The 144,179-nt window shown below is 41.5% G+C and overlaps 2 protein-coding genes and 2 long non-coding RNA genes across 9 annotated transcripts; 3 read left to right on the forward strand and 1 right to left on the reverse strand.

Annotated features, from left to right (window-relative positions):
* The first annotated feature begins 7,736 nt into the window (after nucleotides 1–7,736).
* On the forward strand, nucleotides 7,737–39,217 carry ZC2HC1A (zinc finger C2HC-type containing 1A). The gene is made up of 9 exons (XM_083623412.1): nucleotides 7,737–8,044; nucleotides 22,030–22,106; nucleotides 22,861–22,977; nucleotides 25,134–25,275; nucleotides 28,843–28,991; nucleotides 30,170–30,245; nucleotides 32,804–32,909; nucleotides 34,575–34,685; nucleotides 35,978–39,217. Exons 1-9 carry the CDS (start codon nucleotides 8,029–8,031, stop codon nucleotides 36,150–36,152), a joined length of 969 nt encoding a protein of 322 aa, XP_083479538.1. The 5' UTR covers nucleotides 7,737–8,028; the 3' UTR covers nucleotides 36,153–39,217.
* Nucleotides 39,218–42,591: 3,374 nt separating this feature from the next.
* IL7 (interleukin 7) lies at nucleotides 42,592–53,977 on the reverse strand (the record flags this gene model as incomplete). 4 transcript variants are annotated; one of them, XM_083623435.1, is made up of 6 exons in its annotated part: nucleotides 42,592–43,217; nucleotides 43,836–43,950; nucleotides 44,971–45,017; nucleotides 45,499–45,570; nucleotides 49,375–49,502; nucleotides 53,409–53,977. In XM_083623435.1, the coding sequence occupies 6 exons, from the start codon at nucleotides 53,416–53,418 to the stop codon at nucleotides 43,065–43,067; spliced, it is 525 nt and encodes a 174-aa protein (XP_083479561.1). In that variant the 3' UTR covers nucleotides 42,592–43,064. The 4 variants fall into 4 exon arrangements, with proteins under 4 accessions (XP_083479561.1, XP_083479559.1, XP_083479560.1 ...); XM_083623433.1 differs by lacking the exon at nucleotides 53,409–53,977 and adding an exon at nucleotides 52,706–53,054; XM_083623434.1 differs by lacking the exon at nucleotides 53,409–53,977 and adding an exon at nucleotides 50,986–51,897.
* Nucleotides 53,074–90,489, forward strand: LOC310766844. Of its 3 annotated transcripts, none has more exons than XR_014550445.1 (2): nucleotides 53,074–53,208; nucleotides 90,073–90,489. It is a non-coding gene; the product is annotated as an uncharacterized lncRNA (long non-coding RNA). The 3 variants fall into 3 exon arrangements; XR_014550446.1 differs by lacking the exon at nucleotides 53,074–53,208 and adding an exon at nucleotides 53,989–54,154; XR_014550447.1 differs by lacking the exon at nucleotides 53,074–53,208 and adding an exon at nucleotides 72,541–74,895.
* A 4,965-nt stretch (nucleotides 90,490–95,454) lies between these two features.
* Nucleotides 95,455–108,770, forward strand: LOC310766849. The gene is made up of 2 exons (XR_014550456.1): nucleotides 95,455–96,145; nucleotides 107,612–108,770. It is a non-coding gene; the product is annotated as an uncharacterized lncRNA (long non-coding RNA).
* The last annotated feature ends 35,409 nt before the right edge of the window (nucleotides 108,771–144,179 follow it).

Consider the following 144,179-nt stretch of genomic DNA (forward strand, 5'->3'; position numbering starts at 1 on the left):
CCACAAAACTAGGCACATTCTCAAACTATTGGCTTTGTAGTCATGCTGACTGATTGCTTTGTTTTCCCTTTGGGGACTAGTACGATTAGAAATACTGCAATAGCTTCCTATCTATTTGGCTGAAAGTGCATCTACAGTAATACCAATAACTTATGTAACATGACTATGCTTCCCAGAAACCCACTGTTGTGTAAAGAACTTGGGGTTGGAGGGTTGGATTCAAACAGTTCCATGGTAGGTGAGGGGGAAAGAATGTCAGGCCCCTAAAGTAGTATACACTAGGAGGCTGTTGGTACAGGAGGTATAAAAGTAGAATTCCTGGGTGCCAAGATCCAAGTTTGGGGCAAGTACTCTTTGATTAAAGAACCTGAGCTGAGGTTTAAAATCACAAAATATGCAGCAAAGTTAAGTGTGGAAATATAGGCTGTTAGAGCTTTAAAATACGCCCTTCTAAGTTCCTTCCAAAGTTCCCCACTTTGCCTAGCATAGAACAAGACAACACATTTGGCAAGTTAAAAATGTATTACTTACAAACTCTCCAAAGGTCAAATTCATGTGCATTCAGAAAAAGTCGCACAAGCAGCAAAACTTTGGCTTAGTTACAGTGGTGAAAGTTCCTAAAATATTGGTGTAGGAACTCAAGAGAGGCTTGTTAGAGCCATGAGTGGAAACAAAGGCTTGATTAATGCATGTTGGCTATATGAGGCTGGTTATCCCACAGATGCAACTTCTTATAACAGAACAGAGAACAATAACTAGGCTTTATTTAATAGCAAGAGGAAAAGAGAGAAGGAAGAGGAAGTGAATGGGCATTTCCCCCTATACAAATTGCCAGTGCTGGGCAACCAATATGAATTAGGAACATAGCAGAGGCAAAGAGTTAATGCCTGCTTTGCTAGGGTTGCAGTCTGGATCAGGGCCCCAATGCTCGCAATTTGTTTTTGTTTTTAACCTATAGGGCACAGATATGGAGCTAATGTATTATTTCATTTAGTGAGTCTTTCTCTTCCAGTTTTACATTTTGAGTTTAAGTCAACACATGAGAAGGACAGCATGGATAAAGCTCATACGCTGCAGAAGGTGTTGTAATGTGCTGTCAGGCTAGTCTCTCTAAGTATTGTGATGGCTAAGCAATTCAGCGTGGAGACATTTTAAAACTGTCTGTGGGCAGCAGTGGGTTTATTTTCCCTGCCATGCAATCTGGAAACCAGCAGAGTGAAACTGTACATTTCAAGAATACAAATGTGCTCTACTCCATGAGATGACGCAGACGTGTGACCTTGATGCTGCACAAAAGGAAATCCAAGCTTAATCTGTTTCTGTCTGTGTAATCTTCTTTGCCATGGAAATGTTAGCCTCTGTTAGCTTGGGGTGGAAAAGAAGCAATTTCCCCATGAGCCTCCTTTCCAGGGACTAGGTTTTTTCCTCCACAGTCACAATAATTTTGGCTTTTTACATGAAATTTTGGCATGTAACATGAAGTTCTAAACCCCCAACTTAGTCCATGCTCCTGTATCAGCTGGACTCAGAGGAAAAGAGATTCCACTGGATAAATGGGACATTTGTTTAGATTTTTGCAACATTCTGTGGGCAGTAAATTTGGACCATAAACCAGATAATGTCTGCATGCTACCACCTGGCTACCCCTGGCCTAGATTACCAAAGTGTCCTCTGACATTAACAGGCAAAGTTCCTGCCTCTTTACTTATAGGATGTGGCCTATTCAGCTGTAAAGTAAGCAGGTGGAACTATGGAGGAGCTCAGGAAATCAGTGGCTACTGGTGCCCATTCAGATAGCTCCTAGAGAAGAAATGGCTTTTTCCAACCTTTTAGGTGCCAACTAAATACTTATATAAAAGATTAGGCACCTATGCCCTCCAAATATTGTTGAACCCTTAACTCTCATTGTTAGCAGGGCTGATTTTTCAGAAATGACAGTAGCTGGAGTCCCATATACACTTCTTTGGCTCCCAAATATATGGTTTCTTCATATACACATCAGCCTAGAGTTGACTCATTTCTCTCAAACTGGATGGCTAACACTTTGGAGAGAACACCAATGATCTCCTAACAGGTAGCGCCTTTCAGGAAACATATATAGATATTTTTTTTCAGTTATTAACCAACAAAGAAATAGTTTTTGTTGCTGGCATCCATCTGTCTTAAGATACAATGGAATGTGTCCTCAGGGTGAAGTCAAACCGCTGGAGAATCACAGTACCTGCTGTGGTTGCAGATACCGGGAACTCGTATCTGCTGCCTCCTGCATTGTTTCTGCTGTCTTACAGCACCGAAGTGACCTCTCTTGGGTAGTGTGTATGGAGGTCCTGGGCTGCCCAGACAACAAGACCCACCCCCTCTTGGCCTCGCTGATGTAGTCCAAAGGAAAACAGAGCAATACATTTGGCACCAGCTTATCTGCAGGAGTTGCTCAAATCAGGCATACAAGACACCAACTGTCTTAAGGACTTCACTCCAGATTTGTGTATGGTTTACTCCTTCACCTTTTCTTCTCCCAAAGATGTCCTGCAAGGCAGCAGGTACAGATTTTTCCTTGGGGTTAAGTCCCAAAGCCTTTCTCATGAATGAGTGTAGCCACAAGGCAGCAGAGATTTAGGATCAGAGTTGACCAAGGGAAAGAGACGGTGGAAGAAGATTGGAAGAAATTTAAAGTTTATCTTAAGAACTGTTGTAAAATTAATGAGTGCTAAAATGTCATGGCTAATGTAAAACAGAATTGCAGTGATAAGTAATTGGGTAAGAGGAAAAAGATTAGAAACTGAATTACAAGTACTGAAATTAGGGGTTGCTGGAAAAGTTTAAAACAGGGATGCAGAAAAGGGAGGTATGGGGAAGTCGTGGAAACAAGGTTCAAGAAAGAGAGGTTAAGAAATTATACGTGTTTACATGTTTGTCTGTTTATGTGTCGTCAATTGTTAGTTGTATTGTGTTTTAATATGTGTTGTAAAATCAATAAAAATTTATTATTAAAAAAAAGAGAGATTTAGGATCGGAGTTTTCCTTCTCCTAGAGGGGCTACCTTCCCAGGTTGATGGACCCCATCTGCTCCTCTTTTCCCTCAACAGCATGTGCAGAAACTGCCTTCTTGGACCCACTATTGGCCTCCTTTGCTCAATTTGCCAGAGCCTGCCTTTGCATGCAGGGAAATCCCTAAGTGACCTCAGGTTTGGAGACCCTTCGGCTACCCTTACCCTGGTTTAGCTGACCAGTTGAAGCCATTTCCTGGAGTGTGGTCACTGCTGCATGCTGACAGCTTCCAGGGGCCACAGATGAGAGCTGATTGCAGGGTGAGGACCAAAGGTGGACAAACTACCCCCAAAGGAGCGTGGCATGTCTCCCACTATAGGTACTACCCCTCCCTTAGCACCCCTAACACCCCAAGATAACAGCCATAGCAATATGTTGCAGAAGGCACATTCAGGTCTCATTGATTTCAAAAGGAGATAAGCATTCTCTCTTACTCAACTCAAAAGGGAGTTCAAAAAGTTATTTGATTTGGCTGGATCCGTGTATATGCTTTGCAGCAATAATTTGTACAAAGCGAAAGCTTGCAACCAAAATCATTTTTCTCCCCAGAGCCAGTAGGGGGAGTTCTTACACTGGATTTTAAATTTTGTAACTACAGTACTTTAAGAGGAAAATAAAATTACTTATGGGGAAAAAACCACTTGATTGCGTGGAACTCTCTTGTAAGCTGAAAGGAGAAGAGGAAGTAAGCAAAATACATTCCAAGCATTAAGCAGAGAGCTAGAATTGTGAGTCCTATAAACTATCTTGGTTGTTAAAATGCAGAGAGGTCTAGAAAAAGGACTGCTTTATAAAATTACCACAATGGGGAATGTCTGCATTGTAGAGAAATAGGTGTCTCTTCATCACTCATGTGAAAAAACATGTGGGAGCTATGTGCTCCATGCATTGGCCTATATGCATGGATGCCCAGTTCATGTGACTAATTCACCTCAAACAAAGTTATAGTGTGGGAGAGTGATTGCACAAATATGTGTCAAGATTACAGCATGTGAGTTGTCCAGGCATGCACATTGATTCTCCACTAGATAGGATCTTTGACTCTGTAAATGTGGGAACCACATTTAAATTTCAACATCTGAAGAAGTCCCTTCTTCCCTAGTTCTTGAGCACAATTTACCTAGAAGTTCTGTTTTACCTCCATTGAAATGAATGGAATTTGTGGAACAATTTCTTAAACCTATCAGAGTACAGTAAGCCTGCAACTTACACAGGGGCTACATTCCAGTGATCACGCCTAAAATTGTGCATAGTCAGAACACATTGGGTACAGTGGTGGGTGGGACTGCTGGAGTTTTTCCCCCTGGATACCTTCCCTCTTTCCACCACCTTAAATTTTTTAAATTGATGCTTGGTGCTCTGAGAAAATAACAGATTTGGCAAAGAAAGCTAAAAAACTTAGAACTATATGTTTTCTGATTTCCCCCCAGAGGTATTTGCATATTTTGAAGATGGTCCAAGATCCTCTCCATCTGACCAAGCTCTTGAATTTTTGTAGACAGGTGTTGTCCAAACACCACACACAGGCGAGGCAAATGCCCACCAGTCCTTAAAAACACTTTCCATCCTCATTTCTAGATTTGGGGAGGTGGGAGAAAATCTGGATTAAATGAAGGATTAGTGTGGGACAAAAGTGATTTCCAGGAAACACCATGGGAACATCTTAAGGGGAGCAAAGCAACTTACAATGCACACTCAAGGAAGGTGTGGATGAGCCATAAGAAACCTTTGCTGATCTACTGCAAATCATCCAGAGATCTACCATGCATTAGCATAAAACCTAACCTGGTGGTGCATAAAATGTAAGAAAGAATGAGAAAAGGGTCGGAAGGAAGCGAACAGCATATAGCCTCTCTTGAGGCAGACTGTTTCTCCATCAACAGATGATGTTTGCCAAAAGAAAACCTCTGAAGATTATCATTCTGTCTTGGGATCTCAACACCTGAGCAGCAGAACCACAATTGGAACTTTGTCTCAATCCAGTGTCTATATTCTTTTGGGATCTTAGCTTTAACTGTTGTCTTCTCACTTTATCGTGGAGAGTGAGAAGCAGTTTATCCTTGACACAACTCCCTTATCTTGTTAGGGTGTCCCTTTTTATCGCTAGGGTGTCCATGACAGTTCTCTTATTGCTCTGTGGGTGTGATATACTGTTGCTGTAGGATGCTTAGGTTGTTGATAACTGGGGGTCTGCTGACCTTCTCACACTTACTCCATGAGCTCTTGTTCCTTCTTCAATCCATTCAAACCATTCTCCATTTCTGAAATCCTACAATGCATCAGTTTCTTCACATCTCCTTGCCCTTGCCCACCAATTTCTCCACTTAGCAAGTCAATTACCTCTTTACTTTTTGCGGCTGCCTACCATTGTGTCTCCTGTCTTCTGCTTGTCAGCTTTATGGGGAACAGGTGCTGCTGCTGTTGTTGTTAATTAAATTTATATACTGTCCTATACCCAATAACGCCCCAACACATTTTAAAAGGCATAGGCTGTCAATCAAATCAACCAAAGGCCTGGTTAAAGAGGAACGTTTTTGCCTGGTGCCTAAAGGTGTATAATGAAGGCATACTCTGGAGGAGTTCTGTAATCTGAGGCTGCGAGGCAATCTAAGGTACATTTACTGCAAGTTCTTCAAAAATTCCAACACTGCTTCTTGGAAGACAAATATTGAAAGTGGAACCAGATCTGTCCTGGGTTTTAAAAGCAGTGTGAAGATTCCATGGCAGGGGTGTGGAATGGTGTGTGTTTGTATACCATGCACATGTTGAGACAGAAATGTGTTGCAAGGAAATATCATTTGATCTTCCTAGGAAGAGTTGTAAGCAGGGCATGTCCTTGGTAAAGGGCTGTAAGCTTGAAATGTGTGGGATTGTTTTCAAAAGAAGAAAACTAGGGTTGCCATATTTCAAACAGTGAAAATCCAGACAAAAAAGTTGTTGAGTTGCTTAAAGTTTTGAGCTTTTTTTGGCAAAATTGCAAAAAAGAAGCCATTTTTGAGCTATTATGGAAAAGCGCCCAAAATGGCACTGCTGGTTGCCATACATCCAGATTTTCCCGGACATTTCTGATTTCTGCTAGGACACTGCTGCCGAATGCAGTATTCCGGATATGTCCTACCCTAAGAAACCCAGTCTGCTAGAGCACCTTTGGATATTTTCAATGGGGGGGGGGAGTGTACTACTGTGTGTGTGCATATTTATGTACATGGTGCTTTACCATGAAGAAGGTGAAATCTTCCTCAAGGAGCCTATAATCCGAAACCACAAGAACAATCTAAGAGACAAAAGGAAAACAAAGTGGGAGGGAAATGGAAGCATGGATAAATGGGAAATAGTTTCGGTTACATGTATTTCAACTTAATTACTACAGAAAATGGGGATTGGGGGATAGTGGGGATGTTTCATATGCTTAATGAAAAATGAATGTAAGCTTCATGTATGAAAACACTTCATTATTCCTCTTCACAACAAACCATCTTAGATGCAGCACGCCAGCAGTGTGCACACTACATTTTTGGAGGGAGGGGAAAAACATTATTTCTCTCAACAAATTCTGGGCACTGTAATCTACCCCTCAAGGAGTTACTATTTCCAGCAACCCTTAGCAAACTACAGTGCCCAGAATGCTTTGAGGAAACCGTGAGCTTCAGATGAGCTTTGAATGTACAGTACAGTGTGTATCCAACTAGAAGTAGCATTTGAAATTCTGGTTTGCCTACTGCATTTCTATCAGCCTCTTTGCTTTTTTAAGTAAAACTAAGTGTTCTTGGCCTCATCTCTGAGAGATATGTGAGGCCATGACGAAGTTTATCCTACAACACTACACACAGAAAATCCTAAAACCAGTTTTTTTCTTTAAAAAAATGTTTAGGGGTACTCTTATTTTGACTCAAGAAAATCACCATTTTATAGTTCAAATTAGGAAAAATAAATACAGTAAATGGACAAAAGTACAAAGATTCACAAAATGATTAGGAGTATGTGTACCCATGCATCCCCCCCCCCCTAAAAAAGCATTGCCTAAAACCCTGAATACTTGTAATGATTATTTCGCTATTGCAGCAGAGGGGTGGAAAACAATTTTCAAGGCAACCACATTCAATTGCAGGAAATATTGTGGGGCCACATGCCAGCAGCAGGCAGAAAGACAGGTACAAAAGTGGGCGATGCACTGGATGTGCCTTGTTAGCTTGTACATTAGGCTACTTTTGAACCACACGAAGTACACACACCTCTCTCCATCAGGGAAAGAGGTATTATCATAGCCTGTAAGCAACACCTGCTGAAATTCCCTCTTCTATATAATTAAATATGCACAAGAACCCCCGCTTTTTTCTTGCATCTGATCCCCCCCCCGGCAAATCTCCTTTTAACAGCCATGCACCGCACTAGTTAACTCAACAGGTGCACGCCAGCAAAAAGCTGCGATTTTGATTTCTTTTCGCCACGATGCTGCTGCTGTCCCTTTAGCCTGCCGGGCTGGGTGGGGAAAACCTCACACTTTCCCTAACGCCCTCCACACACGCCCCTACGCGAATCACCCCTTGCAGAGAGAAAGATATTCCTGCGGAACATTCCTTGCATTTCTGCTCGTCACGCTGCTGCAAAAGACATGGGGTGGGGAAAAAAGACTTCTTCTTTTTCCTGTGTGTGAGAGAGAGACGCCTCAGGCTACCGAAAAACGTTGAGAAATAATCGTGGCGGGAGGTCAACGCCCAAACGCCCACGGGCTGGACCGTGCTGTGAAAATCACACCCGGGCGACCTTGGAAGAAAAACCCAACGCGTCCCGGGCGTCTCCAAAGGCGGCCCATCCCATGCGCACTGCGCGCGCCGCGCCGCCCACCTCCCCACCCCTCCTTGCGCCGGGAAGCCAATGGGCGCGGGGGAGGCTGACGCCGGGGAGGCGGCCGGGTTGCTACAGCAGCGGCCACACTCGCGGCGGCGGCGGGGAGCTGGAGCCTGAAGGGGCGGCGGCGCCATGGAAGAGCTGGACGGTAAGGGAGGGATGCGAGGAGAAGGCCCGGGGAAGAGGCCTTCTCCGCTGAGGAAAAGGCTGCAGCCGCCGCGCCCCGCGCGCGCGAGAGAGAGAGGAGGGCCGAGCCTTTGTGTGTTTCTCCGGAGCTGGGAAGAAGGGAGGTGCCGGAGGGAGGCAAGAAATGGTGGCCTCCTCCGGGAAGGCGGCGGGAGAAGGTCCTTCGCCGACCCCCGAGAATGGGCCGGGGAGGTGGGCGCAAGCCGCCTGCGTAAAGCGCCTCCGCCTCGCCTCCCCCCCCCCCCCGGCCGTTTGGTGCGCTGCTGCTGCTGCTGCTCCCTTGCCCAGCCCTTCCTTTCCCTGTTTGCAGAACTCGTCGCCAAGGGGCAAGGCCAGTGCCAGATTTACGTATAAGCTAAACAAGCTATAGTTTAGGGCCCCGGGGTCTCCCTAAAAAATTAAAGGGAAAAAAACCCTGGATGTACATTTCCAAAATAGAAGATAAAAAAGACATAAAATAAAACCTACATACAGCAACAGTGACCTATTGGGTCTCCATAAATGACCATATATTCAACACACAAAAACAGCGACAATTTGTTGTTGACAAAGGACAGCTGGACATGTAAAGGGTCCCATTACCTTCAGTAGCTTAGGGCCTCATCAAACCTAAATCCGGTCCTGGGCAAGGTCTGCTCCTCAGACGGGGAGGAAGGCAGGGATGGGCTTGTTACTCAATGGAGCTAGGTTGACTTGAAGGGTCCAGTGGGTGGTTAGTCCCATGCAGGCCGCCTTTAGGTTCTCAGGGATTTGCTTGGCAGGCTGCTGAAGCCAATAATAATAACAACAACAGCCACAACAACAGCAGTGCTCCCCCCAAAAATGTTTAAGGGTACTCTCATTTTCCTACTCAGTTTGAAACACTGCCCCTCAGTGAGGCCAAACTTAGATTCACAAAACGTTTAGGGGTGTGCGTCCCCCCAGAAAAAAAATCACTGAACAACAGTAATAATATAAAAGAGCGACAGCAACAATGACTCTTCCTATCTAAAACTGACAAGTTTTAAGGCCCGAGCTTCTCAATGTTATCTTCCTTACTGCATAACTGTTTTTGTGAATCTTGTTTCTTTGAAGGTGGGAATGATGAGGTCTTCACATGCTTTTTTAAAAAAATCAGTGCAAGACAAGAGGGGGAGGGAAGGGTGCTTTCAGGAGCATTGGGAGGGACTGCTTGTGGCATGGAACGCATCACATGGAGGATATTGGCACAGGAAACTTGAAAGAACCATTTTTAATGCAGGTATCTACTCTAGCACCTGGTGAAAGTTTTCTGTTTCTGTTGCAGCAGTGGGAAATGCAAGAGGGGAAGCCGGGTGCATGGAAAGATGATTTCAGTTCCATTTGTGCGGAAAGGCCTAAAACCTTTTAGACTGGGAAGGAGTCCTTTGCTGGCTTAGCATATCTCCCCCATGGTGAAGTAGTGTTTGGCTGAGTTCTCTTGGCATGCCCATGTTTTCTCATTCCTGAGCAATGACCTTGTATGGCTAGTTTTGGCTGTGCAAGCTGAGCATTCATTGCTTTCCTAAGCCTTTAATATATCGTTTGTTTTAAAATGTTACATGTATAGTAGTTCCCTCTACTTAGCTACTCAGCATTCTTGTCACATTTTGCCAACAATATACTCATTTATTTCTGCTGTGGACAGCTGACATTCTGAGGGTGATGACAGCATTATTTTGGGCGGTTTGTCATCTGTTTTATTTATTTATTTATTTATTTATTTCACAATTCTAACAATTGCACTGAAGAAATGTTTTTATGACATTTATAATCTTTCACACTTACATGCATTGTAGAAGAGGAGGTGATGTTTTACTAAGAAAAACATTCAGATAACTAGAACTAGAAGAACTAAGAAAAACATTCAGATAACTAGAACTAGAACTGACCTCAGTAAAGAATTGAAAATGGTAGCCCTTTAGGACAATTTCCCACTTGGACTGCATTCCTCTGCTTAAATCCTATTAAAACTGATGCTCACTGAAGGATTCTAGTTATTGTCTTGAAGCTACTTGCAGGAGCACTCCTGCATCTTAATGTCTGAAAACATGAGAGGAGGATTTTTGTATATGCCTACTTCTTGTTAAAGACAAGATGTTCCAGAATTCTTGGCTTATGCAGGTCTTCATTTGACATTTAGGGTATGGACACTGCTGCATGCAGGTTCTGCTTGCAAACAACCCATAGACATTTGGTTAGCCAATGGGAAGACAGAGTGCTGGGCTATATGGGTCTTTGGCCTGAACCAGCAGGTGATTCTTTTGTTCTTACAGTTAAAAAACCAATATTCGTAGTAAGAATAGCTGCATGGGAACAAAAACAAGAGAAGTAATTGAGGTAATCTGTGGTTCCTAGTTGAGAACCAACAAACCAGCCCTAGCAATAAAACATTAAGGGAGCCATCCTACTGCCAGATTCACCAAGGTGAGCAGGTTAGGATCTAGTGCCTTATCTCCCTCATCCTTGGCTCAGTCAAAGTATGTCCTGAAAAAGAGATGGGGGCAGGGCATGGCAGAGACAGGACCATAGGGGTGGGGTCTGGATCCTAAACTCACTCAGCTTGGTCATGTGACCTTGCAACCTGGCATAAATTAAGCTGGCAAAAAAGTATGGTGTAACTCAAACACTATTTTAAAGACTTCTTTTCCCTCTGCCAGCAGCAGCCCTGCGACTGAACAGAGTTTGGATCTGGTGTAACTTTACACCAGCTTAATTTACACCAGCTTCTTGTGTAGAGGATTGCTACCTAAGCCCAACACAACAGTACTAAAAGCTAATCAGATTACCATAGTTAAAACAGTTTAGATGTACAACTAAGGCAATAGTTGCAGACCTAACATGATAAAATCAAATAACTTAAGCCATGCAAATCACAGCACATTTTGTAGTAGCATAACTAATAGTCTCCTACATTACCTACTTTCACTCTAGTGGCCTCTATTGAGATTTAGGGGTGGTGAAAGGGGGCAAAAGAGTCGCACAGCCTCTTCAGGGGCATTGAAACCATGGCCTCTCCAGTGGGGGATAGTTTTCTCTTTCATGTGAAAGAATGAAGTACTGCTATTATTAGAAATTTTAGTTGTTTCACATATTCTAGGCATATGTGTACATACCCTTCAGAAAGGGAAATGTTTTGGCATTTAAAAAAAAAACCCTACATCTTTTCAGGGCTGTCGCTCAGCTAAAAAAAAATATTGTAGGTTAATTGTGAGTTTTCATCCTTTCAATTCTACTGAAATATAAAATTCAATAAAGCAATGATTCCAAATGAAAATACTTCCTTTCTTCTTTTTGTTTATTAAATTTGTCAGTTCTTTTATAGTGCTCAGGAAACCCAAAGGCACTTACAACTAAGCAGACAGACAATAAACGTCCAAGAGGAAAATAAATGCATTAAAAAAACATCCTATCCACTTCGAAAATGCCACAAATAATTAAAAACCAAAGGCCTGGTTATAGAGGGAAGTTTTTGCCTGGTGCCTAAAGGTAAATAATGATGGTGCCGGGTGAGTTTTCCAGGGGAGAATATTCTACAAATGGGGAGCAACCCTCTTCACCTCTCGTAGAGGGGGCACACAAAGGAGGGCCTCAGATGATGATCACAGTCTGGGTTGATTCATATGGGGAGAGGCGGCCCTTCAGGTATTACACCCCTGAGCCTTTTAAGTCTTTATATGTAAAAACCAGAACTTTGAATTGGGCCCACAAACTAATTGGCAGCCAGTGCAAGTCAGACTCAGATTGATGTTATGTGTTCAGGAAACCTCCCATCCATCCTATCTATGCCTCAGTCTAACCTGGATTGAGCTTCAGTTTATTGGCTCTCCGGTCCATAACTGAGGCAAGAACGATCCAGCAGATCTGCTGCTACACCTGCAGATGTAAAGGAGAAGTGTGCCATCAGCATAATGCTGACAAAGTACTCCAAAACTCAGTGGTTTCATGTATCACCCTCTAGAACCGACCATCCAAGTAGGACTGGAACCACTGCAAAGCAGTGCCGCCCCCTCCTAACTCAGACAGCCACTCCAGAAGGTTAAGGTCATGGTTGAGGTCAAGGAGCATTAACAGGGGCACAGTTCCCCTGTCTTCCAAGAGAGGTCATACAGGGTGACCAAAGCAGTTTCTGGGTCAAAACCAGGCCTAAACCCCAATGGAAATGGATCTAGAAAATCAGTTTCCTCCCAAGAGTGCCTGGATCCGCTCTGTCATCTGGTCTTGGCTTTTAGGTGATGTATGCATCTTTTGCAGCAACACTACCTTAACAAGAGACCTTTCCTCCAGCATAAGAGAGAGAGAGAGAGAGAGAAAAGCCTGATTATATTCGATGATTCCTGCCCCCATGGCTAAGATGTATGTATTATGTGTATATGTGTAAATCAGGGGAATCGTCTTAATGAGTCAAAATACTCATGATTTAATGAAACACTGCATTCCTATCTCTTTAAGAACGTTAATGTAAAACTTCAGTTTATTGCTGCCACAACCACATTGCTCAAGTTTAGCTAAGGGTGTCCCCTGACAGGGAGGCCATAAATAGTCCTTTGCTTCACATTGTCGATAAGCACATTTTTGTAGCAATATACTTTAAGTGTTTCTGTAATGGGTTGTTGCAGAAAACTGAGGATTGAAGTGTGCAGCTGCAGTAAAGGGTTGCAGAGTGTCTGCTTTGCATTTAGAAAGTCCAAAATTCATTATCCAGGTAGGGGTGGGAATGTTTCCTCTTTGAAACCCCAAATAGTTGCTGCTAGTCAGTGTAAACAGTTCTGAGCTATATGGTCCAGTGACCTGATTGAAGATAAGGCGGCTATGTTTATGTTCCTAGTAGCTGTTGCAATAAAGTAAGTGATTGCAAGATTTACAAGGAGCTGTATTGGAGAGGTGGCTGTAGTGATGTTAGCATTGTGGCTTCATCACAGGCTCCCGGAATGCTTTGTTGCACTGATGTAAAGTGCTGTGTGCACACTCCATTGTTATCCTGGCTACCTATACTAGTCAGTTTTAAATACAGACCTCACATCATTATTATACAGAAAAGTGTCATCAGCATGACTAACCACCATCACACCATACAGCCACTCAATGCACTTAAACACAGGTTAAGAGAAGGGCATGAGATCCCAAAGGGAAAAGGACAGAGGCGACACTTGAAAAGTAAAGCCACATTTGGCTACTACCCTGCAGTAGTAGTAATAACGCTACCCTGGCAGTAGATAATAAGAGATCTAGCAGCAAATCCAACAAGTAATAGCTGGCAATAACAAGCTACAAGGGGCATCATACAGGAGTTGTATCTTGGCAATCTTCTAGCAGTATATTTCAGTATTCTACAATGAGTTTCTCACAGGCTTCAGAAAACAGATGCCCACCTTTTCTCTTTCTTGACTTGGTTGCTCATACTCACGATGATCTGTGCTACAGCGATGCACTCTTAGGGGTTGAGCTTCTTTGCCAGAGTTACGCTGCTTAAAAAAATATTCAGACAACTAAAACACTCATGTGCTGTCTATTCAGCCAAAATGTGATAGGAAAGACTGGGACATGAGAAAAGGAGACCTGGTAACATTGGACAAAATGGGATGGCGTGGAAAGGAAGCAGGCGCCCCAGTAAGTGCTTTAAAAGACAAAGTACTTAATCTGTAGTGATGAATATAATTGTTCTGGCTAGTCTAGCGTTGACTGCTCTGACTGATGGAGCATGGATCTTCTGCTTCATATTGTGCCCTAGAAAATTATTCACCAGTAGCTTATGTTAGAGAAGGGATTATGCTATTCCTCATTCTTTCAGCCTTTATTGACCACTGTCTGCGAATCTAGGATTAGAGAACAGCCTTAAGTACTTTTCCTTAAAAAAAGTGGTGCTGAAGTTTTCTGGGAATGAAATTATAATAGACTATTTATGGAATGTGTCAAATTTCTTAGTTTTAAAAAAACTTGTGGGACTTGCCAGCTGGATAACACCAAGGTTGCAAACTCAAGCAGGGCCTCTTGATAACTAGAAATACAACTAATCTTAAAAAGATGGTAGCACAACAGAAGAAAATTTAATCCTGTTGAAGAAATGCAGGTAATTGGACTAGTGCTTTCTGCAGTAATCCGTTAAGCAGTTTTGCCATAGATCATTACTGTTTTAATGATTTATCTCATTTTATTTTTCTCCTTAGAGACTTGCTACTCTGTAGGGTATTCATGCATGTTGAAATATAAAGCTTATCTTAATATGAGATTTGTGCAGATTCTTGGTGTTGATTGTATGAAGAGCTTATTAGGCATATTGCTTCAATATTGTTTCAAACTTTTTTTTATTTTAAAAAATGCCAGTTCTTAAATATATGTCTATGTAGAATGGACTAATTAACCATGGGGAATTAAACACTGGGTGGTAAGGTCTTGTACAGTCATACCTAATGTTATGGATGCTTCAGGTTACGTATTTTCAGGCTGCGGACCGTGGGAAACCCGGAAGTACTGGAACGGGTTCCTTCTGGGTTTCGCCGCATGCGCAGAAGTGCTAAATCGCGCTATGCGCAGAAACGCCAAATCACACAGACGCGACGCTTCAGAATGTGAATGCTGTGGGTTGCAGACATGCCTCCATCACAGATTATGTCCGCAACCTGAGGTTCCACTATATAGGTTTCCCCGATGTCCCTCCCCCTTTTATTTACGTAAGTGTTCATTGGAGTAAGATGACTAAAACTGATTTATCAGGGTAGCTGATAAGTCATTGCAGTGTGAGAAAGCAAAAATAATATGAGGAATTTATGGCACAAAATGGTGATCAAACCAGGATATACACAATATATTTTATGTTTTAAAATTAACAAAGCAACTTTCCATCAAGAACATGGTACCCAATGGCCTCTAGGCATTGTTGGGTGGAATCTACACACATATAAAAAACGCTGTGAAAATGCGTTTAAAAAAAAGTTTTGAAAAATATATTGAATTTTCCTTTGCTCACCATCGCCATCTAGTGTCACATTTGTGTATTGCACTTTACAACACACTTAAAATGTTTTATTTGCGGCTGTATAGCTGAGTCCCTGAACTACAGTTCCCATGAGCCCTAACCATTGTCCATGCCGGGAGTGGTAATCCAAGAGCAGTTGGAGGGCATCATGTGGTCCAGGCTAGATGTCTCCACTTGATGCAACCACGTGCAAATAACAGGGCTTCTTTCGTGTGTGTTTTATCTATTCGGCTGTATTTGTGTTCTATTTAATTATAAATAAAACCTCCAAGCTCTTTATTTTTAATAATACTGTAAAAGAAGAAATTGCAGTAAGTACAAATTGTTATTCAGGGGCAATAGAAAATGCATCTCTTTGCTCCAGTGTTCAAAACTCTCATTGTTCTCATTTTGTGACTGGGAATTTCATTAGCGCGAGCAGTTTCTGAGCTCTGGGCACAGTGCTGCGCCTAAGATTTCAGATTAAAACTGGAATGGAGGGAAAGGAGGACCTTTTTTCCGCTTACCAGCTACTCTCTGAAGACTGGAGAAGAGACCCTCTTAATAATTTTAGGGGGTTGGGCAGAGGAAGGACTAGAGCATGTGAAAAATGAACATACTTTAGCTGCTTTTCATTCATTTTCAGCTTTATATTGTTATTAAAAAAGCACACCTAGACATTCTGTTGTTGCGCCTATAACCTAGGTTTAAGGTGCCATTTAGCTCCTAGCCTTCATATCTCATTTTTTAACACTGGTTTGCTCAATTGTGAAAGTTAAATAAAGATAAAAGGTAAAGGGACCCTTGACCATTAGGTCCAGTCATGACCGACTCTGGGGTTGCGGCGTTCATCTCACTTTACTGGCCGAGGGAGCTGGCGTACAGCTTCCGGGTCATGTGGCCAGCATGACTAAGCCACTTCTGGCGAACCGGAGCAGCACACGGAAATGCCGTTTACCTTCCTGCCGGAGTGGTACCTATTTATCTACTTGCACTTTGTGCTTTCGAACTGCTAGGTTGGCAGGAGCAGGGACCGAGCAACGGGAGCTCACCCCGTCCAGGGGATTCGAATCGCTGACCTTCTGATCGGCAAGTCCTAGGCTCTGTGGTTTAACCCATAGTGCCACCCACGTCCCTTAAATAAAGATACATTCTGCATAATTATGAAAGTTACAATACCACTGTACTTCTTTTTTCTGTCTGGTTTTCCTTGCTATCTAGGTCACTACTGTACTTCTTAAATGTCACAGTCATTTAAGGATGCTATGGAGTTGGCCTGTTTTTTTAAAGTGACCATCTATTCAAAGCTTTCTCAGTTTCTGACCTTCAACTTTGCCTTCTAGTACATTGCATCTCCAGTCTTTATTTAAGATATTTTTACCTTGTCTTTTGAACTTATTTAGCATACAACAACTGCATTCAGAGCAAACTACAGCAGGGAACACAGAACCACTAACCAGCATTTTTCTGAAGTGTTGAATTGGAGTCCAATCCATATACTGTATTGTAATTGGTATGCATGCTTGACATATACATGAATACAGTGCTTTCCCCCCCCCAAAAAAAATGTTTAGGTGTACTCTCATTCTGTCTGAGACTCAGGAAACGAGGCCGCCATTGGGGGTAGCAACGGAACTGACAATTCTCTGTGCTAGAGAAGAAACTTAAAATTTTAATTTTTTTAGTTTCTTCTCCCATTAGATTCACAAAATGTTTAGGGGTATGCGTACCCCTATGCCCCCCCCCGAAAAATTCACTGCATGAATATATCCGAAAGGTATGTAAAGATGATTGAGGTTGAATCCTGACAAGACAGAAGTACTGTTTTTGGGGGACAGGGGGCGGGCTGGTGTGGAGGACTCCCTGGTCCTGAATGGGGTAACTGTGCCCCTGAAGGACCAGGTGCGCAGCCTGGGAGTCATTTTGGACTCACAGCTGTCCATGGAGGCGCAGGTCAATTCTGTGTCCAGGGCAGCTGTCTACCAACTCCACCTAGTACGCAGGCTGAGACCCTACCTGCCCGCGGACTGTCTCGCCAGAGTGGTGCATGCTCTGGTTATCTCCCGCTTGGACTACTGCAATGCGCTTTACGTGGGGCTACCTTTGAAGGTGACTCGGAAACTACAACTAATCCAGAATGCGGCAGCTAGACTGGTGACTGGGGGCGGCCGCCGAGACCACATAACACCGGTCTTGAAAGACCTACATTGGCTCCCAGTACGTTTCCGAGCACAATTCAAAGTGCTGGTGTTGACCTTTAAAGCCCTAAACGGCCTCGGCCCAGTATACCTGAAGGAGCGTCTCCACCCCCATCGTTCTGCCCGGACGCTGAGGTCCAGCGCCGAGGGCCTTCTGGCGGTTCCCTCATTGCGAGAAGCAAAGCTACAGGGAACCAGGCAGAGGGCCTTCTCGGTAGTGGCGCCTGCCCTGTGGAACGCCCTCCCATCGGATGTCAAAGCGATAAATAACTACCTGACATTCAGAAGACATCTTAAGGCAGCCCTGTTCAGGGAAGTTTTTAATCTGTGATATTTTAGTGTATTTTTGGTTTTCTATGGAAGCCGCCCAGAGTGGCTGGGGAAACCCAGCCAGATGGGCGGGGTACAAATAATAAATTATTATTATTATTATTATTATAAATAAAGATGCAGGATTGAATGGCAGTAGAATATTTATCATTATCCATTCAAAACAGTTTCCTTCATTATATACACAAAGGAAAGATGAGTTCCCATTAATTATATTTTCGATTACTGATAGCTGAGTCAGGAAGTGTCAGCAGCATATTTATTGAAAAACACTTCTGAGGTCAGTACGAGGAAGCCAGCTTCCAAGTACTGATCTTTGTGTCACTCTTTGTATAATCTTTTCCAGGACTTCTTTGAGAGGTGAATTGCTTCATGTTCCAAAGACAAATATCAGAAAATGCCTTGAAGCTTGCATGCATAATTAAATACCACTGATAGTTAGGGAATAGGGCCAGTGATATCTTTTCTTTCATTGATCTTGTATAGACTCACAAGAGCACGCAGTAGCAAGATTGCTGCCATTGATCCGCTACCCATGACAATCGGTTGAGCTGTTTGTAGACACACTCTGTTACTGTTACGCTGCTTCTGCAAGGCTAGATATTCTTCCATACCCGATGCATCAGTCTTGTGCGTAGTTAATATCATTTTGGTTGTGTAAGTGATGGCACTTGAATAAATGTATCAGAATTATAATATAGGAAGTTAGATGATGATGATGATGATGATAAGTGGTGCTTTGCTATGTGAAGCAAAGGTGGATTAACAGCAATGGTGGTCCACTGCTGTATGCAGATTGAATGTGAAGTTGAATTTCTTTGCTATTATATCTGATAATAAAGGCCTGTGAGACTTCCTGGTATGGCCAACCTGAGTCAAACCTAACCTCCACGCCCCCTTTTTCTTTGTTAAGTGTCTCAATGAAGGCTTACAGGATGTTGGATCTTATTGATTGTGTAATCCAGCTTTGTAAATAAACTCACAAAAGTTACTAGATGCAAATAATAATAATAAATAAAAATATTAGAGACTCCTGCAGCACCGTGCTGTAATTCCATGCTGGGTGCAGAGTAGAGGGTTTCCCTCCTCTGAAGCCAGCTTTTACTTCTGTGCAGGGTGCAGAAGAAGGATGCATGCAGTTCCAGGTTGCCTGTGCATCCCAGGAAAGTGCTTAAATATAAAGTGTCATCAAGCTAACTTCAGCAGAGGATACTTTTTAAATAAAGAAGCTTATTCAAGCTTACAAAAGTTATTGTATGAAGTCAGTTTGTCTTAGCAGTTTAGGACATGGTCTTATACTGAGTCATACCATTAGTTCATCTAAATAATAATAATAATAATAATAATAATAATAATAAAATCTTCATTGTCACTACACCACCTGTGTGCAGTGAAATTAAACAATCCCCCCCCCATACACTCAGTCTTGTTCGCGCTCTGTGTGCTTGTCAGAAGTCAATTACACCACTCTTTTTTCCCATTCAGCAGCCCAACAGCCCACAGATAAAAACTGTTCTTTAACCTGTTGGTGAGGCTGACTATCTCCTGCCCGAAGGTAGGAGATTAAAGAAGTGCTGGCCAGGGCGTGAGACGTCCCTAAGAATTTTCCTCGCTCTCCTGAGCTCAGTATTATCTGCTACACTGACGGACAGCAACTCTCCAGGGTTTTAGACCATCTTGGCTGTGCGTCCTAGAAGACCTTGTCCCTGTCCTGGAGGCCTTTTCCCACGTGGTCTGGGAGGGCAGGGCCTTGACTGACTCCAGCTACAAAAGCTGAGTCTGGTGAACAGACTAGTGGGCTGTGGCATTATTTAGCATGTTTTGTTGGGTGGAGGTTGTTGCTGTTAATTTGTTGTATCTTACAATTGTATCTTATGTGAAAATTGTTCAATTTGGTTGTGTACTTTTCAGTGTTTGTTTATTGTTTATGGCTACTTCGTTGCGCCTGTAGTTTTATGTACAGTGGTACCTCGGGTTACATACGCTTCAGGTTACAGAGAGTTCAGGTTACAGACTCCGCTAACCCAGAAATAGTACCTCAAGTTAAGAACTTTGCTTCAGGATGAGAACAGAAATGATGTAGCAGCGGCGCAGCAGCAGCAGGAGGCCCCATTAGCTAAAGTGGTGCTTCAGGTTAAGAACAGTTTCAGGTTAAGAACTGACCTCCAGAAAAAATTAAGTTCTTAACCAAGGTACCACCGTATGTTGTGAGCCACTTTGAGCATGGTTTGGGCTTTGGAAAAGCAGCATACAAATAAAACGATTGATTGATTGATTGATTGATTGATTGATTGAAACAGTTTCCATGGGGAGGAAACCCTGTGGCTGTATGTCTAGAGGGTTCTAGATTATGAGAATGTGCAACTTTTCTTTCTGATGGTCTTTTTATTTGTATTTTAAAAACCTACTTTTTAAAAAGTCCATTCATATATGAACTTAATGAGAAAAACGAGACAATAATTGTTTCTTGTGCATTTTAAAAGAGAATGACTTTTCTCTTTCTGTTCCTCAGTTGAAGTACAAAGGAAATAATTCAATTTCCTAATAGATTACTTTTTTTTCTTTTTGTAAATACAGCTGTAGTTGATTGGACATCTGCCAAGAACAGTAGTTCACTCACATAGGGAGACTAAAAAAAAAGTAGTGCGGCTGCAACAATACAACACTATTTGTTGAGTGTTCTGTAGTGCTGTACACTGTCATTATGCTATTAGCACAAAACAGAACCAGCACTGACATGGGCAAGGGAGGGCAGTAGCTCCTTTGAGCTCCATTTGTAATGATTCTAATTGACATCAAATCAGGACTATATGCCAGGACCGACCTGTCCTCCTGGCCTGGACATTGTCATTTACTCTGCTCTTTGATTTAATCTATGGGGGAAGGAGTGGGGGTGAGAGATGTTCTTTATCAAGAGAAGAAAGCCAGTGAGGAGTTGCTGCTCTTGTCAGTGAGGCAATTGAGGAATTTATAGGACCTTACATTTTTGGCAGAGTTTGACTTCCAGCAAGTATTGGGGCCATTCAAGTCTGCGACAGCTACTATGTCTCTCCTTTTTGAATGTTTGGTAATCTGCTGTAGGAAGGTATCATCCAAGCCTTTAGTCTGGATTGGAGGTCTATAGCAGAGGTCAGTGTTGTTTCCCTCTCCTACAGTTTTTATCCCATGCACTCTCAAACTGAATTCCTTGCTCTAAATCATGGATTTCTTCACAACTGTACGCATCCATTACATATAATGCTATTTCTCCTTCTTTCCTGTTTGGGCTATTTCTTTTGAATAGGCCATATACCCCTCAATTCTTACATTCCGGTCATTAATGTCATCCCACCAGGTTTCAGTAATGCCTATTAGATCATATTTGTCATCCTCTATTGAGGGCTCAAATTCATCTTGTTTGTTTTCCATTCTCTGTGCACTGGTATAAAGACAACTGATACCATAAGTCATTCCAGTCCAGCTGCTCCCTTCTTGTAGTTTCCTACCCTTTAAGAGGTTTCTCAGCAGCGGAACTTTTATAATATGTTATTCTGATACAGTTATTGTGTATTGGTACAATATTTTAGTACATTGTCACAGGCAATTTTAATTGGGAATTTGGCTAATACTTGATGATGATCTAATGAGTGATTTTATGGGGGGGGGGGAGTCCTCTCAACAAAAGGATCATCCTGTATCTAGAGTTTTGCTGGCAATCTCAATACAGAATCCATAAAAGAAATGTAAAAGGAGGATGATAAGCTTTTCCTTTTTCTCTTGTCTGGGTTGAGGTAATGAATAGTAATATTTAGACATTTGCTTGAAATACCGATGAAGGACTGCGGCCTTCTTTGCTGTCAGTATAGTTGATTTTTATGCTTCTTCATTTAAAATGAACAAAAAGATTTGAATGCTTATCTAGTCATTGTTTTCTGCTGAACAGAAAACACGGTCTTATTCAATGTACAAAACTATGCAACACCTCATTGATAGGCCTTGTTTTTGCCCATAGTTTAATTTTTTTAAATGAGTGTATTGTCTGGTGGAGTTGTGTGCTAAAAATTATTTATTGATGTAGACAATTTCTTGCATATCTAGCCTCTTTTATTCAGCTCCTCCAAAATATTACACAGCAGTGCAGTTCTTCAGATACTGATTGATTCTATTTTATAATGGTAGGATTTCAGTGTTAGAAACTAGGGGCACTGCCTCAATCAATAATTAGATCACTAAAGACCATAGATTTCCACAGGTTTTCTATTCCTGCTCATGGAAGGAAAAACTTTTAATGTTCCCATGTGAGAAATGCAGATCATTTCACTCTCTGCAGGCAATTTTATGAATGACTCCTGTGAGCTCTATTATAATTAATGCCTGACTTTATTGTAGTTTAATTTTTAGCAATTTACAGAAAGCATAAATATAATTGCAGATTAAGAGTTAAGTAGGAATTGCAATGCTATAATGTATGTCTGTGTTTCTTTTAAGATAACGGAAGTGTGGGACCAGCTGAAGATCTTTTACCATGCAAGATTTGTGGGAGGACTTTTTTCCCAAATGCATTAGTGAGTATAAAAGTCGGGTGACTTAAAAACATGTTCCTGTCTAACCCTTCATTTAGAAGTGAAGCTATTGTGCCAATTTGAATTGTTTTATTTAATTAATTGATGGAACTTGTATACTACTTAATTGTAAATACATTTAAGCAGTTACAGGCATGGTTGGTTTTGTTCCTAATAATATGGGCTGCATTCAGACATGGGGAAATCACAATGCATAAAACACCACAAAACGTACAAAACCATGTAAAAAGATCAAATTGAGAAGCAAAGACACACAACATAAAACTGTTTTTAAAAAAATAAAAATCCCTGACCATGAAATTGCAGGAAAATTACAACACAAAACTCATGATTTTCAAAGTTAACAGGGTTGCAAATGGATTTTTTATGAAAACAATTAATATGGAAATGAGCACTGAACTTCATCTAGATTTCCAGGAATGACTTTTGTATCATGTGAATGATCACATAAAGGTAAGGAAATGTTGGGGAGACAGAGTAAAGTGTCCTATGAATGCAGCCTTGGTCAGTATTAATGAATCTATTCATAAAAGTCCTGAGTATATTATGGGATGGGTTTGCATTTGAAACTTCAACTTTGTTTTATACTATTGAATAAAGTGGGATGGCGAAGAATACATATAAGTTTTATCCTCCCATGACTCCCTGGTTATTTGATGGGATGGCTAGTAGGAGGAGGGGAGGAAACCTGCTTTCGAAATAAAAATGTTGCATTTCTTTCCTCTTGTCCTTGTAGAAGAAGCATGTTCCCATTTGCCAAAGAGCTGCTAATAAAAAAAGAAAAGCGTTTGACTCCAGCAGACAGAGAGCGGAGGGAACTGATATTTCCACCGTCAAACCTCTGAAGCCACGGGTAGGTACTGGAGCATTAGAATATTCCCTTTTTTTAGACAACTGTATGTCCATGGGCATGTAGTTCAATTATTAGCTGCGTGTACGTGATGACTTTGGAAGTTTATTCATAACAATCTATGGGATATAATCAATCCAGCAGGGGAGTGGTAATTGCCTTAAGCAGCATACATCACACAATATCCTAGCTCGGATAAAATTTAAATATTTAAAAAATACTGACTGTAAAATTAATATTGGATTTGAAATATGTGGCATGATGGAATCGGGAATAAATCAAGCTTGAGCATTATTACAGTGGAACCTCAAGTTGCGGACGTAATCCATCCCAGAGGTATGTCCGTAACTCGAAGCGTTCACATCCAGAAGTGCCGCTTCTGCGCATGCACGAGCTGCGAAATCCGGAAGTAACCATTCACGTATTTCCGGGTTGCTGCGGGACGCAACTTGAAAAGACGTAACCTGAAGCAGACTCAACATGAGGTATGACTGTACTTAGAAGTAATTGTTCAGCGACATTTGCTTCCTCCTTAGGATCTCAGCCAGTGTGCTTATTAGGCTCTTCTGTTTTACGGAGCATTAGTAGAGCCACTTTGTAAGTCCATAACAAAAAGTTGTCTTTCTCAAAGGAGTTCCAACAAGCATGGAAGACTAGAGCAGGGCCATATTTTACTATGAACTTTGCATGCCTTGGACTTTGGCTTTGAACACAGATTCAGTGGCAAGGATTTTTTTTAAGTCAGCAAAGAGAGAAAAATTGTGTGTGAATAATGCTGCATCTCAGAAGCCTAGTTTTTCTTGTGTGGTATACAAAACGAGGAAATACATCATGTGCTAGCCCAGTTTCTGTTGGTATAGAAGTCTGCAAGCTGTTTGATTACACAAAATGTCTTCGATGCTTAAGATCAAAAGCTTGCATAGTCGTACACCACCTGGAGTTTATTTTGTATAACAATATTTGGTGGAACAGACGTAACACAGCAGCTAATTACCAAACTATGAATGAAAGCAGGCGATACTAGTGATTCCCAAATAATGACTTTTCCTAACTTGGCCACATAGGTCATATCTACAGGGGACTGCCTTTGAATGCAACTCAGAAAGTTCTGCTGGTGCAGACTATGTCTGCTTGGGTGCTCACTTGACCCAGGTTCTCAGAACATATTTTATTGATTCTGTACCAGTTGCACTAATTACTGATGCAGTCCTAAGGCTCAATTCAAGTACAGTCATACCTCGGGTTACAGATGTTTCAGGTTGTGCATTTTCAGGTTGCGCACCACGCCAAACCCGGAAGTACCGTAACGGGTTACTTCCAGGTTTCGGCGCTCATGCAGAGACACTAAATTGTGCTTTGTGCATGCACAGAAGCGCCGAAATGCAACCCGCGCTTGCGCAGACACGGCGCTGCGGGTTGCGAACATGTCTCCTGCATGAATCACGTTTGCAACCCGAGCGTCCACAGTACTGATTTTGACTTTTAAAGCCCTAGGTGGCTGGAAGTCAGGTTATTTGAATGACTACCTGTATGAGTCTGGCTGTGCCTCAAGATAGGTATTGGGGAGACCCTGCTGATATCATTGGCTTTTGAGATCAGTTAGATTGGTGGGCAGAGTTATAGTAACCAAAACTTTGTTTCCATTGGTTTTACTGGTACAGGATTTTGTTTGTTTTTTGGACATGCTATTGTAGCATTAGCAGTGATTTTCCATGGACCAGAAAGGTGACTTATACACATGGCGTTCTTTAAATAACAACAAAAACACAGAGATAAGTAAATAATGTCAATAGGAAGATACAGCCAAAAGAGTGAAATGGTTAACCCAGTGTATAGGACCAACCATGGAAAAGGTGAACATTGCGTCCGCTTAGGTATACAGAGCTCTTGTTTGGAAATCACTGTCAGCAGTGTCTAATGAAATATTAAATGTATTGCTTCTATATTTGTTTCATAAGTGCTCTCACAACTTCGCTGTCAAAGGATATAAATACAGCTTTTGTATAAACTCTGCTTATCTCCTGAAAAGCAACATTACTTCATGGTTAAGGGAAGATATGTATTTAGTGGTGTTATATATAATATTGTATGCCCAGCTGAAGAAATCACTTTTATCAAATTGCTAATTTGTGTGTGTGCTGCTTCTGTTGTCTTCTTAGCCGGAGCCCCCAAAGAAACAATCAAACTGGAGGAGAAAGCATGAGGAACTCATAGCAGCTATACGAGCAGCCAAAGGAGTTGATCAGGTCCTTAAAGAAGGTGGAAAACTGCCACCTCCACCACCCCCTACTTACGATCCTGGTATGTAATGTGACGTTGTGGGCTTCAACTGCAGCATCTGTTTTGAGCAATATTGCTAATGAATGGCTAGACAGACACAGCCTGTCTCTCTCAAAGGGTCAGGTGTTTTGTCTGGTCATAAACAAAACTAACGTACAGTTCAAGGAATTTCATTGCCTCAAAATGGGAGGGCAAGGAATTAATCCAAAAAGCCTGCAGGCAAGGTAGACTAAGAAGGTGAGATTTACCTCTTACATGCACAGATGAAGGGAAGGGGAAACAGGATCCCAGTGGCATCCTAAAAGAGCAGGCATTCTCCTAGGCCATGGCAGAGCTTTCCGCTGGCAGGTTCAGGGGGTGATGGAACATAGAAACAGGCATCCCAAGTGGCTGAGTGAGGACCAGTAAGTCTGCTCTTGAAATCACACTTTCAGAAGTCACACCCATTATAGTCTTAGAAATACAAAATTTAGATATCTGTAGAAAGGGGCTTTCCAGGGGAACAACAAGGGCAGAGATGGTGAAGCTACTTGAAAAGAGAGGCAGGATTCAGCAAGGCTGTGCTTGGTACTAGAGCATAAAAGAACACAGGTTTATTGATATTTTGTAAAGTGATTTGAGCCTTTTTACAATCCAAAGGTGTATAAATTTTATTAAATAAAATAAAACATTGTCGGTCCATTAGTAGTTTCGTGTTGTGCTGATTAGGGATGTGGGGTGTCAATCTTTCCCTGCTCAGATTGCAGAATGGACTCGCCTGATTTGATCCCGGATCAGTGGTTCACTTGAAAAATTGCAGCCCCGTGGAATCATTTGAGAGGCGATTGGAGGGTTCTGTTCTGCCTCTGTTCATTTAAAAGAGTTTTGTTTTCCTTTCTGAAAATAGGGCACATTGCTTGCCGCAGCCTGTAGTGGTTAGCACATGAGACTTTTTGTTGCTGTGCACTTTGAATGCACTTACAGCAAGTCCCCTTGTGAGGCATGGAGCTTGATGGTGTCCTGTTGCTTTAGGGAAATTATATGGCAAAAAAACATGGCTGCCCCCAGTGTTTACAGTGTGGAGGCCAAGAGGGCTGGGTGTTATACTTTTAGAAGTTTAAAAGAAAAGGGGGAGGGGAACAAGCATCAAACAAGTTTTAGACTACCTTTTAAGTTCTTGTTATTATTATTTTACCATTTGTTTTCAGGTAGATTTTTTTTAAAATCCATTAAATATCTACGAGTGACAGATGTAGTCTTGTCCCTTCTGAGAACTGGGACGGGCCAGACTCTTATGGGTTCATCTGTCCCTAGTCCTGATTGCATTAGGGTGGAAGGGATTATTGGCTTTTGCATGTCCTAGCAGAGCACCTAGTGTTAGGAATTCTTTCTTTTCAATTCAGTAGAGGGTGGTGACTGGCACCATTTTCTTTAGTCACTTGACCTTGCACTTGCAGAGAAGGTAGAGACTGAAAATAAAATAGAGGTGCGGGACAAAATGGCGGTAACTTGGCATCAACATTTTCCACTTTCCTCCAGATGAGTTTTTTTAGCCGTTACGGCTGCAAAGATAGACTTCAAAGATACTGCTTAAGTAAGCAGTGCTCACTGAAATCTCTGAAACTAGGGATGTTCCTGAATAAATGTTTTATGTATTTGGAATTACTTAAGTGCCCAGCAAAGCTGAATATCACCTTCGCATCTAGCAAAATCAAAATAAATTATACTAAGAATAAAATCACAGAATAAGCAATATAAAATAAGTTATGCAGAATTTTAATGTTGTTTTTTTTAGCTTGGGCTTCACACAGCCGTGGATATAATCTTGTTTCTTCCGTCTATTCTCCTTCCTAAAGTGCTGTGATGGAATCATTCTTGTGTCAAAAATTGCAATGCTGGAAAAAGTTACATGTCTGTAAGAGAAAGTTCTCCAAGCTGCCATTAGATCCTTGAGTGGCTGGGGCAACCCAGCCGGATGGGTGGGGTCTAAATAATAAAATTATTGTTAGGCTCTCCTCTTCACATTTTTGTCTTTGTAGGAGTACTTCGATGGCACTCAGATATAATCTGGAAAGCTTATAGTTAACCAATAGCTGAGTCTGCTTGCTATATATTTGGTTCCCAAAATGTTTTGCTGCATCTTGTACCGGCAAAAGATGAGACAGCAGGAATAGTGCTTGGAGTGTCAGTGACAGAAAATTCCAAGAAGTCTGACAAAACACAAGCTTGAGCTAATTTAAAAGTGTACTCCTTGCCAGTGATGGCAAAACCTCCTGTGTTTCTCCTTTACTGTGATGTCTGCTGTGTTGTCTAACAGAAAGTTTCCAGTTGGTTAAAGGCCCTAAACATGGTCAGAATAGTTCCCTGTGACTTACTTGTTGTTGTTGCTGAAAAATTTATATACCGCCCTGTACCCAGAGGTCTCAGGGCAGTTCACAGAATAAAATAAAAATATAAAACCACAAAATACATAATCAAAATAATAAGAACAACCCAGTAACCCCCCCCCAAAAAACCCCCACCACATTTTAAAAGGGCATAGCATGTCAATCAAATCAGCCAAAGGCCTGGTTAAAAAGGAACGTTTTTGCCTGGCACTTAAAGGTGTATATTTGCTATATGTGTTGAGATTTTGCAGTCACTCAGATCTATTCCAGCTGGATTTCACATTGGCCACTGACTTTGTACAGTGGTACCTCCGGTTGCGAGCGGGATCTGTTCCGGAGCCCTGGCCACAGTACGAGGAATTTGCTGCCAGAGGTGGCGCTTCTGCGCATGTGCGCAGTACATAGAAAGCTTCTGCGCATGCGCGTGTGGCAAAAACCCGGAAGTATACTTCTGGGTTTGCTGCTTACGTATCCCAAAGTTTACGTAACTGGAGGGATACATAAGCAGAGGTACAACTGTATTAGAAACATCTAATGCATTAATCAGTTGTAAATTCTAACTTTCAGTTGTAAATTCTAACTTTCATCATCTGAAGCTGTAGGATTATTGGAAAGGTCTAACATATTAATTACCTGCTTGATTGACTCCTGCTCAACTTGATTTGTTAAGTCTCGACTTAAGACAAGTTGAGAGGTGATAATCTCCCTTCATTGCCTATCCCAGTGGTTGAGGTGGTGGCGAAACCTCTATAGAAAAAGCATATTAGGGTTAGGAGTTATTTGTCAGTCTTCAACTTGCTATTTTGGGATTAGGTGGTCAGGCAGGCTCCAGGTACTCCTCCTGCATTAACACTCAAAAGCTAGGCTTGTATTGTTCAGCAGACTTCTTTTAATAGTGGCCTCTATCACATGGACCTACCTCCTTAAAAAGCAAAGACCCATTTGCTTTTGGCTTTTATTTGTATTTTTTGGGAAGGCTTTTGAATGCTGATGGCTTCAATACTCAGGAATCTTCATTGATTTTTACTGACTTGCTTTTGATTTTTAACATGTTTAAATTATAATGCTGTTTCAGATACTATAGCAGTTTATGTTTTCTGTTTTTATTGTCATGCACTTTGTGGGTCTGGTCTAGAGTTAAAGTTGGGATAAAACCAGAGTGACTAAATTAATAAATAACCTGTACTGTTCTTTGTGTCTCATGAATTGCTGATGAATATAGATTATATCCAGTGCCCATATTGCCAGAGAAGATTTAATGAAAGTGCAGCTGATCGGCACATCAATTTCTGCAAAGAACAGGCAGCGCGTATTACTAATAAAGGAAAAGTGGTTACTGATTCTAAAGGGAAGCTTCCTACCCGAACGCAGGTGAATTATTATTATTTGCTCAGATGAATAATAAACCCTGCCTGAAGTGAAGTAATTCCATACTAGGGATCATCAGGAAAGGGATTAAAAATTTAAAAGCGCCGTTATACCAATCTATGGTGCAGTCACACTTTGAATACTGTGTACAGTTCTGGTCACTTCCCCTCATGAAGGGAATTGTAGAGCAGGAAAAGCTTCAGAAAAGGGCAACCAAAATGGTCAAGAAGATGAAGCAACTCTGCTATGAGGAAGGTGACAACATTTGCAGCTTTATAACTCGGAGGAAAGGCAAGTATTGGAGGACTTGATAGAGGTGTATAAAATTATGCATGGTGTAGAGAAAGTTGGTAAAGAAAAATTCTTCTCCCACTTTTATAATGCAGTCATACCTTGGAAGTCGAATGGAATCCGTTCCAGAAGTCTGTTCGACTTCCAAAACGTTCGGAAACCAAAGCACGGCTTCTGATTGGCTGCAGGAAGCTCCTGCAGCCAATCGGAAGCCGTGGAAGCCCCTTTGGATGTTTGGGTTCCAAGGTATGACTACTGGAATTTATCAGAATCCAAGATGAATGTTGGAAGTGTCCATATTGCTTCACACAAAACATAGTTAAATTATGGAATTTGCTGTTAGAAGAGATGGTGGTATCTCCCACCCTAGATGTCTTTAAAAGAGAATTGGACAGATTAATGAGGGACAATGATATCAATGGCTACTAGCTATGATGGCTGTGTTCTGCCTCCACTATAAGAATCATGCCTGTGTGTACCAGGTGCTAGGAAATGCAGGTAGGGAGAGCTCTGATGCACTCAGGTTCTGCTTGCGGGCTTCCCAGGAATGTTTGGTTGGCCACTGTGAGAACAGAGTGCTGGACAATATGGGCCTTGGACCTGATCCAGCACCTTTTATTTTTTACGAACATATAAAAAGATGATCACTCAGCCTTTACTTAAATCAGCATTGGAATATCTGGTATGTACATTGTTCTTTTCATAGTAATAGGTGAGTAGACGCTAGATTTTCCTGGATGAAGTGAAAAAACCACAGCATTTCGAACCCTCTTTTTAAGGTACATTTGCAAACACCCCATGAGATACAGAGCTATTGATCATTACAGCATTTCAAGACATGGAACTGTATGACTGAGCTGTTCAATGACCGGCTTTTGTGTCTGTTTCAGTACAAGTCGCCATCAGTAAAGAAGATGCCTCCATCAGGAATAACACCACCAGCCTCATCACGCTTACCACAACCAAGTAACGTCAATAAAATTGTTATTGTAGTTGCATATCAGGACTGCATGAGTAAATATTGCCTCAAGGCTAACAGATATAATGGCTTGGATCCTGATTTTCTTTCCATGTATGGAACACAGTTTTCCTGCCACCCCATTTCCTCTATTCCTGGGGGTTGAGGAATCCTTGGTACGAGATGTCTACAGTTGGCTGTTGCAGCCATTACTTTATGTGAATCAAGGACCCAAGCTATTGCAGTGTGCATGCAAACTTCTGTAGTCTTCAGCAGGTTGTTGGTCTGCACCTCCCATTATCCCTGGCATTTGGCTATATGGACAGAAGCTAATGGGAATTGCAAACCAACCACATCTGGTTTCCCTACCCCAGCTCTCCCATGGTTTATTGGTATTTATCATCACGGCTGGAAAATTTCAAGTTGAAACAGAAGGCCAATGATATGTACCTTCCCATGGAGCTTGTTACTTGCAAATGTTGCTACAGAGTTCAGTAGCAGGATTCATCTCTGATATGTACAGACATCCCTGGAGAGCTGCTGCCAGTCAGTGTAGACACTATTGAGCTAGGTAGACCAGTGGCTCAACTATGTACAGTATAACCAGAAGGTGATTGAGTGAATGCTTTGAGGCGGCACACTGTGATAAACTCTTTGTGTTCTTCTCAGTCACCACATTTTAAAAGTTAAAAGATTTATTTTATTGCTTTAAAAGTGAGATGTAGAATCTTGAAAAAGGGACGCGGGTGGCGCTGTGGGTTAAACCACAGAGCCTAGGACTTGCCGATCAGAAGGTCGGCGGTTCGAATCCCCGCAACAGGGTGAGCTGCTGTTCTTCGGTCCCTGCTCCTGCCAACCTAGCAGTTTGAAAGCACATCAAAGTGCAAGTAGATAAATAGGTACCGCTCCAGCGGGAAGGTAAACGGCGTTTCCGTGCGCTGCTCTGGTTTGCCAGCTTAGTCATGCTGGCCACATGACCGGGAAGCTGTACGCCGGCTCCCTCGGCCAATAAAGTGAGATGAGCGCCGCAACCCCAGAGTCGGCCATGACTGAACCTAATGGTCAGGGGTCCCTTTACCTTTACCTAGAATCTTGAAAACAATTGTGCATTGCTTTTAGGCCTGTTACTAAGGCAGTATTACCACTAGGAGAGTAGGAGATGAGAAAAAGCTACGCTTTCGAGACAGTGTACATTGCCTCTCTTGCTTTCTTGTGGTGCCTGTTGTGGTTGCTTCTTGTGGCCATTTAAAACTACGCAAAGAAACTATGATGCTTGTTTGTCCTGACCTGAGAAGAACATTTCAGTGATTGGGTAGGAAGATGATATATGGCGAATGCTGGAATACCGACAGATTTATTTATAAACATTTGCATGGCTACTGTAAAATACATTAAATTATGACTTGTAGCGCAGCTAGCTTTGTTTGTGGTATTGATTTGCTTCCTGAATAATGAGTCAGTATGTTCTATTGCATAGAGCTTTGGGTTTGGATGGGGAAACCTGGCTTGAAATCTGGTTGGCTATTATGAAAAATAGGATGCTGAACTAGAACTGTATTATTATTATTTTTAATACAGAAAAAGTTTTTTTATGTTCATAACCCCCACACAGCCTGAAGTCTTCTGGGTAATTCTGGGCAAGTCGTTATCTTCCATGATTGCCCTGCTAAGATGATACTAGGCAGTTACAGGGTCACTTCGGTGCTCTTTATAGTGAATAACTCTGGACTTCATTTCTCTCTGCCTCAATTGGCCAGTGCTTCCTCTCCCCACTGGCCCAGCTTTGCTGCTTTCTCGGTCAAAATCTGCCTATCCTGAAGTTGCTGTTTATTTACAGCAGGAGACTCACAATTAAGGTACAGTGGTACCTCGGGTTACATACGCTTCAGGTTACATACGCTTCAGGTTATAGACTCTGCTAACCCAGAAATAGTGCTTCAGGTTAAGAACTTTGCTTCAGGATGAGAACAGAAATCGTGCGGCAGTGGCACGGCAGCAACAGCAGGCCCCATTAGCTAAAGTGGTGCTTCAGGTTAAGAACAGTTTCAGGTTAAGAACGGACCTCCAGAACGAATTAAGTACTTAACCCGAGGTACCACTGTACTTCACTAGGACTAATGCATACAGTTGTACCTTGGAAGTCGAACAGCTTAGTTCCTGAACATTTTGGCTCCAAAATGTTGCAAACACGGAAGTGATTGTTCCGGTTTGCGAACTATTTTTGGAAGCCAAACGTCCGACGGGGCTTCCATGGATTCCGATTGGCTGCAGGAGCTTCCTGCAGCCAATCAGAAGCCGCGCTTTGGTTTCTGAACATTTTCGAAGTTGAATGGACTTCCAGAACGGATTCTGTTCAACTTCCAAGGTACAACTGTACTGGGGAGGAGGATAACACCCACCCAGCAGTACTGCAGCTGCAATCCCATTTGTCAGCTCTGACTTCTCCTCTTTATTCAAGGTATCAAATCACAGAAACTCCCTCATCGCATGTAGTTTCATGATGTGAAGTAAGAATAAAGTAAATCTGCTAAGCACAGAAATGATATTTCCATGTTTGTTTAAAAAGGTACACCTGCAAATAAAATTCTGTCTACAAGTGGGCCAGTGGGAAGTAAAATCCAAAGTTTGTCTCCAGCTCATAAAAACTCAACAAGGACAAGCCCCCAAACAGGGTAAGTACACAGTTAACGCTGTACGCATAGTATTTAATAAACACCTTTGAATACTTTGTCCTTCGTTGTGGTTTCTATGTAAAAGAGTGAATTTTATAAATACAGTGAAAACCTGTGCAGTACAATAATATTTTGTTGAAAATCACTAGGTTGAAAATCAGTTCGTCTCACACAGATTCTCAGGCGCTGTGTCAATCAATATATTCTGTGTATTGTGATTACTCTTGCTGCTTAATGTTTGTGTGGTAGAAGCAATGGAGGAACATCAGCAGGCAGCTCTTGATATCAATAGCCAATGCTAATTTAGGCTAACGGCCCCAAACAACTGCATATTTTCTCTTGTACTCTAGGTGGCAGTATTTGATCTCTGCATGAAAAGCAGATAAAAGTATTAGCAGCAATAGGGTTTAGGGCTTATATTTGAAAATAAATTTAGATGTTGCTTTTTATTTATTTTTTCAATTTTTCAAATTGATTTTCCACATTTATCACAAAATGATGTAACAAAGAAACACAAAACACCAACAAAGATAAACACATTACAATACAATACAATAAAATTAAACACAAAAGGAAATTATTTCTTCTAATACCTAATTCTCATAACACTGATAACTGACTTCCTCGAATCCCCTCTAACTGAATTTCATTATATCACATTTATAACAGTTCTCCAATAGATGTTGCTTTTTAATTGCTGCTGATGTGAGGCAGTGTGTGTGACAGTTAAAAGAATGCTATGCAGAATATGTATGTGGCTCTGGTGTATTTTGAATTTAGTATAGTGTTTGCTTGGGGCTGCTTGACTTCTGCCCTCGCATTTAGTTGAACTTTGTTTTCCCTTTCTCCTTTGTTGTTTTTAAGTCTCTTCATGTTTAAAGGGGAAGAACCAAATCTAAAGTAGAGATTTTTATCTTTGGACAGTACGTCAAGCTGCTGAACTTGGAATTGGTTTAAATAAACACCCATGAGAGACTTCAGTGTATGTGACAGTCTAGTTTGTGGGTAATTATCTAACCAGAAAACAGAACCAGACTAGCAGCTGCAATCACCTGCCCACTGGAGCCCATATGTTCAAGAGCTTCCCCCGTTCACTTCTGTTGGTAGTAAACTGCTTTGAACATGGAGATGAATGCTTGGAACTGCCTCTTCCCCACTGAAGTTAATGGGGAAGCCTGCAGAAATTGAATTTCCTGTTCACATCTAAGCACCTCTAGAATTTGGGATCAGAGCCAGAGAATTCAACATGGCAAACGTTTGCATATCAAAGGTGGAAAACTATTCCCAGCTGGCAGGCCAGATATCAACCTCTCCACCCAGGGTGCCATTTTGACAGGTGGGTGGGGCCAGCCACCTGTCGATCATCTGACATCATGATGACACCAGTGACAGTTCTAAACGACAGCACACCTTCAGGAGGGAACTTCCTACTGCAGTTGATCCCAGTGTAACTTTTTGTCAGAGCCAATTCGTTGTTTAGGATGGTCAGTGAACCCTAATGCCTCCCTTCACACGCCAAGCACCAGTCCCCACTGGCAGCCCTGCTACATACAGAGAGACCTCTGTGTGCACAGCAGCTTATTGTGTGTTGACACTGAATCGTACCCTAAGCTTTTGCTTGCTTCAAAATTCTGCCTAATTGACTGAATTACTGTTATCTTTTAGAGGGTCCATGAAATCACGGACAGTTGCACCTACTAATGTGGCACGGAATGCTGGCATAGGTATGATGGCAAACAAAAGAAAAGCTTATAGTACTGAAAACTACTCAAACAGGTAATTCATGATTTTTGCCTTTCTGGAAGTATTTACGGGTTTCATATATCTGAAGATTACTGTCTTGTTGTGGCGGTGTTACAATTGGACTTTAAAAAAACAATTCAGCCTAGGCACTTGATGGGGGGGGGGGGAGGAGATAACATCACAAATAAATACTGAGGGATAAGACAACTGGCCTTGGAATGGAATACTTAAAAGAATCACAGGCACGTTTGGTGGGGACATGAGAGGGCCTTCTCAGTGGCTGCTCCCAGGCTTTGGTACTGCCTTCCTAGAGAGGCTAGACTCCCTCCTTGTTCTTCCACCGGCAAATAAAGACCTTATTCCAACAGGCTTTTGGGAACTGACGGTTTTTTAAGGAAAATTATTTTAATAGTTCTGTGCTTTTTTCTTTTTTACTATCTGCATGTGAATAGTTTTCATTTTTATATTGTTTTTATTCTATCATAGTTTAATTAAATTTGAAGATACCTGTCTTTTATGTGTTTACGTTTCTGTGTTTTATTCATGTTCCTGTAAGCCCCCTTGAGTCCTGGTTCTGGGGGAAAGGCAGGAAATTAACAAATGCAATAATTATTATATGCTAAGAGGCTCAGAGGTTAACTGCTAGCATCTGCCTCTGCTTTATATATAGCACCTTGGACTTCTATTCTCTGCTCCATTGCCCACAGAATTTGAGCTTACTTGTGTCCTTTATGTCCCTTCTAGATATGACACGATCCAGACCCTTCCATATCTTTTCCTACAGGATTGCTTTAAAAATCAGGACTGTTATTCTGGGAAGAGATGGTGTAACCTTTCCTTTCTGTAGAGGGGCAGACCAGGGCAACTAGTAGTCACTTAACGGGAATGGCTTTATATCAGCTGAAAGAGCATGATGGAAGGCATACTGAATATCACCTCCTGATCTTCCACGGGAGCCTGATGAGGTTTCCAGTTAGCAGTGCAAGAAGTATAGAATATCCTGATCACAGAACTTCTATTTCATCTTCCATTGGGCCCTTACATTTAACACAAGGGCCTATTAATTTGATTCTTTCAGTTTATTCCATTGGCCTAAGGTTCTCCAGTGCTAGCATGGAGTTTGAGTTGTATAATCCAGCAAGGAAGTATTGTGGGATTTTATTTTATTTTGTAGTAAGAAGGCCACATTTTTGGAATGATACGTTACTGAAGAACTATTGTAAGGGAAAGGTCAGAATGAATGCTTTGCAAATCACGCATAAACTATTAACATTTATCTAATCTCTATAATGTTCTCCATTTTGAATGTTCAATGGCTGATGAAGAACTGGATATGACAGTGGAGACTGCTCATCTTCTGTCAATGGAGCAAGTTCAAAAAGCAATGAGGGAAATTCACCTGCACAGTTACCAAAATTCTGTTACGAATGCGGCGCCAAATACCCGGTGGAATCTGCAAAATTCTGCTGTGAATGTGGAGTTCGAAGAATGGTTTTGTGAACACCTTCTGTAAAGTAGGATAAAAGAGAGCTCCTCTGTTTGCTATGGCTGCATGGAATTCTGCGCTGTACTTTCCCATCTGAACTTGTGCTAAAACACCATAGTAATTTTCTGAGAGCAATTCTTTTTGGTTGCAGAATAATTTATATAGATATAAATATACTGTATATAATTGATAGGTACCTGAAACTGTGCCATTCAAGAAGGTATTCTTGAGACACTGTTGGAAATATCTTTAATGGAGCGAATTAACTCAAGAAGTGTGTGTGGGGGGGTCATTTTGTTTTTTGTAATCCTGCTATGTATTACTGTATATTCTTACATGGTTCTCGTTATTCGCCCATAATAGTGTTACCCCGAATAAGTTCATCCAATAAGGGAATCTAGAGAATATTGGCTGCTGTAGATAACTTGATGAGTAGGTTCTCATAAACCTTACTAACAAACAAAAAAGGTTCAGATTTACCGATCTTGTTTATGATATTATTCTACCTGATTGGCATTTTTTCCGAGTCTGCTTTCAAAACATGTTATAATGTCCATTGTACAGATGCTTCCTTTGTGTGTGGTACCAGATTTTCCCCAGCCAATTTTCACATTCCTTTCTTTAAATATAATTCTTAGTTTTGCAAAATAGTTCACCTTCAGATATCTATGGGATCAATTGCCAATGGCAGCTTTTCCTGCAAACCTCACTATAATGAATGGAGGATGTATAAGTGGTACCTTGAATCTCATCCTTTATCAAGCTTCTCCTACACCACTCTCTTTTTCCATTATTTGTAAAGCCCTGCTCCTTATTTTCTAAAAACAAGTATAAGCATAGTTTTAATGTTTGTCCAGTATGGTCTAAATTATTATGCCCACTTTATAGAGTTTTGTGGCTATTGCAACGATGGTAAGATACAATAGAAAAAGAATCACTTGTTATATAATAATTATTAGTAGAACAAATGAGTTTCAGAACATGGTACCTGAATAATGCTTTTTCTTCTTCTTTGCAGTATCTTTTGCTTAGGGGTTTTTGGTACCTTCTGCAGCCAAATCAAAATAAACTGGCTTCACAGGGAGTACATTGACCCACTGGAGCCCTTAACCTATATCAGTATTGTTGTTTGTCTTAGTAATAGCATACATTTTCACAGAAATTATTTTTCCTATAGAGAAGAGCCCTCATTTCTGCCTTTCTCAAAATCATTTTGACCTTTTTGGTTCCAACAGTTATTTCTAAGCCGTGGTCACATCTTATAAAGAAACAATTTAACCTGTCAGCTGGGCACTTTGTAGTATTTGACCTGACATTAATCTAACCTTATTTTCATCTTTTCAAATGATGTGACTAATGGCAACTGGAAATACAACTGGTTGATCAAGCTACTTTTCCTGCTTCAACTTTCTAGTATGCTTGCTGGTGGTAAATTGAAGGTCCCTTATAATCAGAGTTAACAAATTCATTGATGTAGGATTGTTATTTGTGGATCTTCGTTGCTCAGAAATGAAAAGTACAATTTTAACTGCAGTATCCAAAACCTTGTCCTGTGACCCAATTTTCAGTTCTATACAAATGGCTAATATTCAGCCATTATAGAATGCTTAGTTGATGTGCTACAGTGGCTAAATGTGGGGGAACTGAACCAGTACTGGAGAAGATGTCTAGAACTTCATTGAGGTGTGCACTATTATGCATAGCTCACATTATTCTCCCTCTTTTCTTAGGTGTTCCTTCCAGACCTTTTCTTTTTATTTAAAAAAATTATGAATACTTTGTCTGCAATCTGTATTAGTAGATTAGTGTACTATCTTTGATTATATATAGTTACATTTTAATGGCGGGGGTAAATTCAATAATTTAGGAAGTTGCACTTTTAAAGGTTTTCATTAAAACAAAAAACTGAGCCCAATATATCATATTGCTTCATGATGAAATCACTATAATGGGCATGTTCAACCTAAACCAGAAATAATTATGTGTGTTGATTTAGTACTTGAAGGCACCGTTATAAAATCTTAAAGAGTGATTGTTCTGTGTGATGAGCTCTTCCGTGTGATAGAAATCAGAAAGGCATCGACAAACCTAACCACTTAAAACGAAAATGTTATTGATGTTAATGGAGAATCACATTTCTGAACCAATCAATGACATTGCATCATTTCATAATATGGTTCTGACTTTAAATGGTGGTGGTTAATCTATAAAATAATCACTTTAAACATGCAGTAACATTTTGTTTCCATATGAAAGGGTCTCCCCCTCTTCTAATCCTCAGAATACTAAGGAGGAGAAGAGTTTTTTCAAAACATTCCTTTTGCCTTTTCATTTACTAGAAAATCTGGTAAGTTATATTATACATCTTGTTTATTTGCTTGAAATCTTACTTTTAAATACATTAACGTTATGCCACAGATTTATATCTCATGTAAATGATGATACTGAGATGAGCTCAATATATTTAAGAATTCACTCAGAGTTACTTCAGGTTACTTTTAGCCACAGAGTTGACTCTACACATTTGAAAAATGTACACCTTGTATTGCCCTAATGGCAGAGCAGCACAGAGATCAGTCTTAGCATCAGAAAAGCTAATTTGTAATGTATTTAGTGGTGGAAATCTAGTGATCAATCTCTGGCATTCCACTTAATTTTTTTGCATTTTGTGAAAGAGATGACTGGTATGTTGGGAAATTTCTGAATGATCTACATGGACCCTTTTGAGAGTCTTGTGTGGATGTTGCTTTGTCTTGGGTGAGACTTCATATGCATCTTCATTCACCAAAGATCTCAAATATTTATGTAACATAAATGCTTTCCTGTGTTTCTACAGATGCTTTATTACACCTGCCTAACAATACAGATTTCTTACTGCGTCTGCCTGATCTTTTAATATATTGTATCCTCTCTCTTTTGTAACTGTCATCTAATTTCTAGTTATGTGACCTTTTATTCTTTGCTCTGACTTGTGTTTTGGATTTTCCTAAATGTTTACTGGGATCATTGCGAAAGCAATCTGTACATGCTTGCTGTACGTTATCTAGTCCTTTGTTAACAATAAAGCAATTGTTGCATACATTTATTATTATTATTATTATTATTATTATTATTATTATTATTATTCTTAATGTTGCATAGTAGGTTCCTTTGTTTTGTTTTTCTGGCAGCACCCTTGCTGCTAAGTTAGTACATAAGCTGTCAAATCCTGAAATCTTTCTCAGTACCTGGGTGATGTGAACTAGATGTGGGCAAGCTACTTGACACTGAATCCTGATGGTGCCAACATAATGGTCTTGTGGCTTGTCACACTATTGAAAGGGTTCATCCTTCCCCGATCAAGCAAGCTGACCTAAAGTTTGAGACTGGGTATTCGTGTGCAATAGAAATTGTAAAAGTATATAGCGTGCTATTAACTGGGTCCCTGCAGCTTAACCTTTATGCAAGTCAAACCTCCAACATTTTATTTTTATTTAAAATATTTATGTTTTATTAAATATACAGAATTGTTTACATCAAAAATCCATCCAACTCAATATAAAAGAAATACACACAATTTAAAGCAGCAGCATGAATGAGGAAAGCAGTCAAAAATCAGTTAAAATTAAGAACAAACCAAGCAGCCCACCACTGATTGCCATTAAAAACCTTGAAGATTTTTTTTGGTATAGTCAACATGTACATATTTAGTAAGTGGGGGGGGGTCCCCACTAAAAGTGGGCCATGCAAGCCTAGTATCGGAAATTGGGAGAATCCAGAAAATGACTCTGAACCCAACTTTGATTTTGGAAAAGCTTATATGGCAGTCCTCTACTCAGGTCTAAAACCCCATTTGCATTGCACCTGGAAATGCACTGGAAAGAACACAGGTGAGTTAATACTCCTCTACTATATTTGCTGTGTTTAAGAAACTGCTGATAACACTTTCCATGTCAAACTTGTGCTCAAAATACCTCCATGCACTCCCTTGAAAAATGATAAAATCCACAGAAGTCTACTCCCATATTTCAGTGCTTGTACAATGTTACAATGGAGAGCTGGGCCAGTGTGCCTTACTGGCTTGACCAGGTGGGAAATAAAAATAACTGGAAGCATGAAACAGGAGAATTCAGGTCTAATGCACAGGTAGGCTAAAACACAGGTGGCAACCTATGGACTGCATGCAACCCTCAGCTGTTCCTCCTCAGTGCTGTGAAGAGGAACAAAAAAGACAGTGGGAAGACATTACCCAACAACAGCATGATAGCTAGAGTACCGTTGGCTCTCTTTCTAGGTGCATGCATTCTGTAGGATTGCTGCAGAAAGTCAGACAACCCAGCTACAGGAGTAAGACAATCTAGTGACATAGGTTGGGACACCTGGCTGCCTTCCTGATGGATCTTCCGTTTCTCATTGCAGCAGCACAAAGGTACATCATGGGGCACGCAAGGAGGCTGACTGGGCAACCAAGAAACGACCTCTGCCATGATGATAAACGGAAGAGCCAGCAGAGAGTCAGGCAGGTGAACAAGTGCTGGCCATCGCAGAGGGAGGGATATAGGGAGGCCACCAAAGGTGGTCTACACTTGGGCTCAACTTGACTAAAGGAAGAAGACGTAAGTTTTAACAGATATCAAACATCTTCCTAGAAACAGGATGTTATGCACTAAGACATTTATACAGGGCTTTTTTTTCAGCGAGAGCTCAGAAATTCTGTTCCAGCATCTCTCAGGTGAGCACTATTGTCATTCTAAGAGGATGAGGGAGGCATTCGTGGTGAGTTCTGGCACTTCTTTTTCTTGAAAAATAGCACTGCATTTATAGCTATTAACTACACATGTTATAGTAGTGTTTTGTTTGCATTCCAAATTCATTTAGCTTAATCCCTGAGAAGAAGAAGAAGAAGAAGAAGAAGAAGAAGAAGAAGAAGAAGAAGAAGAAGAGAAATTTATTACGGCCATAGGCCCATACAGGTAAAAACAACACCTAAATAACAGCTTGTGCCGTAGGGAAATAAAAAATAATAATAAAAAAAAACAATCGCTAAAACACCACTATAACAATAAAAAACTATAAAATGGAAAGGCATACTACGCCTTAATTTGCTTGTAGTGCTCCTTGGCGTCGCTTTTGGGAAATGACAGCAACTAGGAACCTAGCCACCTTCAGGGTCGTGTGGGTATCCTTGTCCTGCAAGATTTGGGCAAGGTGGAATTTTGGTGGGGTACCCTCTAGTTTCTGTATGATTGATCCCAACAAATTTGCCCGTGGCACATTGAACAAGGGGCAAGTGAACATAATGTGCTGGAGCGACTCCGGCGTCACCTTATCACATTCGCACACGGCGGGGGCTTGGCCCTTTGAGAACCTATGTCTCAGGACATTGGAGGGAAAAACGTTAAACCTCGCTTTGGTGAAGGCCAGTCTATGGGCAACAGTCGAAAGGGAGGAGAGGTATGATGGAACGCAGTAAGTTAAAGTGATACCAATGTTCTGGGGCGAACAAACACCTCCCCCCAGCGTATAATTTCGCTGTAAATCAATGTCATCCAGTCTTTGGCGGATCAGTCTTTGAGCAGTGATTTGGTCTAGTTTTAGGGAATCTGGGGGAGAGATTCCATAACTCAGGAGTTTGGCATGAATTCTACTAGTCCAAAGGCTAGAGAATTCATCTCGCCATAAGCATTGGACAAGGTAATGGTTTGGTAATCTATGCCACAATGATAACCAGTAATTGAAGACTTGCTTCCACAGGCAAGTTTCTAAGGATGCGACCTTCAATTCTAGTCGCATGGCTGCGTTGCTTACGCACAGGGGGAGCATTAGGAGCCGACGTAGGATCCCTGAGAATGAGATCATGGTTACATTTTTTGGCTTTACGGTTGTTGTTCTTTAAAGAAGAGTTAACAACTTTCTGCTTCCAGGCTTTCTGTTTTCTGCTTCGAGACTGTTTTCTCCCTAGTTAATGCTAGAATGCACTACAAATATCATTAGACAGTAATATAGATACAATATAGGAGACAGCAATATAGATACTTTTAATACTAAAAATAGTTCAGAACTCTGCAATTTTATACAAGACAAATATAAAAAGCATTTGTTAAATTAAAACATTCTAGCTGTAAAATGCCAGTATTATTTTATTTTTAAAAATCTAAATATTTTAAGTTAAATGGCTGTTGCATTAAATGGCTGGCACCCAAGAAGTCAATCCCAAATTTGAGCAATTCCTGAGTATTCCTGCAAGTACCTTTCTAACTTCCACAAAACAAAGCAGCAGTACGTTCCTCATATTCACAGTTTAGCTCCTAGAAGCTACCTACACTCCTCCTTACTACAAATCCCCAAACCAAGAAACTACTCTTCATTCATCCTTTTTTCCTTCCAAGCTTGCCTTTGGTCCTAAAGTGGTTTTGAAATCCATGAAGTACAGTATTAGTAACTTAAGAAATCCCTCGTAATGACTTTTTTAAAAACAACAACAACACCACCACAATGTATTAAAAACACATAATTTTCTAAGTTCCTTTGTATTTTTTAAAGTGCTTCATTGTTTCAGTTGTACGTTTAAAACAGTTGTCGGTTTAAATAATATATTTTAAAGGGCAGGTACAGGTTTTAATGACTGATGAAGTACAGATTGCAGTTCTCCACCCCACTGGTCAGTTCTCTGCTTCCACTGGTGTCGAAAGTTTCCTTGAGACACAGAGTGCCTTGACTACAAACTTCCAACTTTTGCCTCCGTGCCCCCTCTTCCCAAGAACGAAAGAACTGCAGTCTTCTCAGGGACTTGGTGCAGAAGATTTGCATAAGCAAAGAGGAGATAGTTGCAGTGCTTAAAAGTATTTTTATAGAAAACCGGTGTGCTCTGAAAAACCAGAGCGTTGTGTAGTTCATAAAGCTTCACTTAATTGTAACAAGCTTTCAAATGCTTCATCCTATTCCACTTAAGTCCCAAGTGACATCAGTTGCTGCCAACATGACTTAAACTGAACAGTTATATCCTTTATCAAACATTGACGACAGAGCCTTTTGATATATCTTACATTTGGACATGGGTTTTCTCTTTGTCGTTTTATACCAGTGTTGTTGTTGCAGTCCTGTATTTTTTTTTTAAAAAAAAAGAAGAGATGGCTGTTGAAGTGTACATAGATCATCTTTTTGAGTGACAATATATCAAGTCTGTACACGAAACATTTTGAAATTGGTAGGCTTAAGAATATACTAGCTACATTTTAAGCCACTACAAAACAAAAAAAAGTTGTACAAGGTCATGGGTAGGCAAACTAAGGCCTGGGGGCCAGATCCAGTCCAATCGCCTTCTAAATCCAGCCACGGACATTCTGGGAATTATCGTGTTTTTATATGAGTAGATTGAGTGCTTTTATTTAAAATGCATCTCTGGGTTATTTGTGGCGCATAGGAATTCATTCATTCCCACCACCCCCCCCCAAAATTATAGTCTGGCCCCCCACAAGGGACAGTGGACCGGTCCCCTGCTGAAAAAGTTTGCTGACCCCTGTATGAGGTGTTTCAATAAATCAGCTAGGGGGGAAAGCAGTTAAGTGCTATGCAGGTAATAACACTAGGAAAATGATGGATATGTTATTGAATCAGCAAATTCAGTGTCAAATCTTCCAGAAGTAAAGAGGGGTGCACAGATGTGAGGGGCAAGTAAAAGTAGCTGAAAGGAAACAAGCTGCAAAAACAAAGCATACCTTGAGCATTACCAATGTCATAGCTGAAACATCATTCATGTTCTTCTCTACACTTTCAGTGAAGTTACATCTCTTGGTCATTTTTTGAAGATGGCATGCCATGTCACGAATGTCTCTCTTATGTAAACAAAAAAAAAATGTTAATGAGTTGGAGTGCTATTAGGCTTGATACAACTTTCTTACATACTGATCCTTCAGGCTCTTGGATCTCAAAATTGAATAAAATATTCAATATGTTGATCCCTACGCCCCACTTTTACTTCAGTGTGGAGTTTAATTCCCAGTCTCTCCTTTACACTACTTTCAAGTGACACCGACACTTTGCTAGGTCTTCTCCATTTAATGCTGGTGCCTCCAATAACTGCTCTAACATTTAAAAAGTTAAACTTTCCATAGGACTGTTTCTTTTATATTGGGTAATCCTGTGCAGCTCTAAGGCCAGCGGGCACTATCCGTGTACCACTTTTCACAATGGCTTGGGCTAATTTAAGTGCCAAGATTAGTTCTGTTCTTAATGGTTTTTCTATTTTAGTATATACATATATATATATATCATACGCAGCTCTGATACTTTATGACAGACGGAGAGTATATATAGGGTTGTAATCAACTAAGTTTTACGCAAAGTAGACTCATTGGAATGAACGACCCTAAGCTAGCCGTGTTTATTACTTTAAATGGGTCTAGTCTAAACAGGGCTTACACTTGAATAGCACCCTATATTTATGAATAAATTCAAATATTACAAGATGCCATAAATTTCCAGGGATGCTTCCTTCCTTCCAAACCCTAGTACGTGCTGCCTGTGAAACAATATAAAATGCAAATAGAAGATAAAGTCAAAATGCCCCTGTGAGTTGTAAAAATGCTTCATCATGCCTTTATAAAAGCTCAAGCCATTTGACCAGGCTGGTCATGCCTTGGTCATGCTTTTCCATGCTATACTTAAAGCACATCAGCTTCAGGCCAAGTATAAGAAAGTCTGGAAGGACAACACACTCATCCTGCTGATACCCTGAACAGGTCACAGGCAAGGAAAAGGGAAGTGTCTTTCATAGTTATGGTATCTTTCCTTGCTTGTATTTGCTCCGCAGAAACTAAGGATACAGTATATACTAACTCCAGAAAAATCAACATTACCAAAGCTGAATTGCAGAACACTTCTAGTCCAGTTGTATTCACCTATAACAAATTAGAACACAAGGAACAAACATGTTAATTCAGATGTTTCCGCATTTCTCTTTCCAGTGTAAATAAACCCACTGTTGTATAACCAGTCAATGGCTTGTGCACATTACTGTGGTCAGTTCTGAAACTCTGTGAGAAATGTTTCTACAAGTATTCATTTACAACTATCATTTTGTTGGGCGCTGTCAGTATTCCCTTTGGCACCATCCCACACCACTTCCGTACACACCTTTCCAGGTGTGAAGATCGGCATAAGGTCCTCTCTTGGCAGTTCCACCAACGCATCCAGGAATCAGACTATCAAAATGGCGTCTGGGCAGATTTCAATCCAAAAAAAGCCCGAAGACTTTTTTTGGGGGGGGAGGGGGAGATGTTCCCCCCCAAAAGTCAACAATGTCTCAGAATTGTGAAATCCTTTCCTATTGTGCTTGCTCTACAGAAACTACAATGTGTTGTTGTTTTTAAGCAACATTACCTCCATTGTGTTGCAGAAAACTCTATTGGTGTTAGACCGGTTACATCCATCATTTTGTTCAATCTGGTTTTCCTATAAATTAGAATGCAAGTAACAACGTTTAAATTTAGATGCTTCTGCATCTCTTTTTCCAGTGTAATAAGCTCAATGCACTCAATGATTTCACCATGTCCCTGAGATCCATTGTGAAAGCATGAGAAACGTTTCTGCAAGCATTCATATGCAGTGGTCTGTTTTCCCTCCATTTGGTTCATCAGCCTGGAGTAACTGATCTGCCTTGCTGGGTGCACTTACATGTAGACAGTATGAAGTCAGTTGGATACAACAGCATTTTATGTCCAAACCTCAAGAATAGAATATGTTTGTTTGTTTTTTAAAAGGAAGACATAAAAGAAGTTGTTGAAGAGGAAAATACATGCTTGCCTGCATACTTTAGCTTCATTTCACATTTTAAAAAGCTTTTTGTTATTTCAGCATTCTCCCCACCCCAAGTATCTAGGTCTGTACATGAACACCACAAATGTTCTAATGCAGGATTTTATTATGATTTATTGCCAGCCATATGAGAGGACATCCTGGAAAAACTGTATGTCATCAACTGCTTAGTTTTGCATGTTGCTATTCCTACGGAATTTCCTTACTGTTTTAATAGATTGACTGTAAGCATGTTTACTCAGAAATCAGAGGGCTAGACTTTCCCTTTCCCTAGATCCATAAATAAGCATTTTAAGCTAGAAAAACTATGGCACAGGGGAATTCAACTGGATACTTTGTTAGAAAAGGGGTAGCTAGCCTTTTTTGGCTCTGGGGTGGCATCCACTCTTGGCCAACTCTACAAGAGAACTTAACATGATCCTGCTGGATCAGGCCCACAGCTTATCTGGTCCAGCATCCTGACCTCAGCACATTCACACTGTTCCACTCCTGTGGATTCCAGTAGCTGCTATTCAGAAGCAGACAGACTCCAGCTGTGGAGGCAGGGAATAGCCACCATGGCTGCTAGCTACTAGATACTCAGTTCATTTGTATAATCCTCTTTTAAAGCCATCCAAATTTGTGGTCATCGCTACCTCCTATGAAAATGAGTTCTACAGCTTAAATATGTGCTATATCTTCCAGCATTCAACTTTATTAGATGTACATGAATTCTAGCGTTGGGAGAGGGAGGAAAAACTGCTCTCTGTCCACTTTTCCCATGCCGTGCATGGTTTTATAAACTTCTCTCTTACTTGCCTTCTCTGTAAATCAAAAACTCCCAAATGCTGTAACCTTACCGCACCAGGGAGTTGATCCACCCACCCAACCCCCCCAGTAATTTTGGTTGCCCTTTTCTGAACATATTCCAACTTTACAACAAACCGGCAAACCAGAACGACACACAGTATTCCATTTGTGGTTGTACCATAAATTTAGATAACGGCATTACGATTTTCAGTTCCTTTCCTAATGATTCCTAGCATGGAATTAACCTTTTTGACAGCTGCCACACCCTGGGTCAACATCTTCATTGAATTATTCACTATGACTCCAAGGTTTCTTTCCTGGTCAGTCACTGCCTGGTCAGTTCAGGCCCCACGAGTGTTGTTATGTGATATGAAGGGGCTTATTTACACTTGTGGCGCTGTAGTCTAAACCACAGAGCCTAGGACTTGCTGATCAGAAGGTCAGCGGTTCAAATCCCCGTGAAGGGGTGAGCTCCCATTGCTTGGTCCCTGCTCCTGCCAACCTAGCAGTTCGAAAGCACGTCAAAGTGCAAGTAGATAAATAGGTGCTGACGGGAAGGTAAATGGCGTTTCTGTGCGCTGCTCTGGTTCACCAGAAGTGGCTTAGTCATGCTGGCCACATGACCCGGAAGCTGTCTGCGGACAAACGCCGACTCCCTTGGCCAGTAAAGCAAGATGAGCGCCGCAACCCCAGAGTCGTCTGTGACTTAACGGTCAGTGGTCCTTTACCTTACACTTGTTTATATCAAATTGCATTCGCCATCTTATTCCCCATTTGCTCAGTCTGGAGAGGTTATTGGGAAGCTCTTCTCATTCTCTTTTTGAACCCCTTATCCTACAGCTGCAGTCATTTACATTAATCACCTCTATACCACAATCCTTTTCAAGATTAATCCCATCATCCTAATCACAGCACACTACAAAGCAGAGACCAGGAATAAACAAAACATCCCTTTTACTGAGTGCATGCAAACACTCAATGAATAGTTTACTAAGTCAATTTATCCTGCTAAAGCAAACCGTGTCCTAAATTTCTGTAAAAATAAAAATAAATTTTATTATTTTGACCCCGCCCATCTGGCTGGGTTTCAATCAATCACCTTCCTGTCATGCTGCTCTAAAAAGGCAACCTCTCCATCTAAACGGAAAATGACCACAAGGCAGCCTTTAGCAAGTACAAAACAAAATTTGGCTCACAAGTATTTAAGAAGATCCAGTTTTGGTGTCTCAGTACTGCAATCTTTTCCATTGTGAAAGTTTGCTAATTATTCATCCCTTGGCAGTTAAAATGTTTGCTCTATTTCCTACATTTTGGCACAGAGATGCCTGGCAACAGATGCACCAGAATGATGGGAAAGTGACTTGCAAATAAGCAAGGAAAAACCCATTTCCCTAGAACAAAAATAGAGAAAGGATTAGCTTCTGGAAGGAAAACTATAGCTGCTTCCTAGCAACGTATTATGGAATTTTGATAACAAATTAGGTAACAATGTAATAGATTGGATCCAGACATAGGCTGCAGTCCTAACTCTACTTACCTACCTGGGAGTAAGCTGCATTGAACTGTGGGACTTACTTCTTAGTAGATATGGTTAGGACTGCACTGTAAGTGAGTTGAACTAAGATCCTATTGATTTCAATGGTGCAAATTAGTCATGGTTTAACAACAGTGACTTAAACGGAAATGAAGTTCAACTCACTTAGTTTGGATCCATGAATTACAGCAGTTCTGAAATCACTTCAAGACATTCAATGTGAACTCAGCTACCTGCATGTTGGATGCCAAACAAACAAACACTGTAATCAGAAGCATAGCTTGTTTTCTTGGTATTAAACACTGGCAACAACCCAATGACAAATTACTGTTGACTCAGCAGCTGAGATAGTAGAGTGAAACAACCACAAGGCATGAAGATACAAGTGGAAGCACATCTCTTCCAAACAAAGCGATGCTAATGCAAATCAGCAATTGCAGCATTATATGCATTTGTTATTGTGTCATTATCAGTTGAAAGAGGCAGGCTTGAATCCTAGCATCTCCCATTTCTCCAAGTGTGTGCCAAGGACTGGTTCTGCTTTCTTTTCTAATGCCACCATTGCCTCAGGTCTGATTTTCTGTCACCAATTCACCTGTCATAGTTCTTTCAAGAGAACATTTCAGTTTTGCATGGAACTACACCAGGATTTGTTTCATAATATAATTGCCATACATTCCTATGGAGGAGAGAGAAGTATGATGGCTCATGTGAGTAGACTGGGGGGGAAATACTCAACAATTCAATGTTTGCCCAGCACTGGCCATTTTCAAAGCCATGGCACCGTTAACTTTGTCTATTCAAACCAATTCAAGTTTGTTGTTATCTGTTGTTTTAACCACTGCCCTTACTAAATCTTTTGTCTTTTTTAATGGTTTTATTGTTATATTGCCGTCCTGGGAACTCTCTGATTGAAGAGCAGTAGGCAGGTGTAATTTATTACACAAACGATACCATATATTCATAGATTCCCACATAGTACACCTCATTTCTATATTTCAAGACAACGGGATTACTAACATCTCCATTGGGAATGTTTTAACATTCAGGGTGTTAGAACTGCTCAGATAAATACATCCCCCCCCTCTCTCTATATATGTATATTAAACGATACCTACCAGCACGCGAATGTTGAAAGATAGAAACATTTCATATTTTTCCAGGAAAGCATTCATGGAAGCAGATGAACCAACTGGTACCAAAGCTAGGAACAGTGGCAGAATCCCAAAGATATACCTTAAAAAAGCTAGATTACAAAATTACATTGAATTACAGCTTGTACCAAGGAAGTTATATGCTCAGCTGACTATGGTAATATGACTTAATATTAAATAGTGATGGGTTGGAGATATGTAACAGATTACTGCTTGACAACATTATTCAGATTTATACATTACAGAGGCAGGCACTGAGGACATAATGAGAGCAATGCTATGCTCATTTACCTGGGAGAAAGTCCCAGTCAATTGAGTAGAACTTACAAATGCGTAGACATACATAGGATGGCACAGCACTGCATCTATATGTCTTAATTTTTTAAAGGGTGGAGCAACGAGTCAGTGTGTCTGGCTGTTAATCAGCAGGTTGGTGGTTTGAGCCCACCCAGAGCCGGCTGTGGGCAGGATTCCTGCACTGCAGGGGGTGGGACTAGATGACCCTCTTTCCCTTCCAACTTGGAATTCTATGATTCTATTTCATGAAACATACCCAAACGGTTTACAACAAAAATGACATAAAACCATATAATAAAAACCATATTAAAAAGTTGAAAAGAGATTATCAATTAATCACTGGAAATATCTATACTTAACTGGCTACATAGGCCTGGTAGAATAGTTTTCAGCAGAAGGCACCACCTGAATCTATGTGAGCAGAGCATTCCACAATACTAGGCCAATGGCACTAAATCATGAGGATGGAATTCCTTTTATCAAATTCTATTAAAGGGGAAATTTACAAACCATATTTCCTGTGGGCATTTTAAAGTTGGCTTATTGTTTAGCCTGCTCTACTTGGTTTGAAGACACTTCCTTTTTTTCTTTTCTTTTTTTCCTTCGTGAATATATCTTTATTGTTTTAAAATAAATACATTTATGAAGAGAAAACAAACAAACATACAAGCAAGCAGGCAGGCAAACAATAGAAAAAGCAAACAAACGACAACAATATAAGAAACAACAAAATTAATACGACTAACATCATTTATACTCCCAATAATGAAACCAATTATAAAACTTGTAAAGAGAAAAATAAAAAATGACTTCCAATTAGTCTCACTGTAGTTTATCTATGGGTTACCGTATACTGCACAGTTACATATTTCTTATATAGTTTCTTTTTACCTCCCTACAAACTTATATCTATACAATACAAGGGTCAGTCTAATTCTGCCAAGAGGTTTCCTTTTATACCATAGTTTTTAAAGTATTATTTAAAAATGTTCCAATCCTTATAGACTAATTGTTTTGTTTGGCCTCTTATCCTTCCTGTCGCCTTTGCTAGCTGCGGATATTCTGCCATTAGGATTTGCCAATCTGCCGTGTTAGGTGGTATTGTATTTTTCCAATTTCTTGCTACTAAAATTCTGGCCGCCATTATCCCATACATGAACAATGTTCTTTTCGCTTTTCCTATTTCTTTTGGCAATATGATTAATAGAAATATTTCTGGCTTTTTAAGACACTTCTAAGTGTTTGGTAATTAAGTTTTAGGTAATTTTATTGTCTTACTGCGGCAGAGGTCCATTAGGGCAAATGGTACAGTGCCCCCATCAAGCTCAGACTACCCTCAGCCAGCCCCCACTTGCTTAACTTCACACTTACAACCAGCCTAGGGGATGGCACTGGCTGGCAGCTTCCTTCTCCTTAGTCTCAGTGTTGCAGATTCAACTACTGTAGTAGAATTTCCATCAATGGAAGCCCACACAAGGACTTCTGCTAGCACAATGAGGCTCCCCTCCTGTCTTCCCGTTGTGTGCACCTCGCAGGAGGATAAGAGGGCAGATTGTTCCTTCAGGCAAGCAAGAAATGCTTGTGTGATGGAGCAATATGCTTAACCCTATGTTGAATTTCTCCCTCAGTGGAGAGAAAGAATGGGAAACTATAATTTAGCTGGCTCTGTCTGTCATCAGCTCTGGCTCCATCTACTGCTGGTTTTCTGCTTTCTTCTGCCCTTCCAGTGTCAACAGCCACCAGGGTTATTGCATATTGTTTTTTTTGTTTTGTTTTGTTTTTTTTGCACGATCAGCTTTATTCATGCCTATTGTAGCTTGCCCTGGTATCCATGAAGATGAAGGGTGGTTTAAAATATTTCAAAAAATTATTTTTAAAAACAAATGACTCATGCACCACCCACCTGCATTTCTACACATATCGACAAAACCAGGCACTATAGGTAAGCAATGGAAACGAGCAGGGAAACTTTCCTGTTATTTCTGAACATTATCACTGCTACACAGCCAAGGGTGGAGGTAGGAAGAGTGGAGATTAGGGCAAGCCAAGGAGACACAGCATCCTGCTGTACAGCATGGTTTAACCAGCCAACAGGAAGAAATGGCAGCAGAAAGAAACAAGCACATGAACAAGCTTGCAAGCAAAAAAGAGGGGAGAGCTATACAGTACAGGGATTCCTTCACTGAACAAGGTGAGTTGGAACACAGTCTACCTAAACTTCCGCAATACTGTTTTACAGTCCTCACTTGGCAGCTTTTCCATGCTAGTGGGCATAGTCTGCACAGTTCTGGGAATTAGCAGCAAACAGTGCTGCCTGGCAACCTTATCTGTCTGTCTCATACCTCTTTACCCATTGAAAGTGAAACCTCCTGCAGCAAAGAGGATACAGAACTGGTGAAAAGCCTAAAAGTGGTATTTTTAAAAGAGCACCAGCCTGGATTCAAGAGCTAGTATAACCCTCTGAGTTTTTATTGCTAGGGATTGGGATTCTGCTAAAAGCTACTGCAGCTGGTAGCCTGTGACTTACCCAAAGCCACTGGCATGGGGGTGTCTAAAAAATGGGGTGGGTTTTTAATGCCACCCTTAGTTTAAACCATGGCCCGTGAGTATTAAGGAACTAATGACAACCTGGAACTATCCCATACTGTTTGCAATATAAGAGTCCTCATAAGTTTATCCCCCAGACACCTGCCACACACACACACACACAAATGGTGCTGTGTATATTTGAACTATGGCAAAGGGTACTTGCAAAAGCACCTGTTGGAGGAAAATCTTCACGTTCGGCTCTGGCCGGCCAAGATCATTTTTGGGAAGGATCCCACAAACCCTTCTGGAGAGGCAGAAGAGTCTCATTGTGATACCCTTATGGGCATTGCAGTTCTTCACCTTACCGTTTTTTAAATTATTATTTCCTTGTTTGAGAGGTCAACTAAGGGGTTACCATCTTTTGCAACGGTATCTTTTCTTTTTTAATGGCTTTTGGCTGGTGCTTTACTTTTTGGGTCGTCCCGGGGAAGTTTTACGGGAAAAGAAGGCGCGAATGCTGGCATGCCGGCGGCGGGGAGCACCTGCAGGAAGAAGCGAAGCCCCGCGCCTTGCCAGCTGGAATTAAGCCCTCGGGATTTTCTGGGCTCCGCGCGGCGTGTGGAGACGCCTGGCTTCCGAAGACTTGGGAACGGGGTTAATGGCACCCGTCGAGGGCGGGGTGACACTTGGCTCCGAGGACTCGCTCGCCCCAACGTGCCTCGCCTCGCAAACAAATGTCCTCCACCACTCCCCTGCCTTTGTCTCCGGGAGATTTCGGGTGTCTCTGCCCAGCGCTGCTGGGAATAAGGCGCTTCCATTTTCGCTCTGGAAACGCGGGGAAATTCCCTCCGCGGGCCGAGGGGATAAAAGCGCGGAAGCCTCTCACGCGGCGCGCAAAGGCTCGAGAGTCGCCCAGGAGGCGCAGCAGAAGCAGCAGCAGGAGGCGAGCGCGTGCTCAGGGAAAGCGCAAAGGTGGGTTGTCGGGACAGAGACGCTGCGGAGTAGGTGAAGGGGCCACGGGGGCGACTCGGGGTCTCCGCTTCCCTCTCCCGTCTTCCGCGGAGGGTCTACGCGGCGCCGAAGCGAAAGGGTCGGCGAGCAGGGCGCGTGCGCCCGCGACGCAAGGCCGAAGCGGGCTATGCGCGCGCAGAGCCTCGCCGCCGTCTCCTTACCATGGAACATGGTCCGCGCGGAGGGAGTTTGCCGCTCATGATGGTGGTGGGGCCAGGCTCGTGCCCATCGCGCTGCCGCCTTGAGGCGAGACCTCGGGTGTCGGGGGGGGGGGGGGGAGAGAACGCGAGCCGAGGCTGAATATGGCCGGCTAGCTGCGCGAAGCTTTCAGCGAAAGTTGAAATAAAACGTTCCAACAAACACAACTAGCAGCGGCTCTTGGTTTGTTTTGCCTCAGCCTTCGTTTTCTGGGGACGGCAGGCAGCCGAACCCGGGAGGCTTCCGACTGGGTCCAATTAAGTTTCGCTTTCCGACGTAGCCACTAGCCGCGGAGGGCTTCAGTCAGCGAGGAGCGCACGGCGAGGAGCCCAGGCGCGTCCCACCCGCCTGTGACCGGGCGCCGCGGTGTGGAGCCGGTGCAAGGCGCACGCGAGCGCAGGGCTTGCCGCGCTGCTCCGTCCCGCCGCTCCGGCTGGGCAGCGCTTTCCCTTCAGGCTCGGTCCGCTGGCGCGCAGTGACGGAGCTCTTGAGCGCTCCTCCGAGGTTCCTCGGCGAGAGGCGTGGACGGAGCTACGGGTGGGTTTTTGCACGGTGCCGGCTGAATGGCAGAGGAGGTGGGATCAAGCGGGTCTCCACTCCCAGCAACGCCATGGGAGCGTTTGTGGCGGAGGCAGCCAAGAAACTAGGGGCTTGGCGGCTGGAAGGAAGGAGGGAAGGAGCCATTCATGGAGATGCCAGCGAGTGTCAGGTTGGGTGGGGTTTTCTCCGAGGGGGCTGGGAGGGCCGGAGCTTGGAACTCGGGTTCTCATTTGCCAGAGATGGAAAGCGCAAAAAAAAGAGAGCTTTCTTCGGAGCGGCGCTGCTCTCTTTTTGTTGGAGGTTTGGCGAACTCCTCGCTCTTGAGACCAAGAAGCTTCCAAGAGCGCAGAGGCTGGTGGGAGGGGAAAGAAAGGGCTGGCCTTCCCGCCTAGGAAAGGTTCCTCGGCTTATGGAGTTGTACTCTGGCGTGGTCAAAGAGTGGGGTGAGGGTGGCCTTGGGCAAGATCCCCGGAGTCACTTCTTTCCCACTGCCTTCTGGTAACTGGATAATCTGTTTCCCTGCTTTCCCATTTTTCCCAGTCTTAAATTCAGTTCTCCCCATTTCCAACTTGGCTCTGCAACGGTGGGGGGTCATCGGTGCCATGCAGCGTGCATGGCCCTGGCACCGAAATTTGTGGGTGCCTGGCCCCATCATGGGGAATGTGGGTCTTGGCAGCTGTGCACCTCAGTTTGCAATTAATAGAAGAACAGTCGTCGTGGAAAATTTGCCAGCATTTTACTGCATATTCCCTTGTTATGCACATTTTTCTATAGACTTTTATGGTCCCCCCATATAATGCATTTTGTATGTTGTCTTCACATTTCTATGCGATTTTATGCAGAGTTTACCCTAGTTACATGTGCTTCTCAGTACTTGGCTGTAAAAATTCAGGGAAGTTCGAATTTCAAAGGATTCCCAGTGCCTCGGTTGCCTTGTTATTTGGGGCAGTGCAGATTAGGTAAATTCACCTTCCCGTGCAAACTGAACTGAGTTTCTCACCAATTCCCACTTGCACTCTCCCTCTGAGCCCAGTTTACTCTTACCCCTTCATGCTTCGCACTGTGTGCATGACCTGAGAATGGAAGGTGAACAGGCAGTGAGTGACCAAGGGGTGCTGGACTTGAGAGTGCCCCCTCTGCAGGGGTGTGGGAGCTGGCAGGAGCCCAGCGTTGACAAACCTGGGCGTGGTGCACCTTGGTCCCTTCCTATTCTGTGCCACGCTGCAGATAACAGCTAATCTGTTTGCTTTAAAGGTTTGTGCCAAAGTGCAGGCAGGTAACCTAGTGACGTTTGGTTCTGCCAGAACATTATCTTGAGGAGTACAACACTTGAAAGAAAATTTGCATATATCAAGCAGCCTATTGGTGAGCTGTAAATATGAATGGGTATGATAGTCAAAACTACCTTTAAAAATGTGTTATTTAGGACAGAGTTTCACAAAAATGCTGATGAATTTTCGTGATGATTTTTTTTTTTTAAGCTGCAAAATGTGGAGAACTTACTTGGAAGAATGAAAACAGGAGGGAACTGAAATTGACATATCCTCCAATCCCTAGTTGTGCCCTGCATATATGTGTACGTGCATGAATGCATGCAATTAAAAATGGCCATACCCACTTTTGTTCACACCCACCTGTGGCATGTGGTCCCCGGAGGACTGGCCAAAGTTGAACCAAAAATGGTTAGCCACCACTGATAAATAGGGAGGATGAGGGAAGGGAGACAGAAAAAGTTGTGTTTGCGGCTTGAAAATACAAACAACACATGCTAATAGCCAAGCTTTTTATTAAGAGTTAAAATTTCAGAGGTTAGCAATTATATCCGAACCCTGAGAAATCTGGATACACGCTGCCAAAAATAGCAGAACAAAATATTTTCTGCAGTGTTCTCTTTCTAAGGGCCAGCATAACAGTACTCAGTAAGTAAAGTATACTGCAGTACTTTCCCCTTTTACTTCCTGAATTGGCCATTTACTTCCTGAAGTGAGTTGTTCTCTTCACTACTGATATGCTCTTTTTCTGAAAGATTATTCTCTGTGAACATAAATTGCTTAACAAAAAAAAGTTTTAGTTGAACTTAAAGAAAGCAAAAATTGTGTAATGAGAGGACAGTGTTTTGAAATACTTCATATCTTATTAAATTATGGCATGCCTGAGTTTGGCCGTTGGCCCTAGATGAAACAGCATTTCAGCGGTGGAGGAGGGTGAGCAGGGAGTGCGAGAAAGGCAAGTTTACATAAGTGCAGCTTCAATTCATCAGATATACCAATGCAGATGGTAAGATGGAAAAATTTCTGGTGCTCTGGAGAGTGATCTAACTGAGCATGCTTATTTTACTTTCATTTCGTAAACAAAGGTTTTTCTAAATTGTACCTCGTGCTATTTTTTTGTCCCAATATGCCACAAGCATTTGACTTGATATATATATACTGTACATGTTTTTCTCATTTACATGCCAGGGATAATCACTTGAAAAGCATTACCACTTTGCAACTGGCACACTTGCCCAAAATACTATAGGCATCCATTCATTTTTATTATTGAACATATGAAACAAGGTGGAAAAATCCCTGGAAATATAAAGCACCAGGCTTGGGGGTGGGACTGATTTTTTTTTTTGGGGGGGGGGAGTCTAAAATCAGTGCCGAACAGATTATATGCACAACAACAGCATAAGGGGGTTCTTTTCCAAAACAGGAAGTCATGTTCCAATCACAATCTTTTGATGGTGTTTCCTATAAAAGCCAATGCTCTGTGTTTTACTGGTAAATGCTTCTATTGTCATCTCTTTTGCAGTTAAGTGTAGCTGGAAGGAGGACCAAATAAGGCTGATATAGTTGATTGTGGTGTCTTGAACAATCTTTGACTCTTTGATAAAATACATGTATAAAGCTGGTGCTGTCTCCATATTGACATACTGTATTATGTTGTGTGTCATTCCCTCTTGCCCCGCCCCGGAAAGCAATACTGTATATATCACAGTTTAGGGAAGGAGTGCGTATTCTGTCTGCAAACATGAATTGCAAACATGAATTCAGGGGGACATTCCAGATCTGAGCCTAAATTGGAACCTTTAAACTGTCCTTTATAATCATTAATGCCCTTTATTTTCACCATGCATGTCTTGTCTTCTGGGTCTGTATGTAAAAGTGTCGAATGGCTGTCAGAGACAACTGTGGTGCCTCACAAATCACAGTAAAACGAAACAGCTTCATAAGCCTGATTGTAGGAAAATACACTTTCTTTCTCAGCGTTCACCTCTAGTTATGTAAAGTACAGGCCCATCCATAAACAGGCACTCTGCCTTCCTTTTTTTTTTCTTTGAAAAAAATTAATTAGGATAAACTAATTTATGCCTACTCAAAAGTAAGTACCTCTGGATTGTATAGGATAGCAGCCTAAAAACTTCATGGGCCCCCTTTTAAAAAATATTCATAGAAGTTATTTTTCTTTTCTTTAGAGAATTCTCATACACCATTTTGTTTCTCATTTCACGTTGTTCCTCTTTTTCATTCATTTCATTCATTCATTTTCGAGAGTCATGGTTCCTCATTTTAAAGCAGGGGCAGAGGGGTTGAAATTTATGAATGGATCTCCCTTCAGATGCACACACGGTAAGGACAACTTTGCTATAACAACTTTGCTACAACAACCTACAGCTATTCCATTCATGAAAGATGAAGCAGCCTAGATGCTGCCTATACCACAGTCAGTTAATGTTTAAGGGAAAATTAGTGTAGATTTTGTGGTTTATTTAACAATATATAACAAACCACGTAATCATCAAAAGCCTCTGAGTAGTTTACGTAAAACAATATGAAATATTTATTAAAATATTACTGCTGTTTGTTATATTTATTTGTCATCTCACACTGAAATGTAAAAACAAAACAAAAAAATGGAAATAACTAAAAAAAAGAGTATGTTAAAATAAAACATAAAAAGAGCAGTGAAACAAGACCTCAAGTGGTATCGAGGTTCAGAAACGGGAAGCCAAAATGATCAAGGTTGCATTGTTTGGGACTTTTTAGTTTAGAGAAGAAGCAGGGTCAGATTTAGGTTTGATGAGGCCCTCAGCTACTGAACGTAATAGGGACCTTTATACGTCCAGCTGTCCTTTGTCAACAACAAATTGTCGCTGTTTTTTGTGTTGAATATATGCTGTGTTGTAATTTATGGACCTAATAGGTATTTAAAGCCATTTGCACATAATAAAATATGTATTTTATCAAAGTAATATTTGAACTTATATTTTGGAAATGTACATCCAGTTTTTTTCCCTTTAATTTTTTTTTGGGTGGCCCCCAAGAGAGTGGGGCCCTAAGCTATACCTTGTTTAGCTTATACGTAAATCCGACACTGAAGAGGCAGGAATACGAGATACAGAAGTGTTTTTCTCCCTCCTAATGCTAGAGCTCAGGGAACTTGTAAACAGGATACTAGACTATCATTCTATGATTCATCCCAAACACGTGCAGGCTCTTCTTACAATCTTATGAGCTGCATATTCCTGCATTGCTGGGGGCTAGACTAGGTGATCCTCAGGGTCCCTTGCAACTCTACAATTTGGCTCATCCAAAACACATGCAAAGCTTACCCACCCTAATTAAAAGAATGCATACAGAAAGAATGCATACCCTCCCAGTTAAGAACATGAGTCAATAAAAATATTTTTGAATGGCACCTAACAGTCACAATGATAAAATAAAACTTTTTTGGGGGGGAAGATATATGATTCATCAAAAAACATAGGTAAAACCAGCAGTTTTGAAGCAAGGGTACATAATAAAATTACATGTCTGGGTAGGCTGTCAAGGTGTCAAAAGATGTCAAGGAAATAAACTACTATCTGACTTTTAGAAGACATCTGTTTAGGGAAGTTTTTAATGTTTGTTGGGAGCCGCCCAGAGTGACTGGGGAAACCTTATTAGATGGACATAGTATAAATAATAACATCACCATTATTATTATTATTATTATTATTATTAGCTTGCCTGAACAAACACGTTTTTAGAAAACACAAAATGCAACACAGTAAAGGTGCCATCCCAAACATAAATGCAGTTGGAATTTCAGAGAGCAGGTGCTTCCACACTGAAAAATTTAAAGAATTTTCCTTTTTTTAAAAAAAAAAATCTTATTTGATAACTGAAATAATTTTTCCTGCTATTTATTCATAACAAATGTTTGTCATGCCTAGGTGTGAAACGGTGGATATTTGCTTTTGAGTAAAATAACAGGAAAAATATTTTGCATGTATTGAGACTTTTTAAAAACGAAAACTATAAACAATAATCCCAAAAATATTGCTTAGTGCCACGTACACACTAGACCAGATTCAGGATCAGGGGCAAAAAAAACCCTAGCTTTAATCATTAATAAATGACTGGATAATGTTAACTAATTAATGGGCAGTGGACAGGTAACACTTCTTTCTTGTTAAGACCAGTTTTCAAAATCTGCAAGGTCCTGCCATATTATTTTTACAAATTAGTTTTGTGTTTAAATATTATTTCATTGGACTTGTAGTCAAAGTAACAGAGGAAAAATATGATTTCATCGGAATTGTAGTCAAAGTAACCAACAAAAAAACAGTTGGGGTTGGTATACATTCTGTTGCTAAATCAGCTGTCATATACATGGTGAAATAAGGCATCGAATCACACCAGTGAAAGGAAGTATTGCACATATTTTGATACGTAAGCATTTCTTACAGTAAATTGAAGATGATCAAGTTTTGTGGAATTCTAAAAATAGCTAAATATTTTAATACATTTTATAACTGCTAAGCAGAGCTTTGCTTCCTTTATACATACACGTTCAACGAACCTGTTGAAATGGAGGACAAAAACATGTTTACACAGGCATTCCCTTGATCTCTCTTCTGTCTTAATTTCTGTGTTGTTTTAATGTAGGAATGGGGAACTGAATCAGACCAGTGGGCTAGAGCTCTATCCTTCATTTGCCTAATATGACAGGTGGGGGCGGGCACTCGTGTCAGTCTCCTGATGTCACAAATATGTCATGCAGCGAGGTGCTTTGAAGTCTCCATGATGCTCAGGACGTCAAAGCACAATGCAGGACTTAGAAAGAACCCTGTGCAGTGCTTTGTTGTGCTTTGAGCTGATCATCAGCAACTTCTAGGTGTTAAACAGTTCTCTTTGCAAGGCCCTTCAAGGATCAACTGATTGGTAGTGACAACAACCTTCCCTTGCCAATACACTATCAGGAGGACCCTCTGAGGCTCCCAAGAGCTGCATATTGGCAGCTGCATCTCTACCTGTCACCTGCCATCACATCACATGGAGCAGATGGGCCTTGTAGGCCAAACTTGAGCCTGTGCCGACCCAGATTAGGTTTGCAGGCTGGAGCTTCCCCACCCCTAGTTATTGTGAATTTTAATTATGGATGCTTATCTCTGTATGTTACTTTTTGTAAGGAAAAATTCCATCACACTGCAGTTGGTATGGCTGCCAAAAGGATCTGCACAGAGAGGGCTCTGCGAGCATGCCCTGTCGTTGCTACTGGTTGATTTGGGAGATGGGGTGGGTGATGGGGCCAGCAGAATGAGCAAGACAGGCAGGGGGTCAGTCTCCTTCGTCTGCTTCCTTCTGGTGGTGGTGGGGTGAAGGGGTGAAGGACTTTCTCCTTTTTATTGCCACCATCCCATCACCAGTGGCAGCATCAACAGGGGGAACTGTGTATTGGGGTGAGCTGTTTAGGGAATGAGGGGATGAGGATTGGCAATGAATTGGGGTCGGGGTTGGTGGGTACATTGGAATGGGGGAGTTGAAGTTGAATGTTTTCCTTTCTTCTCCCCGCCCTTCCCCATCTGTTATGGTTTTTCCTCCAGTGTAGAGGGAGTGTAGGGATGGAAGAGGAGGGCGGAAAACTCCCTTACACTCATGCAAAAAGTCAGTGGCACCCCTACTTGTGAGAACTGTCCTGGGTCATTTCCAGATTGTCACACTTTTGTGTGTATCTCCCACTCAGTTAGAAATATGGTATATGTCCTTGGTACAGTAAGAATGCAGATAAAGCAGGTACATTGCAAGAGGCAAAGGTACTATAGCACTCTTGTGAAACAAATACACATCTTTTTTAAAAAAGGACTTTCATGGCAAGGGAAGAGTCAGAAATGCTGGTTAAAAAACATGTCATGGCAACAAATAAACCACACAAATGTGAAAACAAACCAGGAGTATTTGCATGATATACACTCCATCTGGAAGTGACTCTTGCAGCAATCAACATCTAGAACATGTTTGCTTTCAATAACTTTGATATCTGTTTCTAGTGAAATTCTGTTGGGCATCTTTTACATTTATAAAAATGTGTTATGCAGTTCCAAATTTATACAGAATGTTGCATACAGTGCAAAATGCACAATATTGATTTTTAATAGTTGTTTTCTAGCTGACACTGATGAACAGTATAATGCCTTCAGAATACCCAAAGCATAATGCAATATGCATCATGCAATGCTTTTGCAAATAAAATGTTTTTATAGTGCCTTTTTGGGGTACCTCATTATGAAGGTATGGTGCTGCTTCTCCGCCCCCCCCCAGCCACTTTTAGCCTCTCTTTCAACAATCTTGTCCATTGCAGTGTGGGTTTTTTGGTCCTACGAAACCTACAACCATGAGAGTCATGGAGTAGCGCTGCTCAAGGTTCGATTACTTGGTCATCCTAACATGTAATTAAACAGAGACAGCTTTTATATATTTTTCTTTTGAAATGCCTGTCATTGTGATGTGTGGGATGTATACAGAGAGAGGGGAAGCTTTTCTATTGCAAGGACACTCTGAAAGTATAGTTCTGTGTGCATATAAACACGTTGCACTTTCCTGCAGATGTGTGCATGGATCATGTTGTGCCTTCACTGTAATAGTATTGACAAGTTCAGCACTCTATCTATCATTTATCTATCATCTATCTATCTATCTATCTATCTATCTATCTATCCATCCATCTATCTATCTATCTATCTATCTATCTATCTATCTATTCACATTTGTACCCTACTCTTCAGCCAAGAAGGTCAGTAGCTTATGTAGAATCAATGAAAAGACAGTTGCTGCCAGCAGGCATTCATTCTCTCTCTCTCTCTCTCTCTCTCTCTCTCTCTCTCTCTCTCTCTCCCTCCCTCCCTCCCTCCCTCCCTCTCCCCCCAATACATGACACACAAGGGGAAACGGATAGGGAGAGAAGAAGAAAAAAATCAAACTCAGACACCAGGCCTTCAACCGTTGCCTTTCTTGAGCACTTGTGGATAGGGGACAGGCCCTAAACACTAACAAAAATAAATGTGGAACTGTTAGGGGTTTCCATGCAGTAATATAATCATTTTGCAACTGTGGGGCAGTCCAGCAAGCTAAAGCCCTTCTCACATTTGTGTTCTAGCAAGCATTCATAGGGGAAAATGGGGCAAGGATGTAGCTAGGTTTATTGGTTCTACTATGTGCCCTTTGGTGTTTTTGTTGGTGGTGGTGGTGGTTCTACTATTTGATACTGAATTCGATATTGTTTCTTATTCATTCGCCTCTCAGAGGGCTGTGGGCCATGTGGCGGGTTACAGATACCAAGCACAAATCAAAATACAATAGTAAACATCTCCCAAGTAAATTAAACTAGACCTAAGAGACCAAGGTTCAAATGTCCACTTGGCCATGAAACTCATGGGGCAATCACTGCTTCTCAGCTTAACCTACCTCACAGGTTTGTTGTGGGGATTAAATGAGGAGGGGCCGACTCAATGTATGGAGAAAATAGACTGTGTATTGGAGAAAAAAGTTGGGGTGTAAATTCAATAAATAAAATCCACCCCCAACAGATAAAGTAGAATGCAGCCATTGCTTCAAATCATAAATGAAGGCACCAGACAGTGGCACCAGACAGAGCAACAATAGTCTGTATATTGCTTAACCAATTATTCTAAAATTCACAGTTAAAGAAGTTCCTCAGTGATGAAATCCAGTTACTGTAAATGTTTTTTTCCCTTTCTTTCTCTTCCTTTTGATGCAATTCATTGTAAAAATATGGCATGTGATTGGTTAAAACAGGAAGCTCTCTTCACATGCAGAGACCAGAGAGTTTTGCTGATTGAATTAATTCTGAACTCACTGCCCTTCTGGGTAAAGTTTTAAATTACCACAGGGTAATTTTCCCACCCCCTCCCCGCAAAAATACTTGCTTTGTTTTAGAAGGGTTGTACACAGTTGTTCCAAGATATTACAAGGTTTTTGAATCGTGAATCTTGTTTTCAGTGCTTAGAACTTAAACTTGTTAGAACTTACACAAGATACTGTGCTGATTGCCAAAGGAAAGTTCGTGTTTAGGTATTTCTCTTAATTAGTATTGAATTAGGAACCTGGGTGTTTGGGACTATGCTTAAATTCTAGATCTGTTTGTCATGCAGAAGTACTCAATAATTTTGATATAAAATATCAAAGTCTTTATGTGTAGTAGAGCCAGGAGTCATTATATCATTGATACAATCAGCATCCCATTGTCACAGTCCGGTTCACGGGCGGTCGAAGTCCCAGCTGAGGGCATCAGGCTCGGGGGCCAAAACGGCGGGCTGGGAGCAGGGACGGGAGTCCGGAAGCCGAGGGTCAGAGAGCCAGGAGTCAAGAAGCCAAACGCAGCAAGGCAGGAAGTGTGTTGCTATGGCAAAGAGCTAAAGAGAAATGCTGACCTTATATCCCTCCCAGCTCATGTCACCAGGTGCTGTGACTTACCTATCGGCCTCACCTGTGTGGCCGTGCCTTGCCTCTTCAGAACAAACTTAGGAAAGCCCCAGTCCTGTGAAGCCCTACTGGTCACAGGGATTGGCTCCTACACGCACTCCTGACACCCATGAGATCTAGTTCTCTTTTTATGAAGGCGAGACCACCTGCCTATAAATATGATTTCATTATTGCGAATTGCTCCGATAACAATTAAGGTTGAACATGGTGCACAAATATTGTAAAATAAATACAGTCAGAAAGAGGCTACCCTTTCCTGGCTCTTACCTAAGTGGCTCTTTAAAAAGAAAACCATAGGAAGAGATAGTTGTAGTTTCGTTCTTTAAAAATTATTTTTGTGGTCTTCCTACCACCCTTGAGAACTCCAAACCACATTCTTTTTGGATCTACATTCCATGCATATTCTCCATTTCATAGCATGAGGACTAAATACCACTCAGACTAAATAGCCTGGGCCACAAAGGAATCAAGCTCAAGTTATCTGGTTTCAAGCCCACATAGAGTGCAAGGAATTTTATTTGACCGGGTTGTAGACCAAGTGGAATCCAAAGTACTAAACAGAGCATATTTAACAGTAGTTAAGAAATTTCCAAACTGAAGCTGAAAATGGTAAAAATACATTTTTAATCAGGAGGTGCCAATGTAGGCAGTGGGTTCAGCAGTATTTTCTATGGTGCCCACAAAAGGTATTAGTAAACACCCCTTCAAAAAAACACAACACAGGAGAGACTGTTTGCTCTTCCTGCTCAGCACTAGTTTGAATTACCTGGAAATGACTGAACAACCAAGGAATTGCCTGAAAAGGGAGATTTGGTCCTGCTGGGTACTTATATTGTTGGGGTCTAAGGAAGGCTTTTTTAAAAGTCAGCGAATTCAGACAGAAATTGGAAAGGAAGTAGAAATTGCTGCAGTAGAAATTGCTGTTTGTGGTGAGGGATAGAAATCATTTGAGCAAATACAATCAGTATTTATTCACATCATTGCTGTATTTTCTAAGTCTGCAAATGATATCGAATTAATTACTTTTGTTTACATTGCTCTGGCATTTCCTTTCCATTGAAATAAATGTAAGTTACAGAAATATTTACCTAAGTCGTTTAACTTACGTTAAATAGCAGACAGCAAGACAAATAATGTAGTGCTCAGTCGAAACCAAAATGCAGTGGATCAGAAGCAGCACTGAATGTGGCAATGGAATGAAAATTGGTGTTTTCTTACTTTTACAAGCAGCTTTTTTAACACCATCACCTTTGCTCTCAGCAGCATTTACTACTCCTGGATCCAACCAACCACTCTCTCTTTGATTGTTAAGGGCTCAGCAGAGAAGTTGCAGATTGGTGAAACCTCTCCAGTTGCCATTCCTCAATCCTTTGTCTTCAATAACTATATTTTGCCCTGATCATTCAGTTTTCCTGAGATTACCCACGGAATGGCTTTGCTGTTCCACATCTCAGTTGGCCACACTATGGAGTACTTTTTTATTGTAGGGACCATGAATTAGTTACAATATATTACATCTTATGCCGGGAAGCCACTGAGGTCTGGTTGTACACTGTGAAAATCCTAAATTGAAGATTTAAGTTTCCCTTTTTCTGTTGGTAAAATGCTGATACTAACAGCTGGTATTCTACCATTTAGGCCAGTTTTGCATTTCTTTTAAATTAACACAAGTTAACATAAATTACGGTGAAGGTGGTATGCTGAAATAAGTGCATCAGAGACTTCCTGATCAAGGGATTCTTGCTCTGAACACAGTTAAAATGGGAATATATATATATATATATATATATATATATATATGTATATGTGTGTGTATATATATATATATATATATATATATATATAATTTTTCATTGTACACATAATAGCTTTCAATAAAACCAGCAAGGCTGCTTCTAATACTGTTTATGAAAACAGTTTATATATACATTTCCTATTTTTTGTTGAATGAGCATAAATAAAATAAAGGTGTCTTTGACAGGAAAGCTGCAGACAATTTTTTTTTTTTTTGGTATTTCTTTTCTTTATTATATTTTGTTAAACCTGAATTTGGTGTATCCTGACATTCCTCATATTCTTTAATAAGGCTTATTAACATTTGTTCTTGGTGTCTTTGTTGGCTGAACTGAACATGAAACATTAAATTCTGTCTTCTTTTATGGATTGCATTGGGCCCGTTAAGCCTCCTTATGCTACTGAGGTATAACTGTTTGAGTAAGAATCTTATAAGGCTTGGGCAGAACAGCAGGTGTGGGGATGGCTTGTCCATAAGCAATGTCAATCCCAAGGCAATCTTTTAAGGACAGTCAGAGCAGCACCAGATCAGCTGTCACTTTTAGGGTTACAAAAATCCAAATACCTAGAGCTGTCTGCTTCTAACAAGTGCAAGAAAAAAGAAAGCCTTTTTCTAGAACGGCCTATGGCAAGGATGTGGACTCTGTTGTTGGACTCCATCTCCCATCCATCCCAGCCAGGATTGTCAATGTATGATGGTAGTTGTGATCCAACAACTAGGGAGCCAGTGTGGTGTAGTGGTTAAGAGCGGTAGTCTCGTAATCTGGTGAACCAGGTTCGCATCTCCAGTCCTCCACATGCAGTTGCTGGGTGACTTTGGACTAGTCACACTTCTTTGAAGTCTCTCAGCCTCACTCACCTCACAGAGTGTTTGTTGTGGGGAAGGAAGGGAAAGGAGAATGTTAGCTGCTTTGAGACTCCTTAAAGGTAAAGGTACCCCTGCCCGTTCGGGCCAGTCTTGCTAGACTCTAGAGTTGTGCGCTCATCTCACTCTATAGGCCGGGAGCCAGCGCTGTCCGCAGACACTTCCGGGTCACGTGGCCAGCGTGACAAGCTGCATCTGGCAAGCCAGCGCAGCACACGGAACGCCGTTTACCTTCCCGCTATAAAGTGGTACCTATTTATCTACTTGCACTTAAGGGTGCTTTCAAACTGCTAGGTTGGCAGGCGCTGGGACCGAACGACGGGAGCTCACCCCGCCGCGGGGATTTGAACCGCTGACCATGCGAACGGCAAGTCCTAGGCGCTGAGGTTTTACCCACAGCGCCACCCGCGTCCCTTTTGAGACTCCTTCGGGTAGTGATAAAGCGGAATATCAAATCCAAACTCCTCCTCTTCTTCTTCTTCTTCTTCTTCTTCTTCTTCTTCTTCTTCCAACAACACCTGCAGGGTCACCAGGTCACCAGCCCTCATGTATTAGAAAATGCCCATGGAAATGCTGATTTTCCTTTGTTAAGGTTCCTGTTTCCGCTAGCCATATATTATGGAACCTGCTGTCTTGGTTTTCACCATTAGTCTGGTTGTCCTGCAGTAGAGTGTTTTCTTAGGTGCTGCTGCCTGAGCTGGCAAGCCCTCAGCTAGGTGACGGCTGTGCTCTGGTCTGGTTGTCTCTCCAGCCACCTCTATAATTGGCACCAGAGCTCCATGTTGGAGCACACTGTGCCTCAGCCTTTGCCTTTACAGTGATACCTTGCTTCTCAAACTTAATCCGTTCCGGAAGTCCATTCCAAAACCAAAGCATTCCAAAACCAAGGTACACTTTCCCATAGAAAGTAATGCAAAATGGATTAATCCATTCCAGACTTTTGAAAACAACCCCTAAAACAGCAATTTAACATGAATTTTACTATCTCACAAGACCACTGATCCATAAAATGAAAGCAATGAACAATGTACTGCAGTCACACAACCAATCAGTCAGTAGCTGAACTGGGTTCCACACAGTCACAAAAAGAAAAGAAAGAAGAGCCACAAAAACGCAAAATAAATAGCAAAAACAGCATAACACTCAAAACAGAAGTGTGGCACTCAAAGCAGAGCACGTTTGGCTTCTGAAAAAAGTTTGCAAACTAGAACATTTACTTCGGGTTTGCAGTATTTGGGTTCCAAGTTGTTTGAATACCAAGGTGTTTGAGAACCAAGGTACAGAACACGCATCTTGCCTGAGGTATGCAGCAGTTGCTTGGTGTGCATGGTGTGTCGCCTTAGTACACAGGCCTGCTCAATGACCACACAGAGAAGCATGCAATAGAAAAATGGGATAAAAATATGAGAAAATAACATCAAAAGCAAACACCCTTGTTAGAAAGACATCATGCGCTATCTCCCTGCCTGGGCTGCTGCCAAAAAGATAAGACTGTCATCCAGCCAGAATTTTAACACCTGCTTCTGGAGGGTAAGAACCCAGAGACTGTCCAACTTGCCAAGTATAACAGCAACTGTACACACACAAAAATCCCATTGCCTCAGATATGAGTCTTGGGCCCCATCTGATCTGTGCTGTAGATTTAAAGCTGTATCATATCACTTTAAACAGTCTTGGCTGCCCCCAATGAATCCTGGGAAGTGTAGTTTGTTAAGGGTGTTGAGAGTTGTCAGGTGACCCTTATTCCCCTCAGAGAGCAAAGAACATCAGAGTTCAACAATGCATTGCAGCCAGCAGTACATATTACAGGGCTTGTACGCAAGCACTATGTTCTTGATGAGTGATATCCCACCCATGAGTAGGAAGATAGGGAATGGAGACAAGAAGGAGCAAGGATCTCCTAAGCTGACTCTAAGCAACACGTGCCCAGGACAAACAGCTCAAGCACCTGCCAATATCCATGCTTCCTTCGGAGGCCTGGAGCATTGGGATATACCAGGCAGATAGTTATATGGGTTGGAGGGCAAGCTCACTGTCTCCTTCACAGCCATGATAATGATGCATAATTTTTGATGGCAGGGAAGGTTGTTGAATGTTGTTAAAATAAAAAAACCCTAAGCAATCATTTCAGTGCTATGCATTAATCAGATCTGCTTTATTATTGGCCAAAGGCTTCTTTGAGCTTAGGTTGCTATGTTGCAGTGCAGGGCTGGAGAAACTTTGAACCACCAGATGTTGGATGCCGATGCTCCTTGTCGCAGCTGGTGTGGCCGATAGTTAGGGGTAGTAGGAGTCCAGCAACATCTAGAGGGCCACAGGTTCTCAATCCCTCCTGTGGAGAAAATGGGTTTGTTTTTCCCTTAAGGAGACTATGCATCCTCACACAAAAATGAGCTTTTGTTGTTTTGCTCTTACTCCATTTCTAGAAGTCTGAACACTGAGAATATGCCTGTTAATAAAATATTATAGGAGCGGAGAAGTTAAACATTTAAAAGCCTCGGCTTATATAACGTTGTTTAATAGCAGGCAGCGTCATAATACATGGCTTGCATTTACTGGAACTGGCATCATGGACTTATCACAAAGCAAACATACCTACATGGGCATTAACCCTTCTATCAGCTGCTGGAGAGCAAGGCTTATGCAGAATAGTTAGCCACAGCATGCGCCTCATGCACATTTTTATCAGAGAGAGAATTTTGTTTGCTAGACCCAGCCAGATGGAGGGGGAAACTTCTTGAACTTTGCTGTGGTCCCTGTCCAATAAGGGTGATCCACACAGAAAAAATGGTTTCCATGCACAGATTTGCTCCTCAAGGGTTGGTGCAGACAGGCATGGGGATCATGCTGCTCCCCAGATTGCCAGACTACAACTCCCATCATCCCTGCTCATTGGCTATGTTGGCCATGTTTAATAGGAATTGGAGTTCAACAATGCCACAGGTTCCCCATTCTTGCTATAGAATGAAGGTTTCTCTGCGTTCAGCACCTCTGGGTGTGCATGCAGGGAGAGCCCTGATCCAAGGATATGCAGATAAAACAGTAAGCCAAGCATCTCCCACTGTGCCTATATGAGCACATGCACCCTTCATAATATACGTGGGGCTACCTTTGAAGGTGACTTGGAAACTACAACTAATCCAGAATGCGGCAGCTAGACTGGTGACTGGGGGCAGCCACTGAGACCACATAACACTGGTCCTGAAAGACCTACATTGGCTCCCAGTATGTTTTTGAGCACAATTCAAGGTGTTGGTGCTGATCTTGAAAGCCCTAAACGGCCTCGGTCCAGTATACCTGAAGGAGCATCTCCACCTCCATCATTCTGCCCTGACACTGAGGTCCAGCGCCGAGGGCCTTCTGGCAGTTCCCTCACTGCAAGAAGCAAAGCTACAGGGAACCAGGCAGAGGGCCTTTTTGGTAGTGGCGCCCACCCTGTGGAACACCCTCCCATCAGATGTCAAATAAATAAACAACTACCTGACATTTAGAAGACACCTGAAGGCAGCCTTGTTCAGGGAGGTTTTTAATGTGTGACATTTTAATGTATTTTTAATCTTTCCTGGAAGCCACCCAGAGTGGCCGGGGAGACCCAACCAGATGGGTGGGGTACAAATAATAAAATTATATTATATTATATTATATTATATTATATTATATTATATTATATTATATTATATTACAATCGTAATGAAAACAGAATGGCACCATCCCCCTCATTAAAAGCACTGTAATTTACTGTTTTTTTATTTTGCAACCTGCCCTGAAATCTTTAGTGCAGGGTAGGCAATAGTTGCATTAAACAAATAAGTAAAAGCACCCAGGTAATAATAATAATAATAATAATAATAATAATAATAATAGAACATTTTTAAAAAGGAATCTCAAAAGTATATCCTCAAATGGTTATGGCACTGTAAAACCATTAGAGATTTGATGGGCAAAACTCTATACAGTATTCCCATTGCCATCACACAATGGAACTATATAAAGTCACGGCGACTTTTGTTTTCAGTCCCTTTCCTATTGATCCCTACCATGGAATTTACATTTTTCACTTGGTGAACAAAACAAAGCTAAAAACTGGGACATTTTTAAAACTAGCAGTTAAAAGGACATGGGGTTGACTTCAAAGGAACAATACTCTAATGCATAAATGAAAGTTAATTTGTTTTTAAATAACCACACCTCACAGCCCAGCCTATGAGTTCTGTCATTCCTTCACCTTTTAATTGGCCTTCAGAGAACATACAGTAACTACCCAGAATATATGTTTATGCTTTCGGTGTACAAATTTCAGTGGGGTATGTGTGTATTAGCTTGCCAAAAGGACTATCTGAATGGGTAATGAAAAGGTATGATTGATTTATATAGATAAGAAAATTAGCAAGCTCTGAGCAAAAAATTAAGCATTCAGCTTTTTAAACCCAACAGTTAATCGTCTGACACTTACAGGGCAGTTTCCTCTGTTGTGTAAATTTGCCATTCATTTCTCCAGTGATGCCATGTGGAACCTTGCCAAGATCACGATAGTTCTCAATGGGAGTCTGAAATAATCATGGGAGTTTTTCACAACTGCTGGACAACTTTGTCAAACATTGACAGAGTCTGGTACATTTTATGGCAACACCATGATGCATGGAGGGTCAATATAACGTCACAACAGGGTTTTGGTTTTTTTTTTTTTAAGCAAGAAGATTCTCCTTCTAAACAAAAGCTGTTTCCCTCGTTTGTTCGTTGTCCTTTTTTTTTTTTAAGCATAGCTCTTCATTTTTAAACCATCTGTATGTTCTTTCCCTCCCTATACATCATTCTTGAGACTCTGCCAACTAAAAAGTGATGTAGGAAACTATGGGTAGGAACTTCATTCTAACCAGCTGAACAATAAAGCAAACTAGCTTGCATCTACCGGGCAATCGTTTTTGTCATAGACCACCCTTACTTTCCCTTGCAATTTCCTCGAACCTCAGCCTTTCCCACCTTAGTAGTTTGTGGATTCACCTCTTTAAATTGTTCCACAGCCTCTGAAAGTAATTTAGTGTTTTCCCAAACTTGGGAGGCTGCCTTAACAGCATTTTGCTTTATTTCTTTTATCTGATCAAACAATTCTCTTTTAAATTCTAAAGTGTCGCAGGAACCCCCCCCCCCATCATTCAGTTTGTACAAACTTCACACACACACACACACACACTCACACTTCATACGCTACGCTTCTGTTATAAATTCATAGAAAATCAACCATACATCGGATCTGCACTGTTCCACTTTTATTTTACTCCATGAAGGAAGGACTACGAAATGGGGAGGGTTTGATACAGGGCAGCCATAATCCCTTGAGCATACCAGCACATACACAGGAGCCCTGCCCAGTTGCTATGCCAACCCTGGTGGTCCTAGACAGAAGACCATCAAGATCACAAAAAACTTGCATATGGGAGTGGATTCAGCACGACTGGAACAAAGGACAATGATCAGCTTTTCCCTCTGGGGACAGGAAACTGCAAGCTCCCCTTTGTCACCTGGAAAGTACTCATGGGGAGGGGGGAAAGGAGGAACCAGCCAGGTGACAGGACACTCAGGTTACCACCACAACTCCTCTCTCAACCCCTCCTTTTTGTGATGTAGTTGCGATGTAGTCTTAGGGGTGTAGTTTGGGGGATTAGTAACTAATTAAAGTTGGGGGTCTTCTTTTGTTCTGGGCTTCCATTTTGCTTCATCTTGTTGCGGGTGGGAGTCCTGTCGTGACAGTATTCAATAAAGGCCAAGCCTACAGGCTGCTGTTTTGCTCCAAGTTATCCTGGTTGGTGTCTTTGTTTTTGTCCAAGGGAGCCCTCGGATTTTTCTGTTAACAAAAGCAAGTTGAATAATTCACCTTTTGCTGGTTTGCTAATTTGTTTCAGCATTAATATTTACACCTCGTGTGAACTGATTTGGAAGGCCTATGATTTGGTCCAAGATAAAAACGATACCATGTTTGCATGGATTTGGGAAGCTTTGACGGTGATGAAGATGAAGCAGGAAGGGTGGGTAAAAGGTATGAGAGGCTACCATGTGTGGTGGCAATGTAAAATTATATATATATTTTTCAAAAGCCTGGGAAGTGATATATAAAGATATATATATATATATATATATATATATATATAGTGATATGTAAAGAGAATGTTGAAAATGACTTTTGTTAAAAAAAAACCCAGAAGCTATGATTTTGAAAGGTACAGCGCTTAATGGATTTACCATGCAAAAGACTTTGTTCCTGCACCTGAGAGTGGACACCAGGCCAAGACCAGCCCATCCCTATAGAAGGAAGAAGCCACCGCCAAAGAAGATAAAGAAGATTGGCAGGATAATCTAATGAACTATGCAGGACATATTAGACTATTTGAAACCCAAAAGGACATTGGTTTTTTTCTTTTTTCTTTTTTGTTGTTGTTTTTAAATAAGGGAAATGTTTTAAACATAACCCTGTGAGCTTTGTGTATAGGTTTTTACATTAGCTGAACTTTTAAAGATGGCTTGTAATGACATGAATACGGTTTTTAAAAAGGACAGTTAAGAGTATAAGACTTTGTGGACGTGTATAAATAAGTATACAGTAATGGAGCCAGGAGGGGGAGTTGGAAGGAAGTCAATTAAGATGTATGATTTTGATTGCGATCTTTTTATTTTGGGTTTTTGTTATTATAAAATTAATATAAATAAATAAATAAATAATAGAAGTTACCACCATAAAGGAGGCCAACTGATGATTTCTTGGGAGGGAAATCCAGAGTTGAGATGTCTTAAGTTACAGGTTGGTTTGGGCTGAATTATGTTAGTGTGCTGTGCTCCTCACACTACAGTATAGATCAGCCTTTCTCAACCTGTGGGTCCCCAGATGTTGCTGAACTACAACTCCCATCACCCCTAGCTAGGAAGGCCAGAGCTCAGAGATGATGGGAGTTGTAGTCCAACAACATCTGGGGACCCACAGGTTGAGAACTGCTGGTATAGATGGTTTGTATATCTGTATGAGTTGATAGAATCTCTTGTATGACATGTGTCTGAAAGCATATAAAAAACACAGAGGCACCTGCCACAAGACTCTCAATCAACAAATGCTCCTCGTCAGGTGTAGCTCGATGATAGATCAGATTATTGCATACAGAATATCTCAGGTTCAGTCTCCATCACCTGTAGCTATTAGGACCCCTGTCTGAAATCCAGGAGAGATACTGCCTGCCAATGTAGACAGGTGGACCGATGGACCGACTTGTATAACACAACTTCCGCTGTGATATATGAAAGCAAGCCCCATGGAGTTCAATGGAAATTGGTAAGTGTGTATAGGATTACAGCCCTATAGATGAAGCTGACCAGAAGGAAGGCATGGGGCCTGTCTCTTACTAAAACATAAAGAAGGATGGTGGAATAAAACAGACGTGTTTTATTAAGAGCCACCTGAAGATTGAGGGGCCCCAGCCCCCTTAAAACAAATATTGAAGGGGCCGAGGTGCCTTCATCCCTATAGAGTTGGCACGCCTGTCAGGGACAGTGGGAGTTGTGGTTCAGTAATGACTCATTCTCCTGCACTGTTCTTGCATTTGGTTTCCCCCCCAGTAGAATTGCCGGGTTATGCTACTACAGGAGAAGTAGAACCCATAACTGGTGGACTGTGGACTATACGGCTTATTCTCCCTCAATTCCCTAGACAACAGCCATATCCCTTGTTTCAGTAGTTCCACTGGCAACCAGTCTATTTCCAGGGACAGTTCAAGGTTCAATTCCTCCTCCTGAGCACCCATTGCTCCTACCTCTCTCAGAAAGGCTGTTTACTTAGGCCGCTTGCAAACCTATGTATTGAGTTAGGCTCCTGTCCTTCCTTGAGAGTAAGTCCCATTGAAGTAAATGGAGCTCACTTCTCAGTAGACATGCATAGATAATATTGCATTGTTAGCCCCACTGAAATTGCTGGAACTTCAGCAGTTTTGCTCCACGCAGATATGCAACCTTAACTGTAGCTCTTTCAAGGGGAAATACTGCATTCACCAAGTCTAATTTAAGACCTCACTAGACTTAATTACACTATCGAAAGGGAGAGAATTCTATTAAAAACCTGCCAGTGGAAGTGAATAACGTCCCCATCGCTGCCTCCCCTCAACTCACACAATGAATTTAGCAGAAGCTGGAGATTTACCTGTTAAATAAATCATTCAATTGTCGTTATTTTACTTTCCATTACATTTAAACCAACACCCTGCTATGCAATTAAATGTCACAAAGTCAGACTATGTATTATACGAAATCTTTACCTTTTAATTTTCAGCGGCAATTCTTTTTCAGAAGAAATGAGAAAGGAAAACTGCTTTGCAAAATTAAAGCTCATGAGGCTTCCAGCATTGGAGTCATTAAGTGAACTGAGGGATGTTCAGGTGGCAAATTACCAGACTACTCATTCAGAGCTGTCAGTGTTCTGTCAGCCACATAGACAAGGAAGAGGCCACCCTAGAATTCCTGCCAGAGGTATAGACAAATACGGTGCTGACAGCTGTTCTGTGTTAGCATTTGTCCAGGTTTGTCTAGGACCCAGGGTGTAGACATTTGAGTGGGTTGTTGATTGACGATGTGAGATGCAATTATGGGAGTGCTTGCACAGCCTAAAGAGTGCAATTCGATGTGTTTGAGTGATGCGAGTGTGCCGATCCTGCGCAGGTGTGCTTGAGGGGAATGCATTTCTAGCTGTAGTTAGGTGCTTGTGTGTAAACCAGGGATCAGCAAACTTTTTCAGCAGGGGGCCAGTCCACTGTCCCTTAGACCTTGTGGGGGGGGGGGGCTGGACTATATTTTTTGGGGGGAAATGAACGAATTCCTATGTCCCACAAATAACCCAGAGATGCATTTTAAATAAAAGCACACATTCTACTCATGTAAAAACACCAGGCAGGCCCCACAAATAACCCAGAGATGCATTTTAAATAAAAGGACATATGTTACTCATGTAAAAACATGCTGATTCCCGGACTATCGGCGGGCTGGATATAGAAGGTGATTGGTCTGGATCCGGCCCCCGGGCCTTAGTTTGCCTACCCATGGTGTAAACCTACAGGCAAGATAAAATCTGTTAAAAATTAGAAACACCCCCCCTTTAAAAAGCCAAGGATTGTTGGGGTTCCGCTAGGAGCGCCATGAAAGATGGCTGACAATACCATCTCTCCAGCTCCCACGAGGTAATTTAGAGGCTGAGATGGGAGGAATAAGCCTCCCAAATTCTTCCCAGTGGAAGGGAAGATGCAGTCTCATCTGCGGATGCCCATAAACCACCCCCGAGTTCGTAAAGAAGGAGGGGGTGGGAGCTCTGGATGGAAAGCCCTCAAGGGAGTTCGGATCTCCTGGACGCTGTCTTCGTGAAGCGCTTCTAGTTCCACTTCTTAAGATAAAAAATTGGATATAAGATCTTGGACACGCTTCAGGTGAAGAAAGGGTAATTAATCTGCCAATTAAGCTAGCCACTGAGGAACCAAGAGTGACGGAGAGGAAGAAAGATAACATCTAAGCCAGTATGTTAGAATGGAAAGGAAAAGAGGGGGGGGGACTTTTTCTTTTTCTACTATGATAATACTTAACAATCCCCACCCCCAGAAGATCCGTCTGCATTACTTATGGCAAGTGAGATCGGAAAATATAAATTGTGTGGAAATAATAATACTAACTAAAGCCTTTGTTCTTTGAAATATTTGGAAGAAGATAAAAGACTTTCCTGTGACACGCTATTTAATTGGGATCCGCCATTATGGAATAGATTGTGTTGCAGAGATAAATAGTCATAGGGGGAGGCGAGCTCTTAATTTGTTATTATATCTGTATTTCAAGTTTGATTTGACAAACCTCCTCTGGAAAGACTAATGTTTGATGCAACCTGTCTGTGAAAATTAATGAGCAAACGCTTAGATTTTATTTCATCGGAACTGAGAGAAGATGGCGTCTGCCACAAGAGAAGGACTTTTGGATTGATTCAGCATAAACACCAGCATGTGAGGACATACTGCTAATAATAGACTTACCAGCTGCAAAAAAAGAGGAGAGTAACACAAATTTCACACACACACACACACAATTTCACATATATATTATTGTTCACTCCAACTCGCCTGTGGAAATAACTCAGAGGCTGCAAAAGAAAGAAGGATAACAATAGGAGGACTCAGAGAAGGAACTTTTGGAAACTCAAGGCAGTAGAAACATAAGATGATTGGACCCCACTGAACTTGAAGCATGGGAAGCCCCAACAAAAATTTATAATTTGGCAAAATATTTGGACTTTATGATATGTATTTGTATAATTTGGAATATTTAATGTGATTTGATTGGATGGTTAAAATGGAAAACTTAATAAAAATTATTATAAAAAAATAAAAATAAAAAGCCAAGGATTGTTAATGGCCAAAGGCCTGATTGTAGAGGGAAGTTTTCACCTGGCACTTATAGATATGTGATGAAGACACCAGGTTGGCCTCCCTGGGAAGAGCATTGCACAAACAGGGAGCCACCTCAGAGAAAGTGCATTCTCGTGTTGCCACCCCCTGAGTCTTCCATGTAGGGAGTACACAAAGAAGGGCCTCAGATTATGATGGCAGGGTCCGGGTCGGTTCATATGGGGAGAGGCAGTCGTTGAGGTGCTGAGCTGCATAAAGCTTTATAGGTCACAAACAAGACTTTGAATTGTAGCCAGTGCAGTCAAGCCAGGGTTGATGTGATAGGCTTGGACTTCCGATGCTCTGGTGAGCAATGTGGCCACTGACATCTGCAGCAGCTGAGGTTTCTGAACCATCTTCAAAGGCATCATGTGAATTTCTCCTAATATACACATTTTTGCAAAGCCGTTTCCCCAAACGTAATGCATTTATTAGGTTATTGCCCTTAATATATGTAATTATAGGTGCGCTTTACCCTAATATAAACATCTCTGTTTACTCATTTGGCTGGAGCTGCTTTGCAAAATTCAGAGAGCTGCAAATTTCAAGAGGTTTCAGTTCATGTATTGTTTCAGAAAGTATGAATTAGGTATGTTCATCTTTAAATGTGAACTAAATTAATTTTCTCTCCTGTTCCTAATGGGTCTCAAGCTCAGCGTGTTCATTCTTCCTCTGTTTATGTGTCGTTTTGACCCTCTTAGTAACATTCAATAGTATTCACCATGGCATTCTTCTAGAGTTGTTGTTTGGGTTGGGAGTTGGAGGCACAAAACAGTGGCTCCAGTTCTTCCTGGTGGACCAGGTCCAGATGGTATTCCTGAAGAACAACATTTCCACCTCCTCACCTACAGGGCGCAATTTGGTTCCATCTTATCTCACACGCAACACTAACTTATCAGCAAACAATACAAATATGTCTAATTATGAGTCATTTGGAAAACATTTATCACAATGTTGAAAATATCAGCAAAAAACAGAAGCATGGGTGAATGAATAAGAAAACCAAATAACTTAAGAGACATGTATTTCCATAAGTGTAAAACCAACCAGTGCTTTTTTCTTGGGGGGACACATACCCCTAAACATTTTGTGAATCTAAGTTTGGCCTCATTGAGAGGCAGTATTTCAATATCAGTAGGAAAATGAGAGTACCCCTAAATATTTTTTTTTAGAAAAAAAACACTGAAACCAACTATTTTCTGTGTATATCATCATCTTTTCGGTATGCAATATATAAAGTGAAATTATTCATGATCTTAAAGATTATTTCCAACCACTAGCAGAAATCTCATTCTATAGCCATACTATATAAGGGAAAATCTGTGACAATCCAAAACAGTGTGTGTGTGTGTGTGTGTGTGTGTGTGTGTGTGTGTGTGTGAGAGAGAGAGAGAGAGAGAGAGAGAGAGAGAGAAACAACCCAATTATATACCTTTTCTACCCATTAATCTACATAGTCTGAAACTCCAGGGAAAATTCCAAGGAAAAACAGATAAAAGAAAGGTAGCTTACCTATATGAGCCATCTCATTCAGTCAACAATGAATAGATTCTGAAGATTTATTTTATTAATTTTTGTGTGTGTGTTATAAAATCAGTCAAAATCCAGTGGAATATGCTTTCCCATAATCATTTGCAGTCTAGCAAGGTGTCCATATACATTCCAAGGTTACAGCTGTCTGTCCTGCTCTTCTTAAGCAGCATAAACAGTCTGCTTCATGTCCTCAATATTCATTCCAGACATGCATGTCCTATAGTAGCTGCTTTCCCAGGCATGGGTGTACAAGAACACTCTCACCAGCTGTTTCAGAGATGATTCAGAAACCTACTCTTAGTCCAAACCAAAGCGGCTGTTTTCCTTAAGCGACGTGATTCAAAGTTTCAAACTATTTCATCAGATGTTTCCTTAACTTTTAAAAAGAAATTAGATAGATGACAGATAGAGATAGATAGATAATAAACACGCACACATGCAAATGCACATACACACAGTATCAGTCCTGAAATAAAGCTTCAATAAGAACATCTTTCATACACTTTTATACACTCATATGGAAGCCTCCTTGATATGATTTCGTTTTGCTGGAGTATATCAAGAAGGGTCTCCAGAAGTGCAGATTGTGTCTGTTATGTACTGAGTTGAATAGGATCCAAAATGCAGCAGTCTGATTGATCCTAGAACAATAGGATTCAGAATGCAGCAGTCTGATTGGTCCTAGAACAATAGGATTCAGAATGCAGCAGTCTGATTGGTCCTAGAACAATAGGACCCAGAATGCAGCAGTCTGATTGGTCCACAGGAGCCACCCAATCCGGCTCGAGGTGGAAGTGAATCCGCAACCTGATTAACCTACAGGAGAATCCCGCAATTAGCCAATCACGTGGGGCCCATTGTGTAAATAATGTATATAAAGCAGACATTCTGGGGGAACTTCCATTCCTCCTCACCACAATGAGCTGAATAAAGAGCATGAAATCCACTCTCAACTCTGAGTATATTTCAGTGTCTTTTAATGATGAATTTTTATCATCACCAAGATTTTCTGAGCACTTCAAAGTCGGTCATGCGCAGTGGACTTAGTGGCTTTTTGTGTGTGTGTGATCATATACAAGAAGTTTCAGTTTTAGAAACCAATTATCAGGGTGTTTAGACATGAGCACCTCTCAAAGAATCTCCAGAGCGTTCTTGAATTAAATATCCAAAAGCTGTGCCATGTCCTACAGAAATGTCTCCTGATACAAATGAATAAAAATCTGGTGCCATCTGAGACGCATTAACTAAACCAAACACCTCAAATGCTGTCCATTTGGTATAAGTCAAATGGGACATGGCTGAAACCCATGCCATTTGCAGAGATCCTAACATGTTAATTATAAAAACTGGTGAGCATTTTTAGATGTCTTATTATGGATTTGTTTTGAGCTGAGTTTGGGAGGCTCAAGCTACATTTGTGTGCTTTTCTGTCTTGTCTAGCAGGTGAGTGTTCTGGAGAGTTCACCACAAATTCAATTTATTAAAAACATGTCTGTGGGTTGTGTATTCCAACCAAGCTTTACAAATAAGTTTTTGTTTTACTTGGGGGTCATTGCAAGTCTTACATAGAAGTCAGACATGGAACACATGAATGACGGCGGGAAAACAGTAAGTGGGCCTCACTGTAGAGCTCACTTAAGCTTTTTGTGCTTGCTATTCATTAAGTCTTCATAGGATAGAGAATATCTAGCACTCTGGTTTCCACCGGGAAATTCATAAATGTGCTGAAAAAACAATATAGCCCATGTATTCAAACTGTATTTGAAAGATGGGCAGTTGAAGGAGAAACCATGATTTATGTCATCAGGGTCTGAATCTCAGTCTGAAGCCAGCATATTCCGACACTGACTTTCATGTTTCAAATAGATAAAATAGCTAGGATTTCATGCCTTGGCTAGCTCATGAGAAATATTGGAAAGCATTAAGAAGGAACACAAAAACGGAGCATCCTTTGTAAAGAGAGACCAGAACCGTGTGCATGAAACAACAGCTTCACAAATTTATTTCCTTCCAGTAGCACCTTAAAGACCAACTAAGTTAGTTCTTGGTATGAGCTTTCGTGTGCATGCACACTTCTTCAGATACACTGAAACAGAAGTTGCCAGATCCTTCTATATAGTGAGAAGGTGGGGAGGGGTATTACTCAGAAGGGTGGTGGGAATGGGTGATTGGCAGATAGCTGTGATGAGCCTGTTGACGACTCTTAACGACTGCAATAGGTCTTACAGGAAAAAGCAAGGGGTGAGAAGGTGAAAAATGGCTTTGTCATGTATAATGAGATAAGAATCCAATGTCTTTGTTCAGACCAGGTCTCTCCATGGTTTTAAGTTTGGTAATGAGTTGCAATTCAGCAGCTTCTCTTTCCAGTCTATTTTTGAAATTCCTTTGTAGTAATACCCCTTCTGAGTAATACCCCTCCCCACCTTCTCACTATATAGAAGGATCTGGCAACTTCTGTTTCAGTGTATCTGAAGAAGTGTGCATGCACACGAAAGCTCATACCAAGAACTAACTTAGTTGGTCTTTAAGGTGCTACTGGAAGGAAATTTTTTGTTTTTGTTTTGACTATGGCAGACCAACACGGCTACCTATCTGTAACTGTTCACAAATTTAGTTCCATTTCTTGACCAAGAAAATCTAAATTCTGCTATCAGGAGAAAATTATGCTGATAAAATATAATTATAATTATATTTTATTATAATTATAATTATATTTCTACCCCACCCATCTGGCTGGGTTTCCCCAGCCACTCTGGGAGGCTCCCAACCGAATATTAAAACACAATACAGCATTAAACATTATAAACTTCCATAAAATGTTTTGCACAAATTTATTCAACTTCTTAGACCTGTGCAGAGCACTAAAGCCCTCTTCACCAGTAGAAATCTTAGGGCCAAATTACATATTAAATTAAATGACTCAATCTTATCTCTGCCATGTCATCACAAGGTGGTGTTAGAGACATCTCTTTCTCTCCACCTCTCCCCACATTAGATCCTCACCCTCACAGCTGTAATACAGAGGATAATTATATTGATATTTACAACAACATCTCTTTTCTCTCCCCTTCTATCCCAGTTTTCTTTTGTGTTGTGTCTTATACATTGTAAGCCTATGTGCAGGATGTGTCTAGGTTTTCTTTTCTTTTCTTGACCATATAGAAGTTGGTGGCTAATCGACACCAGAATCATGTCATTCAGGCAGGAGGAGTTTCTCCTTGTCTTTCAACACTACTGTACCAGTGACATCACATGTACATACCATCTTGTTACAGAGTGACAGAAGCTGCTGTTGGTGCCAATAACAGCCTCTCTCGTGGGGGAAACAAGCTCCATGGGTATATATATTTTTTGCCAGGAACATGAGGAGACATTCAATGTAGCACAAAACTGGGTCAGCATAAGTATTTCTGCTTTGCAAATGGAACAATCTGCCCTCTCCTCTCGCCGTGTGCTGTTCTGAGGGTTCTGCTGACCTTGGCAGATCCAGTTTGTGGGCCACAGGGGGAAAGGGGGACTAGCAAAAGTCCGCTGGCTTCCACTGGCGGAGCTCTCGAGTTGTCTCCCGCCCATGTTGTGAACAGAAAGGGATAGCTTCTGTTGTGCTGTATTGCTAGTCCTGATTCACACAGGCGGAGACAGAAATATGTTTATTAGAAAGGTGTACTATACGTGATCTTGTAGTCAACTTGTCATGGAAGGAACATAGCTTAGCAGCGTTGCAAAAGCTCCCAAATTCAATGCCAGGTATTTCCAGGCGGAGCTTGCAAAGACTCCTGAAAAGCTGTACCAATCAGAGTGCATAAGTCTAGACCTGGGATAATGCTCTGACTCAGAATAAGGCAGATTCCCATGCAATTTGGTCCTCATTCAATACACCCTCTGCTATTTAGGTTTCAACACACTGTCTAATACATGGGTAGGCAAACTAAGACCCGGGGGCCAGATCCAGTCCAATTGCCTTCTCAATCCGGCCCATGGACGGTCCGGGAATCAGCATGTTTTTACATGAGCAGAATGTGCCCTTTTATTTAAAATGCACCTCTGGGTTATTTGTGGGGCATAGGAATTTGTTCATTTTTCCCCTTCAAAATATAGTCCTGGCCCCCACAAGGTCTGAGGGACAGTGGACCGGCTGCCTGCTGAAAAAGTTTGCTAACTCCTGGTCTAATACTTTCAAGCTCATCTTCTCTTGCATGAATGTACAGTGGAAGACGCTTCATGTTACAGACGCTTCAGGTTACAGACTCCGCTAACCCAGAAAGAGTACCTCGGGTTAAGAACTTTGCTTCAGGATAAGAACAGAAATCGCGCAGCGGCGGTGTGGCAGCAGCGGGAGGCCCCATTAGCTAAAGTGGTGCTTTAGGTTAAGAACAGTTTCAGGTTAAGAATGGACCTCCAGAACAAATTAAGTATGTAACCCGAGGTACCACTGTGAGTGTTTATAAAGATCTGTTTCAGAGGCGCTGCTCCATTGTCTGAGGGTTCCCCAGGATCTTGTTTTCCTCACCATGGTGCCAAAGTTCTGGGGAGGTATGTTCTGCTCCCTAGACAGTAGGCTTCCAGCAGCAATTTAAAAGTATTTTATTTCAGAGATCTGTTCAAATAGGATTGCTGTCTGTTGGCTTGTCTGTTTTATGGCTTTATATGACTTACATCCCCTTCTCCCCAATATATTTGCTAAGTTCCCTGAAGTATCTTGCACAAAATGAGAGAATGTAAATATTTTAAATAGCTGAGCAAATAAAATCTTTCCAGGCATTTTTGTAAAAAGGAGTGGGCACAGCACAGCCAAATATCTTTAAAGTATCATTGGTTCCAGTGGGAGACATGTCATTAATGGGACTTAACTCTTGGATCAAAATCATCCTTCATTTGGTTTACATGGCTTTACACAAACTGCTAAGTACAGTGAAAGTGCATTCCATCAGGATTAATAGGATTTAGAATGCAATACATTTGGGGTGGGGTGACAATTTATTACTTGTTCACCAAGTAGGAAGCAAGTCTCTATAGCGACAGTGAAACAAAGACTGTCACAAACTAAAGTCGCCACCAGAGGGAGCCCAAACTGTCTCTTGAATACCTGGAAAAATCACAATGTTCTAAAGACTGCAGTTTGTAAATCATATATGGCTTGTTGCTTGTGCCAACAAGCATACTTTAATGTGATGTATATTTAATAGTATTTTTAACAGATTTTTAATTTCAAGTAACAAAACATCCATACAAGGAAAACAGAGCTTAGTAGCTTTACCAAAAAAAGAAAAAAGAAAAATAATGGCTGATGATTATAGTTTTTAGGAATATCTTTAAAGAGTTTCTCTGTAGTAAAAATAACTATTTAATATCCAGTAGTCTAATTTCTGATAGAAAAGTTTAGGTTTGTGTACTCTTCATGATTACAGCGGCATAGTCCGAGATATTAAGAAGATCAATCTCCGACTTGTAGACCTGAGAGATAAGGCTTTCTGTGATTAATAAATAACCCATTCAGGGGTAATTTGTGTACCTTGCTGGCATATGTGTATAGCTTCTTAGTTCTGGGTTGGCTATGTGCTAAGTGTCAAAGTTATTGTGTTTATGTAATATTTCGTAGAAGGGTGTTTTAAAAGATGGTGATTTGCACATTTGTGATAGCGGAGAGATTCTGCTTTTATCAAAATAGTTATTAAGTACAAGATTTAAGTCGCCACCTATCACCCCTTCGCCTTGTTTACAATAATGTAAAAATTTCATCCAGAAAATCCACTCGTGTATTGATAGCAACCTAGAAAAGTATACCTACATCTGCAATAATGTAGGTATACCTTTTTAGGTTGCTATCAGTACATGAGTGGATTTTCTGGATGAAATTTTTACATTACTGTAAACAAGGCGAATTTGCAATTTACATATTCCATAAATACAATGGGATTAAAATCATTGTATGTCACATCAATATTATGAATCAATAACAATATATTGAGCAAGCCTATCTAATCCTCATTGATTTCAGTGTGACTTGAGTACCCCTAATTGTGCATCAGTGTGTGCAGCCATAGGGCAAACTAGAAATATTAAGTAAGTTCTGGATCAAAATAATAAGCTCTCATTACTGCACATTGTGAAAATAGATGACTAAAATGGAATGCTCCTGTATTTCATCATAAGCAATAAATTCGTAACATAAATTCTTGCCCAACTCCCAGTTATGAAGAAATAATAAAAGATAATTTTCCATTCCATTCCATTCCAAATCAGATTATTTCTGATTTATATATTATCTGGTGTTCAAGAACTTAGTGTGGGGTGCAACATGTACAAACACACTCACTCACTCACACACACACACACACACACACAGAGAGAGAGAGAGAGAGAGAGAGAGAGAGAGAGAGAAGTATAGCCCCTGAAAAAAGCGATCTTTTTTTAGATAGGCATCATTCTGCATCAAAGGTCTCTGACTTACAATAAGAAAAGGAGCACCCAAATTCCACATTTAAGCATGAACCTATAAAACCAGTCAAATAACAGGACAGTAAGAGCTTCCTTAACTGAAACTGAAATCAATAACAGTAGTAAGACCAAAGAGACTAACCCAACGATGCCTTGATAAATATCAAAGTTTGCACTTGGCATTACTCTATTGTTGGCATCTGTCTGCCTTGAAAGACAATGGAGTGTGCCTCTGGGAATGAAGTCAAACTGCTGGAGAATCACAGCGCCTGCTGTGGCTGAAAAGACCAGTAACTTGTAACTGCTGTCTTCTGCACTGTTTTCGCTGTGTTAGCAGCACCAAAGTGGCTTTTCCAGGGCACAAGCCTAGGCAGTGTGTATGGAGTTCCTGGGCTGCCCAGAGAGCAAGACCCCTGCTCTCATGGATGTGGTCCAAAGGAAAGCAGAGCAATACATTTGGCACCATCTTGGCTGCAGGAGTTGCCAGAAAGAGGTGTACAAAGTGCCATCCAACCGTCTTAGGGACTCCACTCTGGATTTGTGTAGGGTTTACTCCTTCGCCTTTTCTTCTGAAGATGCCCTACAAGGCAGATTAAGACAAGTCAAGTTTCCTCAGCTCATCAATGAGGGTGTTATCAATCCCTACTTCAGGCAATTGCAACAAAATTGGTGATAACACACAGACCGTCATCATTCCTCATGCTGATGCAGTGTCCATAATGTTCAGATTCTGAATGTAAGCAGATTGTAAAAATTAAACTATTGGGCACCAGCTTGGACACTCTAGGACACTCCAGCCAGATGATTAGTATAGTCTGTGTATCACATACCTCTGAAAGGCTTTAAGGAATGAACTCATAGGTATTCAATTCAACCTCAATCCTGTATAGTTGTACATGTTCATATTGCAAGTGCACATTGAAATATTATCCCACTAATGCAGCACTAACAGATATCCATTCACATTCTGTGACACAAGAACCTGCCTTATTGGAAGTCAAACTAGGCCAGTCCATCAAAACCAGCAATGTTTACTTTGACTGGTACCAGTTCTCCTGCTCTCTGACAGAAGTCTTTCAATCCACACAGTCTTTTTTAGTTTGAGATGATAGGGACTGAACCTGGGACCTTCTGAATGCAAAGCATGTACTTTGCCAGCAAGCTTTTGTCCCTCCCATTCGTCTCCTGTCCTTCTCTCTATATAACTTGCACAAAATTATTGCACAGCTGATGGAAACAAATCAGATAGAATCAGACATAATTGGAATAATTGTCCATTTTCTGAATCTGAAATGGAATATGGTGGATTACATGGTAGTCGGAGCAGTTTCTTAGATAAACAGTATTCAAGCCTTTTAAATCAAATCTATTCACATAAGCTTCAATAGATAACACAATGGATAACACTTTCATTGATGTAAACAGGGAATCTGGCAGACGAGGTGAGCTTCGTGAGTGTATTAGGCTATCACAACATAAACTGTCAGCAAGTGCAAAATAAGCTGTAAGGATTTTCTCACAAAGATCACGGCAGACACACTGGCATTTTTTAATTATTCTTATAATCAGTTTTCTTCATGTGTATTTGCAATTCTGCATAGGAGAAAAACATTCCATCAATTGAACTGAGAGCAATTATATGATCAAATCCTTAATAAAATTGCTTGCTTGCCATGATATGTCTCATGACATCTGAAATCTATAATGGGCCAAGGATAGCTCAGTTACTACAGCATGAGACACTTAATCTCAGGGTTGGACAAAAGATTCCTGCATTGCTGGGGTTGGACTAGATGTCTCTTGTGGTCCTTTGAAATTCTATGATTCTATGAAATACCATTAGCTCTAAGAAAAAGTCCCAAAGAGATTACACACACACACTTTTGCACATACATTTTTTAAAGCAACAACAGCACTTTAGGCAGGTTTGCTCTGGATTCTGGTAGGAGATTTAATATACTAACACAAAAAAAAGAGACATTAAGGTCTTAAAGCAAAATGTTCTTGTATTCAGGGGCTCTGATATGCATCAAAGGGTGTCTTGTGATTTATGATTTATTTGTGATTTATCTATATACACACACACTTGCATATCTTGCTACATAATAATAATGTAAGACTGTCGTCAAGCTGCAGTTCATTTGCAGTTTGAGCAAAGGGGGCAGTGTGGGGAGTAGGGGTTGGTGAGGTCTAGTGGTTGGGGGTTTGAGGAGACAGGTTCACTTGGCAAGTGAAGCAAACAGGGGCACAGCCCCTAATACATATCATACACACACACACACACTATTTATTTATTAAGATGTTCCCATACTGCACTTCACAAAAATGATAACAGGGTAGTTAGCTTATAAAAGCATGAATAAGCAGGCCTGGTTTTGGAAAATAATATTATGCTGGAGTGAGATGCACTTCAGTGCAGAGGTCTTCTCATATATGCAGAATATATATATTCCTGAAATAACTTGTTCCCTGTGATAATCAGAAATTGTAGTCTTGTAGGTGCACATAACGAAATTCAATCAACCATTTGAAAAGCAGACATGGAGGTTTGTCTTACTTATTGAGGTTGCGGACAATTGTTTTCTGTGCATCGGTTCCTTCAAGGATGTGAAGAATAACAAAATAGCTTGCTTGCGTAGCAGAAGTGAGTCATATGTGTATTGACAGCACTTTTATCTTAACAAAATGGTCTAATGCTGCATGAAAATCCTATGTAATGGTATCCCTCAAGCTAAAGTTATATTTCAGTGACTCTTCGTTTATTCTAGGTGAGTTGCTTTACAAAAAGCAGAAGAAAGCCGCTATAAGCATTGACACAAGTTAGACAAGCCACCTACTGTCAGGAGAGGAGTGGTAATGTTTTGAAATTTTGACCACCAAACACAAAATGTATTCTAAGCAACATATACCCTAAACTCAAACGGTTCAGTAGACTCTTATTTTTAGGCAGCTGTGCCTAAGGAGTTTTTTTTTAATAGGGCTACACTTCGCAAATAAGTTCCCCAATACATTCAAATACTAAATGCTTACTTGGTTCAATATAGCTTTCGTGTACTTTCTGAAAGGGCCGACCCCACCATTAGGCATAGTAGTGCAGTCACCTGAAGTGTCAGATGCTAGTGGATGGGTAACAGCTGCGAGGAACTGAAGGACAGAACTGTGTGTGATGGGCAGGGGGGCTGCCTTGTCCATTTAAGCTTACCTGCTGCCCTCAGGTGTGATAAACAGCCAATAATGTTCTTTGGTTGCCTGAGCCAGTGGGCTGTTCTTAGACTTTTATGCCAGTCTTGACGTAAGACCCCACAGCCACTCTTGTCAGCTTCTCTACCCTTCTGGGTGAATGGGAATTGTCCTTTGCCACAGGCAGCAAAATGTTTTCGACCAGCTCTACTTTCTGATACCACTTTTGAAAATTCAAAATTTTGGTTCCTTCCACTTATTCTAAAGTCCCCTTCAGTTGCCCCCACTAACTGAGCAATAAAATGACAGAACTAGCCATAGTAATTTCAATATTTGCATTCACTGAGTTCATACCTCTAAATCTGAAATGAGGACAACTGTGGTAAGATGCTTCACATTTTGTCACGTGGATATCAGAGAAAATGACTGAAAATGTTTAGGCAGTAGTCCTATAATATTTACTAGGGAGGACTAATCCTTGTTGTAGGTGCCAAGTGAAAACATTTCTCTACTTTCTGTGTTTTGTGGGAAGGTGGTTATTGGCTTGCTTTTGTTCTTGCTTTTTATGTATCTAATGTTCTCATTTTGTATTTTTATGTTGTGAAACACCCTGTGATCTTTGGTTGAAGGGCGCTATACAAATTAGCAAACAAAGAAAGAAAGAAACAATTTGGGGCCTTCCATTAAAAAAAAAAATACTTCTGGATCTGTAAGATGAGTAGTTTAACCCATTTTTGGGAGCTACGTGCCACGTTTTAAGAAGCATGAGGAAAGAATTGCTTGTACAATGCAGTTTTTTCAAGTTCCTCCCCAATGAGACCTCCACATCTCATCACAAGTTCTTGTTGGAATTCCCCTAAGTTTCAACAACAGTTTCTATGTGCTGAATGTTGGCACTGACTCCAATATCCAATGTGGGAATTTCTACATTTCTGGTGTGCTTATCTACAATATATACAGGAAAGTGGTTTTTCTGTCTGTCCTCCTATGCATTTGGATGCCTCTCTATGCATTTGGATGCCTCATGAGATAAGATAAAGGTAAAGGGACCCCTGACCATTAGGTCCAGTCATGGCCGACTCTGGGGTTGCGGCGCTCATCTCGCTTTATTGGCCGAGGGAGCCGGCGTACAGCTTCTGGTCATGTAGCCAGCATGACTAAGCCGCTTCTGGTGAACCAGAGCAGCGCACGGAAACGCCGTTTACCTTCCCACCGGAGCGGTACCTATTTATCTATTTGCACTTTGACGTGCTTTCAGACTGCTAGGTTGGCAGCCTCATGAGATACTACTCTCCAATTTGGTGTAAGAGTTCCTGAGGTGGAGGAGCTGGTTTTCATTTATGTTTGGATGTCAGATACCATTTTGAATCAAGACTGTGGACCAAAATGTGACTTTGCCCAGTTTGCTGTGATAGTTCTAAACTGTTTTGATTTGGATGCCTTTGAAGTTATGGTTGCCCAATTTGGCACAATGTTTCCTAAGAGCAAGGACTGGGTTTTGTTCTATATTTGGATACTACTGGGTGCCCATCGTCTCAATTGATTATGGTCCGTATCCAGATCTGGTGTTCTCTAGGTTGGGTCAGGGCCCTGAGGTGGAGGTCATAAAACTAACAAGCTACACTATATCCATTTATAAATCTCAACGTGTTTTGGTTTCTTAAAATTCCAGGTCAATGCCATGTACTTTCAACCTGTCTACTACATATTTTGTAATTGTGTGCCCATCTGTTTTCTATGCATACAATACTTCTTAAGATATTGTAACCAAATTTTGCATGATAGTTCCTGATATCAAGGCGCATGTCTATGTTTGGATACAATGGGATGGTATTTTGAATCAAGATGTCAGAGGACACCTTTAAAAACGGAAGGTTATTTTTTAGTTTCTCAGAATTCCTGAGCAGCACCAGGTACTAGGCTGCTAATGGAACAATTATAATAGCATGGTTCCTCGCCATATTTCTCTTTAAATTATGATAATAATTTTTATATGTGCACCTATGCATATGAATTTGCATTCTAACATTTTCTGAAGATCTGCATCTTTATTTTGTCCTCTTTTTTGGCATTGCAGAAGTGGCCACCCCTGGATTATTTCAGAAACAAAGAAGATGGAAAGAGAACCATTTCTAACTTATTAGTTATTGCAAAACTGCTCATGGCACAATATTGAAGAACTATAATGCACCATCAATTGATATACGGCCAAATAAAGTCCTGAATATTATAGAAACGTCAACGTTGACTTATTAAATTCAGAGAAGGAAGAATAAATTAACTCAAGAAATGAGAAAAGATATATCTTCTGCTTTGGGGAAAACATGCAAAAATAAAGATAATTGAAGAAATATTGCAAGTTTAATGGTGTTTGCTGTCAGTTTATGTCATGGATGCTCAGACTGTGACCACAGTTTAAATTTAATTTTGCAACAATGATGAATAAAAATTAAATGTAAAAGTCATTTACTAAATAAAATTAACACTGATAAAACATAGCAGTATGAATTTGTATTGTATTAAGATGATAACTGCACCGTTTCAAAAGAAAATGTTAGAAGGGGTGTCAATGGATGTTCTAATCCAATCCAAATCTTTATTACAGTCATAGACCAGCATAAGATAAAAGCACCTCCATTAATGGATGTTGTTGTGGTGGTTGCTAATATTTGTTCATCACTTTCTACAAAGCTTCTCAAAGCAGCTTACAAAATATCAAAATACAGTCATACCTTGGATCTCAAACTCCTTGGCTCCCAAACAAATCGGCTCCCAAATGACCGAAACCCAGAAGTGAGTGTTTCGGTTTTCGAACTATTTTTGGAAGCTAAATGTCCGACAGGGCTTCCACAGCTTCCAATTGGCTGCAGGAGCTTTCTGCAGCCAATCAAAAACCACGCTTTGGTTTGCAAACGTTTTGGAAGTCAAACTTCCAAGGTACAACTGTACAGAATATCAAATAATTAAAATACAGAACACAGAAAAACGTAAGAATAATAAAAGTGTTCATCTCCAGACTGATGTTTGCTCCAATTAAGAGCTAAGAGCATATTTTTCCTGGGAAAGGAGTAGGGCAAGGGTACCTAGAAAGTACAGGTCAAATGGAAAACTGCTTTCTAAGCACAGGACAATCATAAGTATGAACGAGCCCAAAGTGATACGTCTCCCTTTTTTAAGCAAATTTGAAACACATTTCCACCCTCAATGAATTTTGGACACTGTAGTTTGTTAAGGGCTGCTGAGAACTCTGTGTGGGATAAACTACAGGGCCCATAATTCTTTTTGGGGAAAGGGTGTGCTTTGAATGTGCTTAGCGTATAGGTAGCCTATATCCTTTTAGAATTGGCAGCAAACTGCTGCTGATGTAGAAGAAGCTTTGTATCAATTTACTGCAAATTGGCTTGAAAGGGAAACAGATCGGTTGTTGTGCCCACACTTTAAGAAAATATTGCTGTGAAATAGGTGGCAAATTATGCATTTATTAGCCTCAACATATCCAAAGGGACTTGATGGAAACGCCAAATATTTGGATAATTGGGTATTTGGCAAAAAATTTCACCTCCTGACAGCAGCAGATGAAGTGTTTTGCTGATGATATTTTCATAGGTGGGTGGGTGTGCCAGGATCCAAATTTCCTTCACTTACATTCACTTTCTCGCTCTCTGACACTCATCAAAAGCCACTCCGAAAGGTCAAGAGATTTTCCCCAAGAGCCATGCCTGAAGCAGCATGGTGTTTAAAAATTCAGATGTACACATTATAGTCCATTTGTTCAATTTACAGAATGCGGGTTTAAGAGTGATAAAAATGTCCTCCATAGATGACAGAATGGAAACTGCCAGAATGACAGTTATCATAAGCATTTTGTGTGACAGACTCTTCAGCTCCAGGCACTTTATGGGCAGAGTTTTAATTGCTTTCATTGACCACGCAAAAGACAACTTCCAATGCAAGTGAATGCCCAGGAGGTTATCGCCCATCAGAGACTGCAATATAATTTCATGGATGCTTATAACTGGATACTGGCTCAGACTATCCCCCCACCCCCCCGGTTGCTTAGTTAAGTTGAAAGGTGTGAACTGCTGTCGTGGTGTTTAATAGCAATTGTGCTGGGCAAAGTACACCGTTCTTGAGAATTGCTTTCATTCTCAGAAAGCCAGAATGTCTAGCCTGCCATTCTCATGTTCTCTCCAATACTGTCCTTTTGGGGAAAGGAGTTTTGCAGCTCTTCAGGCTCCTTCCTTTCAACAAGCTGTTAAGGGAAACTCCCTTGTGGTTTGCCTTGGAGCGCTCTCTTCCTCTCAGTCAGCCGCCGCCGTCACCTCTGACTCCTTTCTCTAGTGTAGCACAAACAGTGTCTGAAACAGTTGAGCAGCCTCAGTAACAGAAAAGCAAAATGCTTTTAGATCAGTTTCCTGCATACAGGCTTGGTAGATTCAGAGCTGGGAGACATGGGTCTAGGCCTCATTTTTGCAAAGGTTGGTCATTGGATGGCCTAGTTCACAACAGCATTGATCAAGCTTAGTAACTTACTCGTAAAATGGGAACTGGAAGTAACCGATATTGTTAATAGTGACTGAGGCAGAGGTGTCCTAACACAGGGCCTGGAGCCCAGAAGTGGCGTTCCAAACCACTGGAATCTGACCCAGAGATAAAGTGCAGTGCTTGGTATTTAGAGTGTGGTCTAAAGAGCAATCAGAATTCTGCTGATCTCAGGGCTGTGATCAGGGGGGTGAGGAATAATGCCTCTGTCTGCTTTTTAAGAGATCCACTCTCAACAGCAGGAAGGGGGCTATTGTTGTCAGGAGCTCATCCTACACTCGAGTAGGACCCTGGTAGAGACACATGCCCGACTGGCATGTTCCCTCCCTCCTGGTTGATCGTTCGGGAGCTTCAAAAGCTTTCTTCTGCCCGAACATCACAGCGACCGATGCCAACAGACATCGTCACACTTAGGGATCTGCAGAGTCTTCGCAGCTTGCATGACAGACCTCAGCAACTCAACATTTGGCTAATCTACTTTATTTACATATAAACACACACGGAGCACTGCAACATGGCTCCCTCTCTCTCTAGCATCAGAGAGCAAAGAGAAAAAGAACAAAGGACAATAGTCTAACTTCACAGAACACAGTAACACAAGCATCCTGTCTCCGTCACTTCCCACTCTGTGGAGTCAAAACATTCACTGTCATGTGATAGACAGAAATCCCATGACTGCAGTCATGAAGCCGGAATTCTAACACTTTTATCTCTGGCCTCAGTGCTAAGCACCACAGCACTGAGAACAAGGACAAGCCTTTGTCTGCTCTTTGAGAGTAAAAGGAGTGGTGTGTGTGTGTGTAAATGTTGCCCTTTCCTTTGCACAAATCCTCCAATGCAAACTAAAAGACAGGGCTTCCAGCCCTCTCCACCCAGCACTTGGATCAGGGGTAGGGGAGAAATGCTGCCTTTTACTCTCACAGAAGGAGTTGTGCAACGTTAAATGGCCCATTCCAAGCCACCCCATCTTTCTAACACAAGGAACTCTCTTCTGCTGCAATGTCTCCCAATTACTAGTGCATGCATATGTTACACACTAGTATATAATCACACCTGAGCCCTCATAGGTTGTCACCTTGGAAACCACAGCAGAATATCAATGCAACCACTGGACTCATTCTTTGTAACTAGGTGTGCTGGATACCTGAATTAAGCTTTATTGGTGGTTAAAATATTTGTGCAGTATTGACTTTCCAGAAGCTAGGCTGAGTAATAAATTGTGAGTCTCCATGGCTAAGAACCCAGTACCAGTTTTTTTCCATCATGCTATTAACCGCAATGCTGTATACAGCACTGATGTGATAGATTTCACCTGTCAAATCCAGCAAACATAGTTGCATGGGTTCGGTGTCATATTGTATCAGGCTTAAATGTGCTTGAGAGACCAGTCCAAAGGGGCTTAAATCCTGTATCGCAAAAAGGACATACACAGATTTCATTTTCTGCCTTGGGAATGCAACCGGTAAATGTGATGACTTTATATAACTCCGTCGATGAAAGATGACCAACCTGTGATGAGCAAACAACGCTGGCAGAAAACACAAGAGCAGACACATAATTCACAAGCCAGACAGTGAGAGATAAGACGCAGAATGAAAATAAGTGTGTGCCTGCATGTGTCGCTGTAAAGGAGAGAGGGAGGGAGGTTGGGAGTTGAATGGAGGTGGGGAAGAACGGAAAGGCTTTACTAGAAGAGCACATTGCATGCTTGGCATTTAAAATTGCCGTTCATCTATAGCTACTACTAGGGTAGCATAAGTGTGCCGAAATTCTTTATCAAAGTGACAGGTCCTGCTTCCAGGCAAAAAATAAATAACAGGAGCGATTAAAAGCATTGATACAGAACATCAGCCTTTAAAACCAATTACCTTTGTTTCATGTCACAGAATGCAAGACACGCACACACATTGAACAGAGCTTTTCTAGGTATGCACAGACCGCATCACAGTCCTGAGGAAATTGCTCATAATTGGATTGCAGTGTAAGATCAGTTCCCTTTAAATAAGAATAAAATACCGCGAGTCACCATGCCACATAAAAATGGATATGCTCTAGTCAATGCTGCCTTCTGTCATCAGGCCATTTGGACATCCAGCTCAGTATTGTCTGCACTGATTGGTAGATGCTCTCCAGGTTTTCCATAGAATCATACAGTTGGAAGGGATGCTGAGGGTCATCCAGGTCAACCTCCTGCAATGCAGGGATCTCAACTAAAGCATCCATGACAGATGGTCATCTGACCTCTGCTTAAAAACCTCCAAAGGAAGGAGACTCCAAGGGATCTTTCCTGGGCCTATTTGGAAAGACCCAGGGACCTTCTGCTTATGCTCTGACGTATAACACATTCCCCACTTCAAAACAGACTTAGTATTTAAATTGGAATGTTAAGCATGCGGTTAACACTCTTCAATTGAAATATTGTTGGTTTAAAAAAAAAAAGGTTTTGAAAACAGTTTCTCCATGTGAACCAGGAAGTGACCTCTCCAGATAGCGGAACGACTCTTCTTCTTTATATCTCTGCAGCTGCGATCTCCTGGGTGACACGGATGCTGTTAGGCAGCTGAATGTGCATGCTTACTCCATCTACTTCCTTCCCTCCCACCCACCCTGTGTGGTCCCAGGCACTGGCAACCCACGCTACACCACTGTGTCTCACCACCATTGTTGAGAATAGCCTTTACCAAAGGTGTCATGGGCTTTGAAGACCCTTGAACTCAGGACGCAAGGGAGAAATGTGCCAAGAGGAAGGCACGTTTGGCAAATCCACACCGTGATCAGCTCCCACCCGGAAACCAATGTCCCCACTGTGGAAGGATGTGTGGATCCAGAATTGGCCTCCACAGTCACTTACGGACTCATTGTTAAAACTGTGTTTATGGAAGACAATCTTATTTGGCTACGAGTGATCACGGAAGAAGAAGAAGAAGATGGAAGAAGAAGAAAGAAGAAGAAGCAGCAGCAGTCAGCTTAGGAAAATACATGGGAAGCTACTGTTCATCCATTGACTCTAGTATCGCCCACACTCACTTGTCACAGGTCTCCAGGCTTTCAAGCAAGTCTCTCTCCCAGCCCTGTCTGGAAATGCCAGCGACTGAACCTGAGATCTTCTGCATGCAAGCAGACACTATACCACTGAGCTCTGGTCCTAACTTCTGCACAGGGAAGAGAGAGCACCATCGTGTGCTTCACCTGAGGCAGCATCAGCTGCTGAGAACTACTTTGGATTTCCTATTGATCTCCTTAACTGTCGCCTGATGACCCAAACGTTCATTCCTTATGGTGTGAGATAGAACCAGCCATCCAGATCAGGGTTCAGTTCCTGCCCTGAGTTTGCCTTAGCTTTAATGAAGCTTGCCAGAGAGATTTCTGCAAGAGCTGCAAGGTGTTTCATTGCTGTCAATTCAGCCTGAAACCCTTTCTGCTTCAGCGAGTGCCTTCCTCCACTCTGCTTCGGGTGTTACTGTGGTGCTTCTGTAAATAATTCTACAAATCAAGAGCTGTAGGGAAGAGTTTTCAAAGACAAACAACGGAAAACAATACTCCAAACAGACTTCTTGAATGAATGCTTCATATAGCAAAGAGGGGGAACTCAACAAAAAGCCCAGCATGTAAGAACAAAACAAAATGATGGTGTTCATTTCAGTTGGTTCAGAATGTGATTGACAGAGTCAGGGCAAGGCAGTCGGCATTTGTAATACATTTATTACATCAGTGGTTGCTGGTGCCTTTCCGGACCCAATCCAAAGGGCTGGTTTTAAAGCCATTGAAAGTCCTAAACATCTCAGGACAAGGCTGTTGAGCTACTTGCACCCATACTTTCCTGCCCTCATCTTCAGATCAGCTTTCCCACTCCCTAGGTCAGTAAAGTGAGAGGCCAGGAAGGAGAGGTAGTGGTGGTTGATAGGTTGGTAAGAAGACGGGCAGGAGGGGGCTGGCTGAGGGCAGAGTGAGACTGGTTGGGCCATGCTCCATTTGCCCTAGTGGACCAGTGTCCACTGGGACGAAGTCCTTCTCTAGGGTGACTGTGGAGCTCCCTTCCACTGGACCAGCATCAAATCTTTACACTGCAGGCTCTGCAGAACAGCTTGAAGACACACCTTTATTTCAACTGGCCTCTCAGGCATGATGTTTGTTAGTTGGTTGCATAGCTGTCAACTTTTCCCTTTTCTTGCGAGGAATCCTATTCAGAATAAGGGAATTTCCCTTTAAAAAAGGGAAACGTTGACAGCTATGGTTGGGTGACAGCCGGTTATGCTCTCTCTCTGCTTCTGTACTCTTTTGCATCAAGTGTTGATCTGGAGTTGTTTTAATGTTTTACATTTTGCACAGTTTCCAGTGTTGCGCTGCTCTTAAATCTGTCGTCTTGTTTGTAGGCCACTTGGGATGGACCTTTCCCCAGAAAGGCAGCCTAAAACTATTTAAAACAAACAAATTATTTATGTTCATTAGAACCACAAATGCGCTTTGTCCTTGTGTGTATGAAGTGTGCACCAGCTGCCCTAAACATGACAATTGCTAGGTTTATAGGACTTTGAAAAACTTCAGAGAACTTCAGGGGAGAATCCCACGACACACAAGGTAATGCTGACTACCAACTGAGTAGAGTATTAGACAAATTCATGGAGGATCATCAATGACTACAAGTCACAATGGCTGTGCTCTACCTCTGTTTATATTCATGCCTCTGAACACCTGTTGCTGGGAATCGCAAGAGGGAACAATGCTGTTGCACTCAGATCCTGCTTCTGGGCTTCCATAGGCATTTGGTTGGCCACAGTGAGAACAGGATGCTGGACTAGATGGGCCATTGGCCTGATCCTGCAGGGCCCACACACACATGGAGAGCAAATGTCACCAGATGATGACCAAAAGTAGCAATCAAAACTAATCTACTCTCAGTAATGGAAATATTGCTTTTAATTCCTCCACATACAAACAAAAAGGATGATGACAGTGAATCTACAGCAAATCATCCTACAGTTCTGTGGGTGGATTCAGCTGTAGGAGAGCCGCAGAAATGTCTTTAAGCCAGATTATTTACTTCTTGAGGCTCACATTGACTATACAGTGTGGGCTTGTGGGTTTAGTTTCATAAACAGTGTAGGTTTAGTGTCTACTCTCATACAGAATTCCTAAGCTGGGCATGGGTGGATAGATTGGGGGAGGGGGTTGAGCAAGATTGAATAATTGTATGTGTTTATTATACTAAGTGTATCAGTCTACGCTAGCAATATTTGATACTCAACCACACTTTGAAAAAATCAGATCCCATTAGTAGACTGAATAATTTATCAGGTTATACAACAGAGTTTAATTGATGGTTGCATTGCTTCCCTAGATGTTACAATTGTTTAGTGCTTTTGTACCATGCTGATGTGGAGAATATTCTTACAGTTGGGGTTCGATTTCAAAAGCCAGCTCCACGAGAATTAAATATGCATCCTGGAATGGAGACAGTCTCACCATTGTCCACCACATCAAAGATCCTTTCAGTACCAAATACCTTTACTTTTGGAGACCTGGGCAAAAAGCAAAACACAGATGCCATGCATAAATGCCTGCATGAAAATAAATGCAGATGCAAGAAAAATCCTAGCATACAAAATAACTAGCCACACAATCCTATGTACATCTCATCAGAAGAAAACTCCTTTGTATCCAGTGAGGTTTTTGCATCAGGTAAGTGAGCGCAGACTTGCAGACAGTGTTGAATTACCCCCACACCCAAGATACTACTTGGCCATTATCTGAGACATGCTTTGAGCAGGATACTTAAGAAGTGCTTAAATCTCTCTCCATTGATATCAGTGGGTCTTAAACTGTTCTTAATTTTGGTTGGTTTGTGGCTGGCATGTTCTAATAGATGCTGGGCAGGAGAGGGGGGAAATACTATATTTTAAAATGTGCAATCAATCCTCTTTTATACTCCATGCTTTTTTAAACAATATCCTTGTTAGCTGAAGAGGCAGCTAGAGGAGCGAGAGCTGGAGTCAAACCACACCCGGAAGGCCATTGGTTATTTCCTCCTGCAATAGAAACAAAAGTTTCAGCACTGCATTCAAATTCTTGAATTAAAGACCAAGACTGAAACAGTCCCATTCACACTCTGTCACTCAAACACACTTTTTTTTGTAGTTCTCATAACTCATCCTGCAGAGATAATCCTTACTAATCCCTAAATTAGTTTGGTATTAGCAAGATTTGGTACACTTTTGCTTATGTCAGGCCTTAAAATTAATAGCATAACAAGTAAAATCTATGTAATTTAGGTATCTTCAGGCTTTTCAGATGCAAATCATTTTTAAACATTTACCATACATTTGCATGGTGGGTAGTGCTCCTGTTGTGACCCACTTTGGATCAAGTCATGACCCCCTAGTGGGTCCAGACCCACCAGCTTAAGATCACTAATGTAGTTGACGTATGTCACAGGTAGATCAACGTAATTCGCAACAAAATACTGGCCTACAAGTGGAAGATTTCCCGCTGCTACATTGAAGGAGATGGCCAAACACCTTCAATTAGTTGTAAATATAAAGCAGCTCTATACTAACATCACACCAGGGCTGGAAATACACCGCAGGTATTCTGTCAGAAAATCTGCCATACCCAATGTCTACACAGCCAGCGAAGGGAAGATAAAGGCACAAATGCAGAAAATACAAAAATGGCAGAAAATGAAGGACACACTCACAGCTTCTTTGGAAATGGTGCCAATGCCCACCAATCTGAGACTCTGTTGGTAATGATGCCCTCAACTCACAGACATGAGCATGCAAGCCCAGTGCCCTTGTTTGCATCACCCCCTCACACACAGCTCCCAACGTTTCAGCTTAGAATTGTTGCTGTCTGTGGATCTCTCTGCTGTGCTTGTTGTTGTCTGAGGTTTTTATGTACTTGCTGTAAACCACCCTGGATTTTTTATTTTATTTTAAAATTATCTTTATTGAGTTTATAAACAAAGAAAATAATAAGAAGAAAGAAAATACAAATAGCCAAGAATTTCCCATAAAGGAAAAAAGGTGGCATTTAAGTTTACAAACTGCTCATATCTGTGTTCCAATTCAATTAATCGTTGCTACCTACATATACAGCGGTACCTCGGGTTAAGTACTTATTTCGTTCTGGAGGTCCGTTCTTAACCTGAAACTGTTCTTAACCTGAAGCACCATTTTACCTCATGGGGCCTCCCGCTGCCGCCGCGCCGCCGGAGCACGATTTCTGTTCTCATCCTGAAGCAAAGTTCTTAACCCGAGGTACTATTTCTGGGTTAGTGGAGTCTGTAACCTGAAGCGTATGTAATCTGAAGCGTATGTAACCCGAGGTACCACTGTAATTTAATATGCCTATATACAATGTAACAAACAGTAATAAAAAGAAATGTGAATACTTCCGATTAAGTCCATAACACTCTTCCTGCTGTAACCATTAGATCCATACACTGTCTTCCTACTTATATCTATTATTTAATTTCATCATTATTGTTTTTTGTATTAATACCATATGTTGTTACTCATTCCTCTAACGTCAGAAAGCCTCTACTATTGCAGTAGCCCTGGAGATATTCTCTCACCATTTTCCATTTTTTTCGCTAACATTAGATATTCTACCAGTTTAGCTTGCCATTCTATCTTGGTTGGAATTTTAACTGATGGAAGAGAGTTTTGAAATGAAATGAAATGAATAAACATGCTCCTTCACGGTGCTTTTCACTTTCCATCCACAGTTCTGCCCTATTTGGATTGTTCTGCTGGACTATATTCCTGGATGGATCTGGTCCCCATGAGCATTTTCCTCCTGCTGGCGTATCAGGGAGCACCATTGGCCTATGTGCCTGGCATTCTGCTTGCATAATAGGGATTCTTCAAAATCCTTGAACCTTCAGCCTACATAACTCTAGAACAGGATTGCTCCTTTAATCTAACTTCATTAGGCACAACGGTTGCCATAAAAAATGGTAATACTCCCAAGGCTTTTTTCCCTCCCAATATATTTTTTGAAGATTTTTTTTTAATGGTAAACGCTCACTGAATTTTTTATACATCCAGGGAAAGAGTCGAGATTGAATAAAACTGCTTTGTAAAGACACGGTAAAAGTGGAGCTTTGGGACTTTCTAGATGGCAATTTCACTTTAATGCTTTTCAGTCAAACCAGCCAATTTATTTGCTTCAGAACTCTAAACGTCTGTAGTGGGTACCCACAGAAATACACTTTCCATCTTTGGGAGCTGTCCCTCTCTTCTTTTGTCATCAGCTTTATGCAACTTAGACGCAATGACTGATCCGCACAATCTAACATCCTGTGGTCTCCAGGAGAGCATCCCTGGAACCACTGGAAGCACCAGATAAGCACCTTATGCCAATGCTAGACCAATGGTCCATCTTGCTCAATATTGTCAGTACTGTCCAGTCAGTACTGGAAGTGGCTCTCCAGGGTTTCAGGCAGGGGACAATCCCAGCCCTACCTGAAGTTATCAGGGATTGAACCTAGGCCCTTCTACATGCGCAGCAAATGGTCTGCTAAATGGGAAGCAGAAGGTATCTATAGGTCTGCTTGCCGCAGACACTCTGCGTGGCTTCCAGCATATATAAAAACATAATAAAACATTAAACATTTAAAACATCTCTCTACAGGGCTGCCTTCAGATCTCTTCTAAAAGTCTTATAGTAGTTTATCTGTTTGACATCTGGCTGGCAGGCATTCCACAGGGCAGACTTCACTACTGAGAAGGCCCTCTGCCTGGCTCCCTGTGACCTCACTTCTCACAGTGAGGGAACTGTCAGGAGGCCCTTGGTGCTGGATCTTTGTGTCCAGGCTGAATGCTGCAGGTGGAGATGCTCCTTCAGGTATACAGCACTGAGGCCATTTAAGGCTTTAAAGGTCAGTACCAGGACTTTGTATTGTGCTCGGAAACATATTGGAAGCCAAAGTAGGACTTTCAGGACCAGTGTTATATATGGTCCCAGTGGCCACTCCCAGTCACCAGTCTGGCTGCCGCATTCTGGATTAGTTGTAGTCACCTTCAAAAGTAGCCCCACACAGTAGTAGCCCATGTGGGAGATAACCAAGGCAAATTCATCAGCCCCCCCCCCCAGTTCTATTTTGAATTCCATAACTCACCTTCAACTGGATGGGGTTCTTTTTCTTGTTTACATTTTATACTTGCTACTGCTGATATCTATCTATTTATTGTTTGTATAGTTGCTGTTGTGTTGTTTTTCTTGTAGGAGTTTATCGTTCATTTTATATGTATCTTTATATTTATTTTATATTTTGCCTTGGGCCATATTTAATTGGAAAAGGCAGCTGATAAATGCCTATGTTGAAATTCCCTCCACTGCACAGTTATTAAAGGGAAGAATCTCTTTCCTTGGCTGCACCCAGTGACCCTCCATAAAATGCTTCCACTTGTTTACCCCCCAAGGTATTAATATATTGATTTCACCTACCTGCAAAAAACATTATGGATCTCCAGTTCTCCAATCACTTCAGCGCATGTTATTTCCTGTGCTGACAAGGATTTATTGAAATACCAGTTTGACTGCTCTTTCTGTTACAGAAGGAATGCTTCACTCCAGATGCTATTCACTATTTTTAGACACACCAGTGTGGGTGGGTTGGGGTGGCAGGAGATTTTTCAGTGCTGAGCCATTTCTTAATAATATATTGGCGTGGGCGCAGAGAGTTAAATAATTAATATTGAATGATATTGTTCTCCTTTGTAAATTTTAGAAAACAGAGTAGAAAAAATAATAAAGAGTGTAACTACATTTTGGTAATATATTTCAGAAGATAGCATTTTTTATTAAAGAACAACAACACACTAAAACCTACTGGGACTAATATCTTGTTTAATCTCAATCTTTGTGTTATGTTTATTTCATTTATTTCAATTGGTACATTTATTTCAGTGGGCCTACTACTCTGAATATGATTTACTCAGATACTACCCACAGCAGGGCAGAATTCACCTAATGAGTCCCATCACTGGAAACCCGCAAAACAACTTCTGCTTGTGCCATGGTGTTTCCCCCCTCCTCCTGCAGTGGGCACCCCCACCCCTTTAAATTGCTTTGTGTATGAGGGAAGGAAGAGGGAGGATGGCTCCATCTGGCAAGCTGAAATGCTTGTGCTGACAAAATGATTGGCATATTGCACTGTTAGATTCTTCCCACACTTTCAAGCAAAGCTTATGTATAGAAATTAAGGACATGTCCTTTCTATATAAATAATCTACTAGCTGATGGGGTACAGCAAGGGAAGGGAACGTCAGGCCCAGGAGTCAAATTCAGCTTCCCTATCCAGCCATTGGGACACACTCTGCACCAGCTCTGCTCTGCACCCTTCTCAAATGCTTTTGCCTGACTAGAATGTGACTAGAATGCCTCTTGTATGCCTGGGTAGAGGTGTGTGCACAGAAACCTATGAATTTTGTGTGGTTGGAATGCAGTCTACTAAGCAAAGTAAAAAAATTATTGCCCCACCCACCTTTGCCTTTGGCCCCACCCATGCATGCATGCAGCTCCCAGAAAGTTCCTTTTGGCCTGAAAAAGGTTTCAATTATTATTATTATTAGTAGTAGTAGTAGTATTTCTCCCAAAGGAGTCAAGAGTGGCAAATGTCTTAAAACAATTCCACTACAGATACAGATTGGGAAAGAGCTATAGTCAAAAGGTTTGCTAGAAGAGAAAGGTCATCAGTAAGTGCCAAAAATACAGTGGTACCTCGGGTTAAGAAGTTAATTCATTCCGGAGGTCCGTTCTTAACCTGAAACTGTTCTTAACCTGAAGCACCACTTTAGCTAATGGGGCCTCCAGCTGCTACCGCGCCCCACCACGCTATTTCTGTTCTCATCCTGAAGCAAAGTTCTGAACCCAAAGTACTATTTCTGGGTTAGTGGTGTCTGTAACCTGAACATAGCTGTCAACATTTCCCTTTTTTTAAGGGAAATTCCCTTATTCTGAATAGGATTCCTCTCAAGAAAAGGGAAAAGTTGACAGCTATGAACCCGAAGCGTCTGTAATCCCAGGTACCACTGTACATGTGCTAATATTTAACAGGAGTGAACTCCAAATGGAAGGTGTCACAACACCAGAGGCCTGATTCCTATATTGTGTGGAATGGTTCTCCTAATAAGATGGTGCCTGCAGGCAGTCCTCAGTGATTGAGCAGGTATAGAAGGGGTGAGACACTCTATTTCAGGTATAGGATTTGGCAGAAGCCAGGCACACCGCTGCCATGATACATCCCTGGAAATCTCCCCTTTTTCAAGCTGCCCACATCCAACCCACAGATGAATCAATTTTTCATCGTTCTGCAGGCAATGCAGTTCCACTGGCAGAGTATTACACCAGCCAAACTTTGGAGAGAGGGCCCTACATCTAGCATGCCAGTGACCTGCCTCAAGTTCTGCTGGCATAGCAGAGCTTTTACTGCTCTCGAAACCACCTCAGCCAGCAGAACTTGAGCAGAGGATTGCGCCCTTGATGAAGCAAATAATTTCTCATAATTATGCTGCATATTTTGAAAAGGAATGATATGGGGATTTGATATGCTGCACTTTACCCAATTGCGCGCGCGCACCCCCCCCAATAATGAAGTAGAGTCACAGTGGTACAAATGCAATCAATCAGTTGCAAGTGTAAGAAATGCAATTAATTACTTTGATAATAACAACCAAATTTTTACTGAGTCTGCTGGGCTTCATTTCCAGCTCTATAAATCACTAGGACATCTCACACACATGCTGAATAAAAGAGATTAATCCATTTTGATAAATGTGCTAAAAGCAGGCCCCCCAGTTTTAAACAACGAATGTGTCAAAGAATTAGCAGGCTTTGGGAAACAACTGGGATCCATAGATTTTTGTTCAGATCTATCTCTGTAATCAGAGCTTTTACTTTCTCTATTTCTCTCTATATAAAGAAGTTTGAATTTTCAGGATTCCAACAAAATGCTTACACTTTGTGTGGTGCTGAAGCTTTTTGCAGGATCAATACCTCTGAAAATGGATTTGATACCTTGCAGGTGAGTGCCTTAGAGGACATATAGCATAAGTTAAGCTATAGTACTTATATAGGATTCAAAGGGCAAGATGGGCAGGCTGAAGTGCTAGAGAGGTTTGTGGCTGACTAGCAGGTGAAAGTCAATGCCATATGAGCAGATCATGAGAAAAAGACAAGGGTAAGCAAGGCTGGCCCAAGACATTTTGGCAACTGAGGCAAACAAAAAAATGGTGCCAGGGAAAAAGGGATGCATGAAGATCTAAATCAGGAACAGGCAGGGAATAAAAATCTACACTGAAAACAGCCTTCTCTACTTGACCAGAAGAAAAGACCTAAAGCATGGTGAGGACTCTATATATGCAATTATTTGCACTGGAATCACACCAACTTATATTTTGGAGTTAAGTTGTAGCATTGTTGGAAAGTCTGCATTTGTCTGGAGGGTTTAGGAAATGAACAACTGTTGTTACTTGTGGGTTCCAGATAAGGACTTGCTGAAACACAATCTGTGTTTCACAAAGAACATCACTCACTTCTTGCAACCTCCCTTTCAATGATTGGGAGGAGGCTGCAAAAAGGGGCAAAATGATCATTCAGAGTGAGGGCAGGATGTGTTGCTGTCCCTCTGCTCTAGCTCACATATGCTTATCCTGGTTTCATGATGTCACAAAATTCAATCTCATTGGCTGTTTGATGTAGTGATACCACCATGAGCCCTCAGATTGCCTCTAGAAGAAGCACTTTTTTGCTTTGTTTCAAAAGAAAAAAATGGTACTAAAGCTGCAGTTCAGCTGCAGGTAGGAACATGTAAAGGAAAGAAAGAAAGAAAGAAAGAGAAAGAAAGAAAGCAGCAGGAGTAGATCTACTTAACTTCCCAAATTCTCACTGGTGAAAAATTTAGCCCAGCCATTTTTCAAAAAAAAGCTGTATCTAGGTGACCCATTTTTCCACCACTACAAAAATACTTTAAAAGGTTTTTCTGGGAGCCCACGCAAAGGAGAAAAACTGGGTCTTTTTAATTTCCTGGTGGATAGAATGCCATTGGTAGAATCCCTTGCTGAACTGTTTGCAAATGCCACTGCTTTATAGAGAAGTATCAAAGCCGAGTCGTGCAGAGATGAGTTATGTGACTCATTCAGACTTTTTTAAATGAAAGAAAAGAAACCAAGTGAAAGCCATTTCCTTCCCCATTTCCTTCCCAAGTCTGTCCCCTTGTCAAACAGTACACATATTATTTCCCCCCCATCCTGAAATATTTCTCTACTCTCTTGACACAATGCATTTCAAATGTGAGGAAGAGCTACATCGATGTTCTAACGCCCTGACTATTCCATCTTATCTATGGGGTGAGAAGTATGATTGTCGTGTGAAGGTTCTAACAAGTGCAGTTTTAAATTGCAACCTGTTCTTCTACTTGCCACAATGCTTGTCAGTGGATTAGATTAATGTGAAGTCATTTCCTGTTCTCATTACTGCCTTTGTTAGGGGAACGAAGTACCTGAATCTTAATTCCCCCAAGCATTGTCAGAAATGGACTGGTGGTCTCGCTTTTTTCATATTTCAAAGCTTGATTGAAATAACCCCATCATTCTTTTTCTTTCTTTGACAAGGAGCAGAGTGGCTACCATGTTAAAATCATTTACTTCAACAGTCTCTCTTACTGCAGTACATTTGTTATGCTAAGTGTGAGGCCTTGCCAGTTGATTGGCTTATTGTAAGGTGAATGTACAATCCTTACGTGATTATTTCAGGGGATCCAAACCATGTTATATTCTGATACAATGAATTCATGTGTGCTATGCTGGAAATTGACCTCTTTCTTCCGCAGGGTGAGGGATGGGTGGGTGAGAATCGCACAACCTGACTGAAGTGGTAACAAAGGGGACTTTTTTTGACATCAGGTGATCCTTAGGAGTAAAGCCTTAAATTCTCCTTCATGGCAGATGGGTTAAAAGGGTGGTGCAAAGAGGCCCTGTGAGCTGGCTAAATTCTTACACAGTTTGGAGTCAGGGGATATCTATTTGTAACAGCAGAGGATTCTCTTTCAACTTTTTCATTCCTTTTAAAAACTGATTTTGCTGCTGTGGTAAAGCAATGGAAGCAATTTACCTCCTATCCACAGCCATTTCCAATTGAAATCAATGGGATAAGTCAGCCTTTTATTATTACTCCATCCTATGCTCAAGTTGTAGATATGTGTGAATAAAACCATATACAGTTGTACCTTGGAAGTCGAACAGAATCCGTTCGACTTCCAAAACGTTCAAAAACTAAAGCGCAGGAAGTTTGGGTTCCAAAGAACGTTTGCAAACCAGAACACTCACTTCCGGGTTTGCGACGTTCAGGAACTAAGCTGTTTGACTTCCAAGGTACGAATGTATCCGAAAGATACCACAGACTCCATTTCCCTTCATTCCAAGGAAACTGAATGCTGAGTCAGTGCTGGAAGTCCTGGGGTCTCTTGCTACTCAGAGATTCGGGTGTGCACAACAATTTTAACATGTCCTTGGCAATGCTGGATATTGCTTTATGAACAATAATTTTAGGAAGTTTCAGCATTAAGTAAAGAAGAATGGATAGGCATCACACATCTTCCAGACAGCCTTTAGGTTTGCTAGGTACCTTTATGTAACTGGAAAAATGAGTGGTGGCAGTCACATAGAATTGTACCATTGTGAAAGCTGTATATTATTCTTTCTCTGTCCTTGTGCATGACATGTCACTCCAAGACAAAATCATGTTTCATAAGTCACTTGGCTGAGTTAGATCAGTGCCCAGACCACTGACACATAGAGGCAGTCAGATTTTTAACTCATCCGAAACAGCTGCAGTTTGCAAGAATCACAAAATTCTGAGGTGATGCCATGTTTATTAAGCCCATCCTTGTTATCTCATTATACCAAATAAGCTGCTAAGTACTTACAAGCTGCTTCCCTTTTAGATACACAGCAAGTAAGAAGATGTAATCGGAGGTGTAGGCATATCGATCCGTTTCCGTTACTCTACAGAAAATTGCTTTAGGCTAAATGCCAGCGTAGTTTAACCAGCTGCTCTTTTTCCTCATACAGATTGATCTGAGATCTTTCCTCTCACAGTAATGCTGTCAATATGGAATTGATTCACAACTCTCGCAATCCAATCTAAATTGGAGGAAGGATTATAAAGGGGACAAAAAGAGATTTTGTTCAAGACTCTAAATTAAAGTTATGCAAATGAACCCTTCACAAATGTGCTAATGACTTACATGCAAGCTTTAATAAAGCCGGAAGCCAATTTTAAACTCATTTTGTCTTCCACCCCCTGACGTTCACTAAATTCTGTGCCTAATTATTAATGAACTAAGGTGTTCAGTCTTCACTAGGCCTGATATTATGAATTATTTTCAATTCATGTTATTCATGAAATGGCTTAAAACCTGAACTTTAGAATGTTTAGTGAGAATTAAGCCCATGTTGCTTTTGGGTGTTTGTAAGATTACAGTAGAGTCCTGTGCATGCTTACCTAGGGCCAAACTGAACGAGGTGGAATCCACACAATTAGTAACAATATGAATCCCTTTTTAAAAAAGCAAATAGCAGGCATGGTGAGGGTAATCTGAATCAGGATTCTGACATTGGCGTAGACTGCAGTGGTGTCCAAACTTTTTTCAAAGAGGGCCAGATTTGATGCAGTGAAGAGCCATGAGGGCCAACCAAAGTTGTTGACCTTTTTTTAGGATTGAAGTTGTTGAGGTTTTTACCCCAGGAAATAAACTGCCACAGGGGCCCAATTAGACCGACCGGCGTACCAGATTAGGCCCCCGAAACAGACTTTGGACATGCCTGGTATAGAGAGCTTTAACTCTTTCCCTCCAGTGGGATCCCAATCCAGTTCTCCTCTACCTCCCCACTATTTACATTGTTAAAAACACTTCCATTTGCATGGTAACACTTGATTAAATGCAAGGGGATTTATTTTAGAATCAATCAAAATGCATTTTAGTGTGCACGCACTCCCCCTCTCTCTCCAGTGTTCACCATCAATCATGTCAAGACAGACAAGCTTGGAATATACAAGGCGTGAATGTACAATGCACAGTGATCACTGATAACAAAGGTAGCAGCTAATGGAATAGCGTTTCCCCAGGAAGCATATTAGCTATTGGTAAATTGGTCCCATTATCAATATATGGGTGAATGGCTTGATGTGTTTTGTAAAACATTATAAAAAGAACACTTTTACCTTCTTCTTAGTGCTTCTCAGTAGTCCCTTTGTCAATAACAAGCACTTATTGATGCTAAACCCCATCCCAGTTAATTTACTTTAAGAACATCACTGTGCAACATTGCTACAGTATTATAACCAGGACTGTAGGTATTCTACATGTCTCCCATTTTCACTGACCAAGTGTAGACACTTGTATCTACCATGGCATTTGGGGTTTTTTCTTTCATGCTCTGCATTAATTATTAGAAATATGCTGTTTCTAGCCATCTAAGAAATGAGCTTGGAAACACAAAGGAAAAGCATAGGTCAATCCAGAAATCATGCATGTAAATTTTGACATGCTTTTGGATATATCCAGTATTCAAGTCCAAAGCAGCACTTTGTTAGTGTTGCTTTATAATATTTCAGAGTAACAACCATAGCCATGATCAGGAATTATGACTGAACAGGAAATACTAATCCATGCTGGGGACATGAGGCCATGAATGCTGGTCCCAACCCCACCTGATCAGTACCAGAGCTCCCTGTGCCCCAAATCTTTGAGCGACGTTCCCCTGGAGTAATAATTTATTATCCATTTCCACTAGTGGGTACGTTTGTGTAGTTTTCTCTGCAGAGAACACCAGCCCACGTGGTTGTCTTGAAATAGGTGATGATCAGAGGGAGGTGAAACTGAGAGTGATGTAGTAATGGGGAGATGAATCAGTTAAACAATTAAAAAGATAATTAGGATTGCAGCCTAGTGTTTTATGAGAGAAAGATGTCAAGCTGACAAGCTGCAGTGCAGAATGCCCCCAAATAAATAGCTGGAATCAACCAGACAAGCGTTTCCAAAATTAGATCTAGCCCTTCCTTAGAGGTGGCTGACCCTCTTGGTAATTGTACATGGAATTATTGAGGTTGCTACTACCCATCGTTTTCAGGCTTAATAGGGCATTTCATGATGTATCTGCAGCTGCGCCATGCTTGCTTAGTCTGTACAATCAGACAATTTCTCATCACATGCTGTAAATTCCTTGTTACGTTTCATAAGCAGCTTCTCTGCTCTCTCCCCCAGATGATGTGGTCTCCTGCATCTGGCACAGACCGGTCGCATACCAGCAAATTCAGGTTGCACAATTGATTGGGAGGTAGTGTGCAGCAAACGCGCCTCCCCAAAAGATCAGACTTTTTGCAATAAGGAAAGTGGCTCTACGTCATCTAATCTCCCTGCCAACAAATCAGAATGAATAAACAGGTCATCTGGAAGCAACCTGGGTTGCTTTTCCTTTCTCTCTCTCATCTGATATGATTGTGTCATCCTTTAAGTGAATGAGAAAGGCTGCTGTCAAGAGACACCTTGATAGGCTTTTAGAATGGTCAGATACACATCCCACTGATGGATGCCACTCCTAAGAATGGACTGCTGTTAGCCACTTCCTTTCCCTTTAGGAAAAACAAATAATATATGAGCTGGCTGGCTATCAAGCGGGTCTCACATATTGTTGTGTAAGTTTCATACATAAGCAATGCCTTCAAATTTAAAAGAATCAATCTGGCCACAGTGATGCATAGATTACATGAGAACTGGAGCAGCATGTCACAGGAGAGCTGCAATTGGATCATTGAATACAGAACTCCAGCATGAAAAGATCTTCACAAGTTTCCAGTTTGCTTTTGGTCCCAATTAAGAGTGCCGGTTTCGATCTTTTAAATCACTAAGTGGCTGGGAAACTCAGTTTAGGAAGGGCCAGCTTCTGCCCTATGAACGTGCCTATTCATTGAGATCATTTCCTGAGACCCTTTTTCAAATACCCCCACATGCAGGAGGAAGGCAGGTGGGCTTTCTGGGCTGCCATTCTGGTTATGGAACTCTTTTTTTTTTAATAAATGTTTATTAGGATTTTACAACACATAAAAATCAAACAAATACATATCAACACAAAAAACAAAAAATACACATAGTAAAAAACAAGAAACAGAAAAAGAATCCACTTTTAAATTTCAAGGTTCTATATCCCTCTTTCCTGACCTCCTCACATCTCCCTTTTTTGTGTTCCTCTTTATTCCGTCAAATTCAGCAAATTCTAACCCTCTTTCACATCTCATTTATAATTGTGTACTCCCACTTGTTATATCTCTAATTTCCCCTCTTTTTTAGATCCCTTTTTTCATACCTCTTTTAACCATATCCCAAATGCCGTGTTACCTTTACATCCCACATCATTTTAACATTCAAACAATTTACTATATTTCTGTAGATAATCCTTGAACTTTTTCCAGTCCTCTTCCATCAACTCTTCTCCCAGGTCTCGGATTCTGCCGGTCATTTCTGCCATCTCCATATAGTCTATCACTTGCATCTGCCATTCTTCCACGGTGGGCAAATCTTGTGTCTTCCAATATTTAGCGAGAAGTATTCTTGCTGCTGTTGTTGCGTACATTAAAAATGTTCTGTCTTTCTTTGGCACCAATTGGCCGACTATGCCCAAAAGGAAGGCCTCTGGTTTCTTAGGAAAGGTAATTTTAAATACCTTCTTCAGTTCATTATAGATCATTTCCCAGTAAGCCTTAACCTTTGGGCACGTCCACCAAAGATGAAAGAATGTTCCCTCAGCTTCTTTACATTTCCAACACTTGTTATCAGGTAGGTGATAAATTTTTGCAAGCTTAACTGGGGTCATGTACCACCTGTAAATCATTTTCATAATATTCTCCTTTAAGGCATTACATGCCGTAAACTTCATACCGGTGGTCCACAACTGTTCCCAGTCAGCAAACATAATATTATGACCTACGTCTTGCGCCCATTTGATCATAGCTGATTTGACCGTTTCATCCTGTGTATTCCATTTTAACAGCAAGTTATACATTCTTGACAAGATCTTAATTTTCGGTTCTAACAATTCTATTTCCAACTTTGATTTTTCCACCTGGAAACCAATTTTTTTATCCAAATTATAGGCCTCTCTTATTTGATAGTAATGAAGCCAATCTCGCACTGTATCTTTTAGTTTCTCAAAACTCTGCAACTTCAATTTGTCACCTTCTTGCTCCAGAATTTCCCAATATTTTGGCCATTTGGCCTCCATGTTGAGCTTTTTCTGAGCCTTGGCTTCCATTGGCGAAAGCCACCTTGGGGTTTTATTTTCCAATAAGTCTTTGTATCTTATCCAGACATTAAACAATGCTTTCCTGACAATATGGTTTTTAAATGCCTTATGTGCTTTAACCTTGTCATACCACAAATATGCATGCCACCCAAAAACATTGTTGAAACCTTCTAAATCCAAAATGTCTGTGTTCTCAAGAAGTAGCCAGTCTTTCAACCAGCAGAAAGCTGCTGATTCATAGTACAGTTTAAGGTCTGGCAGGGCAAATCCACCTCTTTCCTTTGCGTCAGTTAATATTTTAAACTTTATTCTGGGCTTCTTGCCCTGCCAGACAAATCTAGAAATATCTCTCTGCCACTTCTTGAAACAGTCCATCCTGTCCAAAATTTGCAATGATTGAAACAAAAATAACATTTTTGGCAATACATTCATCTTTATAGCTGCAATTCGACCCAACAAGGAAAGCCTCAATTTGGACCAAATTTCTAAATCTTTTTTAACTTCTGACCAACATTTCTCATAATTGTCCTTAAATAAATTCAAGTTTTTCGCAGTCATATTAATCCCTAGGTATTTCACTTTCTTAACCACAGTTAAACCTGTTTCATTCTGAAACCTTTCTTTTTCCATTGACTGGTTATGGAACTCTTAGTCCCTAGAAGTAATTGTTTCTAAACCTGGTGGAGTCTTTAGTAGATGGCTTGGGCCATGAAAAACAGACAAAAGCCAACTTCTTTACCTGGATCAATCCTTTATCAGCCTCTCTTCCACACCCTCCTGGAGGGTCTTAGATGAGTCACTTTTCCTCAATTTATTTTACCAATGATCTTCAGGTGTTTCTTAGTGGCCTTAACACACTGCAACATACCAAGGTGCTTTTCTCCAAAATTTATTTTATTTAATATTTATTACATTAGCTGTGATTCCTGCATTGCGGGGGGTGGGGTAGCCAAATCACCCTTTGGGTTCCTTCCAGTTCTCTGATTCTATTATTTATATCCCACTTTTTCACCAATGAGTTCAGGATGGCTCTCTGTCTCCCAATTTTACCCTCGCAACAACCCTGTGAGGTTGGTTAGGCTGAGAGGCACTGACTGGCCTGAGGTCACCTAGTGGGGACTAGAACCCCAGCTAGAACCCCTGGTCTTAGTCCAGCAATCTAACCACTATGCTACACTGCTTCAATGTCCTCCAGCATTTTCACTTACCAAGTGGCTCTCATGACCCTAAGTATCCAACAGGGAAAGGTTCTCCTCCTCTGCAGGAGAAGGATGAATCCTCAATCTGTTTTCTAGGCTTCCATCGCTGGGACCTTCATAGTGCTGTGTTCCTCTCATCACTGATGATGCTTCAAACATGTCATTGATTGCTCGTGTTTCAGGTCTAAACCTCCACTGCAGTCATCTCTCACTAAATCCTTGGGACCCCCTAAAGCCTTTTCCTGGAATCATATTAACTATTGGAGCTAGCCTGGAGAAACCATTTAACTCTCCCACTCTTTTAGATGTTCTGCTGAGTGCAATAATGAGGGTATTATTACTCCATCACTCAAGAACTCAAGGATAGTAGTTCTGGTTCAGACCAATGGCCTCATCTATCTTAATGATCAGTCCAAGCAGTTTTAGAAGGAGTGTGCAGTGGCTCCTTGAGTTGTTAAGAGTGTCCCTAAATGTCAGAGTTAACTTCCTCCCTCCTGGCATTTTTCTTGAGCAATTTCATCTATTATTATCCCCTGCTAACATTCCCTATGGTCCACCCACACCATTCCACTGTATCCTCTGTGAATTTTATTTGTAACTTGGGGCCAACAGTAATTGACCTACCCAGTTATATAATTTCTTTAATACCGGCAACAATGTGCAGGATGTTTACAGTTGCGAGTTAGCAGCTGTACTCTTAATAAACTCAAATCATTTCAATATAAATCTTGACTGTCTTGAGACAGTGCGCTGGAAAGCCCTGTTGCAATAGATAAATGGATACTCCAGCCTTAGCTCTGAGGCTTGATTGGATCCTGCTGCTCTTGAGAGATGACAACATGCTTGCTTCATGCTGAGGTTCATACAAAACATTCTCAAGCAAACCACAATGTATAATTGATAGAGACCAAGAACATTTTTCTTCCAGAACGTTCAAACCACAGTCTTTCTCTTTCAGCCATGGGGAGGGAAAACCCTGTCGGTAGCTAAACAGCAACTCCAAAAGTTCCAGACACATCACTAATGGTGGAAGAGGCCCTTTATCAGTGGGGTACCTCCTGCAGGTGCCCCACTCCGATTAGACATGAGGCAGGTGGCTATCCCCAGACAAGGGCTACTTGGTGGAGATGTCCCACTTATGGTACACTCTCCCTAAATAGGGTTTTCTGCTGCCTTCCTTGTTATTTACAGTGGTACCTCGGGTTAAGTACTTAATTCGTTCCGGAGGTCCGTTCTTAACCTGAAACTGTTCTTAACCTGAAGCACCACTTTAGCTAATGGGGCCTCCCGCTGCTGCCGCGCCACCAGAGCACGATTTCTGTTCTCATCCTGAAGCAAAGTTCTTAACCTGAAGCACTATTTCTGGGTTAGCGGAGTCTGTAACCTGAAGCATATTGTCAGGGAACTGCCATCGGAGCTAGAGGCGGAGGCAAGGCTCCACAGCGATGCTGGAGAAGGGCCCAGCAGGGAGAGAGGCAGCTCTTCAGCTGGGGAAGGAAATCAGCGTAACACCAGGGATAAAGGGGGCCCGATGGGGGAAGCGGAGAGGGGGCTCCAGGACTCCTCGCAGGAGACCAGCGAGGAGAGCACGGGTCCTCCGCTGCCCACACCCACCCTGCGCAGAAGACTTCCGCGCAGGGAGAGTAGGCGGCGACTTGGCGTCAAAGAACTTCTTTGCTGGAAGAGGTTCAAGAAACGCCCACTGACGGATTCTGCTAGCGACTGAAACAGCCACGAAGTGAAGGGGTGTCCAGACAGAAAAGGTTTAACCAGGCAACCTAGCCAGGAGTGGCGGCAACTTACGCACGAGCAACCCCTATAACCATTACACGTATGTAACCTGAAGTGTATGTAACCCGAGGTACCACTGTATTCCCTTCATTTATATCCATTCCCATTTCCTCTAGGGAGCTTACAAAGGTGTACATGGCTCTTCCCCTCCCCATATTATCGTCATAACTCTGTAAGCGACTTAAAGCAACACAAGTGAGCTTCATAGCTGAGGGGGGATTTGAACCCTGGTCTCCCGGGTCCTAGTCCAGCACTCTAACCACTACACTTCACTGGCTGCTATTATCCTTTTGGTGCCCAACAAACACTTCATTAGTTTCCTGAGTATTCCTGCTGACCATGTTGTCGTACTGCTTTAATAATTTTGTGGCTTTTAGTTTATTAGCATGGTGGTGTTGGTCCCCCCCCTTTAATTTGCATTTTAATTGTTCCGTTCTTTTTGTAAAGTGCCCTGGGGATGTGATTGGAGGGTGCTATAAAAATGCTTTTAATGACTGTCTATGCCCTCCTGAGTGCTTTTGCCTAGTGGGAAGGATTTGAGATAGTCCTTAGCTTGCCTAGATGGAGGTGTGTGTGTGTGTGTGTGTGAGAGAGAGAGAGAGAGAGAGAGAGAGAGAGAGAGAGAAAGGGGTGGGAAGAAACTGGAGTTCTGCATGCTCCCAATCTAATTCAGGTCCCAATCTGGAGTTGCCCAATCTGATCCGGAATGATCTGGGGCTAAATTGAAATGGGGAACACATTTTAATTAGGGTTTTAAATTCCAATTAAACATTGTGGGGGAGAAGATTGAGTATATCTCCTACTCCCTCCTCCCACACCACATCATGGTTTAAACTCTAATTTCAGGTGCAGTTTGTTTGTTTTGTTGTTGTTTTTTGCTTGCTTGCTTGCTTGCTTGCTTATATCCCACCTTTCTCCCCGTACATAACCCAAACTGGCTCACAACATGCATTAGAAATGGATAAAAAAATTCACCAACCAGTTATAAATATATATATTTTTTAATTTAGTAAGTTACAATATTGAAACAGCATGGAATCAAAGCAACTTAAAACCACTTAAAAGCCCATGAGGCAAAGAAAATGTACTACACCCACAAAAGACCCTACCGCAACAGCCAGTGAGTGGCCGGATGGCTGTCTGAACAAAAAAGTATTTGCCTAGTTCAGTACGCTCTCTACTTTCTGGTGTTATAGGAGAGGTGATAAAGTGCCAGCAAAACAGCAAATATTGCAAGGCTTGGGAGGCATTCAACCGAGTTACTCATTTAGTTCAGTTCTTCCCAGAAAACGTCTCAAGAATCTAGAGCTTCAGAGAGGCAAGTTCTGCTGCCCTGCCAATGACAGTAGAAGTTGTTTGACTGCTTGCTTACTTCTTCAAGTCTCTCCCTTGTTCCGCTTCATACTACTACATGCCCATTCTTCCTGCCTTCTGGCACATCATTCATTCTTCACACGTCAATCGCTAATGCAGTCAGTTAATGTAGCTGGGACTTGTTCTATCTCTTTCCAAAAAACAACACAGCAAGCTGAATTTCACATGCCTGATAACAGCACAAGAAAAACTGACTCAAATTTCAATGTCTTCAACTACTGATCATGTTTATTTCATTTTTATTCTTCCAAGTATTTATTGATCTATCTGTTTGATATTGCCAGGGGCAAAATATAAGGGCAAAACCTCCTGAACTGAAGAAAAGACAAAAAGCATTCTTACTTGTGCTTATCCTACAATTATTTCAATAATTTCTATGTAAATGAGACATTTCTAATCTTAAGAGAAATGATCATATTTACATGCATATCAAAACTGCATTTTGAAACTGGCGTGCCTTTACAGTTGTCACACATGTGGCAACATTAACTCAACAACAGAACAAAAATATGAATTAGTGGCTTAAGAACAAAGTCAGCTTAATTAAAATTGTGTCAGCGTGTCGGAAAGATATTAACTTTGCATTCCCTGATCAGAACAAAGAAATTGATATTCGTTTTGCTTTTTAAAACTTGTTTTAAGTTTCACTCTAGATTTTCTTCACCCCCCAAAAATCATAAACTAATCCAGTTTGCATTCATATGCATTATTTTCTGGGTAATTAATTCACCGAATCAGACCATTGGCCATTCAGGGTATATATCCTTGTTCTAATCATTGAGATTACTCTGTTCTAAAAGTCAGAGGGGTATAGCATTATTTTTTGCGTTTCACTTATGAACTGTTTCCCGAGAAATATTCCAAAGTGATTTACAATATAACATATATAAAAGTTATCTCTATGAAAACAGTTGCATATATTAAAATTATTTTTCAAACACACACACACACACACACACACACACACACACGATTAAAACAGCAACAGGACTAAACAAAAGCAATATAGATGCCAACTGGGATAAGGATAGCAGACCAGGAATGGATGGGGCAGCTGAACCAGTTACAAAGCAGCTCCATTGGTTCCTAAATAGTGCTGAAACAGTACAGTACCTGAGCCAGCTTTCTGTGGTTTCTTGCTGGACAGCTCCCCTGGTCTCCTGAACAACCTTATCTCTGACCTACTGGACAGCTCCTTGGCTTCTCCCGTAAAGCAAACTTTAAGCCACATGGCAGGGTAAGTAGGAATGGGGCATCTAATGTGCCCTACCTAGATTCACCTATGGGTCCTCGCCATAATAACCTCTTGGACCTTCACAGCAGAGACAGAAAAGAACCCAACCCAAAGCCCAGACTGGACGACACAGGAACCAGTTAGAGGGTTCTAAGGAGGGAACAGCCAGGCACATAGGACAGTGTCCATTTCTCTGACCAGCCCTACTTCACACATTATGTTCTTCAAAGAGCTTTGAATAAGCAGGGTATATTGGCTAGAGGTATCCAAGGTAAATTTAATTATAGAGTGGTTTTAAGCAGGGATGCAAAGTCCCAGTATCCAAGAGGAATCTGGTTATATCATCTTTGTGATTAAAGGGATTTAAATTTTAAGTGATGTAGGAAATGAGAGAGGAGAGACAATGAGTGTTGTAATAATACTTCATATCACCGCCAGAGTATTTTCAAATTTAATATCTAGTATCAGGCATTAAAAGAACTTTAATTATATCCCCATAGGCTTACTACTGCACAGATACATGAGAATTCCCAACAAAGGACACAGAGCTATGTACACACAATTTTGCAAATGGATATACAACATCTTTTGCAAAATAAAAGAAAACCATCACTTGGCCCCTAGTGTCTCCATCTATATATATATGTGTGTGTGTGTGTGTGTGTGTGTGTGTGTGATATTTATAGAATGTGTGTGTGTGTGTGTGTGTGTGTGTGTGTGAGAGAGAGAGAGAGAGAGAGAGAGAGAGAGAGAGAGAGATTTAAAGATCACTTCCCATCCAAGGTATCCAAAGTGCTTTGCAGAGTGAAATTCCAACATTAAATGTTAACCACGCATAAATGAAATAAGTATTAAACGTACACAAAATTCATATCAACTCAACCACAAGCAGAAAGCAAATGCCAGGAATACATTTGTTCATTTTAAATAGATTTCTCTCCCACCCTTCATCTGTAGATCTCAGGGCGGTTCACAACATAAAAATACAAGATAAAAACAAGAGCAAACCAAACCAATAACCCCTCCCCCCACCCCTCCCACAAACACATTTAGAAGGTGTATAAGCTATTAATCAGCCCAAGGCCTGGTTGAACAGGAACTTTTTGCCTGGCACCTAAAGGTGTATAACGAAGGCGCCAGCCAAACGTCCCTGGGGAGAGCATTCCACAAACAGGGAGCCACATGCAATATCTAAAATGTGCCAATCACCTAGTTGTGAAATATCTGAAGTGTGCCAATAATCTAGCTGTGAAATATTTAAAATATACCAATAACCTAGTCAGGAGGAGGCAAGCATAGTTTTAACAGTCTTGGGAAGCATCTCACTATTGAAGCCCCCTGTATAGCAAGGGGAAAGTGTGTGTACAGAGTGGGCAGGCCACACTCCAGGGAAGGCCCAGTTCCATGCGTCTCAGCTGTGACAGATTTGGAAATATTGTTCCTTCAGATCCAAAATCCAGGATAGAAAACAGTCCAGCCAGCACAGTCCTGGTTGGTTCAGTTACTTCAAGTGACTTTTTGAAATATCAAGCAATGGCCTTTTTGCCACAGGAAAACTTTTAGCAGGGATTAAATGTGAGACCTTACACACGCAAAGCTCTGTCAGTGAGGTATGGCCTTTTTCCAAGTGAGCAGCTGGAAGAGGACACTGAACCGAAGAATGGAGGGGGATGAAAATGACACAGACGGAGAGAGAGAGAGAGATCTTATAGCATGATTCCTGTTTTCTACAGTTGTTACGCAAATGTTTACCATTTAATATGAATATGAATGTCAGATTACGGGAAGACCACATGGTACATTTCAACCACAGTGGGAACTAAATGAATACAGGGCTAAGATTCTCTCTAGTTTGAGACTTCTGCTCTGAGTCTCAAGATCTCACTGTGTGTCTGTGTAAAATATCGTTTTTATTAAGAATAACATGAAATACCACAAACAGCAATAGGTATCGGTCATTAGGTACAAAGCAAAACGCAGTCATCACATGTATAAGGCAGGAAATAATAGCAGCATGTTAAGTTAACTAACCAAAAGGATGGATGAGGTACTGGGGGTCTAGGCTTATTAATAATAGAAATAAATATAAACTGACCAGCATCAAAAGTATATTTTTCATTGCTCCACACATCACTCTACTTCACTGTGTGAGTTTGTCAGTCAAAGCCAAGTACCATACACTGTTATACCAGTTGTAGATAGTAAACTCCTCTGCACTTTTCCAGTTGAACCCCAGCTCCATGTGCACTGCCACAAGAAGGTGACTTATCAGATTCTTACAAGGGAGGTCCTTGTTGCAACCTCTAAATAAGGAAAGCAAAGCTAATGCTGTTTCCATTTCAATATCTCTGCCAAGAAGATCTGTATATTTTAAATTTTGCATAGAAGTTATTTCATGCCAGAGAACATATGCATACAGAATAAACCCAATATTGATATGAATTGGTTACTCATGACTTATCCTAGATAATTGGAGGGTCATTGTTATCTTTAATAGGTTATATTTAATAAGTAAATATTTTATACGGAGATTATTTGGGTTTTGCACAAAGTGATTATACAGAAAGCATAACAATATTTATAAAAAAATTACACCCCTAAGAATGAGCTGTAAAAATTTCACCAGGATGCAACAATGAATAACAAGCAGGTGGAAATGATAAAAACTTAACAGTGGAATCCTGAGATGGTGGAGGGGGATACACAGGTGGTTCGCAGAAGTGAGGCAGAGACACTATAATAGATTCCTGCCAGGTGGGTCACTTCTGCTTACACAGATGAAGAGGGAAAGAAGGAACTGAGGCGGAGGCTGGTGCAGTGAAGGAGCCAATCCAGTTCCCCTGCTGGTGTGTCTGCACCAAACCAACATCACTGCTGCGTCATGCCTCCTGGTAAGCAACTGCAACCCACCAACATGGAAGCTAGCATTGTGGTTCCACCCCACTCAGCAAGCTGCTTTTGGTTCTTCCACCTTATCTAGTGTCCTGCTTGGCTCAATCTGTCTGAGTGGCAGCCTTCCTCTGTCCTCCCCCACTACATAGTGAGTTTGTATGCTTACGATCCCAGTTAGAGACAATCAGGAAAAGAATAAAAAATAAAGCTACCAATATTGCACTGCTTGAGTACAAAACAAGGGGAAACAATGTAAGCCACATTTTTGAAAAGGGGATAGCAGGGGAAAGTGCAGAAAAAAGCAACCAACGTTACTATTGGGCTGGGGACTTTTCCCTCTTATGTGGCATGTCTAGTTTAGGGTGGGGGAGAATGGTGAGTAAAAAGGTAAAGGACCCCTGACAGTTAAGTCCAGTCGTGAACGACTCTGGGGTTGTCTGCAGACAGTTTTTCTGGGTGAGGTGGCCAGCATGACTAAGCCGCTTCTGGTGAAACCAGAGCAGCGCACGGAAATGCCGTTTACCTTCCCGCCAGAGTGGTACCTATTTATCTATTTGCACTTCGATGTGCTTTCAAAGTGCTGGGTTGGCAGGAGCTGGGACCGAGCAACGGGAGCTCACCCCCTCGCGGGGATTCGAACCGCTGACCTTCCGATCGGCAAGCCCAGGCTCAGTGATTTAGACCACAGCGCCACCCATATAAATAGAGTACATGTTGGCAAAGTTGGACATGGCAAGTGGATGGAGGGTAGATTTTCTGTTTCTATCATCAAAGTATTATTACTACACTTGATCTTAGCCAAAAGGTGCAAGGTGGCAACATTAGCAGCAGCTTTTCACATAAGCTCCATGGTTTAAGTCTAAATTTTATTGTTTTCTAAATGTTTTAAATTGTTTTAAGTCCACAATTTATCATTTGCTGACCTCAAGGCAAAAGGCTTATGCATGCCAACTTTCTGCCTTGCCTCTTGCGCTTTAAGGCATCCGAAGGTCCTTGCTAAATTTTTGCTGAATTTTTCACATATACAGATTGTAGATCTTTGTGAACTACTCTTATTGAATTTGCTGACCCTAACTCAGATGTATCATCAGAAATTTACTGATTGAGAAAGAAGAAGCACCTCAGTAAAAAGCCACCAAATGAAAGAGACTCCTGAGCATAGGGTGCGAGAAAGACAGACATGTAAGTCAGTTGAGTGAACTAATTGAAAACTGCAGGCTTAACTGCAGTATTATAGTATTATATTAACTGAAGTACTATAGACCTAATTGAACTAAAACAGCTTTGCTAAGGTAGAGGAGGTAGTGTTGAGCAGAACCCTTCAAAACTATAATACTTCACATTGGATGATAATGTATTAACTATGCTATATGAAAAAGAGATCTAAAGGACAATTGAAATCTCCAGCCCACCCAAATTCCAAGCAACCTAAGACTGATAGTTTCTTGTTTGGCAGTTATGGAAACTCTGGTCCCTCTGGGTTTTCCCTTCCCACATCTAAGCGTTATTCAGTTCCAGCAACTGCTCTGGTGGAGGAAGCCAACGAGGACAGCCAAGAATGGACTAATAGAAGTCATGAGTATTTTGGATCTCAGCCTGGAGGTGAGAATGCTTCACTCACTGATGTTATGGGAGAACAGTTCCTATCAATTGTAAAGACTCTAAACAATATTTTTGGGACTCCATGAGTTATAAATGACAAATTAATTCCCATTGCTGGATGTGGAGATCAGCTTGATAAATTTATAGAGCTTCTTAAGTGCTTCAGAGCTAGAGTGAATTAAAAAGACAAGCTATCCACAGGCCCTCAATTTACTCTTTCTGTCGAGGCCCATTTCCCAAAGTCACTGACATTTATGGACCCTGGAGAAATGGTGGAGTCAAAGGATCTGGATTTTTAAAGGGAACCTAGCTCTTATTCCAGACCAGGTGGCCTTGATCACCATTGCCAAGTTGGTGGAGAGGAAACAGAATGAATTATTGAAATCAAGAATCTATTCAAGAAATCTCATCACTACCCGTACCCTCCCAATCCTACCATATTTAAAACAGATGTGTAATAACACTCTAGCTTTGCTAAAGAAATATATGCAGCCAAGCCACAATTAGGCAAATACAAAATTAGGGTTCAAGGGCTTTTTAGAACTTTGTTAGTGGACCACAAATTATTAAGGAGCCATAGGCCAGCATTCCCCAACACCAAACAATTTGGAATGTTCAAATGCTCCAAGCACTGAAATGCTTATAGATCTTGAATCTCAGGATGCTGAAGGTAGGACCATAAATATTGGAATTCCTAACTCAGCCTTATGGAGAACTGGCTTTAGGTCTCCAATGAAGCATGTTTCTAGCCTCCCACTCATACAAGAGTCCTCTTCAGATTTCCCTTATATGCCACTAAATGATAATTTAATAAATTCTAATCTTGATTGCTTTCAGTCAAAATTACACACAATTTTTTTTTTTTAGAAAATAGTGTTGGCTTAAATTAATCCTTCCCTGTTTCCACCACCTGGTGCCTGTAGAATTGGTATTCTAGTTTAGAGTTCTATCCCACACTTAAATGGTGAGGAGTGCTTGGATCCTTTGATAGATCAAATTGCTCCAGGCAGTCCAGGCAACTAGACAAACAGCCTTTTGCAGAAATAGTTAGGTGTGACATTCAAGAGCTCAGGATCTTGGTCCACTCATCTTTCAACTACAACTCTAATAGCTAAGGTAATGTTTAATGCTACCTCTCACTTTGGGCTGGTCCAAGTGGGAAGATGGTGGTTCCCATGATAGAACTGCATATGGGCAAATTACGGTACTTTCCTAGATGTTATGTGGAGCACCAGTTTGGGCCCATTCAGTTGCCATAATACTAAAATCAGTACTGCACAAGTAGTTAAGCAATGTGTAGTTAAGCAATGATATTTGCTGCCTCAGGAGGTGGTAATGGTCTTCATTTTAGATGGTTTTAATGAGAATTAGACAAGTAGATGGATCATAGACTGTTATCACTAGCAATGACCACTAGTCATGGCAACTATATATAGAGAAGCAGCATGCCTCTGAATCCCAGTAACTGGGGGACAAAAGTGAGAAAGAGCTTTATCCCCTTATTTCCTGCTTATAAGCTTCCTCTAGGCACCTGTTTCCTGTAACTGTTTCCTGTGAGATGCTGGCTTGTAGACTTCATAGGTCTTTGGTCTGATTCAGCAGGGCTCTTCTTATGAAACAATTAAATAGCACTACTCCCAGTATATATCCTTGAGGAGCTACTTCTTCCTTTCTTCCACTGTGAGAATTCTTTATTTCCTTTCTTATTCTTATTCTTTAGCTGGTCACCCATCCATAAGATGACCAACTCTTCCATCTCAGGGCTGCTAAATTTATTGCGGACTGTTTTGTGAGGGACTCTGTCAATAGCTTTTTGGAAGTCAAGTGAATTATCTTTTCTAGATCTCTCCTTATTCACAGCCTTGCCATAGCCAGCATTATTTGTGTGTGAACTTTGCCTATGAACATCATCCTGTGATACATGGATTCTTTGTTGCTTCCTTCCTTTTGAGATAACTACGTTCTTGTGTATTTATGAATTAATGTACATGGCATGAACAGCTGTTGCATTCCCAGACAGAATCAGAAACCACATCATACTGGAAATGCAGTGAATGAGTCTCATGTAGTTGGGAAGGGATGTTTTCTGTTTATCTTCTCTTGCCAAAGATTCTGACTGAAGGGCTGCCAGAGATTCTGTTTGAGAAAAAGGGTGGATCCCATTACCAGAGTGGACAGGAATAAATTATTGTTACAATAACTAAATCATTTGTGGTTAATTAATTCTGACTAAATTCTCATATCTGATGTACAATACCTAGCATGTTTTTTGAGTGCCAAACCAAAGATTTCCTGTCTTGCTTTTAAGGACACAAGCAGTTCTCTGCTCATCCCTCTGTGCCGCTCCAACTGTCCCTCTATGGGTACCAAAGGTCCCTTGTCCCATATCAGAGCAGCAATCCATCCTTCTAGATATCCTCCCAAGAGTAAATAGTGATCAGTGTTTGGCTTTCCCTCAGGGACTGTAATTGTGACACATGACATTGCTGCCATTTCAGTGAACTTATCCCAGTTTGAATGAACATTTACCATATATATGAGGTTTGTCGGTCTGTTTATGCGTTCAGACACCTCTTGAAATATTCTCACCCAATTTGGCATGATGATTCCTCCGGTCAAGGAGCTGGTTTTCATCTATGTTTGGATGCCAGATGCCATTTTGGATCAAGATGGTGGACTGAAGCATGACTTTGGCATAACTTTGCCCAATTTGGCATGGCAGTTCCAAACTATGCTGATTCGGATGCCTCTTAAGCTATCATCATCCAGTTTGGTATGGTGGTTCCAAAATGTTCTGATTGTAATGGTTCTGAAGATATTGTCACTTATTTTGGTGTGACAGTTCCCAAGAGCGAGCTTGGATTTTGGTCTGTTCTGAATGCAAATGATGGACGGAACCATTCCAAACTGCAGTGATTTCATTGCCTCTGAATATATTATCACTCAATTTGGCATGATCAGCATAAGAATAGCCTGTTGGATCAGACCAGTGGCCCATCTAATCCAACATCCTGTTCTCACAGTGGCCAACCAGGGCTCGGTCCAGTACACCTGAAAGAGCGTCTCCACCCCCATCATTCTGCCCGGACACTGAGGTCCAGTCCCGAGGGCTTTCTGATGGTTCCCTCGCTGCGAGAAGCCAAGTTACAGGGAACCAGGCAGAGGGCCTTCTCGGTAGTGGCACCTGTCCTGTGGAACGCCTTCCCACCAGATGTCAAAGAGAACAATAACTACCAAACTTTTAGAAGACATCTGAAGACAGCCCTGTTTAGGGGAACTTTTAATGTTTAACAGACCATTGTATTTTAATATTTTGTTGGAAGCTGCTCAGAGTGGCTGGGGAAACCCAGCCAGATGGGCGGGGTATAAATAAATTATTATTATTATTATTATTATTATTATTATTATTATTATTATTATGTATTGGACCAAAAGAAGGAGAGGCAGGTGGCCTCTGCAAATGGCAGCCCTGAGCTGTTTGCAAGAGGGAGTCCAAGCACTGCACTTTGTATACTGGCTCCCAACAGCAGATAACCCATGCGAGTAATCAAACTGAGCAGACCTGAATCTCCACTCACCAGATGGCGAGCATGGGATGCTTTGTCAATGTGTTCCCCACAGGAACATGCAGGGGAAGCAGACCCCAGCAAGACTGAAAAGTGACAGGGCCACATAATTCCCAAAGTGGGAAGAGAAGACTTGATCGCATGAATGGAAGCAAAGGAGGCGAGAAGAACCAGCTACCACCCCCATGCTGGTCCACTGCCTGTGGTTAGGGCTCCAGGTAATGGTGACAGCTGATTCAGAAGTCAGTTTTGGGGGGTAGGCAGCAGGGAGTGAAGTGAGTCCAGCTCAGATGGCTGCTTCCCATAATGTAGTAACAACAACAGCTAGGTAGATGGTGGCCATGGAGGAGGAGGAGGAGGAAGCATTGGTTGTAGTTGTGGTGGGGACAGCTGGGCTCTGAATGGCACTGTGTCAAGACACATTGGAGACAACAATGTTGGAGGGGGCGTGGCAGAATGGGCCCAAGCAGGCCTGACACAGCAACCAAGCATGTCCAGCAATACCAGGGGAACCATGCACCAAGAGTGCAGTCCTGTATGTTGCAGAGGTCTGCTTCATCCACATGTTTCCCACAGGGAATGCATTGGCAAAGCAGCATCCAGTGTCGTTGGCCCCATGGAGCTGTCATGGAAGGGGTGTGAGGATTCTGAAGAAGTGGGGGAGATCAGCCTGGAGGTGGGTGTAGGGGAGAAGGTGTCAGTGCCTCAAGAAGAGTCAGATCTTGTGGAAGGGACCCGTAATCAGGAGGGCCAAAAGTTGGGTTCTGGGGAACATTCAAGTGGGTTAGAGAGGTGCTTCTAAGGAAGATAGAAACACACAATTCCCATGTTATTTAGCCTGTCTCAATCTTTTCTGCCATGATCAAATCCCTATGGAGCAAAGGGCTTCCAGCAGACATGGACCCATCCCTTTCCCTTAGAGAGTCTTGTCATTCTTCTGAAGCAGGACTAAGATATTTAACATGTGCTTAATATTTAAACATTACTTTGATCAATAGCCCTAGTGGATCTAATTCTCCAAAGGCAGAAAATCCTTTGATCATAATTCTCACGTAGTGTTAAGTCTCCCAAATTAAACTCCACCTTTGGCCAGATGTATCTGATCCCCTTGAGCACAGTTTGTCACAGTGAACATTAAACAAGTAAAGCTATGTTCAGTGGGAAAGGGCCAACTAATTGAGCTGACTACCGGGTGCTTTATGCCTTGTTGCTGATGCTTGGCCACAGTTTTATCTTTAATTACTTAATGCATCATCAGGAAAAGTAGGGCTAGAGCTGCATTTCCACTGGCAGAGCCCTACTGAAGTCAATGGCGTTTCACTGATCCAGGAGCATTTATAATCATGACCTTCATCCATGCAGGACTGATTACATTTTAATTATGTTTAAATATCTACTTGAAGTAGGTATTAAAGCCAGCAGTCAAATGAGTTGAACCAAGAAAGTGTATATGAAAAAGGAATGCTGGTTTGGGAAATATCAGGGATATAAATCTGTTTATAATAATGTTCATCTGATTTTATTTTATTTGCAAATTGCTTCAGGGTTATTATTATTTTTAAGTAGGAAGCAAAGCACAAATTTTACTAATGAAAAAACTAACCTACTAGAGTCCACTTTAGTAATGGCAATTTTTCCAAAAAAACAAAACAAAATAGTAGATGTTCAGACTAGATCTAGGACTGAGGGCAAACTCATCTTGGGGGAAGGGCTGTAGCTGGGGAAGGGCCATAGCTCAGGGATAGAGTACCTGCCACATCTGGAAGTCATTTGTTAGCCACCTCTCAAATTTAGAAACAGGTCCCAGAATATATATATGTGTGTGTGTGTGTGTGTGTGTGTGTGTGTATACTGTGCAGTAAATCTATAATAAACATATTTGCATTATGAATGCAATATGATAGGAATATATGCATGTATAAAAATCAGCTTATATTTTAAATCACTGTTATTAGTGGCTTCTAAAGGATTAACCTGACAACAAAGATGAATGTTGTAGCCTTAACTTTGTCTTTTATGCCAACCCCTCTTCACGCCTAGCTTCAACTACACTGGGGACGCTGACATTATTAGTTGCTCAGCTCTATCAAACTGGAAATTTCACATTATTAAATTACAGTTGCTATGGAAACTACACCATTCTATGATTTTTGTTTTCTATTGTTTGGTGGCGGCATATGAGTAACTCAGCGCCGGTTCATACACAAGAGCATATTTCTTGACTGAATGTCTGAGGTACTATATAGTTAGAGTAACCTATAGTGGTTTAACTAAACTTATAATAATCCTGCTACAGCACAAGACAGCAGTGAGACATCTCAACTATTGGTTAAACTATAATCTGTAGCTCACAGAGGGCTGAAGGAAAAAATTGGGTCCTATTTATTTGATTTATATTTCACCTTGAGAGCAAGGATGTGGAATCTGTGGATTCAGATGTTGCTGGATTTCAGCTTCCATTATCTGTGACCATTGTCCACAATGGCTGAGGTTGGCTGGCTGTGGTTGATGGGAGTCCAACAACATCTCAGAGGGCAGCAGGTTCCCCATCCCTATCACAGAGGGAGGGTTGTGGGTAAAAAGCACATGCTCCCTCCCATTTCCTGGAAATGAAAAACAAACAAACCCAAAACCAATAGATTGAAGGACTCCTAATGCATCATTTCCACTTTGTAAAGCAGATGAGACAATTTGGAATTGCATATGCAGGGAGAACTTCAGATGGAGACAAGTTCTGCAACATCCCAAGATCAATGATTGCGTCTAGCTGTCAATTCAAGACTGGGGGTGGGGGTGGGGGGGTGAGTTGTGGGAATCCATGTACCCTGCCAGTAATTTGACATGTTTTGGCATGTGATCTAAAACTCTGAACTTCCATGTAAGATTTTACTTTCCAGTCATTTAATAGCACACTGTGCTATGAAGATGGTATCTCATTTGTGACGCAGATTTATGAACTTGGAACGTTTTGAGTTTGACTGTGTCAGGATGTCACTTGATCAAGTTTTAAAAGTTGTCAGAAGCATTGGATGCACTCAAGGCAACAAGCAAAACAACAGAAGCAGCTGCGAGCTCAGTATGGGAGCAAGGCAAGCTGGTGCTCAAATAGTATCAGGTGCCTTGGGGGTTTCCGTGGGAAGAAGTCGGCTCACAGCGGGAGAGTTGAGTTGTGGAAAGAGATGCTAAAGGAAGCCAGCCTACAGCTATGGTAGTTAGATCTGGCTGGTGGATTTGACAATGGAGGTTAAAAACAACTGACAAATTCAGCTCTTACGCTTATATTAGTGGAAATAGTATATAATGCATTATGTTTTATGTTATGTTATGTATGTTATCTTGTTATATCTATCCTGCCATTCCTCCAAAAGGATCCCAGGGTGGAAAACAACCAAGTAGCAACAATAGAATTAATTTAATTTAAATCTCTCTCCCCCCCTTTTTTTAGAGCAGCTAAAAACCTTTTTACTCAGTCATGTACTCCCACAGCTAAAAATTTCAAGGATGCCAGGAACAGTATATTTCAGCCATCAAATGCTTGGGCAAAACAGAATGCTTTAAAATTCCTACTGAATGTTCATTAAGAGGGCGAAAGGCACACTTCACCATGATGGGTGTTCCACAAACAGGGAACCGCCACCAAGAATGTCCTGTCATGAATCAGTGTCAAGGTTGATATTGGGGGAGATGTCCTTTTAGGACCAGGCTTGCATGCAAATTTACATACAGTCGTATATAAGTTGAACGGAATCTGTTCTGTTCTTGGAAGTTGAACGGAATCTGTTCTGGAAGTCCGTTTGACTTCCAAAACGTTCAAAAACACAAGCGCAGCTTCTGATTGGCTGCAAGAAGCTGCTGAAGCTCCTCGGACGTTCAGCTTCCAAAAATAGTTTGCAAACCGGAACAGTCACTTTCGGGTTTGTGACGTTCAGGAGCCAAAGCGTTTGGGAACTAAACCGTTCGACTTCCAAGGTACGACTGAATTTCTTAAGTTTTATATACCACTTGGTTGTAAAAACACACACATATCAAAGCTGTTTAGAAAAAGATAGAAACAATAAAACCCAGAAAAAAATTACAATACTTTAAAACATAGGAAAAGCTAAAAACACTAAAGCAGATTAGAATTCACACCAGCATTTCGAAGCACCTGGGTAAAGGTAAAGGTAAAGGTAAAGGGACCCCTGGCTGTTAGGTCCAGTTGCGGATGACTCTGGGGATGCGGCGCTCATCTCGCTTTATTAGCCGAGGGAGCTGGCATACAGCTTCTGGGACATGTGGCCAGCATGACTAAGCCGCTTCTGGTGAACCAGAGCAGTGCACGGAAACACCGTTTACCTTCCCGCCAGAGCTGTACCTATTTATCTACTTGCACTGGCATGGTTTTGAACTGCTAGGCTGGCAGGAGCAGGGACCGAGCAATGGGAGCTCACCCCGTCGCGGGGATTCAAACCGCCAACCTTCTGATCGGCAAGTCCTAGGCTCTGGTGGTTTAACCCACAGTGCCACCCGTGTCCCTAAGCACCTGGGTAGGCTTGCGTAAACAAGATAGCTTGTGTGTACATAAACTGTGGGGAATGTTTGGATGGAAATGTAGAAATCGGACACAAATGGCATCAGGTGGAATCCAGATCCCTTGTCTCCTTTTCACATGTTCATTCCCCCTGAGCTTGTAAAGGGCCAATGCCTCTAGTTGATCTGTGATTGTTGTAAAGATCACCTTGATCCTACGCTATCTCTGGTCTACGTACATATAGTAAAATATAATGCAAGGGGCATTCCTTTAGAAGCAAAGTTTATTTCCTTGTTGACATTGTCTTATTATTGAGTCATGCCACACAATGGCAAGCAAAGGCTCAGTTATTGTGCAATGAACCCAGAATTTTTGCTCACGCCAGATCTTTCCTTAAATATTTCGCTAATATATCAAGAGCGATACATGTAATTATGTTATAGCAAATAGAGACTCATCTGTTTAGGCACGGAAGGTTAAGTACTGGGAATGAGATCAGTAGAGGCAGCTGGAAAGAGAAGACAGCATAAGCAGAACACAATTATATGCCATGAACCAAGAAAGGGCCAGCAGAACAACTAATGGAGCACATTCAACAACATCAATACAGTACATCACTTCCCATAAATCACCATCACTAAGAATATTTCACACACCATAGCCTCAAGGATAGTTCCAGTGGACTGAAAGGGAATGAGGAAGCAACACTTGCAAATCATTGCTATAAATTCTAGACACACAAACCCAAAGCCTTCTAGTTGGGCATCCACATAGAGCTTTTATGGTTACTGTCCATCCATTAAAATAATCAAAGCAAGAGGCTCCTGGGAAGAATCTGTCCATCGCGTTGGACTTGCAAGTCTGCAAAGATTCAGAAAGCAGGGGAGAATTAGGAACTACAGTGGTACCTCGGGTTAAGAACTTAATTCGTTCTGGAGGTCATTTCTTAACCTGAAACTGTTCTTAACCTGAGGTACCACTTTAGCTAATGGGGCCTCCCACTGCCGCGGCACCGCCACCGCGCAATTTCTGTTCTCATCCTGAAGCACAGTTCTTAATCCGAGGTACTATTTCTGGGTTAGTGGAGTCTGTAACCTGAAGCGTCTGTAACCCAAGGTACCACTGTATACTATTTCTGGTGTCACAAATCCAGCTTTCAGTAAAATTATTCCAGCTTCTTGCAATTCTATGATTCTATGAAATAGTCATCTATATCCACCCACTGTCTAGGTGCAAATGAGATGACAGTGTGATCAGGGTATTTCTTGCAATTACACTTAAATCAAGGGAGCAGGGTGGAAATACAACATTCTTTGCATGCTGATATCTGTGTGGCCCTCCTGAGCTAACCAGCCTGAAGTCTAGGAAGAATTCTGGTCCAGGTTTTAGAACTTCTACAGATGTCCTCAAGAGATTCACATCACTTACCTGGAAAGAAATGTCTGTCTGTATATTGCTTTGAGGCCATCACTACAGTACAGTGTCGTTTTAATCTCATTGGAGCAAAGATGTTCTTTCATTATTGCTGTCCAATGGACATCCAAAACACAAGCATAGACCTGGCCCTCAGGGCTTGAAGTCCACAGCCAGGAGGAGGCCCAATGGCAGATGATGAGGCAGCAGCAAATAACCAGCACCTGGACTGGCCAGTTCCTGCAGCATCCATCCACCCACTCACCCACCCATTCACCCATCCTATTTTGTATCCTAACTATTTTATAGTTAGGGAGGGACCAGATGGGCATGAGTATGGTTCATACACCACATCTTTTGGGCTCCATGATCACATGCATGTCACATGACTCGTGTGAGAGCATAGGTGGGAAGACACATGTCCTGGTTTTGGGACTCAGTATGTTGGAGGCTCCACTAACCTGGAAGTAGCTGCTCCTGGTTGCAAACTTTGCCCCAGAATGCAAACAGAAATTGCATGCCAGAGGCGCGCATGCAGCAGGAAACCCCATTAGCGAAAGCGAGCCTCGGGATAAGAACTGTTTCAGCTTAAGAACGGACCTCTGGAATGAATGAAGTTCGTAACCAGAGGTACCACTGTAGTGTTTCTCAGATTTAATTGGGGTGGAAAACTTGCTTGCTTGCTTGCTTGTTTTCCTCTGATGTATCAGGAATATAATATAGTTGTAGTTTTAGAACATGGAGTGACAGTGTGGGTGGGCAGGGGGAGAGAAGAGAAACGTTAATGTTGTGCTTCACAACTAAAATAAAGCATATGGTTGGCTTGGAGGGTGTGCCCTTAAAATTATAAAGGCATCCTTTTTTTACTGTGTGTACATGATGATTTGTGCTCCTGATGGTCTGAGGGTGGCTGTATGCGATCCCACTTTCAGGTTTCGAGATGCTCATACTATTTTGTTTCCATTTGGTTCATGTCCCATAGCTTCCTACTTTAATTCTATAGCTTTTCATACATCCACTGTTCTCTTTTTTTATATACTGCTTTTGTTGTGCTGTGAGAATGCCTTCCATGTGGCATCAAAGCAGTAACAAAGCATTGCAGAGCAATGAATAAACTGGAATAGTGCGAGGGCAGTCTGGTCGAAATCCACCTTGCATACACTATTGATTTGCCAATGGCATGTTGCAGAATACACCCACAAAAACTCTCCAGAGGCCTAGAGGAGCCCTAAGTCCAGAATCTCACATTACTTAAACCATTTAGCACATTTTTCAGTTCCATTTTCATACAGCTAGTTTTGTGTGGGAAGAGCTTTGATACAATATTGGTAAAATCATAGTTATCAACCAGTTCTGGAAAGTATATTTGGCTGAGTAGATGCAAGTGACTTCTATCATGTGCACTTCAAGGGTTACAGAGCCTTGAAGAGTAGTCTTGTAGGCAGAAATCCAATGGGTAAAGCTTTTTCTTCTCAGACTTTGCCCTCTAAGTGTCCTCCCCTGTCTTATGAATTATGGATGATAGTGGACAACCCAGGCATTTATCCCAATGATTTTATTCCTCAACCAGTCTCATAAAAGGGCGCTGCTAAACATGGGCAAATGTATTAGTTACCAACTGTAGAAAAGTGTCTCTGCTCCAGGCTAATGTGAAAGATGCCCAGATTCCTCTGCATTAAAAAGTCAGTGTGCTGAAGCATGTTAATGGTGGTTATATACTTTCTTTTTTATGCAGCGCCTTCACTTGCAACTTGCAAACTCCTTGTCTGACTGCAGTGAAAAATGGTCCACGGCTCAGTGACTTCAGTTCTGCTTCAAAGTGATTCATTACTGCAAGTAAGGTATTTTCTCCCCTCGCCCTCCTTTCATTTCCTCCGTGTTGCCTTTTGGCAGATGATAGTTTTAGCTGCGCTCCTCAGACCGCCGACCTGTTTTTTTGTGTTGTTGTTTTTTTTTGCAGTTATCGTACATATAGATCCCGCTTTAGTCGTCCTGGGTTTAAACGGCACACAAAGTAAACATGCACATTAAAAATCTGTAGCACATTATGACTCTGTGGTATGTTTACAGGCAACCAGAATGATATGTTCGCATACCAAGAAACTCTGTATTTGTACATCTGGTTCCCCTTTAACACAGCCGTGGAGAGCCTGTGGCTCTTCAGATGCAGCTGGACTCCCACCAGTCATGGCCACCATGGGAAATGGTCGAGGATGATGGGAGATGTAGTCCAGCAACATCTAGCGGAGCACAGGTCACCTACTACTGTTTTAATGTGTGCCTTGAGCTGTTCCTACCATAAAATGCCTTGGCCTCTGTAAGATTTACAGTGCAGTTTTAAACATAGATAAAGACTGACATGTAGAATTCTCCAGTGTCAAGGATTCCTGCAACTGTCATCTATGCTATTAATTGTGACAATCAAACTCAGTCCAATGGAAACAAAAGAAAGACTGGAGGGTGGGTTTCATTTTATTTATTACATTATTTATTTATGATAAAAATCTATTATAACAAATCGCTTTAAGGTTTGCTTGTATGGTTTTTCATGGTTTTAATATTTTCCAGTTGTGCACACCCACCCTAATATTTTATGATGAGGCAGTATAGAAATACTTTTTTAAATAAATAATATTTAAAATCTTTCTAGCTGCCCTATAAGACAACATCCTCATTGTTGGGCAGCTTTCAATTATTATTGTTGTCATTGTCATTCAATAAACACACACACAGTTGGACAGACATGAGAACTAAGGAGCAATCACCCACAAATGGAAACAATATACAACCCATCATAAAATAAACAAACTGTCTAAAAACAGGAAATGAAAACTAATATCCTAAAACCGCAGAGACCAAGACATGATTTACAAAAACACATGTTCTTAGCTAATTCCAGCACTTTTCACACAAAAGTCATTAGGAACTAATTTAAAGCAGATATGAGGCTTTTAAAATGCTTAACATGAGTCAACAGGGTGATGCAGCAGCAATGAAAGCTCATCCTATTCTAGGCTGCATCAACAGAAGTATAGTGTCCAGAACAAGGAAAGTCATATTCTGACTTGGTCAGGCCACACCTGGAAAGCTGCGTCCAGTTCTGGGTTCCACAATTTAAAAAGGATATTGGCAAGCTGCAAAGTGTGCAGAAGATGGCTGGCCTGGACATCAAGTTTTATCTGTAGAGAATCATAGAATTGAAGATTGGGAAGGGACCACGAGGGTCATCTAGTGCAACCCCCGCAATGCAGGAATCCTTTGCTCAGCGTGAGTCTCGAACCCACATTCCTGATATTAAGAGTCCTGCTCTACCAATATATGAACCAGTGAGAACTCTTGCTCTCGTGTCCTCTTTGTGGGCTTCCCATAGGCATCTAGGTGGCCACAGTAAGAATGTTTTACTGATTTACTCAATAGGCTTTCGGTCTGATCCAGCCGTAATCTCCGGAAGTGAAGAAGAGGTGAATTTAGACTTGGCAGAGAGCATCTGATCACATCATTTTGTTCGTCATATCAAATAACAGCCTGACCTGAGATCTTAAATAGATGTCAAAGCCTTTCACTTGACCTGTTCCGGCCTTTTAATACTCAGTAAATGCTGGAGTATCACTGCACTGGTCCTCATGAAGTTCAACTCACTGTACACTGGCTGAACCCTTGCCTTTCTCTGCAGCAGTATTTATAATAATATGCCCTGAAAATAATGACGAATAGTGAAGCTTTCAGCAGTAGAAAATCAGAACCTTTTCAAGCGTTTCAGGGCTGAGATTCGTGTGGCAGCCGAAGGATGAAATGTTGAAACTAAAACCTGTCAGGCATTCCTTCTCAATTACAAGCTAGCTCTTGTTAAAATACACTAAAATTGAGTCTGGTTCCTCTCACTAAATATTATCTTCTCAATTAAAATAGGTTCTTTCTCTTTACAGTGTCGGGAAGGTCTGCTATTCAGAACATTTAGGAAGGCAGCAAGGCCTGATTTGTGGGTAACGGCGACAGGGTGCATGTGGCGTCCTGTCGTGAAAAGCAATTTAAAAATGACTTTCATCCAATGGAAAGGTGAATGAATGTAAATTAAATAGCAAAAACCCATAGCTATTTCATCAAGACTCACAGCTGGTAAAAACAAAGATATTCTCGATGACTGCAATGATGGAAATGGACTAGTAGGTTTATGTGTGTTGATTTGGGTATAGGACTCCCAAACTGTTATTCCCATCGCAGGGACATGGGCTAAATCAGCCTTCATCAGCCTAGGGCCTGCTGTTGTTTTGGACCACATCTCCCATCAGCCCCAGCCAGCACAGCCATGTCCAAAGCGTATTTTATGTATTTATTTTTAAAACCCTAATTGTCGGCACTGGAGTCAGGCATAAGTCCGCAGCAAACATAATAAATCACTCAAAGTCATTAAATCTAAATATTTATTCAAGGAAACATACCACAGCTCAGGCCTGGTGGTCTCGGTAACCCATTCGCTCTTCATATCAGCCCTCATCATATTATCATGTGATTACATATAATCATTTTTCAGTACCTTCCTTCATTAAGACTTTGACTAATTTTCCTATTCGTTAAATGTCTCCCAATATCCTCTTTTATTTGTCTACAAAACAATTCAAGATTAATCACAATTGCCATGCCTAACAAATTCTCTTTTCATGCATACAAAATGGCCACCATAAATTCTAATGGCTTGTTCTTTTCAGTGTTCCAGAGCGACCGTTCACTACATACAGGACCTAAAAGCAGCTAGTTCTGTACTATAAAAAGTAGGCAGGCACAGCTAGGCCATAGTCTCAAAAAATAAATGAATGGAATAATCAAAATGATAGTTTTATGAAATTATTATTTTCTTCATCACTCTGCCACAACTTCCAGACTAGCAGAGAGTAGTATTGTTGCTGTCAGCTCAGTGAAGTAGGAACTCAATTGCTTCCCACTTGGTTTTTATACATCCTGTCACTAATACATATATTTTTGTTATGAAGAGTAAAACTAGAAGCATCCTGACCCTTATATTGTCTACTCTTGCTGAGCAGGGCCTTTATAACTCTGGGAAAATCTGAAGCTGCCGTATTCCAGCACAAAGGCTTCTTATCATCTTGAATTTAAGACCCCTGACTCTAGGCCTGACACTAGGGTTGCCATATTTCAGAAAGTGAGAATCCAGACACAAACTTTTTTGGCAAAGTTGTTGAGCTTTTTTTTTAAATGGAATTCGACAAATATTGGAATTCTTCCAATATTGGTTGCCATACATTTGGGTTTTCCTGGACATTTCAGCGATTTCCACTCGAACACTGATTCCAACTGCAGTATTCTGGCAATTCTACCTGACACAAGTTGGAAGGGATGCCCGTTTTGTGATGGAGGAAAAAGTGCCACAAATCAATCAAAATTCCTGATGCTGTTTCAGTAGTCTATGCGGTATATAAAAAGAAGTCTGATGTAACAAGCAACCTGATTTTTCAGGTTCTATAATGAGAGAGACTGAACAGTATCTCTAATTGCCCTATTAACATTCTGCAGCATTAATTGTATAATTTGCATATGCATCTTGAATGATTCCAGATGCAGCCTCACGACTGAAGGATACAGGTGTGATTTTGAAGAAGTGAGGAAACCATTTCAGTACAGAAGTATGTCTCAAAAGTCCTGTGCCTGCAAATCTGCATGCAGGTAATCTTCCTTATATGTTGAGATTTAAATGTAATCTGCTTCTAGATTAAAGGCAGTTTCAACAACACAAAAGGAAAGCAACTGCAGAGAATGAATTTCTGAACATTCATCATGCCTGTTGCTGCCTTTTCTTGGATTGTGAAACTGTAAATGTTTGCAAAATAAACTCTAAGCTTCTTGCTAAAAAGCAGGTCTGATTGATATACCCTGGATATTTTCCCCATAGTCCTAATTCCTTTAGGGGCTGGGAACAAAATGTTAGAAGTTCATTAACCTCTTATGCACAAACCGGATTCTGTAGACTCCTCACAGATTTCATAATGTCCCTTTGATAATTGTAATCAGCCGACAATAAAGCAGCTGCCCAGGGGGCCTTAGATAACAAAGCTCATCAGGTACTCTCCTCCTTGCATTAGAGGGGCTGCTTTCATAGAATTGTAGAGTTGGAAGGGATCATGAGGATCATCTAGCCCAACCCCTTACAATGCAGCTATCCCATACGGGGATCAAACTTGCAACCTTGGTGTTATCAGCACTATGCTCTAACGAGCTGAGCTATCCAGGCTTGCAGTCCCAGCAAGAACACTCACATAACAGCCCAGAAACCTTTAGTGGCAGGGAATCAAATGGCACCAAAAGAACAATCATGTGCCACTGTATGATATAAAATTCACTGGGGACGCGGGTAGCTCTGTGGTCTAAACCACTGAGCCTCTTGGGCTTGCCAATCAGAAGGTCGGTGGTTCGAATCCCCACGACGGGGTGAGCTCCCGTTGCTCTGTCCCAGCTCCTGCCAGCCTAGCAGTTTGAAACCATGCCAGTGCAAGTAGATAAATAGGTACCACTGCGGTAGGAAGGTAAATGGTGTTTCTGTGCACTCTGGTTTCCGTCACAGAGTTCCATTGTGCCAGAAGTGGTTTAGTCATGCTGGCCACATGACCCGGCAAGCTGTCTGTGGACAAACGCTGGCTCCCTCGGCCTGAAAGCGAGATGAGCGCTGCAACCCCATAGTCACCTTTGACTGGACTTAACCATCCAGCGGTCCTTTGTCTTTTTACCTATAAAATTCACATTTCCAAAATACTGGAAGAATTTTTTCTCAGAAATAATGCATTGATATCCACAAGTTTAATCTTCTCTGCGCATGCTTGGAATTTAAGCTGCCTGATGTCTGGCTGACTCCCTGGCTGATTTGAATACCAGACTGCTGCCTTCCTGCCTAGCCTAAGGTACCTGGATGAGTGCCTGGCAAATCTGACTATGCAGACAACTCTTGTGCAGAGTAGCATGCAATTTCATGGCAGGATTCCATGCCCACTTATGAATAAAACAGACAAATGGAAACTTGGCATTCATTTTTGTGGCTACAAGACAAGCTGCATGGTTTGTTGGAGGGTGCCTAATGCTGTATCCCTAGGATGCTTCTGTGGAAGTCAATCATGTTTACAGGAATGAGATGGGCAGTGGAATCCTGTGCATTCTTCCTAAATTGTTCGTCCTACCCAATACAGTGGGGTTTACCCACTAGCAAGCCCACTTAGGATTGGAGCTTTACTTCTTGCAAGAACATCTGCTTGGGACTGGGATGTAAAGCTGACATATGAAGAAGAGGCTTAAATAATATAGAGGAGGAGAAAGAGAGAAAATGAATAATGAATGCATCTGTTTGATATCAGACACTGGGTACTTCATGGCACACTGAAATGAAATGTAATAATAATAATAATAATAATAATAATAATAATAATAATAATAATATTTTTTAAAATTATTTATACCCCGCCCATCTGGCTGGGTTTCCCCAGCCACTCTGGGCAGCTTCCAACAAAATATTAAAATACAGTAGTCCATCAAACATTAAAACTTCCCAAAACAGGGCTGCCTTCAGATGTCTTCTAAAAGCCTGGTAGTTGTTGTTCTCTTTAACATCTGGTGGGAGGGCGTTCCACAGGGCAGGTGCCACTACCGAGAAGGCCTTCTGCCTGGTTCCCTGTAACTTGGCTTCTCACAGAGAGGGAACAGCCAGAAGGCCATCAGAGCTGGACCTCAGCGTCCGGGTAGAATGGTGGGGGTGGAGACGCTCCTTCAGCTATACTGGACTGAGGCCGTTTAGGGCTTTAAAGGTCAGCACCAACACTTTGAATTGTGCTTGGAAACGTACTGGGAGCCAATGTAGGTCTTTCAAGACTGGTGTTATGTGGTCTCGGTGGCCACTCCCAGTCACCAGTCTAGCTGCCACATTCTAGATTAGTTGTAGTTCAAAGGTAGTTTTGTAGTTGTACCTTCAAAGGTAGCCCCACATAGAGCACACTGTAGTAGTCCAAGCAAGAGATAACCAGAGCATGCACCACTCTGGCAAGACAGTCCGTGGGCAGATAGGGTCTCAGCCTGGTAAACAGCTGCCCTGGACATAGAATTGACCTGCACCTCCATGGACAGCTGCGAGTCCAGAATGACTCCCAGGCTGTGAACCTGGTCCTTCAGGGGCACAGTTACCCCATTCAGGACCAGGGAGTCCTCCACACCTGCCTGCCTCCTGTCCCCCCAAAACAGTACTTCTGTCTTGTCAGGATTCATCCTCAATCTGTTAGCCGCCATCCATCCTCCATCCGCCTCCAGACACTCACACAGGACCTTTACTGCTTTCACTGTTTCTGATTTGAAAGAGAGGTAGAGCTGGGTATCATCTGCATATTGATGAACGCCCAGCCCAAAGCCCCTGATGATCTTTCCCAGCGGCTGCATGTAGATGTTGAAAAGCATGGGGGAGAGGACGGAACCCTGAGGCACCCCACAAGTGAGAACCCAGGGGTCTGAACACTCATCCCACCACCACCACTTTCTGAACACAGCCCAGGAGGAAGGAGCGGAACCACTGAATAACAGTGCCCCCAGCTCCCAGCCCCTCTAGATGGTCCAGAAGGATGTTATGGTCGGTGGTATCAAAAACTGCTGAGAGATCCAGCAAAAGTAGGAAACAGCTCTCACCTTTGTCCCTAGCCCACCGGAGATCATCGACCAGTGTGACCAAGGCAGTTTCAGTCCCATGATGAGGCCTGAATCCCAACTGGAAGGGATCCAAATGGTCCACTTCTTCCAGGCATGCCTGGAGTTGTTCAGCAACCACCTGCTCAATCACCTTGCCCAAGAATGGAAGAATTGAGACTGGGTGTTAATTGGCCATATTGTCTGCGTCTAATGATGGTTTTTTAAGAAGTGGTTTGATAGCCGCCTCTTTCAGCAGGTCTGGGAAGGCTCCCTCACAGAGAGAAGCATTCACCTCCCTGCGAAGCCCATCGCCCAGCCCTTCCTGGCTAGCTTTTATAAGCTAGGATGGGCAAGGATCAAGGAGACAGGTGGTTGGTTTCGCTCATCCAAGCAGCCTGTTCACATCCTTGGGGGTAACAGATTGGAATTGATCCCACGCAACTTGACTAGACAGGACTCCAGCACTCTCCTGCCCCAGCCCTGCCCCCACAGTGGATTCTACCTCTTCCTGAATCTGAGTGACTTCGTCTGCAAAAAACATTGCAAAATCATTGCAGAAGATCATGTGGCCTGTACAGGGCCCTGATGGAGCAGGTGGTTCTGCTAAATTGCAAACCACCTGAAAGAGTCTCCTCCTGCTGTTTTCTGCAGATGCAATAGAGGGGGTGAAGAAGGTCCTCTTTGCTGTCGCTATCGCCACTTGGTAGGCTCGACTTTGAGCTCTAACCTGTGTCTGGTCAGATTCAGAATGAGTTATCCGCCACTGGCACTCTACCCGTCTCAGTGATTGTTTCATTGCCCTCACATCCATGGAAAACCACGGGGCTGTCCAGGTTCCATCCAATCAGAGAGGGTGCTTCAGAGCCAAACAGTCAAGAGCCCTGGTTAACTCCACACTCCAGTAGGCCTCCAGGGAATCAGCTGAAAGGCCATCAACATGGGATAGATTAGATAGATAGATAGATAGATAGATAGATGATAGATTGATAGATTGATAGATTGATAGATTGATAGATTGATAGATTGATAGATATAGATTACGGAGACCAGCTTATAAAACACATTTGGGGGTACAATCCCAGAAGGAAAGCAAACATTTAAAACAATGTACAACAATAAATTTAAAATTTTCAACATGGGGTAAAACATCCCCTACCACTCTCTGGAAACCATTTGGATCCATTAAGTGGCAGGGGCAGACCATCCGAATTGGTCCCAACTCCCTGCAAAGGGGAAGGGTTGTGTACAGGCTTGCACAGGAAAATAATATTTCCAGTGAATTGTTTGTATACTTTGGCTGGAATGTAAGACTGAGCTGGCATTAGTAGTTTTGCTTTCAGCCAAGGTTTTGCCAAAAGCACAAAGCTGAGCTGATGTTCTTTTTGGAACATGATAGAACTGACAAAACCGCCTGCAACAGCAGTATTTAGCAATAAGATAGTGCACATTATATACAGCAGCAAGTTAATGCTTCTCACAGAGCTTGTGCAATCAAGAAATGAAAGCCAATTTACATAATCAGTGTTATAATCCATACAAGCAGAAAGTAAGATGCATTGATTTAAATAGTCTCTGGGAATCTGAAAGAAAGTTCTGTGTGCTTTATGGGACCAAGAATAGAATTAATTCTAATAATAAGTAGTAATAATAAAATATTACATTTAGTAGCCTGGCAGATCTATTCTGTACTGTACTCAAAAGCTACATATCAGTGTGATTCTTTAGTCCCTGTTTAGTACCACCCACAAGAGAGAGAGAGATTATTTTTGCATGCTTTTTGAATAATTTCTATTGAATTTTATGGCATATCTGCAAATATCAACACTGAATACATAGATCACAGTATTGCTTATAGCAAATAAAGAAATGAAAAAGGAATAAACAAAGAAAGGTGACTGATGGAATAATTGATCATACATATCAGAAGGCTGAGCTAATATAAAACAACAGAATACAATAGATGATTTGTGAATGAAGAACCTTTGTTTTTACTTGTTTCTTCAGTGCTAGCTCCATGAACAACAATGCTCAAAGGCTTTCAGAGGGTGGCAAATATGATACTGGTGTTATTGGAATTTAACATCTAAATGGCATCTGTCCAAGGTTCTTAAAGGCAGGCTCTTACAAGATTTCTTGTGTTTGTATTCTGATTGGAATATACAAAATGTGTCTTTGTGTCTGTGGTTTTGGTTATGTTCCTCCTAAAACTGTACACATATGTAAGTTTTATCACCCTTTGGTGTGCATTTAAGGAAGAGCAGAACCGAAATACATTCATATTGCACTTCAGTGTTGCTGCTTGCGTATTTTGTATGCACATATTCAAACAGGAATATAAAAAGTCAGAAAACATACTCTCTGTACATTAACTCAGCATGAGTTTCTGTGTACAATGTGATTTCCTGACGTGGCTTTCTACTGTGGATGGCTTCCTTGTTTGCAGTGGTGTTGTGGAATGCAAAGGAGTGTAGCTCCAGGACTTTTTTTTCACTCTGCTGGAGTGCCAGGGTAATTGTGGAAAGTGATGGCTGATATGGTAGAACAGAGACATGGAGCTCGACTTCCATCAGTAGCATCACTGCAGCTTTCCCATATGGTGGTGGTGCAGGGCAGCAATGCCATCGGGGCTGTGTGGATGCACTGGATTGGCTCCACTGCTGTGGATGCACAGCTTCAACCTCATCATCCCTCCATCCTACTGCAGTCTAGGTAAGTTGCAATGATGCTGGTGAAAGGGGAAAGCTCTATCCTACCATATAAGACACTACTGGCTGAGGGACCTTCCTTGCTCTGGCAAGTGGATGAGATGATGATGAGGCTTGCAGGCTTGCTTGTGACTAATCAGCAAAGAGAAAGTCAGAGATGAGGAAAATAAGCAGTAACTGGATACTTCTTTTGTTTTCTTTGCTGTGGTTCCTGATCTTTACTAGTTGTTTAATTGGTAACAGTTCTTTGTATGGGAGACTGGCTCCATGCCAACACCCTACTATTCTACTTCCTCCTGAGCTGAAATTCAGTCAGATGCATGTATTTACAATCCCTGGCTGTTGAATTTTTCTCATTGTTCCCTCACTTTAGAGGTAACGGTCTATCAAAGCAGTAGTAGCCGTACATCGTTTCTGAGAGCCAGATTTGAATCTCAGGCAATCTAAAGGTGTGTTGTAGCATTAAAATGTATGTTAGATCTTCCCTTGTTCAGTTTTAAATATTAATCTTAAAACTCTGAAGTTGCTCCTAAAGCTTCTGTGCAATGAATGAAAATCAGGAACCTTTTTAATTGGGAGTATTGTGAAATAAATGTGGAGAATAAACCCATCTTGAAGGGGAAAGCAGGTAGAGAGACCTCTGCCACACTGGTTCTTAGCAAGGCAAGCATTGGCAGATGTTTACAGACGGAATTTCTTATCATCTTTCAATAGACAACCTTAAGGAATAGCTCCAGCAGAGACTGGTTTCAGAGAGTTATCCAGAGGGCAAGAGAGAGCTTGGATGTGTCTGTGCTTATCCCTTCACTAGGCAACAAATGAATTTGAGAATATTTATGTGTTTATTTGAAGAATTACACCACTAGAAATCATAAAAATCTCAAACTGGTTTGCAAGAAAGTGATGAAAATATAACAACATGCAATAAAATATCTTCAAAAGTGACATAAGAGGAGATAAAAACGTAATGCAACTGTGTGTCTCAAATAAAACTGAGCAGTGTACAAAACAAAACAAAATTAAAACATTTAGGGTGTGGTGCTCAATCTCTTGTTCCATCTGTGCAAGGAACATACCCCCTAAATCTGATTTCCCCTACCCTCCAGAGCAGATTTGGGCCATGTGTGGGATTTGGGGAGGTGTGGGCCAGAAAGGAGAGGAGAAAAGTCCCATTGACAAGCAGAAATGTTTGCACTGACAGGATGTGGTAGTTGAATACCATCGTTAGAGTCAGAGTCTAGGAAAACTTGGACTGACACATTCAATTAACAATTCAGGTGAGCACAATGTGCAGACCACATGACTGGACATAGCTAGTGGACTTGTTGTAATACCAGCAGAATCCCTATCCTGTGCCTAGTCCCCATCACCGGGTGCAAACATTC

This window comes from Podarcis filfolensis (genome assembly GCF_964270895.1).
Source record: "Podarcis filfolensis genome assembly, chromosome: 7".
NCBI classification, from domain to species: domain Eukaryota; kingdom Metazoa; phylum Chordata; class Lepidosauria; order Squamata; family Lacertidae; genus Podarcis; species Podarcis filfolensis.

What these genes read in the sequence shown, in the direction of transcription:
- ZC2HC1A (XM_083623412.1), top strand. An exon ending in AGCTTCCTACCCGAACGCAG is followed by an intron (nt 28,992 to 30,169) that starts GTGAATTATTAT and finishes TGTCTGTTTCAG; the next exon opens with TACAAGTCGCCATCAGTAAA. An exon ending in ATCACGCTTACCACAACCAA is followed by an intron (nt 30,246 to 32,803) that starts GTAACGTCAATA and finishes TTGTTTAAAAAG; the next exon opens with GTACACCTGCAAATAAAATT.